The sequence below is a fragment of the Musca domestica genome, unplaced genomic scaffold, assembly GCF_030504385.1.
Source record: "Musca domestica strain aabys unplaced genomic scaffold, Musca_domestica.polishedcontigs.V.1.1 5, whole genome shotgun sequence".
Taxonomy (NCBI): Eukaryota; Metazoa; Arthropoda; class Insecta; order Diptera; family Muscidae; genus Musca; species Musca domestica.
The window spans coordinates 22,192,525-22,336,703 of NW_026712346.1; the positions used below are offsets into that span (position 1 = coordinate 22,192,525).

The 144,179-nt window shown below is 34.1% G+C and overlaps 1 protein-coding gene across 1 annotated transcript; it reads right to left on the minus strand.

The window, feature by feature from the left end:
* Positions 1-51,163: 51,163 nt before the first annotated feature.
* LOC101892562 (zinc finger protein sens) lies at positions 51,164-82,730 on the minus strand. The gene is made up of 5 exons (XM_005183821.4): positions 82,078-82,730; positions 61,914-62,649; positions 61,403-61,786; positions 61,055-61,236; positions 51,164-52,719 (listed from the first exon to the last, which is right to left on the minus strand). Exons 1-5 carry the CDS (start codon positions 82,625-82,627, stop codon positions 52,280-52,282), a joined length of 2,292 nt encoding a protein of 763 aa, XP_005183878.1. The 5' UTR covers positions 82,628-82,730; the 3' UTR covers positions 51,164-52,279.
* Between the last annotated feature and the right edge of the window lie 61,449 nt (positions 82,731-144,179).

Genomic DNA, 144,179 nt, shown 5'->3' on the forward strand with positions numbered 1-144,179 from the left:
TACATACTACCTAACTATAATAATATGATACTGGTGTAAATACCCGGCAAACCCTTCAATGATATTACTAACTGTAAATTACCCCATTTCAAAGCATGGTGTAACGTCATCTCATAAAGAATGCTATGCCTTGAGGCATAATAATTTGACAATATGCCATTCCTATATTTATACACAAAATACATATTGTTAACAAATTGATTAATGTCATACAACGACGAATGAGAGGGCGAATACGAGAGCGTCCCATAACATGTTCATTTGTAAGTGTGGACCTTGTAACGGTGACCACAATCGTCATAAATACCTCAAAGGCTGTGACACGTATCCATCCAAATAGCAAACAAATGTCACGAACACCAAAACAGTCAGTCAGTCAGTTAGGCTATAGGCCAGCGAAACAAACAAAAATTGTAAATATTTGTACTATGACTGAATACACACAATAACAACATATGCCATAATTATTAGTATTCTTTAACCCGCCAACTAACCAGTCAGCGCCCATTAGAAAGGAGAGGGAGAAGGACTACATTCATTATTACCATTTTTGTGTTTATGTTGGTGAATAATGCGAGTGGAATCAAAAAAATCAAATAAAAGGAGGCACAACATTTTTTCTACAGATATAATTGTATTTATATCAATTACAGTAATTTGTACGACAGGGGATAGGCTTAGAAAACATAAAGACACCATGGCTACATAGTGTCAAAAATAAACACACACATACATTCTTTAAAAAATATATATATTCTACAATTTGAACTAAATGTTAATTTATTATTTGTCTCAGCAATTTCAATTAAAATTCTGATAATAAATCATACAAAAGAACAGCATAATTTAAAATAAATGTCTTTAGTCTAAAGCCTTTTGGGGTCATAAAAATCAATAGCACTTTATAAAAGTCAACATTGGAAATTGAAGAAAAAACACAGCAACATTCTGAAATCAGAAATCACCAAACAAAGCCCAAATGAGTGCAAATGTACAGATGTTTTCCATCATAAATTAATGGCATCAATAAAACACTTGAGATGCAATTTTAAATTTCAACAAATTCATTTCAACTACCCACCCCTTTGCTGCTGCCGTTGCAGCTATTATCGACTTTAGTTTAGTTTCTCTGCCAATACATTTGAATATGAATATTCAAGGAGATGAAAGGTTGATTTCAAAACGAAAATATTTGAAATGTAAAAAAGTGGGCAAAGATTTATTGGTGTCTTGTGTATTTCATTGTTATTGTTGCTCTTATATGCAGTAAATTCTCCAATGAAAATATGCATCAGTCTTATAGGCATATGCAATGCAGTGATCTGTGATATTCGAGGGCAGTAAAATAAAATTAGAACTAGTACAAAAACCAGTTATAAAGTACCCAACATACCAAATTGACTTGAGAATAATATTTTAATAAGCTTTCAAAAATAAGCCTTAAGCTTGAGAAAATCTTGAGAATGTATTGAGAAATGCTTGTGAATTGCTTGCAATTATAGAATAATCGAGAGGGAATTCATAAGCTTATTCTTGTAATTGCAGAATAAGCTTACGAAAGTAATATTATATCAAGCTTATTTTTTCAATGGTATAAAATATTTATTTTCTAATTATTTTACACATTTCATTCATTGATCGCCTTCCCAGCTGTCGCTGCCTCCTGTTGCATTGATACCTAGATGATTTCTTTCCCCTTATTTGAGCTTCCGCATCTCCTCCACTAATTCTTCACTTCTCTTGAATTCTTGCAACTTTTTGACGCCTCTATTCTGAAATGAGATTGAAATAATATACACTACAGATTCCCAGATTTATTATTCATCATTACCTTAGAGTTTCGTCCAGAAATGGGTCTTAAATTCGCGTGATTTTGATTTTAACCAAAGAAAATATTTTTTTTGTTTTTCTCTAGCATTGTTGAGGAATTCTTACGATAAACTATTTTCATAATATTATTCTCAAGCTGTATTGTATTTTTGGTATGTTGGGTATCAGCTAAAAGGTATCAATATACGAAAAATATTTGGCTTGTATCTTTTTTATTTTCAAATATTACAAAATCCGAAATGGTGTAGAAATAAGTTTCTGTATACGTTCTAGAAAGAACTATTACATTTTTCATTCCCTGCACGGATACTCCGTTTGCTTATAATTTTTCAAAATTACTATTATCGTACTTCATCTAATTTCGAAAATCCATTCGAATGTCCGCAGTTTGGGGAAATGGTAGACTGCTTTAACTCTTTATAATTTGTAGATTATTCACATTTTTACCTTTTGTGAGTAAGTTACCAAAATCAGAAGATTACAAATAGAAGTTTGATACAAATATTATAATCTCGGACTACGTATGTTCTACATTATTTATAACTTTTCAAAATATTGATCGATTGAGGGGTTAGTATCAGATGGGATGCCGATATTTTTGCGCCTGACCTATAACAAATAAAAAGGTGCGGAAAGTTTCAACCGAATGGGATATTCCTTATCATTTTGTGTAGAAAATACATTAAGGACGGACCGATAGATTCTACCTACACACTTGATTAAATATTTGTAATAATATTGAAATATGCGGGGCTTGAAAAAACTGCATTTTATAGAGATTTTATTATTCAAAATGTTGTTAATTTGTCAATATGGGACCTCAATGTTTAAGCCCATATTGTCATTTTTGTCGATCCTTAGCCCAATACAAGTTTTACGATGTGGACAGGGTGAAAGTTATTTGTGGGCGGATATGTTGGATGCCTTCAAAATTGGAATCCAGGGAAGTCCCACGGAATTAAGAAGTATGCGCAATGTTCCCATTTTAAATGCATTTCTTATGAAAAATTATCCACAATGTGTATCCAAAAATGACGATCGCTACTAAAAAAGAGGGAGTTTATAATAAAAAGTTATTCGAACATGTTTAACATTACCAGGGACCAACAATGATGATGTTGTATTGGTACAAATATTATTGTGTGCAACATTTAAAGAGATTTTCCGAATTTTCTTAGTGGGAGTTGTGATCAATTTATCCTTACTTTATCTCTCTATCAAATTTTCCCACTGAACTCGATATGTTACCTGGAATTTAAAATAAATCAACAAAACAGGATAATGAGTTTAAATACCACAAACAGTGCTGAGAAATATAGCACTGATGTCTTTGGAAATAATTGTCCATGTAGTTATATACCCACCATAGTATGGAGGGTATGTTAAGTTTATCAATTAGGTTTGTAACACCTCGAAATATGAATTTCAGACCCCACAAAGTGTGTATCAGCATACAATTCTATGTTGATTAAGCGATGTCCATCATTCCGTCTGCGGAAATCACTCTATCTTTCGAAGAAATGAAGTAGGTTGACAAAATTTTATTCAGATGTGTTGTAGGTCTGGTCTATTGGTATTGGCATTGAAAATAGGCTATATAGGTTTATATATAAGTTATTTTTGTTGTTTTAGTCACAATTTTAACTCGAATTTGCTGTAAATTGGCTGTTTGTGTTCGCAGTATGTGCGAAACATTCTTGCACAGAACTGTTTTTACAAGTCCAAGTTTTGGTGTAATCCCTACGTCCCCTGTACCTGCAAATAATCCTTATATTTATGATTTGTTTCACACCTTTCACCAGATTTGCTTTAAATTTGGTAATTGGTGCTCGAAATGGGTATTACCTCCTATTTTAAATTCTGAATTTGGATTTTTTCAAGGGATTTTTTTTCATTTCACAAATGATGGAGGGTATTAAAAGTTCGGCCCGGTTTTTTCCTTTTTTTAATTTATTTTGGTATAAACTTTCGAAGCGTCTTTTATTTTTAAGATTTCCGAAAAGAAACAATATTTGGTGTTTTTGTACATTTCACTTACTAAATAGTTTCCATTGGTAGAACAGAATGTAACAATTTTTTATAACGTATAGTGATAATGAGTTTTTTACTCTAAGACTTAACGTATATCCGTCCGTATGTTGTAATCACGCAAGAATCCAAACAACTTACGATAGAAAGCTGATATCGGGTTGACCTTTATGTTACAGTTCCACCGATATTAGTAGTTTCGACGATAAAAGACACATTTTCCGAAGGAAATGTTTTAAATTCCGCATTAATAGGTCGCAATGGGATCTACATTAGGTGCCAGATGATTGTCAACATAGGTTCCAGCTTTCTTATAGGCTCCATATAAGCCTCCCGATATTTGCCATATTTTTCAGCAGTTGTTGTATCTTCTGTGGCAGAACTGTGCTCCAGGGTTTCCAGTCGTCACCACATAAGAGTACCTCGGGATATTCGGTGTAAACCTCATTTTCAATCGACTTTGTTTCAAATTTTCTATTTATAGTTCATAATGGGAATTACCCTTATATAAAAACACTGTCAACATATGTCCACGTATTTCTAAAGCCTCCACAAAATGGTATCTTCCGATTTTCGGTATATTAATGACTCTTGTCTTCGAAATTGTTTCAAATTTGGTATCACTTAATTCCTGAAAATAAAATAAAAATGTTAACATTTTTTAAAAAAAAATATTTTTTCATATTGTCAAACATTTTTGAATATCTTCAAATACGAACGAACCAATTGAAGTTATCGGAAAATGTATCCCTGACGAATCTGGGGAGTCGAGAAAATCTACGGGAATTAGTCCAAAAATGCTACCAGGCTCTAGTCAAGTAAGCTAGTTGGTAATTTGCGATCCAAGAAGAAAGCAATCCAAGAAAAGGAAGACTTTGTGGAGATGCCAGTCAACATGAATTTTCTTCAGTACGCCAAATTGAAAAGGTTAGTGACATAAATTCTACTGTATACAAGCCCATGATCGAAGTACCAAAGTTGTGAAATGGCTAAAGGCTCATCTTCTCATCTTAATTTAAGTCCAAATTCCAAAATTTTTGCTTAAGATTTTATTAAAAAATCCAACTATGCATGTTGCCCCTTAAAAACAAAGCAGTGACTAGCATTTCAATATTAAAAAAAATTGTCTTATGCGTTTTTTAGAGAGCAGACGCATTTTTGGAAATTAGTGCTAAAGGAGGTACAAAGTCTAGGTTAGTACCCCATTAGTATGAATATCCCAAAATTTGGCAGTGTCTCACTAATGACTCGTAGCGTAGCGTTTTGAATTTAATTTGTGTAAAGATTTAATCTCACATTACCAATTCCAAATTTCAGACGTACCGTCGTTATATTGTTAAGTTTTGTCCGCCTGACATTCCAGATCTGGGAGTGTATCTGTAGCTAATAACTTTCTTAAATTTTGTGAAAGCAGGGCAGCAGGGCATAGTGGACATGTTTTAAAATGTTGATTCCATTCTTTGAATACGACATTTTTATACCCACCTCTTGGAAGAGAAGTAACAACAATCACAATTACTTAAGTATCCATGTAGCAATCCTAAGCATAAGTGAAATCACATAGAGCCAGGGAGGCCAAGTACATCTGATATTTATTTCTGTTTCATTCCGGATGCAATCAATGCAACAATCGATGCTATCGTCTGTTTTTCTTCCTGCTGCTGTTGAGAATTGTGAAAATGTGAAAATTTGCCAAATGAATGTACTTGAATACATCAGACCATCTGTTGTGCATACGAAATTAAAATCTGTGGATTGACAAACAAATTTGAACAATAAACAACATAAGACTATAATAACAACAACAGCAGCATTAGTAACAACATTCAAGTGATTGTGTATTTTATGGACCAACAATCCGAAACTAAAAACTAAAATAAAATTTGAATTTGCAAATAAAATGGATAAATACTTGTGTTTAAATTTGCATAAACTAACAACAAATGAATTCAAACTGAATCTCAACTCAAACACTTGTCTACCTACACACATTCGTACGTATGTGTGTATGTGGACAGTTTCTGGCAGTGGGAGTTTATTTGTGCGAGCATATCGAACAATTAATTAATTGAATTTATGCCTTTAAGTTTAATTACAAGTTTTCGGACACTTGACCAAATGTTTTGGTTAAGTTAAAAGTTATCCGTTTGGGGTTGGAAACGAGTTCATCGTTGGAAGACATTTTCAATTGGTTTCGAGGTTAATTGCATTTGTGCAGTAAATAGTTTCGGTACTAAATTATTTAGTTGGGTTCAATTGTCGTTGCAAGTGGGTGAATGTTAAAATTTGAAATGCCACAAATTGGCAAAATGTATTCTCCCAAAGAAATTGATATTAGATTTACCGAAATTTTGGTTAAGCACATACAATATACTAAATTAAATAATTTAATTTTAAATTTGGCATTTTTAATTGAAAATGCTTGCATTAATTTCTGCAAATTATAAATATCAGGATGTTAAGTTGAAGAACAATTTTGACTTATACCAAACTAGTTAACAACTCATAATGTTTCAAAGGAATTAAATAATAATTAAGATAATACATTGAAAATAAATAAAAACAAATAAAGCTAGAAATAGCCAGTACAGTTTATGTTGAAAAATGTTGACTGTTTTTTGGGACTTTTTTATGCCCTCCACCATGGGGAGTATACTTACTTTGTCATTCCGTTTGAAGACTTCAAACCAACGAACTCAATATTCAATGCCGATTTTTTTATTTTTAAAGGTTATAATTGCTTCATGGTAGAGAGTATTAAAAGTTCGGAGGTAAAAGCATTTCTACTTGTTAAATTTCTTTTCGAGGTTTGATATTAAAATGAACGGAGCTAGGACTAAATCGGATACTTACTTCGCTTTCTTTACGGTATATAAAATTACGAAAAGTTTTTATAAAGAAAATCTGAAACAAATTTTACATTTTAAGGGCTATAATTCTACTTCATCAAAATGTTGAGCTTGTGTGGGGAGGCGCAAGGAGGGTCGATATATCTTATTTCACTCTTGATTTAGTACTCCCATATGTATCTTCGTCCGATTTGCCTTTTATTGTGTACTAAACGGTAATATCAGCCCGAATAGGAATACAAATGCACATACAACCAAATTAGGCCTGAAAATAAGTATGCCAAATTTGATCGAAATCGGTTCAGATATAGCTATAGCTCCCATATATATTGTTCATCCATTGAAAATTCTGTTAAAATCTTTAAAATACCTAATATCGGAAGGTGCCGATATATGGGGGGATATACGCTATTGTGGACCTATATAGACAAATCTATGTCTGGGGGTAAAGCACTCACACGGAACTCCTTGTGTGGATTTTCAGATAATTCCATTGGGAAATGTGGCTAAAATCATCAAAACCCCGAATATCAGGGGGACCGTTATATGGGGGATATACAATATTGTGGACCTATATAGACAAATACCTTTCAGGGGTTAAAGTGCTCACAAAAAATTCTTGTGTGGATTTTCAGAGAATACCATTGGAATATATAGTTAAAATCATCAAAATACCGAATAACGGGGGTACCGTTATATGGGGGCTATACGATATCGGTAACCTATACAGACAACTCTCTTTCAAGGAGTAAAGTACTCACAAAGAACTCCTTGTGTGGATTATCAGACAATTCCGTTGAAAAATGTGGGTAAAATCATAAAAATACCGAATATAGGGGAGTACTGTTATATGGGGGATACACGATATTGTGGACCTATGTAGACAATTCCGTTTCAGGGGTAAAGTGCTCACAAAGAACTCCGTGTGTGGATTTTCAGACAATACGATTCGAAAATGTGGCTAAAATCATCAAAATACCGAATATCGCGGGGTACCGTTATATGGGGGCTATACGTAATCGTTAACCTTTATAAAGAATTCTTTGTCGCGGGGTAAAGTGCTCACAAAGAACCCCTTATGTACAAAGAATCCCTTGTGACCATTCCGTTGAAAAATGTGGCTAACATCATCAAATTACCGAATATCGGGGGTACCGTTATATAAGGGCTATACGATATCGTGGACCTATATAGATAATTCTCTGTCGAGGCATAATGTACCCACAAGGGACTCTTTTTGTGGAATTTCAGACAATTTCATTGAAAAATGTGGATAAAATAATCAAAATACCAAATATCGGGGGTACCTTTATATGGGGGCTATACGATATCGTGGACCTATATAAATAATTCTCTGCCGAGGTATAAAGTACCCACAAGGAACTCCTTGTGTGGATTTTGAGACAATTCCGTTGAAAGATGTGGGTAAAATCATCAAAATACCGAATATCTGGGGGTACAGTTATATGGGGGATATATGATATCGTGGACCTGTATAGACAATTCTGTCTCAGGGGGTAAAGTACTCACAAGGAATTACTTGTGTGGATTTTCAGATAATTCCGTTGAAAAATGTGGATAAAATCATCAAAATGCCAAATATCGGGGGTACCGTTATATGGGGGCTATACGATATCGTAGATCGATATACCCCATCTTCGAACTTGACCTGCCTGCAGACAAAAGAGGGATCTGTGCAAAATTTAAGCTTCCTATCTTAATTCGTTTAGACTGTAGCGTGATTACAACAGACGGACAGGGCTAAATCGTCTTAGAATTTTACGCTGATCAAGAATATATGTACTTTGTTGGGTCTAAAATGATTATTTCTATGAGTTACAAACGGAATGACGAACTTAATATACCCTCCATACCTTTTTTGGTGGAGGGTATTAAAATGAACTAACAGGGTGTTATACACCAATAATCTGGACATAGTGCAATAGAAAGACATAGCCGCTTAACGAGAGTTTCCACAACATATGCCCTCAGCCAAATTGCCAAATGGCATATCATTTGATATGATAGCATTTCCTTTACGCATTTTTTCTCGGAATTTTTTGAAACTTTCAAGCTCTTTCCAAATGGCGATGGTATAAAAGTTCGGCCCGGACGAACTTAGCTGATTTTTTACCTGTTCCTTTTTATACCTTCCACCTTGGAAAGGAGGGTATACTAACTTTGTCATTCCGTTTGTAACATCCTTAAATATTCGTCGTAGACCCCATAAAGTATATATATTCATAATCAGCATAAAATTCTAAGTCGATTTAACGATGTCCGTCTGTCTGTCTGTCTGTCTGTCCGTCTGTCTGTCTGTCTGTCTGTCCGTCTGTCTGTTGAAATCACGATACAGCCCACATTATTTGACGTAGAGCAGAGCAATTGGTATTGTGTCTGGGATGGTTGGTATTGAAAATGAGATATATCGGTCCACGTTCTGGTATAGTCCCCATATAACGGTACCTCCCGATATTCGGTATTTTGATGATTTATGCCACATTATTTAACGGATTTGTCTGAAAATTGGTATTTGTAAGTCATAACGGGTCCCTGTACATGTGGCGAAACATTGTATGTATAGGTCCACGTTTTGGTGTAGTCCCCATATAACGGTACCTCCCAATATTCGGTATTTTGATGATTTTTGACTGATTTTTTCACGAATTTCACTGAAAATTTGGTAGTTGTAGATCATAATGGGTCCCAGTTCGTGTGACGAGTCATTGTAATTATAGGTCCACGTTTTGGTATAGCCCCCATATAACGGTACCTCCCGATATTCGGTAATTTGATGATTTTTGCCACATTTTTTTCACGTATTTGTCTGAAAATTGGTATTTGAAGGTCATAATGGGTTCTAGCTCCGTTGGCGGAACCTTGCATGTGTAGGTCCACGATTTAGTAGAGCCCCCATATAACGGTACCTCCCGATATTCGGCATTTTAATGGTTTTTGCCACATTTCTTCTAATGTTTCCTTTACCCTAAGGTGGAGGGTATTAAAAGTTTGGCCCGGCCGAACTTAATGTTTTTTTACTTGTTCCATAGGTAAATTATTTTCTATGAAAAAGTTTACCTTTTGTGGAGGAGGTTCCATAAGGAGTCGATCTAAGTCTGATAATAATATTACCAAGTACCAAGTTTGGACCAAATCGGATACTCCCTTTGAGAGTTATCGTGCACACCAATAAACCAGGAAGACGGGAGGACAAAAACCCTATCATATCCAATGATATGCCATCTGGCCATATGGCTGAGGGCATATGTTGTGGAAACTCCCGTTAAGCGGCTATGCCTTTCTATTGGACTATGTCCTGATTATTGGTGTATAACACCCTGTTAGTTAATTTTTTCTTTATTTAATAGCTAAAATGTCTGTGGGCTGGTTATTTCCTTTTTGGAAAATCCAAAAGAAAATTATAAATCAGTAAAGAAAGTTTTAAAGTCGGGCGGGGCCGACTTTGTGATACCCTACACCACTTTGCTAATTTAGTAACAATTAAAAGTTTTTATGGGAGAATTCAATCATACACGCCATGATTATAATTATAACTTAAAGTTCAAAGGACTAAATATGCCGAAGCATTTGCATCTTTTAAATTCGGACTTGTATTGCCCATTTGGTGCACAATTAATTTGAAATCGGATAAAGATATATATGGGAGCTATATCCAAATCGGAACCGATCTCGACAAAATTTGGCAAAAATATTTCTTAGCTGTATTTGATATATATCCGTGAATATCGTTGCTACGGAGTGCATATTACGGTTGTGGGTAACAAATATAATAAATCGAATGAAAAGTATATATGGGAGCTATAGCTATATCTGAACCGATCTTCACAAGTTTAACATACTGGCTTCTAGACTCAATTTGGTCGTAAGTGCCAAATTCCATCCCATTTGGACAAATATAAGGCGTTTGGTGCACAATAAAATGTAAATCGGACGAAGTTATATATGGGAGTTATATCCAAATCTGAACCAATCTCGATAAAATTTAGCAAATGTATTTCTGAGCTGTATTTGATCTATTTCCCAAATATTGTTGTTACAGAGTGCATATTGCGGATGCGGAGGACAAAAATAACAAATCGGATGAACAATATATATGGGAGCTATAGCTATATCTGAACCGATTTCGATCAAATTTGGCATACTTATTTTCAGGCCTAATTTGGATGTATGTGCATTTGTATTCCATACTATTCGGGCTGATATTACACGTTTGGTATACAATAAAAGGCAAATCGGCGACGAAGATATATATGGGAGCTATATCTAAATTTTGACCGATTATCTCCAATTTCAATAGGGTTCGTCCTTGGGCCAAACAAATGATTTGAGCAAAATTTCTGGATAGGGCAATAAATGCGGACTGTACTTTGTTTACAAAAATACATGGACAGACGGACGGACGGACGGGCAGACATGCATAAATCGACTCAGAATGTGATTCTATGCAGATCATCAAAAGGAACTATGGGTGTATCTCGTTTCCTTTTGCCTGTTACAAACAAATGCACAAAGACATAATAACACTGACCTTGTGGTGTAGGGTATAATAACAAAAAATAAAAATATTCACTTTTTTATTGGCATATTTTTAATCGATTTTCTTTGATGTTATCCTTTTCTGGCAAGAGAACATTCCGAATTGATGAGAATTGTAAAAATTAGTCCAGCGGTTCTTGACTTATCAGCGATCTAACTAACATTCCCTTCCTTGATGTATGAGGTTGTATATATTTTGCTATATATGCGAGATTTTGGATATGAGCATCAATGTAACGGTAAGAAGAGGCATTTTCGTGTATTTGTGATTTCGCTGGGATAAAAAATATTCGCGTTTTAGTGGAAAATTTCGTGTTTTTTACAAAAAGTTATGGTCTATTTTACCCGCTAAATGTAGTCCGATGACCATCCAAATTTGCACGCTTCTGCCTAGTCCTAACCTCTAACTCCATACAAAATTAGTCTATAATTGTGGCCTGTAGACCAACTGCAAAAAAGTATTTTTTCTGTTTTTGGTAAATTTTAACCCCTAAATATTTTGCGATCATCCCCAAAAACAATAACGTTCTCTTCTGACCCTAACCCACCTCCATTTTTAATTTGGTGAGAATCAGGCCACAATTGCGACCTGTAGCTTGATTACAAATTAACATGGACAGACGGACCGACGAACGGAAGGACATACATAGCTAGACCGACTCAGCTCGGCGAGCTAGGCAGATCCATATGTACTTTCCTATGTGGGAAACCAATATTTCGAGGTGTTACATTATTTTTGGCCCAACCAAACTTATAATACCCCTAACACATAGTGTTGTAGTGTATAAAAAGTATTATTTAAAATATCGGTATTTAAATTGGACCACGTAATGTGTAGTCGCCATTAAGTGATGCTTCCAAATGTGTGATTTTTTCCGCAGGACCGAACGTCCCTGATTCCCTCCATATCTTTCTAAGCAAGTTGTGTGTACAAATCCGTACAAGAAATTCTTAATTATGAAATTCGGTCTCAGAATAGTGTTGTTGTTTTTGTAATTTGCTCGTGCCAATGTATCCTTCTCGTTCAAAAGTATCCTTCCTTGCATGAATTTATTTGCCCACATTCCCAAATCAAGAGAAGAAGTCAATCTTAGTTTTGTTTTTTTTTGTAAATTGACCCCAATTAAATCATTGTGATAAAAGCAAGAAATGTTCTAGATTCACCTGACTGATTTACGGTTGAGCACAGACATGACTTTATATAAATTATTGCCGTAAATCACGTGAATATCATAAAGTCCCACGAGCCCAAGTTGCCAAGTGAAAAAATACCACACAACTGACATTACATCCCTTGTGGATGGAACTGCATCAATAACTTAACTCCCGTAAACAGAAACTCCGACGACCGTAAATGTAGGCAAGGAAAATGAAATAAAGTATGTCTCCAAAGTAGCTAGCCCAAAGATGTGCTGGTGAGTACAGTGAGTTTGTTAAGAACCTGTTTATTAGCTTCCTAATGTACGGCAATAATTATACTGAAATTCTCTGCTGCTTAAGAGCATTATGGATAGTGGAGGTTAAGTACCGAAGTGCTCTGTATGAAACTGTGAATTGTTTGCATTTCCTTGGGGAATCATTTGTACTCAATGAAGGTATTTTATCAGTCCCTGCCACTAAGAGAATTCCGAGCTGTGCAAAGCAGAGACTGTCATTTCTTATGAGGTTGATTACATTACATTCGTCAGGCAATGTGATCCGTGTACAACAATAAATTCCCAACAAAGCAGACAATTTTGGTTGGTTTAGATGAAAATGCATCAACAAATTGAATATTCAGATTAAAAAATAATTATAATGTATTGATGCAGGCATCTCCGGATTGATACCTCAATAGTTGAGGTAGTCTTCATTTGTTGGTGACTAATTTCGACACATCTTCTGGATTTGGAACAACATATTAGGATGAAACTTTAGGAAAACTCAGTATAAGAATAGTAGTAAATAGAAAAGATATAGCTGAAATTCGAAAATTTATAATATTTTTTTTTATTTTTGTTCCCAATTTCATGTTACAGAACTTCGAAAACATAAATACGTAAAGACTTTTCCACATGTATTTAGAGAAAATGGTTTGATGCTATAAAATGTAGAGAAACTGTTCATGGCACTAACAAGTAAAAAAGCAGTAAGTTCCGCCGGGCCGAACTTTCAATACCCTCCACCATTTGGAATGAATTAGAAAATTTTCAAAAAATAAAATCCATTAAAAATTCTGTTAAAATCTTTAAAATATATAATATCGGAAGGTGCTGATATCATAGGTCCACAATACCTATATAGACAATTACCTTTCAGGGGTTAAAGTGCTCACAAAGAACTCCTTGTGTGGATTTTCAGACAATACCATAGGAAAATATGGCTGAAATCATAAAAATACCGAATATCGGGGGGTACCGTTATATGGGGGCTATACAATATCGTGGACCTATATAGATAATTCTCTTCCGAGGTATGAAGTACCCACTAGGAACTCCTTGTGTGGAATTTCAGACAATTCGATTGAAAAATGTGGCTAAAATCATAAAAATACTGGATATCGGGGGGTACCGTTATATGGGGGCTATACGATATCGTGGACCGATATAGCCCATCTTCGAACTTGCCTTGCCTGCAGACAAAAAAAATATCTGTGCAAAATTTTAGCTTCCTATCTTAATTCGTTTAGACTGTAGCGTGATTACAACAGACGGACGGACAGGTCTAAATCGTCTTAGAATTTTCCGCTGATCAAGAATATATATACTTTGTTTGGTCTAAAATAATATACCCTCCATACTATGTATGGTGGAGGGTATAAAAATACGATTAAAGAGCAGAATAATAAATAAAATTGTATTGTCTCTTCTTCTATGTCTTTGCCTTCTTTTTGTTCGCATTTTCAAAAACAGTTCAGTATGAATTTCCAACCACCGCATTATCTACAACCTACACACTGACATTTTTTGGTTTCATATTTCAAAAAAAAAAAAAAAAATGTAAAAATTATGGCGTTTAACTTTGTTGCAGTTTTTTCATCTCACCCTGTATATTATATATTATCAAATTGGTACAAAAGGTTCGTATAGATTTCAATCGATATGAGTTATATTCTGGATTAACTAACCTATACCGGTAATATTTCGTATTTGGTATTCTAATATTTTCTATTGTGCCCTTCGTCCATCATTTTGTGCTTTGCCCCAACAAAATTGAGGACAGGCGTAAGTGAACAATCTAAAGCCAGACAGAGAAAAATCCATGAACAGACTGTATTTTAACTTCTGCAGAATTCGTGGCTGCAGTTCGTTAATGAATAGTTTCTGATCAATACTTTGCTCACAGTCAAAAAGAAGTGAGCACATTTTACCTATCATTTGTATTAAGTTTGAAGTATTTTGACCTTATTAATAACATTTAATATAAATAACAGGCGATTGTCGATTCTGGAGTAAACATCAACCAGAAGCAGAAAAGGTTACAATTTGGTACGTGTTATGTCCAAAATACAAGAGCTTGACTTGCATCACATGTGGTTTCAACAAGACGGTGCCTCATGGCAGCGGGTTCTACGATACCGGGTGAATCGAAACACCAAAATACGATCATATTTTGTATGTTTTAATTCTCAAAAATTCCACAAAAATGCTTTTTTTGTTGTATGTAGCTCCACTATATATGCAAAGTGGTGTACCCTACACGTCGACACAGCCTGACTTTGGCCTTTCTTTACTGTTTACTATGTGAATTGGGCCGAGAAAAATGTAGCTTCGTTGCCAGCTTCAGAAAACGTACTTTATTTGCAAAACAGTTCTATGAGAGCGAATTTGATAATTTTTTATTTGTTATATATTTTCAATGCCGAATTGCAATTAAATATAAAATTGTGGAATCTTCTGTCTAAAATAGCGAACCATAGCGTAATTGTTGAAATTGTTCCTACTGCAAACAAAAGACTATGTACAAACGTTCGTCTTCCTGTTTTAATTCGCCCAAAAAATTAATATATTATAAATATGCCATAGTACAGTGCTTGGTGTAAAAAATAAGATATTATTCCTTTATTAAAGTTGACATTGGCTCAGATATAAATTTAAAAAAGTGGAATGTACGATGAGTGAATAAACCACATCTAAAAGGAATAAATCAAGTTTGTCCATTGCGAGCAATCAACTTTTTGTTTTGTATCTCTGGTTTTCTCAGCCGCAATTCCATGCTGTCATCATTCACGTTCCATCTGTTAATGGAATTTGCTCTAATACTTCACTTTGATATTTATTAAAATGGAAATGGGGTTCTGAGTCGAACTGACAGGCAACATTGTAATCTGGAGTCCAGTTACACATTTATTGTTCGCTTCGTTCCTTCTGTGTGAAATATGAATCATGAGCGAAAATGTGATTTGTGGTGAATTGGTGGTGTCTTAAATTTCCGTATATGTTTTAGTTGATTCTTAAGGGGGTGTGGTCACATTTTGATGCAAAATGTCAAATCTTGTAAAATCAAATTGATTCATTGTTTTATTTTAAAGTTCATTTGGATACATTTGTATACCAAGTAAGATGACCAATTAAAGCATCGAATTTCAGATGGAGATTTACATTAAATTTTACATGGAATTTTAAGTGGACGAAAAAAATATGAAATACATAGAATAACTTCATATCCTGGATTTTCTTGAAAACCATTAAGAACACAGAAATAGACATATACAAAAAGAGGAGGAAAAACACGCACGATATTCTTAGTCATAAGGGAAGGATGCTCAATGATGGGATTTATCCAGGGATCTTATTAATAAAAATTTTTATTTGTATGTAATATTTTATTCATCAAAAATTGTTGGATGCTGATGGCAAAACATTGATTAAAATTTATTAATTTTTTTCATGTTGCATTACCACTCTCACCTATACCGAAATTATTTTTTATTATTACGCTTAGATTTATGCCAATTTCATTGATGCACATGGTCAGACTCGAAGTATATACAATATTTTTTGCAAAAATCTTAATTTTATACCCTCCACCATAGAATGGTAGATATTTTAATTGTTGTTATTCCGTTTGTAACCCCCATGTAATGGTAACAAAATTATCTTAAACTTGTAGTTGTAGGTATAAGGAGTTCGTAATAGGCACCTCCTTCTCTTGCACATAATTGGCTGTGAAGGTCAAAGTTTTCGTAGAGCTTCATATCGCTGTAACACCTGATATTCGGAATTTTAAAAATTGTAGTAATATATTTCAACGGATTTTGTTTACATGTTGCAAGTCTCATCCAAATGGTGGATGGTATTAAAAGCTAGGGTAGGCCGAACTTACATACATGATATGTTTTTTATACTCGACAAAAAAGTAGTTCTGTAAAATAGTCAAGCAAATTTTTAGTTAATTTTTTTATTTAGAGGAGAAAATTGTGACGTTTATCAGAGCCAGGAAATACAATGATGTCAGAAACTCAATAGAAGAAGAGGTTCGATCATATGTGGGATGTATTAAGATGTGGACCTGTTTAAGTACATTTTTGTTACTCATTATGAACTTTACCACGAACTTTCCGATTCTGATGTCGAATTCCGAACGAACTCGGACAAAAATTGTGTGAGATTCCCCAAGATTCTAAAAGTTTTTTTTTCGGAAAAAAATCGGAAAGAATATTAGAGTTTCGTGGCGAATTCGTTTAGAATTCGCTAACGAAAAAAGGAAAATTGGAAACATTTTTGTATGTTTGGTACGAAATTTGCAAAATTTGTTCGATAGTTGTACCGAAATCTGGAAAATTCGATTAAACCATTCGAAATTCGGAAAAGTGTAATGTTTGATCAAAATTCTGAAAATTTGTTCTATAGTTCTGCCCAAAAATCGGAAAAAATCCGATTATTTCATTCGGAATTCGGAAAAGGGTCGAATGTTTGATCCGAAAATTTTAACATGTTTGATCCAGAATTCGGAAAACGTCTGAATTTTTCTATAGTTTTCTAGAATATTGGGAAAAATTCTATTTGCGTTTTTATACCCTACAATACTATGTGTTGGGGGTATTATAAGTTTGATTGGGCCAAAAATTATGTAACACCTCGAAATATTGGTTTCCCACATAGGAAAGTATATATGTATCTTCCTATCTCGTCGAGCTGAGTCGATCTAGCTATGTATGTCCGTCCTTCCGTCTGTCCATGTTAATTTGTAATCACTCTACAGGTCGCAATTATACTCCGATCCTCACGAAATTTAAAATGGAGGTGGGGTTATGATCAGAATAGAACCCTATTGCTTTTAGAGATGATCGCATAATATTTAGGGGTTGAAATGGACCAAAAACTGAAAAATTTCCTGATTTGGCAGTTGCTCTACAGGTCGCAATTATGGACCAATCGACGCGGAATTTTGCATGCAGCAAGAACAATTTTAATGGTCATCGGGTAATATTTAATGGGTGAAATAGACTATAACATTTGTGTTAAATAAAAGTAAAATTTTCCATTAAACCGGGAATATTTTTAATCCTGACGAAATAGTTAATATATCGACATATATATATATATATATATATATATATATATATATATACATATATATATATATATATATATATATATATATATATATATATATATATATATATATATATATATATATATATATATATATATATATATATATATATATATATATATATAAAATGTGAATATACAAAGGAAGGAGATGTTAGCTATAATGCTTATATCTCAAGAATGGCTGAACCGATTTCGACAAATTGTGCAATTCAGAATGCCCTCTTGGTCGCATAAAAAGATGTCAATAATGATGTTAATATAGGTTTTGTAGTATTTTGTGACATTTTTTTTATTTTTCATATTTTTTATCGCATGCGATTTTTTCAATTTGATATATAATATTGAAGTGTACATTTTTTAATATTTTTTCCCCTTACAACACAGGTTGGTGTTATTATATACAGATTGCAATTATCGTCCAATCCTCACGAAAATTTTCATAAGTGCAGGGTTAGGCTTAAATGGGCTAGGCCTATTGGTTTTAAAGATGGGGGTTGAAATGGACCAACAACTAAAAATTTTCCTGATTTTGCAGCCATTATAAAGGTCGCAAATAGAAACCAAAGGACACGAAATTGGGCCTCTTGCTTTTGGGGGCATCTTGCTTTCGAACATGATTGCAAAATATTTATGGGTTCTAATGAACCAAAAACAGAAAAGAAATTCCTAATCACACAATTGAAGCCAATCGACACGCCTGAGAAGAGAGTTAAGGACAGGGAAGGATTCTAGCATTTTGGACGAAGTGCTTAAATATTTCGCAAATGTCCCTGGTCAATGTCTCGTGACATAATTTCAAAAGCGAAATCTTCCAAAATCGGTCTGGATATAAGGGGGCTTCTAACATATTGTAGTGTTGTAGGGTATCACATGGTCGGCCCCGCACGACTATAGCCTTTGCTTACTTGTTTATATATATATTACAAGTTTGATTGGGCCAAAAATTATGTAACACCTCGAAATATTGGTTTCCCACATAGGAAAGTATATATGGATCGTCCTATCTCGCTAAGCTGAGTCGATCTAGCCATGTGTGTCCGTCCGTCTGTCCATGTTAATTTGTAATCACTCTACAGGTCGCAATTATGGCCCGATCTTCACCAAATTTAGAATGGAGGTGGGGCTAGAGAATATAAGCCTATTGCTTTTGGAGATGATCGCATAATATTAAGGGGTTGAAATGGACCAAAAACTGAAAAATTTCCTGATTTTGCAGTTGCTCCGCAGGTCGCAATTATAGACCAATCGACGCGGAAGTTAGCATGGGGCTAGAGCTTAGCGCTGGGCAGAAGTCTTCCAATTTGGATGGTCATTTTTCCATTAACCCGCGAATATTTTTAATCCCGAAGACGAACAGGTCAATTCCGACCGTAATGTAGATGCCTATAGTAAATATATCGGATATATAGCGAAATATGTACAATGTTAACATACAAAGGAATGCTTATATCTCACAAATGGCTGGACCGATTTTGACAAATTTTGTCAATTCAGAATGCCCTCTTGGCATAAAAGAATAAAATCTAAAAAATCGCATAAAAAGATGTCAAAATTGATGTTAATATAGATTTGTTGTATTTTGTGACATATTTTTATATTTTCATATTTTTTATCGCATGCGATTTTTTCAATTTGATTTAATATTGAAGAATATATTTTGTAATAGTTTTTCACCTTCTTCGATCTTTATGAAATTTTTCACAAGGGTAGGGTTAGGCTCAGAATGGCTAGGCCTATTGTTTTCAAAGATGTCCGCAATATATTTAGGGGTTGAAATGGACCAAAAACAGAAAAAATTCCTAATCAAAAATTTCCTGAGAAGAGAGTTAAGGACAGGGAAGAATTCTAGCATTTTGAATGACCATTGGATTATACTTAGCTGTAAAATGGACCACAATAACTAACAGCACGAGGGAGTGTGTAAATATTGGGCAAATGTCCCTGGTCTGGGCAGTGCTCCGTGACATAATTTCAAAAGCGAAATCTTCCAAAATGAATTTGGACATAAAGGGGCTTCTAACATATTGTAGTATTGTAGGGTATCACATGGTCGGCCCCGCTCGACTATAGCCTTTGCTTACTTGATTAGAATTTGTTTTTGTTTACCTTTTTTTAATTTAATATTTCGTTTTTATTCAGTCTTTTGTTTTGTATAATATAAGAAAAACGTAACTGCTTAAAATATAAGAAAAACAAGTTAATAAGTATCAGTCGGTTTTGCCGACAGATGTATATCCCCAGCCTTGAGTTATGATTATTCAAACGGTTGACCCTTTATGGGGGAGGATCCGAAGCAGTTGGCCAATATTGACCAATACGTATCTTACCTAACACTGATATAAATATTACATTTTGCCAGATTTGGACTATATCGCCAACTTCCTATACTTTATATGAGATATGTTCAAAATGTTGGAAACTGCGGACATTTACGTGAGTAACAGATAAAGCGGACCGAAGTATTCCATTTTCATTCTTCATGATACATATAAAAATATTGGAATGTGCAAAATTTGAAGGAAATTGAATATTTTTATTTATATAATGATAAATTTCGGTAAAGTACATATACATATCAGATTTCTGAATAAAGGAAATATTTAGATATAGCAAGTTGTAAAGAATCACCGTTTTGTTTCGCAAGTTATGACAGATTAAAGAATTGGGAATTGTGAGCCCTTGTGGGTATGGTACTAGAAGGGGATGGCAGATGTTGGCAAAAATATTTGGATATGTGAGATTTAAAGAGAGTTGGATGCTTATCTCGCTTTCTTTGAGCGTTTTATTTTAGAAAATCATGAACCCTATGTGAGTGAGGTACCAGATCTGTATGGTCCTATCTGTATCATCTTTATATCAAATCTTGTGTTTATGCAAATATTGAGATGTTCCAATTCTGAATGGAATCGGATGTTAATTTCGCGTTTTATGAGCTTCATGGCTATTCCAAATTTTGACCCTTTGTGGGGGAGGTACCAGAAGGAGTGGACCCATTTTAACATGTGTGTAATTTGAAGGCAATCAGACACTTACATCACATTTTATAAGAGTTAAAATTATTCAAAATTATGACCCTATGTGGGGGAGGTACTTGATGATGTGGACCGACATTGTCTATTTTCGGACCTGACCTAGTACTGATGTAAATAATAGGAACTGCAATTCACAGCCCACCACAATAATAAGTAAAACAAATAATAACTGAGGCGCAAAATTAGAAAATAAAGGATGACGTCTTCTAACACCCCAAACACAGGAACACACACACACACTCATTAAAAAGGTGACTGGCAAACAACAACAGAAGCGATAATAACAGCAAATACCATTTAACTGCTCAATTTTCAGTCAGAAGCGCCCCACTACTGATTCCCTGATCTTTATCCCAAAATAAGTTGGTAATTCTTGTTTCCTGCTTGTCGGGTATGCCACTGAGAAGGCCAATGTACCACATATCGTGGTATCAGACACTTTGTTGAATACATGACAAAAAGGGGTTGTTTTACTTGAGAGTCGTGTGTGTTTCCAGCAACGCACAGTGTTCTGTGTTATTTTGTTATTGCATTGAGATAAAAAATAAATGCTACAAATTCTAAAAAATACTCTTTTAAATATGAATTCTTGTTTATTATATTTCGTGTATTCGTATATCCTCAATAAAAAGATTTCTTATATACTGACTTTGTTCTAGAATATAGAAGGCTACTTTCCTTGCACACATTTTCCAGCAGTCCATAGATGTTTCGACCCACTGTGCCCATACAATTGATTTCTCTGACTGAATTTACTCACAGTCGATTCGATTCATAAAACAAATTACTCTATAGGGAATAACAACAACCGTATTCCTCGTCCCCGTGAACAGTACTTACTGCCGAGGACATATGGAACAGCAGGGGTTGTTTTTCTTGTTGAACACTTCCAATCTTCGCTCATGCACTTGATCTTTGTGTTGGTTTCGAATTTTTGCCACAGTTGTCTGGTACTTAGACTCTCAGCGTGACATTGTCCCTTCTGGGCGATGTGTGTAAATAGAAACCTTTGCTTTTTGTCGTTAAATTGAATAGAATTGAAACATTGCGCAGATGATTATTTTGTTATTGTTTATTACGCTGGCACTCCAGCCAATTTTTGGGAAATGCTCTATTGACTGGCAAAAGCGCATGCAACAATCAAAGCCTGTCTGGAGGAGGGTTGACATCCCTCGTCAAAGGCAATGTGGCCATATCTTGTCTATTTGCCCATTGAAACGGCCCTCGTAATGACTATTTATAACACAATTGATGCTGTGATGCCGCTGTTGTAGCTGTTATGCATTCATAAATTATTTTTTGCGGTTATGCCATTGTTTAGGGTGATAATTGAGGCAGGGATATTGTAGGTGGGCTTTACTATTTATGAATGCATTGTGTTCGCAGCATATGGTTAAAGAATTAGACGTAAAGGGTAATTATTGTTTTAGTGGTCAAGTGGTATGTTCCAAGTGTGATGAAGGCTAAAATAAAAATATTATATGAATATGAACTTCTCTTTCAGCAAAAACATTAAAAAATCAAAGCAAAACAACATATATTCCTCATTACCAAGTAATGATTATCGTTGGCACAGAGTATTCGCGTTAGTCTACATAACTAAATGTTGTGAGTTGAAGGACCGACCTCGGCAAAGCATAAATGAAAAATAAAACAAATAAATAATTCACAGCAAAGGCCCTATATTAAGCACAAATCTTAAGATTCCAATTTCAAACCCAGTTGCGGACAAAACATTGCATTGCAAAAATTGCATTTTAAAAATGTAACAAATACTTTTATACATATTGTTAGTCTTCCTATCGTCAAATAATTACTACTTAATTACTACTTTTTTCTACTTATTTCGGGTGTAACTGCGAAAATAATCGGTGGGTAGGAAAATTAGTCAGAAAAGTTATTATTTAGTAGTATATTTCTAAATACCACAAACATCGAATAAGTTGGCAAATTAAAATTATGTCAAACTTTTTGGTAGGTTGTGTACGCCATTATTAAATTCCATTTATTATATACACATTTTTCCTATTAATGGAAACTTTCATAAAATTAATAAAATAAATTAACGTCCGTAATAAAACTTTACAATTGTTATTTAACAAACGTATTCGGAACGTTACTTTTACAAATATGCGACTACAAATATTTGTAATTCCATTAATATTTTTATACCCTACACAATATAGTAGTAAGTGTGTTATGTTTTGAACATTTGTTTGTAACATGGAAAGAGAAGTGAGACCATAGTTACATTTGAGGATCTTCATAGAATCACCTTCTGAGTCGATTTATGCATGTCTGTCCGTCTGCCCATATATTTTTGTGAACAAAATGCAGGTCGCATTTATTATCGGATTGACATGAAATTTTCCAAACAATATTTGTTGGGCCCAAGGACGAACCTTAATGAAGTTGGTGATAATCGGTTCACATTTAGATATAGCTTCCATATATATCTTCAACCAATTCCGGGTTAATTGCACACTAAATGGCGAATATAAGTCAAAATGACCTGAATTTTGCCACATCCGACTGAATTCAGTCTAGAAGCAAGTACATTACATTTGTTGAAAATCGGTTCAGATATAGCTTTAGCTCCTATATATATTTCATCCAATTTGGGGTTTTAAGACCCTAACATGCGAAATATGCACCCCACAACAATGTTATTTGGTACCGAATATGAGATGCTGCTCAGAAAAAAGTGTCTAAAAAAGATCGGTTCAGATTTCAATATAGCTCCCATAAATTTTTAGACCAAATTTCATCACACATGCCAAATTTCATTGAAATCTATATATAAAAAAAAAAAAGTTGTGTTAGTTACTACGCTTATAACTTAAGAACCGCTGGACAGATTTTAACGATTCATACAAATTCGGAATTGTCTCTTTTCCGAAAAGAATAATATCAAAAAAAAAAAAAAAATTAAATCGCGTAAAAATGTGATATATTAACATTTTCATTTTGACTTTTAAAATGTACAGTAGAAATGTTTTATTTTGCATGATTTTTTTCCATTTTGACTTACTTTTTTCTAATGTACATTTGTAGTGTTTTTTATATTTTATTTTTGAATTCGAATATTGATACCAATTTATTTAATTGACTTGATTTCTTGAGAACTGAAATTGATGGCGGGTTACATGGAAGTGTAGTACCGAATTATGTGGTGGCGAAACGGAATAGAGGATATCGAAATAATTAAACGCGGTCACACCAAAGTTAAAAGATAATTACTTTTTCAAAATCGCTAACAACTCACGAAAAAGAGATCTCATTGCACAAATTCTCAAATCGGGAAAAAATTGAAAAAAAAAATTTTTTTCCATGGAATCGAATTTTAAAATAATAGTACATTCTATTGACAAACTTTGTAAGGATCTTAAAATATTTGCTGTAAAAAATCAGCTAACAAGTTGAAGATTTTTACAATTTGTTATTCTTTTTTTGAAGTCAAATTCTTTGGGAGTATAATCAGTAAAATACCAAATATTAAAGGTGCAAAATAGTAGAGCGAATGGGACTTTTAGTAAGAAAAGGATTTCTATCCTCCCAGAAATTCTTCCCAAACATTTAAGATACCTTAAATCGCTTTTGCAGATCATGATATCGATCATAACTCACGGATAAGGGTACAACCCGATTTTATATTTATATAACCATCGTATTTTTGGGGTCTTAGTCCCTTTTTTATTTTTGGCCCTTATTTGGCATCTTTGTGTCTAAGGGGGTAGAGAACTTCTTCGCATAAAATTTTAGATTTTCAGAGTAGGGCCCATATTGGTCTTGAACACATTCATCAATTGATTTGGCTAAAAAATTGTGTTATGCTACCCTGGGGATGGGAACCATCATGTAGCTGATTCCCACATAGGAATTTATTTAAGTAAAGTCCCCACATTGGAGTATCCCCAAGTCCACTTTCACATCTAATGTGTGGTCAGAAAAGAAAATGTTGCATTCTATTGAATTTGTAACCCCCAAGAGAATATTGGTTGCGAACGTATATTTGGAATGTACATCTATATGAAATAAATTGTGAAAACATGAACAAATTACAAATAAAAGAAAGTAGCACTGGACCGAATATTTGTTGAATCCTCATTGAGTTATACTATGATGAAAAATATGGACTTTATAGGGTCTCCAACTTACAATTTAAATGGCAAATAAAATTAATTCCCATCTTACGGGTGTAAAATAGTAATTATATTTGACTATTCTGAAATCATTCTGCCCTCAATTATGAGGTGGATAAAACTATTTTTACTTATTTAAATCACGCGAAATTTTTTTCAGTTTGACATGCTATGTTGTTCTGCTATATTTTTGATTTGATCTCTATTTGTCTTCTTGGATTATACGGGGTAGAAGAAAGTTTTCAATGTAGGTCGATGTTTCGGAGTAGTGCCCATATAAAGGTACCTCCTGATTTTACCATATTTCAAAGGATTTGGCTAAAAATGTGTATTCGGGGGGTGAAAATCTTACACAAAAATTTCAACATATTCACAAATTTTAGAATTTTCTCCATGTAATAGTACCCCCTCAAGTCCACCTTTTGGCGGCCAAATAGACCGACATGGTTAGGGGGACTTATGAGGACTCTAATGCACAATCTAAGGTGCTAATGGCTTTAAAAAAGTAATTAACTTTGCCTATTCTTAAATCATTCAGCCCTCAATTATGAGGTGTACAAAATACAGTAAATTCCAAATTACTTTTCATTTGACTGGAGAATTTTGCTAAGATTTTTGCTAAAAATTAATTTGATCCCTTACATGGGGATAAGATTGATATATACTTTTTAATAGATTTGTATAGCACATCCACACATTTGAAGCACACGGTTTAAATATTGAAGCCCACGGCTTATAAATGGGTACAGATATTTTAAAACACTTTTAATCGACCAGTACGTGAACACTTATATCAGTCATATCTGTGAATAATTATGCTTTTAAAAATATCCATAATAAACAAAAACTACGGGCCGGCAACGCGGACCGGGCCAGCTAGTTGTATATACGATTTTTTGGTTAAAAAAAAATAAAAATTCAAAAATTAAAAAGAACTTAATTATTTTAATACTTTAATGCGTAAACAAACAAATAGCTCGGTTTACCAACGCGTGAACATGCCAGAACAGCTGACCAAGAGAAATAGAGGAATATGCCAAATTTAGTCCGCATGCACGAAGTGTTTGTCCTTCGGATTTATTACTTTCATAGCAAATGCCAAGTGTGCAGGAAACCGGAATCTTTTGAAGTTGAGTGGCATTTCTATTGCAATTAGAGAATTCAAGGTAGCAACATATAAATCGTAAATAAATCAAATAAACGAAATCCATAGAAAATAAATGGGAGCTTTATCCAAATCTATACTGATTTAAATTCGCAAATTTATTTGTTAACAAATTCCGTCACTCATTCCAAATTACATTGGAATCGAACGTACATATCGTGTTCGGTGCGTCAAATAAACGGAATTGGTCGAAAATATATGAGAGCTATACCCGAATCTGAACCGATTTAAATATAATTTGCAAATATATGTTCTTTTTAAATTGCGTTACACATTCCAAATGTCATTGAAATTAGAGATATGCATATGGCCGAAAATGTATATGGAAGCTATATCCAAATCTAAACCGATTTCAATATAATTAAGCATACAATTTGTTAGACAAACTCCATCACACATTCCAAATTTTGTTGAAATGTGGCGTACACAGCGTGTTTAATGCATCAAATGCATTAAATCGGCCCAATATATATGAAAGCTATACAAGAATCTGAATCGATTTCAATATCATTTGGCAAATTAATTTTTGTTCCAAATTCCGTTACACATTCCAAATTTGTTTGTTTGTAACTTATAGACTCAAAAACTGCTTAACAGATTTTCCTGACCATTTCCATACATACTACAAAATCGCCTGGAAGTAACATAGACCATGTAAGTTGTTAAAACCCACTGGGAACTGAAGATATAGCATCAGAATCGGAGGAACCTTCGGAAATTTTAGTTTTTGAATGCACTCATCTATTGATCGGTTATAGATACAGTTTCCGAATTTGGAATTTATAACGGAAATCGGTACAAAAATGAATTTGCCAAATGATATCGAAATGTTTGTCCGATTCCACTGAAATTTGGTTTGTGTGACGAAATTTGGTACAAAAATTAATTTACCAATGAAATTTGGAATGAGTGACGATATTTAGTACAAAACTAAAATCGCCAAATTATATTGAAATAGGTTCAGATTTGGATATAGCTCTCATATATATTTTTCGGTCGATTCATATATTTGATGCACCAAACGCGCTGTGTATGCCTCAGTTATGTATATGTTCGATTCCAATGAAGTTAGGAATGAGCGACGGGATTTGGTAAAAAATAAGTTTGCTAAATTATATTGAAATCGGTCCAGATTTGAATCTTCGATTCATCTATTCGATTTCATCTATTTGATGTATCAAACATGCTATATATATTAAACTAGCTGGCCCGGTCCGCGTTGCCGGCCCGTAGTTTTTGTTTATTATGGATATTTTTAAAAGCATAATTATTCACAGATATGACTGATATAAGTGTTCACGTACTGGTCGATTAAAAGTGTTTTAAAATATCTGTACCCATTTATAAGCCGTGGGCTTCAATATTTAAACCGTGTGCTTCAAATGTGTGGATGTGCTATACAAATCTATTAAAAAGTATATATCAATCTTATCCCCATGTAAGGGATCAAATTAATTTTTAGCAAAAATCTTAGCAAAATTCTCCAGTCAAATGAAAAGTAATTTGGAATTTACTGTATTTTGTACACCTCATAATTGAGGGCTGAATGATTTAAGAATAGGCAAAGTTAATTACTTTTTTAAAGCCATTAGCACCTTAGATTGTGCATTAGAGTCCTCATAAGTCCCCCTAACCATGTCGGTCTATTTGGCCGCCAAAAGGTGGACTTGAGGGGGTACTATTACATGGAGAAAATTCTAAAATTTGTGAATATGTTGAAATTTTTGTGTAAGATTTTCACCCCCCGAATACACATTTTTAGCCAAATCCTTTGAAATATGGTAAAATCAGGAGGTACCTTTATATGGGCACTACTCCGAAACATCGACCTACATTGAAAACTTTCTTCTACCCCGTATAATCCAAGAAGACAAATAGAGATCAAATCAAAAATATAGCAGAACAACATAGCATGTCAAACTGAAAAAAATTTCGCGTGATTTAAATAAGTAAAAATAGTTTTATCCACCTCATAATTGAGGGCAGAATGATTTCAGAATAGTCAAATATAATTACTATTTTACACCCGTAAGATGGGAATTAATTTTATTTGCCATTTAAATTGTAAGTTGGAGACCCTATAAAGTCCATATTTTTCATCATAGTATAACTCAATGAGGATTCAACAAATATTCGGTCCAGTGCTACTTTCTTTTATTTGTAATTTGTTCATGTTTTCACAATTTATTTCATATAGATGTACATTCCAAATATACGTTCGCAACCAATATTCTCTTGGGGGTTACAAATTCAATAGAATGCAACATTTTCTTTTCTGACCACACATTAGATGTGAAAGTGGACTTGGGGATACTCCAATGTGGGGACTTTACTTAAATAAATTCCTATGTGGGAATCAGCTACATGATGGTTCCCATCCCCAGGGTAGCATAACACAATTTTTTAGCCAAATCAATTGATGAATGTGTTCAAGACCAATATGGGCCCTACTCTGAAAATCTCAAATTTTATGCGAAGAGGTTCTCTACCCCCTTAGACACAAAGATGCCAAATAAGGGCCAAAAATAAAAAATGGACTAAGACCCCAAAAATAGCTTGAATCATACGATGGTTATATAAATATAAAATCGGGTTGTACCCTTATCCGTGAGTTATGATCGATATCATGATCTGCAAAATCGATTTAAGGTATCTTAAATGTTTGGGAAGAATTTCTGGGAGGATAGAAATCCTTTTCTTACTAAAAGTCCCATTCGCTCTACTATTTTGCACCTTTTATATTTGGTATTTTACTGATTGTACTCCCAAAGAATTTTGCATTTTGAACTCTCATTGGACTGATTATTGTCACATGAAAGAGGTATGTTCACGCTTTGAGATGAGCCCCATTAGGCTTTTTCGGTCATTTTTGATTGTTTAAATGTGTTCGCATCTTCCAGCTGAACCACGATATAGGCCCTGGAGTTGAAAGGTAGATGTCAGTTAACATCCTATTTCGCACTTATTTCATTTTTTTGGTGAAAAATTGTATATAGTAAAAAATATTTTTTTTTCCCGATTTGAGAATTTGTGCAATGAGATCTCTTTTTCGTGAGTAATAAAAAGTAATTATCTTTTAACTTTGGTGTGACCGCGTTTAATTATTTCGATATCCTCTATTCCGTTTCGCCACCACATAATTCGGTACTACACTTCCATGTAACCCGCCATCAATTTCAGTTCTCAAGAAACCAAGTCAATTAAATAAATTGGTATTAATATTCGAATTCAAAAATAAAATATACAAAACACTACAAATGTACATTAGAAAAAAGTAAGTCAAAATGGAAAAAAAATCATGCAAAATAAAACATTTCTATTGTACATTTTAAAAGTCAAAATGAAAATGTTAATATATCACATTTTTACGCGATTTTATTTTATTTATTTTTTTTTTTTTTTTTGATATTATCCTTTTCGGAAAGGAGACAATTCCGAATTTGTATGAATCGTTAAAATCTGTTAAGTTATAAGCGTAGTAACTAACACAACTTCCTTTTATATATATAAATTTCGAATGCATATAAAACTGGGAAGCGAAGCGCACCGGTTTCAGCTAGTTTATATATCTTTGTTCGTGGTTTTGTTGCTAGGTACGCCCGCAAACGTATAATAGAATATTGCATCAGATATTTTGGTTATTAGGAATCAATTAAACTTTTCCTTTAAACATTTGGTCTTAAAAGTCTCCCCCCCCCCCCAACACACTCGAATACACATATCATTATCCCATTCTCAATCAGGATTTGTGGTCACTGCAATAGTGATTTATTAACTTTTGCAACATTGCACAAAACACATTGTCATACATGTGGCTACTCCCCGAAGTAATATTGTATCCAAACTGTATTTATAAATCTTCGTACTGGATATGCCCATTGGGCAACAGGGGAGGACTGACAGAAGGCGATGAGTATCATGATGATGGTGTTGTCATGCACTTTGGCAATTATTATAATTTCTTTGGCTTTTATTGTTATTGTACGTCATATGTGACAATGACCATTTTACGGTACGTAATGCAATAACATTTGCCTACTTCCTTTCACCCTTGTTCCCCCAGTTCGTGCTCTTCGCTCGCTGCAATAAAAACAAGTGATAAAATGTGTATGCACTTGAAATTGTCAGCAGGTGCTTAACAAAAACAAAACTACAAAAATGTATTGGCAAGGCGGATTGGTGAATGGAGGGGGTGGGTTGATACATTAAAATCAGACATCAGCAGAACTGGATAAAGTTAATGTGATTTTATTTGTCATGCATTGGCCGAGAAATACATAGCAGTGGAAAATTGCAAGACTCTGTTTGTGTAACAGTAACGAGTGGAAACAGGGAAGTACATTTGTGAAAGAGATAGCAACATCGGTTAAACAAGGAAGGCAGTCACATCCATTGAAATCAAACCGTTACCATGAAAAATTGTATTATTTCTATGGCATTTTTCAGCCAAGCGAAATTGTCCATTCGATTGCTTTTTTCCATAAAATCAGCAATACAAAGTTGAAATCATGAATTAAAAATGATGATCACGATTGCCAGATACTGGGTCCAGTGACCAACCACAACAGGCAGGCAGTCAGTCGCCACCCTCTTTTTACGGGTTAAAGGTAAATATTTGGAATCACCACATGTGTTTTAATGTTACGCTTTATAATCGTTTTGTTCAATTCGATCCATGTTTTGTTTTGTTGGACTCTTTCAATGAATATTGAATTGATTTTGTATTGAATTGATATTTCCACATATATTTTATACAATTTCAATTATCTCTTAGTCGTTATTTTAATGACAATGGCATTTTTATATGTAATGAAATAACCCTTTTTATGGTTAAAATATGTTGCATATCAGCAAGGGACAATCGGACATATGCTACTGTTAAAATTTAGTGCATACCCTTAGGGGACAATATGTCTGTAGTGAACAAGTTCACAGAATGAATATTCCAATTTTATTCGAAGCGATAGGTAACGATGGGGGAAAGATTAATTTTGACAAATTAATTTGAAATCATCCACAATGATATTGGCTTTTCCGTATTTTAAAGGCTATAATCACGGTCTTCTACCGATATCAGTGAGCTTTGGTAATTTTAAATGTTACTCGCTCGATTATTGTTGGCTAAAATAGATATATAATTAACACTTTTTTCATACGTTTTGACTAAAGTTTTATTTGGTTCATAATAGGCACTAATATAAGATCCATTTTCATATAGAACCATATAGCGGAACATCCCGATATTACCGTGTAAGTTCATAAAAGTGGTTTAAGTTCATAACTGGCACTACATATTCTGAGAGATAAGTTTAAATATAAGTTTACGTTTCCTTCATAAAACGTTTCCTACGGAAGTTATAAAATCGTGTTATTTAGGTTTAAGTACGGATTCTTACTTCACCCGCAGAACGTTATGTATTAAGGTGAACTATTTCGAAAAGACCCCATATAATGTTACCCCCGATAGTGTGATTTCTATATATATTTGGCTGGAAAACCACAAATGACTATCATAAGAGCACTCCAGCATTTAAATGTGAATAAATCTTTTTCGTACCATCGCTTGTTACCGTGATACTGGTAGCGTAGCTCGACGTCAAGGAATTGGGCGGAAGAAAACAGAAATACCAGCAGAAATGGGTCGAAAAGTAAAGAAGCGACTTCATCGAAACTAGTGTCGCAGTAGCCGAAAAATGGCTCGTGAGCTGAACATATCGCGATATTCCATTCGGCAAATATTGAAAAATTAGCTAGGGGTAAAGCCATTGAAATTCCCAAAAGTGCAAGAACTTACAACGCAACAGAAAGAACATAGACTCAAAAGACCTGAAGAGTTGCTTCGCTTGGCCGAAAGTGGTGAACTGCCGAACTGCCGAACATTCGTTGTCCAGCAGTTTGTTAACAAACAAAATGATCGTGTTTACTTGCCAAAGAGGTCAGCTGAAAATGTGCACCTTCGGTTGGCTACCAGAACTCAAGCGATGGTCGCTCTCCGCTCGTATTAATCGACCGTGGCATTAGAATAAATGTCGAATATTATCGCGAAAATATTCTGAAGGGTGTATTAAAGCCTTGGGCACGCATTTTGTCCGCAGACCTTTGACATTCCAACAGGAATTAGCAGCATCGCACTCATCACGCAATGAGGTTCCTCGCTTTATTTCCACCGCACAATGACCACCAAAATCTCCGGATACCAATCCGTTGGACTATTGTGTCTGGAGTATTTTGGAAAGCAAGGTTGGCACTAAAAACTACCAAAGTGTGGATCACCACAAGCAAGCGCTTCGCCGGGAATGGTCCAAAATACCGCAGAGCAACATTCGGGCAGCGTGTGATGGTTTCATTGGCCATTTGAAGGCTATAATTCGTGCCAAAGGTGACCAATTCGAAAAAATCTAAACTTATTCTAAAATTTGATGCTACTTCCGACATTCAACAAAATTTAAAAAAGAAATGTAACAATTATGGCGTTTGACTTTGTTGCAGTGTCTTAACTCATCCTGTATTTATGATTTCAATAGCTTACCTGACTGCAAATCCATGAAGGGGCAATTGAATTTGTACAGTTTTTTAAGGAATCACTTTAAGAGTGAAACTCGAATTGAAAAATCACGAAATATACTGAATTTGATAACATTTGTATTGAATGAAAATTTTGTTTGAGGATCATTGTTGCCGTATAGAAATAGTGTTTATTAGCACATGGGAAACAATTCGAAACAGTAATGTTTTGGTATATCTGCAATGTGAAAATATGTTATATTTAAAAAGGAAACCACAGTGTCGGTATTTGTATGGAAAGGAGCAACAAAAATGCTTCTAGATATGGTATAGAGTATTTACCAATGGGTTCTAGTGATAGCAAAAAACGGTTCTAAAACAATTGTTTCGCTGTATCTTTACGCATGTGGAACTACTGGTCAATTTTGTGGCAAAACCTCAATATTGGGTTAAGTTTCTTTTTGACGTATTTATTTTTTATAAATGTATAAATTTGATAGTAGGAAATGTCCACAAAGAAATTATACTCATTTTTCACACCAATTTCAAAAAACGAATAGTGACAACATTTTAAAAATATACAACTCAATAAAATAACCTGTATATTTGTAAGCTATATCCAATATTTTTGTAAAACTGGATTTATGTGGCACATCGCACTCCCATATTCTAATACTTAAAAGCAAAAAGTTTACTAACGAGGAAAAGTATACATATAGAAAATAGGAGACCGATAAAAGGGATAGTTAATTAATTGAAACTTAAAATATTAATTAAAATAGCAATTATCAGAACAACAAGTAAAAAAACATTAAGTTCGACTGGGTCGAACCTTTAATATTCTTCGCCACTGGGTAAAAGAAACATTTTTATATAATAGTATCGGAATTTTAAAGCGTTCCACTTTAAACAACAACAACCAGTAAGACCATTTGGATAATGCTGTCAAACTTTTCAAAAAACCATAAAGTGGGTAAGGCCGTTGTATGGGGGCCATACCAAAACGGTAACCTCCATAGACAATTTTATACTTCAAGGATTGTCATCTATCAAAACTTCTTAAATACCAAATTTGAAACAATTTCGTGAGTAAATGTGACTAGGATTATCAAAATACCGAGTATCGGTGGGTATCGTTATATGTGCGCTTTAGGAATGTTCTGTTGCCAAAGCTAGAACCCACTACACAAATATCAATTTTAGGCAAATCCGTGGAAAAAATAGCAAATATCATCAAAATACCGAATATCGGGAGGTACCGTTAAATGGGGGCTATATGAAAATGTGAAATTTTACATACAATGTTCCGCCGCAGAAGCTAGAATCCATTACGAACTACAAATACCACATTTTAGACAGATACGTGAAAAAAATTGCCAAAAATCATCAAAATATCCAATATCAGTTATTGGGGCTATACAAAATCGTAGACCAATGCATACAATGAATACAATAAATACAATTTTTAGAAAAATCCGTGGAAAAAAATTTGCAGAAATCATCAAAATACTGAATATCTGCAGGTACCGTTATATGGCGACTATTCCGAAATGTGACCGATATATCTCTTTTTTAATGCCAACCAGCTTAGACACAATACAAAATGTTCTGCCAAATTTTTAAGCCTACGTCAAATAATGTGGGCTGTATCGACAGACAGACAGACGGACATCGTTTAATCGGCTTAGAATTTTATGCTTATTATAAATATATATACTTAATGGGGTCTACGTCGAGTATTTAGAGATGTTATAAACGGAATGACAAAGTTAAGATACCCTCCTTTTAAAGGTTGAGGGTATAAGATTTTAGGCAAGACAAACCCATGTTCCGAAATTACTCATTACTTGGTAATAATGAAAATATGTTCTTTCTTTCCTTAAGGAATAACTCGTTGATTTCCTGGTAGTGGAAAGGTAGTTTGTTTGTATTATCTTTATGTGTTTGTTCGGCCCATATATCTTCCAAATTTTTGCTAGTTATTTATTACACACAATGACGAAACGACGCAAGAGTCCATACAGGACGTTCATAGTGCACATACCACAGAAAACATAGTTATAACTATCTTATGATTCAACCATTTACGGGATTTACACACAGCCCCTATATAAGACGAATCAACCAGGACCAATTAAACTTCATATCTGGGTTTCCTATTCACACTGTTCTATTCTATCGTTATCGGAAAAGTTTCATTTTAACTCCAGACACTTTGCTTGTTTTAATTTTGGGAGTTCGACATATAATCTAAACATTCCCGTCCCTAACAAACATTGCCGCAAATACTACATCAATGTCTTCAAGTACAAATTGCTTACAAAACCGTAAGGAACCCCACTTAAGACGACAGTTTCTTCTACCGCACAAACAATATGCGGGTTTTGTTACAAGACCTAAAGATTTTAATAAGTAATTAGTTAAGGTAAGAACCTCAAACATACCCCTACAAATTTCACATTTTCCTTTCCCTAGGAAACAAAACATTTCGAACATAGCCACATAAGAAACAACATGTTTTCAACGCTACAACCAACCGCCATATGTTCAGATGATGACTGGCAACATTTTATGACTCTTTGTTAGGGTTGGTAATCATTTTTCTCGTTGCGTGATTCGCTATCATTTAAATACAATAATTTTATTTTATTCTCCAAAAATTAAGACAAAATTAACTTAAAATGTCATATAAAATATCTTTTAAATGCGAATTTATTACCCCCATCTTAGCGAAGTTAATTGTGTAAACCCCTTTCCTTTCCTCTTGATCCCTTTTTGGTGAGAGATGCTCGTACCAATGAAGATGACTTGACTGAAAATTAAGAAAACATCTCTATTAGAGATTTGATACGTTACCCTTTTCTTGAAGACAATGAATGTGCTAATTGAAAACATAAAATTTTTGATATTTTTCTGGGAAACATTTTTTTTTTTTGAGTTTTGCCTTGTTAATTTTTTTTTTAATTTTCTTTAGTATTAATGTGTAAAAAATGTTTTAATAGCTTAATGCATACACTATTCCATTGCAACAAGCAACTAACCCTAATGGGGTGGGCATATTAACATTCCGTTGGTAACAGCTCAAAATAATCACCCTGGACCCTGTAAAGTATACTTTCTTGGTAAGCGTTAATTTCTTAGTCGATTTAGTGATGCCTATTTGCCAATATCAAATGGGTTATATCGGTCCACGTCTTTGTACAACACCCATTTAACGGTACCTCACGTTATTTGATATATTGCCGATTTAAGGCACATTCTATACCACAATTGTTTCAACATCAGTATTAAGAGTTCATAATAGATTCTACCTCCTGCGCAGGGCATTGTCTTTATAGTGTTAAGTTTATTCTATGTCATATAAACATTTGTCAACGGCATTGTTTAAAATTTGGTATTTAGAGATTGTAAATTGTACTTCCCGGTCTAGGTTTTCACGCAGCCGGTACCAATAACTGTAACGGAACCCCTGGATGTTTGATGTTTTGATGATTTAAGCCCCATTGTCTAGCGGATTTGTTTAAAATTCGGTAATGGATGGCAAAACATCGTGTATATAGGTCCGCAATTTTCTATAGCTTCAATACAATGGTACTTTCTGGTATTCTGTATGTGCCGCATTATATCAGACATTTACATATAGCTCACATATAACGATTCTGATCACTTTATGATATTTTTAAGACATTGGTTTGGTTTAATGATGCCCGGCTACAATTGAGTTTGTGCTGCTTCTCTTGGAGACTTTTGGGCCATTGTGTTCATCCTAGGAAGAATAAAGTTGCTGGTGATAGGAAGGAGATAGAAGTATAAACTCGCTTCTAGAGATGTATAGTTAGCACGGCGGTTGCCTACCCAAGGAAACCTTTTGGCAATCTTATAGATGGTGATGGGATTTATATCTTAGAAGAACATTAGTGTTTCTATCTCCCATTTACCAAATAGCCCATGTCTCCTGTTTGATAAAATGGGACATGTCCCTATGTACATGTCTCTTCAATCGTCTCTACCTCAGCCATTTCATTCCTCACTATGTTGCCAATCCTGGAAAGTTTTGAATTTACGTATTTTGACGATAATTCCTGATTTAATGGCACTTGATATTACTTTAAGGGCCGCCCGACTATCCATAAATATAGTCAGAAATCTTGCTATACTTTCGCAAACTTCTCTTACCATTTCGACTACAGTCTTGATTGCAATAATCTTCTTCTGAAAACGCTAAATTGTCATTAAGTTTATATGAGCATTTAATGATTGTATTAGGGGAAATAACTCCAGCATCGGTGTTTTCATCCATCTTGTAACCGTCTATGTAAATCACCAGACCACCCAGAGGAGGTTAACTACCAGCATAGGCGTCTCAATCGGATATTGTTACGTCAATGTAGTTGAAGTCGAAAATTGTGGACATGTACTCACTAAATTTATTACCTTCACCTAGGATATTTCGATTTTTGGTATATCTAGGATGCACCAGATTCTCTCCTTATTGCCTAAAATTGAGCCAATATATCCACTGGCTGGAAATTTAGCATCACATTCAATAAAGATTGAGGAATGCTCTTGAAAGCTCTGGTTGTCAGAGTTTAAGATATTAATTGTAGTCTTCAACAGCTTTCACTTTCATCGGGATGAATATGTTCTATTCATCCTTGTAGTTTAGATGGTTATTTGGCAATTTCTGTGTTGATAACATTTTTGTGAACTAAGTTTATTATAAAGTGACGATGAAGATAGGATTCTTTGAAATTTGCCATTTGAAGATTGCAAAAGGATCTAATGCCCTTGTCAGAAATTTGTCTTTTTAGCCCCATATGCTCATATATTCCCAACGTAACTGTACACACGATTTTCTATATGTTTACGATTTTCTGTAAATGTTTCAATCATGACAGTCTTAGGAATTCCTAAAGGTATTCACCACATTTTAAAGCGGAAGTACAGTCCCATAAGTAAGCGTTTTTTTATATATTTATTAACTGTTCTCCATAGACAGAAAATGGCGTCAAATTTTAGTCGGCATCACCAATTGTTTTTCAATTATAAGGTTTGGAATACAACTACAACTTCTTCCTCAATAATCTAGTTATAGTCATCTAGACCAAGTACATAGTGTTATGAAATCGCAGTACTAAAAAATTAGGGTAGGACAGCAAACCGATACTTAAGTACATTTTACAAATATAACATTTTTAAAAAGTATTTCGTAATTTAGATTCCCACTCCTTCACAATTCCAAAATGCATATGGCCTTGTTTACTCACATGACCTCAAGTTACATTTTCTGCGAATTTCAGGAAAATCGGTTAATTTACTTCCTTTCGTTCATGGAAGTACGAAGTTCGACGTCACTGTGTCCTGATCAAGAAGATATTTACTTTATGTACTACAATTTGTTCGGAAGCTAGATTGATTTCCACAGACGGACATACATTGCTAAATCGACACAGAATTTTATGCAGATCAAGTATATTTATTCTTTGTGGTGTCTAAAATGTATATTTCGAGGTGTTACAAAAGGAATGAAAAACTTAATATACCCCTCATACTATGATGGAGGGTATAAAGAATATCAAAGAATCCGAAAGAAAAACTAATCACATTCTTCATATTGAAACTAAAATTTTATTTGGCATGATATCCCTTATTAAAGCTAACTTATTTTTATACTCTCCACCTAAAAATATATTTTTCTACTCTCCACCACTTTATGGAGGGTATATTAGCTTTGTCATTTCGTTTGTAACTCCTCGAAATATTCATATGCGCTATCTTTCGGACGAATTTAGATAGGGTTAAGTTCGTAAATGGACCATGTCGGTCCACGTTTTCGTATAGCCCCCACATAACGGTACTTCCCTATATTCGGCATTTTGATGATTTCAGCAACATTATTCACCGAAATCGTTTCAAATTTCGTATTGGAAGATCTTAATGAGTACTACAACCTATGGCAAAAAAATTTTGTATGCAGGTGCACGTCTTCATATAGCTCCCATATGACGGTACTTCCCGATACTAGGTACTTTCATGATTTTTGCGAGATTATTCACCGTAATTGTAAAAATTTCGTATTTAAAGTTCGTAACGGCCTATGAATTATGAGGTCAAACTACATCATTTCAAATTAATATTTTCAAAATATTTCTACATACTGGCAGTTTTTTTTTTTTTGAACATTTTTATTAGATATAATATTAAATTATTTTTAAAAACTTCAAATTTTGTGAGCGCGAACATATTTAATATAATATATATCTTCGTCCGGTTTTTACTTTATTGTGCACCAAATGTATTATTGTGCTCCAAAACATTGGCATAGGAAGGACGTATACGTTTTTATTGTTTTTTGCGCCAAATATTAGTCAATAAATTTTGGCATATATGATCGAATTCAGTTTGAAAGAAAGTATGTGAAATTTAGCGACAATCGGTTCACATATGGCTATATCTCCCATATATCCGATTGGTGCATAAGTCCCTCTCTTTCATAATATACATTCAACAACATTGACGTTTGATACTAGGTTTCACCTATAGCTCAGAAATCTCTCTGCCAAATTTTACCGAATTTTATCGGTTTACATTTGGATAAAGCTTCCATATATATCTGCATCTGATCTCATGTTATTGTACACCAAATATGTAATATCAGACAAAATTGTAATATCCACATATGTATGTAATTCCACATTCAACGGAATTTGGTAAAATTCAGTTCCCATATATCTGTTGCTCAGATATATATTTTTTAATATAATCCTCCTCGAAATTCTGTCCATATTACGCATTCAAAAAGGAATTTGCATAGTGGTGTAGGTTATCATAAAGTCGATCCGCCCGACTTTTAGCTTTCTTTAGTGGTTATAATTATACTCTACACCACATAGTGCATTTATTTGTAAAATAGAGAAGGAAACAAGATAGACCCATAGTTCCTTTTGGTGATCAGCATAGAATCACATTTTGAGTCTATTTATGCATGTCCGTCCGTCCGTCTGTCCATGTATTTTTGTAAACAAAATGCAGTTCGCATTTATTATTCGATTAAGATTACATTTTCCAAATAGCATTTGTTTGGCTCAAGGACGAACCCTATTGAAATTGTTGAAAGTCGGTCCAAATTTAGATATAGCTCCCATATATATATTCATCCGATTTTAGGTTTCTTGTGCACCAAATGGCTTATATTAGTCCAAATGGTGTGAATTTTGCTAAATCTGACCGAATTCAGCCTACAAGCATGTGTTTCAAATTTGGTGAAAATCGGTTCAAATAGAGCTATAGCTCCCATTATATGTTCCATCCGATTTGGGGTTTTAAGTCCCTCACAAGCGTAATATGCATTCCACAACAATGATATTTGGTACTAGATATCAGATACAGCTCTGAACTAAGTGTCTCAAATTTTGTCAAGATCGGTTCAGATTTGGTACATCCGACCGAATTCAGTCTAGAAGCAAGTACATTAAATTTGAAAAAAATCGGTTAAAATATATATAAGTCCCTGACATTCGAAATATGCATTCGACAACTATGATATTTGTAACCAGATATTTTACAAAGCTCGGATATACATTTGTCAAATTTTATCGAGAACTAGATATAACTCCATATATCCTTAATCCGATTACAGGTTTATTGTGCAAATAATGGCCAATATAAGACCAAATGGGGTCTTATCGGCCCCGATATATATATTTTTAATGTAATCTTTTTCCAAGTGATACCATCCACTCTATAGCAAACTATAACTGCTCTAAAGCCAAATGTTGATAGGTTGTATGATCTACTTCTAATAAATTCTTTTGTTAGGGGAGGTCTACTAAATATGCATAGTGGTGTAGGGTATCATATAGTCGGCCCCGCCCGACTTTTAACTTTTCCTTACTGGTTTTAATTATTTTTATGGAGTTGTAAAAGAAATCTTTATATTCTATATAATTTATATTAACTGCTATCTTCTATGACAGCGCCCAATTACTTCATAAATGTAAATTTGTTTGAAAGAGAAAGAAGCAATCCATAGTTACTTTTGATGATTTTCATAGAATCTCTTTCTTTGTCGATTCATGTATTTCCTTAACCAAGGTATAGGTGCCTATTTTGTATAGATGGTATGAACTGTTGCAGTGTTCAAAGCATGAAAGTTGGCGATAATCGCATTGGATTTGAATATCTTGGAACATCAATTTCTTATATTTCATGTTCTCAATACCGTCCAACACAAGATGGGATTATTGATATAAGTAAATCTGCATAATTTAAAAAAATCGTTTCAAATTTTGAACAAACCCTTGAATCCAAATCCTATGAGTCGATCTAGGGTTGTTCGTTCGTTCATTTGTCTGTTTGTTTGGTGCGCACGATAACCAAATCATAATATTATAGCCTTAGAATAGACATTTCATGTAAAGATAAAATATCATTCGATTTGGTGCAAACTTTGCCAATCTCAATTTTTCTGTCAGTCCTAGGTCAGGTGCGAAAATAAGCACTCGGCCCACTCCATCAAGCACTCGGCCCATCCCATAAAATGTTGAATAATTATGTCTCTCATAAAATACAAAATAAGCATGGGATTCTTATCAAATTTCACATATTTCAATATTTGTATTACCTCAAGATCTAATTTGAATATCGGATATATCGGCCTACTCCTTCTGAAGTCCCACAAAGCGTCAACATTTTTAATAATCGAAACGCTCATACAATAAATAAGCATCCGATTTCTTTCAAACTCGGCACATCTGAATATTTCTACCAACACAAGATCTCTTGTAAAGATGGTAGATATCGACCCACTCCTTCTGGTACCTCCCACAAAAATTCAAAATTTGGAATAATTATAGCTCTTATAAAATGTTAAATAACACAAGATCTGTTATGAAAAAGCATATTCGATCCACTCCTTCTGGTAGATCCCTCACAAACGGTCAAATTTTTGAATAACCATAGTGGTCATAAAATGCGAAAAGACCATCCGCTCATTTTCAAACTAGAAATATCTCACTATTTCTACAAACACAAGATCAACTGTGAACAAGTAAAAAAGCTGTAAGCTCGGCCTGACCGAACTTTTAATATCCTTCATTTGGTACAAATTTGGCAATTTTCAAAAAAAAAAGAAAATGAAATCAGTTAAAAATCCTGTTAAAATCTTAAAAATACAGAATGCCTATACGACGACGTGGACCTGCATAGGCAACTTTTGCCATAAGTTATTACAATATTTAAATGCGAAACTTGAAGAAAAATATGTTTATAATGTAGCTAAAATCATAAAAATACCGAATATCGGGAGGTGCCGTTACATGGGGCTATATGATAACGTGGCCCATTTACGAACTTAACCTGCCTACTGACAAAATAAACATGTGTGCAAAATTTTAGCCTTCTATCTCAATTTTTTCGAAAGATAGCGTGATTACAACAGACATACAGACGGACGTGGCTAAATCGTCTTAGAATTTTACGCTGATCAAGAATATATATACTTTGTTGGGTCTGACATGAGTATTTCGAGGAGTTACAAACGGAATGACAAAATTAATATACCCTCCATAGTATGGTGGAGGGTATAAAAGAATATATGGGACAACTCCTTCTGATACCTCCTCCACAAAGGGACGAACTTTTGAATAAATATAACCCTCATAAAATGTGAAATAAGCATCCGATTCTCTTCAAATTGCATTGCATTTGCACTCATATATCTCTCATAACTTGCGACACAAGTCTTGGTATATCTCTATATATATTGCTCTCAACCTGTGATATGAGGTGAGTATGGAATTTAAATTTCCAAAATTTTGATTAATAATTATTCGAATAAAATGGGAATAGATATTCGATTTTCTTTAAATTTTGCTCATCCCAATATTTTTAACAGTAGATAAAGTGAAATAATCATATATTCTATAATATGTGAATGAAATAGCTGATATAAATCTGGCACCTTGAAATATTTATATCAGATTTGGAATAATTTATGTCAGATATGAAATGGACAATATTGACACACTTCTTCGGAACTTCCGCTTTAAAAGAGCAAATATTTGAATAATCATAACGGATACTGCCGGCAATACCGACTGATACTTTTAAAATTGTCTTATTCGATCTTCAAATTTAAAATTGTTAACTTTATTTCTTAAAGAAAAAATATTCCAGTCTTTATCGCAGTGGTCTATTGCTCTTTTCGATCAATACTAAATTCAATTTGAAAATTAATAATTTAAAAAAGAGAAGTTCGAAATTAATATCGTTTAGTAATTGCCACAGAACTGTCAATGGCTAAAACAACAATTGCCAAGAGACTAAAGGTGATAATAAAAAGGGTTGGTAGTTGTGCGGTTTACATATTGAAGTGTCTCGTTATACATTCATATGAATACGAAAGAAGAAGGACATACTCCATGGCGTCGAAAACTCCAATGTGAAAAGAAATTATACCATGCCAACACCAATTTTATGAACTTATTTTAAGACCTTCAATGAAACAACATTTTAAGCAAATTGAAAAATTGAGGCAGTTTTGCGAAAAGCTCTTCTTTTTTTTTTTTGAACTCTATTAAATATGGATAAGTCAAAATAAGGTATCCATATCGTATAGCAAATGGGAAAATATGTTAGTAAAAATAAAATTCAACAAATAACTTTGTGACACAAAATGATGTGGAAAAAAGAAATTTTGCCAATTTTCTAATTTTTTGCGTGAAGTATTTTTTAAATTACATTTCTTTACACCCTTTCCATTTTCAAGTTAAATCCAATGAAAATGCAAAAGATTATTTTTTTAGCTATCTCTGGTCTAACTAAATTAGTTCCATTTAGAGAATCTCGTTGAATCAATTCATTATTTCTAACAGACCAATATAATTGTGTTGGAGCGAACATATAGACTTATCTGAATGTTTTGAATGAACCTAATGGGAACAACAGCTATATCTGAATCAAAAAGTTACTTCTAGGCTAAATGCGGTCCCAAGTGTCGAAATCTATTCCTATTGGAGTAATACTTTAGTGCACAATCAAATTGAAGCCGGACAAAAGTATATAAAGAGCTATATTTCAGACCGATTATCATTAATTTCATTAGCGTTCTCTCTTACTTCGTCCAAACGAATGATCTGTGCAAAATTTCATCTCGATCGGACAGTAAATGCAATGCAATACTTTTTCGTGACTTTCATCGGATCAACCAGCGATATTTAAGAATAATTTACGTATTGAACAAAAGTAAGACAGTGGTAAGCATGATCTTCATTGTTTGCACTGCATTAGCATGCCAACGAACAGTAAGCGAATCATACGGATGTTTTGTTATTTTCGGTGCTTCACCTACAATTTTGTCGCCAGACATGTAACGGTTCTGAAAAAAGTGTGAAATCAAGAAAATATGAATCACTTAATTCCGAACTCTGATACCAACAGTTACATATCATTCATATCTGATACTAGCATTAACACCGATACACGTCTTTACTTTAAACTTAAAACAATTCTATGAACAATTGCGTGATAACAATCGACTGACGGACGGACAGACATGCTTGCTTCTAGAATGTTACCTTCACAACTTCTCACCATTAGTCATTAAAATCTGTTCTAGAGTACAATATTTGTGCAATCGTTTAAATTTCATATTTGTCTTTTCTAATTTTTTTCCTATGACTTACCATTCGAGTATCAATACCACGTCCAACGATTTTAGTAAAATAACCAATTTACAACTGTTGTTGCAGTGAAAAAAAAAAAACTTAAAAACTAACCACAATACCAAGAGTAAAATAATAATTTGCTAAATGATCGATAATATCCGGCATTTTTTTTTAATTGTCAAAAGAAAGCCGCCAAAGGCAATCAAATGAAAGCAGTCACATCAGAAAAAGCAATCCCAATTCTTACATTGATGTCTGCTGCATATGCTGCTGTTGTGGGCGCTCAGAAATCAATCTTGCTATAAATTGATCAATAACTGTGCGAGTAACAATAGCAAGCCACTGCACACTTCAACAATATTAGTAAGAAATCAGCAACATCCGGTACCATGGCCTCTGCATTTGCTGTGGGAGAAATGCACTAAAATGACGACTAAGACAACAGCTAATAGTGAAAAACTTAAAAGCTATTCAAATCAATTTTATGGATGTCTACCAATCGATCATGCAATAAACATACAATCAGTAAAGGGCAATGAACGCTGAGCTGTCGTTAAACGCTACTTTAGATTGAACTTCCACAGGGACTCAAATGATTGAGTTTGATCAAACGAATAATGACGTTGTTTAGTTGTTTGTTGGGTGTGTTTGATACTCGAGTTCTTAAAAGGTTAAATTGAGGAAGATTTCTAGGAAAGTTATTTAAAACATTATTAAATGTTTTAATATGAAGGCGACGGCCTGGTGATTTCTTAAACAAAATTCAATCCCAGCAATTGTTGGTTTGCAAAGGTTTTAAGTAGATTTTAAAATTGGTTTACCAAACAATTATTATTATCCTAATTTATTAAAGATTTGTTTACTAAATTATTATTTTTAATGGGATATATCGAATATATTTCCTGCAGAACTGCTCCTTATTTGGTGTTCAGGGTTCTAAACAAGTACGTCTACAAGAAAAAAAAAAAACGACACACTTTTTGGTGCCCCTGTTTCAGGTGTTTTTAACCTCTTGATTGCATTTGGCAACACAAAATTTCGACAACATTAAAGAGCTTTGCTCGACATATGTTCTTTTTTTTTTGAGTGGGCTCAGGCGTTGTTTGGAATTAGGTTTCTTTGGACCAAATCCGTTTCAGGACATTTGGAGACGATCTAGCGATGTCCGTTCGTCTGTCTGTCTAGCTGGCTGGTGCGCAGGATAACTCTCGAAGGGAGTATCCGATTTGATTCAAAGTTGTTACATCGTAATATTATTGTCAAACTTATATGGAGTTCGGAGATGGGCAATATCGGCTCACTCCTTCCTGGTACCTCCCCAACAAAAGTTCAACTTTACCAAAAAAAAAAGAAAAAAATAAATAAATAAATAATTTACCTCATATAAAGAGAAAGGATCATAACATTTTTTAAAAACTTTGCAAATCCCAATATTTCTGTCGGTGATAAGCCAGGTGCAAAAATGAACAAGTTAAAAAGCAGTAAGTTCGGCCGGCCGAACTTTGAATACCCTCCACCATTTGGAACGAAAATATCGTATATAGGGAGGTACCGTTATATCGAAGACAATTTTCCTGCATAGACAATTTTCTGTCACAGGCTGTAGCATCCAATTCGAACTTCAAATACGACATCCCAAACAATTTCGGTGGGTATTGTTTAGGTACAATACCTGGACCTGCATAGACAATTTTCTGTGACAGACAGTAGTACCCATCATGAACTCTAATACGTAATTTGAAACAATTCCTGTGAATAATGTCGCTAAAATCATCAAAATACCGAATATCGGCAGGTGCCTATACGAAGACTTGGACTTGCATAGACAGTTTTCTGTCTTAGGCGGTAGTATCCATTTTGAACTTCAAATGCCAAATTTGAAACAATTCCAGTGAATAATGTCGCTAAAATTATTAAAATACCGAATATCGGGAGGTACCGTTATATGAGGGCTATATGAAAACGTGGACCTACATCATAACTCCCACAAAATGTGAAATAAGAGTCCGATTGTCTTCAAATTTTACAATATCGACTCACTCCATCAAGTACCTCCCCCACAAAGGGACACAAATTTGAATAATTATAACTCTTATAAAATGTGAAATAAGAGTTCGAGTGTCTTCAAATTTTACACATCGCAATATTTTTTAATTCCGATGAACCTCTACGTTGGTTCAAAATCAATAACAAATTTCATTGACGGAACGTAGGATTTCATTTATGGTATGAAGCTTTTTCTTTCAGTGTACCTCCCATACATGGTGTCAAAATTTTGAACAATTCCATCTCTCATAAAATGAGACCACATTCCAATACTTCTATCAACTCAAGATAGGGTAAGTGTACCAGTAGTCGGCACTTTTAGGATTTTCGCGTTATTAATCGCTCACCATTCTGAGTGGAACATTTCAATTATTACAAAGTTAATTTATTCAGATTCGAAATATTGTATAGTTTTTGCAATAATAAATAAAGTTTTAATAACTTTTTATTAAATTTCATAAATTTGTAGTTTTATTAAAACAATGTTTTTTTGCCAGTAGTCGGTACCACTTGCCAATTGTCGGTATGGTATTTTCCAATAGTCGGCATACAAATTTTTTTGTAAGAACAATTAATAATAATAATAAATTAATTCATTAAAATATAATATTTTTGTTTAGTTAAACTGATTCGACGTCTTTATTGTACTTTTCTTAAGAATATGAATTGTTGAGGACCTTCACAGACAAAAATTTAATTTTTATTAGAATAATTCATCTTTTCTTAGCGAAATTGTGCACAAAGATAGCTGACAATATATTTGAAGTAAACAAAATACATTTAGTTATAATAGTTTCATTTATTTGGACTTAAAAATAAAAAGTGCCGACTACTGGGACATGCCGAACTTAGGCACCCTTACCCTATGTCGTGAAAATGGGGTACCTCCCCCATAAAGGTACCAACATTTGGAATAACAAAACGCTCAGCATTCGATTCTATTTCATTTTCACACATTCCAATATACTTACTAACGAAATATCTCGTGTGAAGATGGGATATATCGGCTTACCCCTTCTGACACCTCCATCACAGGGAGTAACAATTTTCGATATTTACAGTGTGAGATGAAAAAACGGCAACCAACTTCAGACTGCTGTCATTTCTAATTCACTCGTCCGACAGCTGTTAAAATAATTCCACTGACAGCTCGTTATATTGTTTACAAGTGTACAAAAGCATTTTGGTGAGAATTTTCCAGAAAAAAAGTTATTAGTGATGGAATTGAAGCGTGATAGTGTGATTTATTTATATTTGGCTGGAAAACCACAAGTGGCTATCCTTAGAGCACTTCAGTATTTAAATGTGAATAAATCTATTGTGTCTCGTACCATCGCTCGTTACCGTGATACTGGTAGCGTAGCCCGACGTCAAGGAAGTAGACGGAAAAAACAGAAACATCAGCAGAAATGGTTCGAAATATGGCCGAAAGTGGTGAACTGCCGAATTTGGTTTTCTCCAACAAGAAAACATTCGTTGTCCAACAAACAAAAAGATCGTGTTTACTTGCCAAAGAGGTCAGCTGAAAATGTGCACCTTCGGTTGGCCACCAGGACTCAAGAGCCGACCATGGTAATGATGTGGACCTCCATAACAGCCGATAGTCGCTCTCCGCATCAGAATAAATGCCGAAAATTATCGCGAAAATATTCTGAAGGTTGTATTGAAGCCTTCGGCACGCAAACATTTTGGCCGTTGACGTTTGAACATTCCAACAGGACTCAGCACCATTGCACTTAGTCCGCGCCACCCAAGAATGGTTGCAAAATGAAGTTCCTTACTTTATTTCCACCACACAATGACCACAAAATATACCAAGGTGTCGATCACCTCAAGCAAGCGCTTCGCCGGGAATGGGCCAAAATACCGCATAGCAACATTCGGGCAGCGTGTGACGGTTTCATTGGCCGTTTGAAGGCCGTAATTCGTGACCAATTCGAACAAATGCTATTTCCGACATTTTTTGCTTTCATGCAATAAAATTTAAAAAAAGTGTAAAAATTATGGCGTTTGACTTGTTGCATTTTTTTATCTCACCCTGTATATCTGTCATAACTTGCGAAACAAATCAGCGATGATTTTCTATAAATATCTCTCGACCAGATATCTCCTTTCTTTGACTTTGTTGCAGTTTTTTTAAATCACCCTGTATATCTGTCATAACTTGCGAAACAAATCACCGATGATTTTCTATAAATATCTCTCGCCGGAGATCTTCTTCCCACTCCTTCTAGTGTAGTTCTAAAGTTTGAACACTCATAACGCTTGGCTGAGCGTATACAGGGTTGCCCATATTCGACGGACCCATGACTCTTTGGGCCCATTCCAATCGACGAGGCTTGTCCACAGGCAACATTCTTTGCGTCAATTGAATTTTGTACGGGAACAAATGCAAATCAATGCGAATAATCCGTTGTATAGTGGACCGAGCCATGCCCAACTGCTGAGAACGGCGTTTTTGGGATGATCTTGGGAACCTCTCAACACTGGCTCGTACGGCAGCGATATTCTCGGCCGATCGCCTTGGTTGACTTTTATATGGCCTCTTCGGATTACAAAAAGAGCCTTACCAGTCGAAATTTTTTCGTATAATCGCTAAATGGTGTTCTTAGAAGGAGCACTTCTCACATTTTTTAATGTTTTAAAAGCACACAATTGATTTCTTCTGTTGAATGTAAATTTCAACTATTTCGCGTGGCGTGTATTGGTTAATGGTAAAAATCTGCTTGGACTGACGCTTCAAACGCGGTATGTCATTAAGCGATGTGACATCTCTGTCAAAAGTTATGGCGTTGCCAGATATGGGCAACCCTGTACATCCGTCGTCAAACACGACTGATAATTTTTAACTTGCTAATTCACAGTTCGTATTAACTGTATGTAGGAAACATATTTTCGGCGAACTGTCCATATACGTCCAAGTATTGGTATAGTCCCCATAAAACTGTTCCCCTAGATATTGAATTTTTTAATGATTTGTGTCACACATTTCGCCGAATTGTTTCAAATTAGGTATTTGGAGTTCTATTACCTCCTTTTTGTTGACAAAATTTTCTAATTTGCAATAGGATGTACAGGTCCACCTATTCGTATAGCATCCAGAAAACTGTACCACACGATGTTCCGAGTTATGTTTTTTTATACCCTACAACACTATGTGTTGGGGGTATTATAAGTTTGATTAGGCCAAAAATTATGTAACACCACGAAATATTGATTTCCCACATAGGAAAGTATATATGGATCTTCCTATCTCGCCGAGCTGAGTCGATCTAGCTATGTATGTCCGTCCGTCCCTCTGTCCATGTTAATTTGTAATCACTCTACAGGTCGCACTTATGGCCCGATCTTCACGAAATTTAAAATGTAGGTGGGGTTAAGGTCAGAATAGAACCCTATTTCTTTTGGAGAGGATTGCATAATATTTAGGGGTTGAAATGGACTAAAAACTGAAAAATTTGCTGATAAAATATACCATATATTTTTTGTTGAAAAAATTCAAAATTTTTCATTAAACCGCGAATATTTTAAATCCCGGCGAAATCACAAGGACATGACAAGGTTACTTCTGATCTTTACATTGATGTTAAGATCCAACAAATCGTCTATCAAAGAAGATTTGCTTGAAAAATCTCATATATTTCGAGAACGGCTGAACTGATTTCGACAGTTCTCATTAATTCAGAATGGCCTCTTGGCAGGAAAGAAAAAACGTCTAAAAAATTGCATAAAAATATCTCTCTAAAGACGAAAATATTGATTTTGTAAGTTTTTCTCATAATTTTTCAATTTTGTCATATTTTTGGCATATTTTCATTTTGAATTAAACTTTTGGTAATATTTCTACAGCTAACAAAACTAAGTAGTTAAGATATCAGGATATCATATACAGATCGCATTTATGGCCCGATCCTTACGAAATTTTGCATGGGGATAAGATGAGGGTCAGAATAGAAGCATACTCTTTTTGGAGATGATCGCCTTATATTTAGGGGTTGAAATGGACCGAAACTGCAAAATTGTCAGCAGGTCGTAATTATCGCCCGGTCCTCACGCACATTTGAATGGGGGTTACCGGACATTGCAAAAGCCAAGCAGTTTTGGATGGCCATCAAAAAATATTAAATGTGTGAAGGAGCTTGCCAACTTTTGTAGACAAAATACGAAAATGTCGATTCCAGTGGCTTTTTGGAGAATTCACAAATACAGGAAAGGCGCACTTCTGACTATTTCGTTAACGCTGATTTCGTTGAAGAATATAGTTAAATGTCTGTATCTCATATAGATGCGTTTCAGTCAAAAACCAATAATAAATGTTAAACTTTTGCCACTTCCGAGAGATCATAGGTCTTTGGGAGATATTGGTTCCAGATCTAGGAAGACCATTTACGTGCAACATCTACCAATAAATTGGAAATGAGCAAATTAGATTAAGTTGCTATTATTCGAAACCTGATGGTTTTCTTTTATTATTTGTCACAACATTTTGTGAAATTCTTTCGAGTATCTCGCCTATATAAACTGCATCGTTGATTATAGTGTTGTAGGGTATTCAACGGTCGACCCCGCTCGACTGTAGCCTTTGCTTACTTGTTTTGTTATGTTTTTTAAATTTAAATTTTTTTTTCAAATGAGGGAGGATATTTCAGCTGCTCCTTTTTTCATTTCTCTTTTTAAAGAGAAATGTCTTGTAGCAATAATTGGGAACGATAGCAATAAACGTCTATTTTCCCCTGTCCCCTATTCACCCAATTTTGTGGTTAATTAAACCGAAATATAACTAAAATGGAAAATATTTGTATTTTATCAATAAATTGAATTTATTTTCATTTGTTCGCTGACATCATTTTCAACATAAAAATTTGTATTTTCTTAGTTTCAAATTATAGTAACATTCAAAAAATTAAATATTACAATATTATTTTACTTACATCCTACAGTAATAAAAATTGGAGAAAATTAATTTATTACATCTAGAAAACTTCTTTGGAATGATTGTTGGTAAATGTTATTTCATTACTCCTGCACACTAATAATAATATCAAAAGTAACAAAAAAATAAAATAAACAATATAAACTAAATAAGTAAAATTGAATTCATTTGCTCATAACTAGCTAAAATTAAATTCTAAAGATTTTGTTCATTTAAGATTTAAAAGCTTTTACTTACACACGTATGATATAATCGAATATTTTATACAGCTCTAGTAGTAGTAATGAATTTTTGATTATTTGTTTTTAATTACATTAAAATTTTAATCTCAAAAATGTACAACATTTACGTAATCGTCCTTATAAAGTATTGGAATTTTTTATTTAGTTTACATTTATGTTAAAATAATTTAATAGTGGATTTTCATATAATGTACATTTATGCTATTTTATACATATTCTGAATTTGGTTTTAAATTTACATGGAAATTAAACATTTAGTATTTTTCAATTTCAGTTTTCTGCATTTAATAAAAAATCAATTTTTGGCAACAAGGGAGCTTTCTATTTTCAGTATTTTCATTTCACACAAAATAAATATAACATAATTTATGTATTGGAAATATGTTTAACAATGTTTATTTGTGAATAACAAATAAATAAAAAAAAATAATTCAGCAAATCTTTTGGTTTTTATTTTCTTAATTTTAGGCAATAAATAAATTAAAATTTTGTGATTTTTCTACAACTGTGGTATTTAATATTGCACATGTTCGTTGTTCTGGCCTGCTTACTGATAATTGAGTATGATGCACATGCGTCTGGGCATGATTGGTATGAATGGCATGGGCCATGTGGGTTCCGTGATACGACTGAGAGGGGTGGGACTTGTGATTCTGCTGTGAATGTGAGGTTTGTTGCATTTGCGACATCAGTTGACAATGTTGACTTTGTTGTTCGTGATGCTGTTGATGTTGTTGTTGTTGATGTTATACCAACAATGATACCTTTTGGCAATTCATAGCGGTTAGCTGGGCATTTAGGGCTGCATTCGCCGTTGGACCATGATGTTGCGTTTGCCCCACCGCCGATTGGGGTGATGACAAACTGCCAACATGACTCGACCCACTACTGCTGCCATTCGGTAATAAACCATTTTCATTTTGCCCATTTTGAGCGGCTGCTGCCGCCGCTGCTGCTGAGGCTGCTGCCAAAAAATCCACCTTGCCCATGTTACGCTCTAGCAGTGGACCTAAATTTGTGTGTTGTGTTTCTTTGTGACGTCGCAAATCTACTTTACGTTGAAATGATTTGTGGCAGAGTTTACACGAGAATGGTTTATAGCCGGTGTGTTTGCGTGAATGGGTGATGAGGTTGGAACTCTGACTGAATGCCTTGCCGCACACTTGGCACTTGTGGGGTTTTTCACCTGCAAGAATAAATAACCAACGGAAAAAATGTTAGCAATCAAATGTAGATGGTGAATATAATTTCATTTATTAATTAAATTGCTATACGAAATCTTGAAAATTTCAAATGGAAATTATTGTTAAAAGCAGAAGGGAGTAAGAGGAGATGGTAACGAAATAAATCTCAGGTTTGTATTTTTATTTTAAATACAAATCGCAATATAGGAAATAAAAATAATCAAAATGATTCCAACGAACCAAGAATAAGTAAAAATGGTGTTCTAAGATTTGGTTGACTTATATTTTCATTTATTCTATTAGAGTTTTTAATTTGAATTAACCTTTAAAACATTTAATGTATCGAAATTTCGGTTCAAAGTGATATAAGCCGAACAAAACTTTGGTATACCCTATAGACTATTTTCAAATAGACGAAAATTATGTAGCCTTTTTTGAAAATAATTGCCTTCAGCTAAATCCACTAATATTACGTTTTTTAATAGTTGTCTTGAAAACCAAAATACTAACACAATATGAGATTTTACGACATCAAGATTAACTACAAATGCGTTGCTTAGAAGATTTGAGATATGGCTCCCGAAGATAAGGTATTAATTGTACCATGTTTAAAAATAACAATTTAATAGATCTGTATAACGATCTAGTTCACAACACTTCCTCTTGAAGAGCAATTTGTACAGTCTTATAACCGAAATTCAAAAAGTGGCCAGTTTCATTTCGGTAAGTAACGTAGATATTTTCTAGCAAAGGTTGATATTGATGTCAGATGGAAACAGCTCCTTTGGACTTAAAAGCTCTTACCGAACTTGCGAGACATTTTTCATGTTGATCCTTCTTTATATTTATTATTCATCGATAAGTATTTTAACTTCATTTTACTTGTTTTCAAAAGCTTAAATTAGGGGGTAAACAACTTTGGATGCAACTAAATTTTTCAAGTTCGATGTTTCCACACTTTTAAAGACTGCGATTTCGGTGTAACACACGAATGATTTGCCAAAATATATGCTCTTGTCTACAGTTCTCTGCGTAAAGCATTTAGCTTCAATTTCCTTTTAGGTTATCTCAAATTAAAGTCACATGGTTTGGGTTCACCCACGTTACCAAACCACCCCCAATCTTACAAATATGTACATCGTAGTCTGCTCTTTAAACTGTGTATTTTTGTTCCTTTTCTTATGGTATAAAATTTATTTCCATTTAAGTTCATCAGACTTTTATTTTGTGGTTAGAAGAGGAATATTTGTGCGGTTTCTGTGGTTGATTTTTGTTGTCTTAAATTTTATGTATTTTTTTCTTCTTCTTTTTTGCCTTGAAATTTGTTGTCCAATATTTTACAGATTTGCAGCAGTACCAGACAGAAAACTGTGTACGTCATTCAATTTTGAATTTAAAGACTTGTTTTAACATCAAAGTTAAGAGCAGAATATGTAAATTGAAGCTACATGTTCTATAAGGAGCAATTGTTGGATTTTAGAGTGAATTTTTTATATAGTTTTTTTCATTAATTTATTCATCCTGGAGCCATAAGGAAGTACATTTTAAAAGATAACTATCCTACATTTGTCTCTTTTCTTTTCTAAACGGTTCAGAAAGATATTTTAACTTGACTATAGAAAGTCGATCAACCAGCCAGTTGTAATATAATTATAATTTAATCCATCGAACATTCCTTTATTCTGGCCGTTGAAGACCGACAAAATAGCTTTATTAGAGAAGGAAATAAAGTTTTAAATATTGATTCATTGTAGTTAAGTTCGAAGCTACTTAAAATTTCACTTCATCACGCTCAAATAGATTAACAATAAATCGCAACGCTTAAAGACAACACAAGAAATCCCATTCTCAAAGATAAAGAACCCCAAAAATATAAAAGAATAAAAGTAAAACATAATCGATAAAACAAACATTGCATTCCCCCCTGTTTCGATCCACTATCTACAGCAATCTTTGCCAAGCATAATAAAAAGAAAATATTATAAATGTTTCAAAGAAAGCAAATCTTAACATAAATAAACTTAAAAAAGAGTACAGCATGAAGTAAACATCAAGTCAAGGAAAACATTTCAAATATAAAAACATTGAAATATGCCAAAAATCATGGCGTCCGTATCAGGGCAACGCCTTGGGGAAAGTCGGAGTGATGCAAAAGTACTATCCAGGAGAATGAGAAACAAAAGGAAAACGAACAACTCTACCTTAGCCAAAAGGATGCTATAAATAAAAAAAGAAGTAAACTTTGCTTTAAGTTAAAAAACAGAAATGAAATGGAAAAATATTGTACATGTGTCGATTAGGGGGGTGCAGTGCTGGAGCAGTGTGCGGGTAGTTAGAATTTCTTCATATAATCTGTGCGATGCTACGTGACGTTATTTGGGCCGTTAGCATATGGACGTGCTTAGAAACCAGAGACTTAATGTCGTTGACTAACAAGACAAGACAACTGAACAGGAAAAGCAAGCAATCATTGCCGGGATAGGAATCCTTTCAGTCAGTCATACATGAAGTAGACCAGGGTTTCCATGATAGACAACAACTAGTGTGTATCCATACCACAGAAAAGAATGTTGTACAAGAGTGTAATGAAAGAAATATTTCCAGTCTTTGACTAATTCTATGAATATAGGACACAGGCAAACAAGTAATAAAACTGTGGTTAACTTCCCGGTAGAAACTTTTATACCGCGAAGCACTAGGACAAAGACAACTTGAGAAATCAAACACAAAAAAGCTTCTAAAGAACATTAATTTTTCATCACAGGGAACGCAGAAATATCTGTTAGAAGAAAACAGTGATGGATAACTCAACAATGACAGTAGAACCAAATAAGACTTTCCGGGCTTATTGCTAAAATATGTATATGTATACTAAACAATTCTAACACGAGGAAAGGGCAGTGATCACACTTAAAATTGTATTTGAGATCAATGGCAGTTCGATTGATATTAACTTTTAGTAACCTTCACCTTAGAGATGGGTCTAAGCCTTATTCACTCTCAGTAACTTTTTGGCCGAGTGAACGTTATTGGAAAAGTAATAATCACAGCCCATCTCTTAACAATACTCAAATAAATGTCGGAATGCGAAAAACTTTTAAATCGATACAGACATCTGTTGAATTGAAAATCGAGAAGGAAATGTTGGTTTAATATTGAAAGTCCTTCCTATCAAACGTCAGAATTACTATGCTATTTTAAATTTTCCTAAACATTTACGTTATACCCTAAGTTTTCACTACATTTTCTCTGTGTATAGTGCGTTTTATTACACTTTTCCCCTTTGAAGCTTTTAATGGTTTTTTTTTGCTTCTTTTATGTGGATGACTATCTACTCGCATTCGCTACAGACTCACAACATTGTGTAATTGCAAAGGAACAAGTAAAACGTCACGATTACCCTTTCTTACTCAGAGCCACCCAAATTAACACAAATCCTCCAACTCTCAGTTATGCGATGGAGCTAGCTCACTACACTACTGCAAGGATAATAAAAGCAACCGCCATCACTAAAGAACCAACTCTGTAGGGGGGAGGGAGGGATATTCTACGAATGAATCCATTTCACGTTTAGGTTGAGGGTAAAAATCTGTTGTTGAAGGAATCAAAGCACATCCCAATGGTCGAATGTTTTAACAATCACGTCCCTGCAATATCATTATGTACTCAATTCAACTTTGTTCCTCAGATGTGCTGCGTGCGTACGTACAGTGACATAAAGAGTATAGGAGAATACTCAGAGCGTAGAGTATAGTATAGAAGTGAATGTTTTGTTTTGAAAGGGTGTATGTATTTGTCTGTATGTGCATGGCGGTGGGGGTATGAGTTTGGAGAAAGTAGTTAAAATTCCAAACCAATGATTTCAGTTTCGAGTCGTTTTGTTGTCGCTGTTGTTTATTTTTATATTTCTTACAGATTTGTTCCTTTTTGACGTTATTTTACGATTGTTGTTATCTATATACTACTATGTGTATTATATAGTACAGATACACACGCATATATACATGCACATACTGTTGTGTTTTGTCTTTTTATATAAAACATTTCTTGAGATTTCCTTTTGCGGAACGAAGAACGTCCATACAGGGAAAGAGTAGTTGAAGAAAAAATGAAAACTGCGAGTAATACACACACAAACCGAAGTAGCCGAATACATAAAGAAAATCTGTATCATGGCTAAAAATCATTGAAATCTGTTTAGTTTAAAGCATGGATTCAAATTGTTCAGGGTGATCTGGTTTAGTTCTGCCACTGCGGAATGGCTATGTGTGAATGTCTCGGTATGGCATGTTGTCTGCTGCCCTATCTAGATATCTTTGGTTTGGAGCAAAGTGTTGTAGAGTTAGTAACGGCACCATGATATGTATGACTTGTATTAACAAACCCGGAAATATACTCAAGTTTTAGAGGAATGAGTAAAAATAAACGGAAATCCTTTAAATGTGTCTGTGTTTTGGAAAAAGTATCGATGTGTATTTAAAAGAAACTGGGATTTTTGGAAATCAATGTTTTATATTTTTAAAGACATAGAAAGTGCCAAAATGTTTGTGGGTTTTACTTAAAGTTTTGAAATAAAATATTTTGAAGAAATGTTGTTAGCGGCTATGCAAAGAGACATGTTCGTACTTTGTCGAAATGATTTTAATAAATTTATTGGAAAATCGAAAAGTAAAACTTCTTGTTCATTTTTCCAAACACAATATGCAACAAATTAACTTTAAGTCGATTCAGGTTTTGAATTAGGTCCGGTACCACAATTTTGAGACGAATATAATCTTAAAATTTAAAAAAGAAACTCCATTCAAAATTTTTCCCTTGAAAGTCTAGGTTTTTGTATTTCGATACTATTCAACATTTTTTTATGTATTCTGTATTTTTTTCCAATCCAAATGAATGTAATTTGTCAATTGGAGTTCTCAATGCTTAATATATTCATAAATTTTTGTCATTTTCTGACATAGCACCCTTAGGGTTTCTACCGATTTAAATTAATTGAAGACCATAGCCATCCTAGCCACCATTTTCTACAGAAAGGACTTTAATTTGGCAGTTTAGATTTTTTTTTTTTTTGTATTTTTTAACATGCCAGGTTTGGGACACAACGCATTTAACGGTGTCATCGAACGGTGTCATTGAAGCTTCTAGACACAACCTAACCACATCTACTAGAATATACAATTTTAGATATTTTGTAGCATTTTCGTGGATCAAACAAAAACTTCCGTCAAAACTTAACACAATGTTTACTTGTTTTTCTACCGTTTTGTGTTTTGCCCATTATTTTCATTTCCTTTTCCGTTATGGCGTTGAATCTTGTGTATGCTCTTGTACATATGTATGAGGCTGTGTGTGTGTGTAGCTTTCTCAATGAATGTAAACAAAACAGCCATAAACAAAATCGAAGACCGAAACGATAAAAATGTTTGGAAGAAATAAATGCGCTGATTTTGATTCCATTCTGTGATTCATTCTAACGCTTGTGAAGGAGAAGAAAATGAAAAAGTAAATATTCTTCAATTTTGATACAGGATGGGTACAATTAAACAGGGATTCTTAAGAATGGAATTAAACTAACTAAAATATTATAAAGAAAATAATACAAAAAAAGTTACAAGTAATTGCCCCTATTCAAGAATTTATATTTCATAACGATCATTTGAATATATTTTTAAAGTAGATAGGTACTAATTTCATTTTTGCAATGTTTCCTGTTTTATTTTTGCTGCTTTGTCTTGCTGACACCCAGATTTTATCTTTTTAATGGCATTTCTCTGATTGTGCTTTTTTACAATTTCCATGGCTATACGTTTGTTATATTGCTGTCTCGCTTCTTTATTGATTGCGCTGTTGGTTTTTTTTTTTTTGTTTTGCTCCATTATTTGATGCCATTTTGTAAATCTAAGGAATTACGAAAATTGTTTGTAACGATAAAGGGGGGAGGAGGCTGAGAGTGCGAGTACCCGGTAATGGGGTTGATTATATGAAAGGTAGTTTTATTACAGAGCTCCACCATGACATGAACCATTTCATTATTTGGTTAACTTGTTATATGTGTACTTTGCTTAGGGAAGGAGGTATGGTGGTGTGCTTGTGTAAGTGTATGTGTGTGTATAAAGCTTATAAAATCAAGTTGCCTTGACTAAATTTTTCATTGGTTGTCTGAGATTTTTTTGCGCGTCATACAGCAACTGCAGCTATGGCAAGTAAATAGCTGCTCTTCTTGATGGCCTCTTCAAAGCTTATTTCTTATGGTGTCTCACTCACAGAGAAAGAGAGTTTCGTATACCAAATCTTTTTGCATGAGACACCAACATCACCACTGTGTTTCAACGTTCCATTCTATTCCATATACGCCATTATTGCAGAAAATGAAATTGCGCACAACGCTCTCGCGCACTCTCTCTCGTTATAACTTTGATTTTTTTATTGATTTTCAGAGGTTTGAGCACAAAAGCTTTTTATTTACTCAATGGCCCGCACAATGGGAGACTGAGAGCAGATGAGATATAGCTATTTTATGGGTGCCACAGACGAATGTTTATCGTATGGATTTTTGTATTGGCTCTCACTCTCCCTTGGAGGAGTCTTTCAATGAATTTTACTGATTTCCTTTTTTTCTTATATTTCCAGATTTTCCAAATGCTATGTGTGTGTGTGTGTGGGGGGGGGGGGGGTATATCAATTTAGGGGTTTGGTGTCATACGCCTGAGTGGGGATAACGAATATTTGTGTTGTGATTTCTCTTGCATAGCTTGGTATTTTCCATTTATTTCACACTACCACCCTAGTTCTCAGTTTCCACATTGTGCCATTATCGCCGAAAAGGATTTTTGTGGAATTTATACTGGGAGACATTTGCACATGGAAAAAAGTGTGAGTGAGCAAATGGAGCAGACTACATTAGAACCCCCTCCCCCACATTCAGATGAATGGGTTTTGCTTTATCCTTGTGTAATATAATCCGTATAGGTATGTAAGAACTTGTGTCTGTGTATATTTCGCTTTCAGCATTAACGTCCAGTCGCGTTGTGCTGATTTTCCATTTATTAAATTTGTGCGGTTTTTTCACTATGATTCTAAAGTCTAGTTTGTATGTGTGAGGGCATGTATCTATATAAATTCATTCCGTTGAATGGCAGCAGATTTTGATTTAACATTTCAGGGATTTAATGTATTTTGAAATTGAATTTGGCTTAGATTTTATTCAACACATATACATGTTCAATATACAACGTACACACACAAAGTTCATATACATATATGAATGTACATGCAATTATGAATATTTCAATGTGAAATGTTATTGTTGTGAATTTTTAATGAAAATAACTCAACTACACAGGACTTTAATAAAATAAAATTTAAAGTGGTTTTGTGAATTTTGTGGAATTCTGTTTTCGAGATATTTGTTCAGAGCAAATGATTTGTGCATAAAATGTTTATGAAAAAAAGGTGTTAGAATAAACATTTCATTTCATTTTATATTCCTTTGTTGAAAGTGGGGACAAAAATGAATGCTTGGGTTCTTCTATATATGGAGCAATTTAACCAATGATCCAAAATATTTAAACTGATTGGGATTTTTGGTTCCCAGCTTTCCTAAATCTAGCTAGAAGACGCAGGGAAATTCAGACAACCGTTTTTTCCTTGGAACACTCATATGATGTGCATCATTTTTATACCCTCCACCAGAACATGGAGGCACATAACTCCATACACAATATATACAAGATCAACACACAATTCTAAGACAATTTAAAGATGTCTCTAAGTCTACCTGTTCACATGTTGACATTCATTTTTCAAGATTTTTAAAATTTGATTTGTGTCTAGGATTATTGGTATATAACATGGCTGCACACGCCGCTTTTAGGAATAACACCCATACCTCGGATTTGAGTTATTTTAAATGTTTTAGTTGTAATGTAATATATCAAGCTCTAGAAACAAATAAACCTCTTCCTAACAAAAACTGAACCGTCTAGGTTCAATATTTTCCATACTAGAAATCGGCTTACTGTTTGACTTAAAAACCCGATGAAAGGTTGCAATAGTAATCGTTCGTTTATATCCAAGTTTCGGTATGGTAATCACATAACGATATTTTTAAGGCATATTTTCTACCGAATGGGCTGATTTCGTAACCGTCAGACAATTATCTACATTCTGTCTGACCTATCTTTACGCCCTTTGTCCATCTTATTAATTATTTTACATATTTATTCCATTTACACTACACCTTTACCCTTTTGAGAATTCATTGTTTTTGCTTTTACTTCCAAAAAAATCTCTTGCTATTTAATTAAGATTTGTGCTTGTGGTAAAATGAATGCTTACCTGTATGAATGTATGTATGTTTCTTCATATCACTCTTCTGATGGAAACGTTTGCCGCAATAACTGCACGGGAATGGTCGGGTATCGCTGTGTATGAGCAGATGAGTGGACAGGGTGCTGGATCGTTTAAAACGTTTGCCACATTGTTTGCATTCAAAGACTTTTTCAACATTGTGAACAGCCCTAAACAAATGACAAACAGCAACAATAATGGGAAGAAAAGGAACACAACAACAACAATCGTAATTAGTTGGAAGCTCGAAAACAAAAAGAGGATTTTAGTAAACCAAATAGGTTTACCATCATTGCAATTACAACATTTATTCTTTTGTATTATCTAGCTACTAACCTGTGTTGACTTAAACTAACTTCATGGCCAAAGGTCTTATTGCACAGCTCACAAGCATAGGGCTTCTTTCCGTGATGGGTCCTTCGAGAGTGTACTTCAAGACCATGGGGTGTGGAGAACATTTTTTCACATTTCATGCATGAGTACAGGTCACTGAATTGCGGTAAACCAGGCCATTTTGCAGCCATATGGTGGAAGTGATGCAAATGCGAGGGGTGGGCGGCCAGGCCCAAATGCGAATTTGGTGGCAGACCATTGGCCCCAGGAACGCCAACACCAGCCGCCGCCGCCGCTGCTGCGTGGTTTGCACCATTTTGTGCTGTCTGTAGAGGCACCATTAAATTACGCAACCTAAACAGGTCTTCTTGGGAGGCGGGGTGATAACTAAGGGAGTACAAAGAGAAATACAAACGAAACAGAGAAAAGGGTTTACATTGAGTTTCTTTTCAAATTAAAATATTCAAGCTTAATTATAATACCAAACACTTAAATAATTGTCACCAGCACTTACCTCGAACTTAAACCAGATTGCTGTTGCTGCCCTTGGTGAAAGGCAAAGGCTGCAAAAAATGGAAACGCAGGCGATAGAAAGGGTCTTTGAAACATGGTTTGTTCATAGTTGGCGGGATAAGCTTGTCGGAAAGCCTCAAACGGATCACAGCCAGTCGGATGGGGATGTAGCGGTGAGGATTTCTGGTGATTATCATCTTTGCGTAACAAGGCGGATACCGAAAACATTTCTGACTTTTTGGGACTAGTGTGACTACTGCTTATTTTTTCATTGGTATTTTGGGCACTTGAAGGTCTCGAGGCTGGATGTCGTGGCGGCACTGGTGACGGTGGTGGAGAATCAACTTCTAATTCCACAGAACTGGATCTTGACCGCGACCTGGAGTGTAATGAGCGCCTACAATTGCTATCATCATCCAAATCAATTTGTGATGACGAGGAACGTGAAAGGCTACGCGACCTGGAGCGTGAGGCCCGGTCATAGAGGCGTTCAGCTTCCATATTAGCCAGGGGGTAATGCAGAGGCATTCCATTGCTGTTGGCATTATCGAGTTTCCATTGCAATATGTGATTTTTGCTCAACATTGTAAGGCTGTTGTTGTTGGTTTCTTCTTTGATCAGTTTGTTTGAGTTGGCTGCTACGGCGGCCGCTGCAGCAGCCGCTGCTGCCATTGCCGCACTGTGCACCTGTAATTGTTCAGTCTTTACTAAACGGTTGATGCTGAAAGCAAGTTCATCTGGAAAACACAAAATTACGAACGAATTACTTTCAAATGTATTATACAGTTAGAACTTGGATAAAAAATGTCCTAATTTTTTAATTGTCCGTTTCAAAATTAAAACGCAACAACAATGTGGAGAGTACCATAACTTAACCCTTTCCCAAAACATTCATCACGTTTTTGCTTTTATTTTCGGCATCACAGAAGGTGTAGGCGTGAATGAATACCCGTTTTGTATGTTTTTGAATTTTGTCATGCTCCATTTAACCGGGTGTGGACAAGAACAGATGTTTTATTCTATTGTAACGCACATTAAAATGATTAACCCGCACAAACACACACACAAACACACCAAGGGCTTGAGCAAATCAGCTACCACATTTAGCAAGGAAGAGCCGTGTGATGGCAAACATTTGTATATTTTGACTGCAGTAAAATAATCATTGTAGCATCATTGCAACCCCAACCTTTAGTGGAAAAGCAACAACAACAACCACAGCAGCGAAGTGATACAGCTTTAATAATGTTTGAAGCTCAAATTTGCTGATTTGTTGAAGGCTATGCCTTTGACTCCATGTCATCTAGACTGCCAGGCCGTAACTGATTTTGTTGTCGTTTTGATTAGGGTGGCAGTGGCAATGACGATGATGATGTCGCTACTGTTGACTGGGTCTTATCCTCGACATTAATGGTCATGTAAGGTGGATTAGTTGTTCCTGCTCTTCATCTGATATGGATTCAATGTAAAAATAATTATGTTTTGAAATTCGATATGGTATATCAGAAGCCCTCCGTCCGTCCGACCGTGTATTCATTCAGTTTATAATGAATTTCAATTTTTTTTTTGGATTTCAATATACTATGTGTGATGTACTTGGCAACCCATATGTGAAATTGAACAACAAAACAGGTGGATTGTGGAAGTAAGGTTTAGGTGGTGGGTGATTGCCAAGGATGCGAAAAAAGGGGTGTTCAGGACATGATTAATGGTTTCATGGTCAATAATTTGCAATGAGATTTTAATTGTTATTTGAAAAATCGTATTTTTCTAGTTTTATTAAAAAATTAGAGAATATGTGAAAAGTTTTAGGAAATATGGAAGAGTATTAAAAATAAGAACATAAAGTTTATTTAAGCTCTACTCTCTAGGCCATTATATTAAGATTAAAATTGAGCTCTAAGACTTGGAACAGACATATATACTAACCCTAGGAATTTTGGCATGTACGGTGCCAGCTGATATTCAGAATTTTGAATAAGCGTAATTAAATATTTGTGGTAAAAAGTATTAAATATTTTATTTTCGAAAAATTTTAATATTTTATAACTATTTTTAAAAATTAATAAAAATAAATGTCAAGCGTCCTCAATACCATAACTTCTAATTTCAATTTTTTTTTTATCGAAGTTTGTTCACTCTATAATTTTAATTTATTTTTTATATTGAATTTACGATACACATTCCAATATTTTACATTACGGAGTACGAGTCACATTGAGTGGAAGGTTTCATCATGGTGGTCCTGGCTTTCTACTTGCAAAGATTTAGTCTAATCAAAACCGACTTGAAATAGTTGTCAAATAGCACAAATTTCCAAAATGTTAGTGGACAATTGATTTTTTGATTTCTCAGGAATGATTTTTTAATAATATTAAATTTTTTTGATTCAGTTTAATGATTTCCAGTTTAGCTTTGTGGTAATTTGTACTAATTCAAATGTCCTACTTGATCGAACTTTTAGGCACATATTATTCTGAAGGATTTTCATATGTTAAAATATTTATAATATTTTTAAGAAAATTAAAAAGTATATTCCCTTTGTGAGTTGTGAACAAAGCAAAGACACGAAAAAAATGTTCCGTCCTTTTCTTGGCTTGCAAATAAACATATCTAGGCATAACCGCTCCTACAATACTTGTAAAAGTACTTCCTACAGAAAATTTTAAAGGGTTGCCGACTAAACACACATATTTACAAAACAATATTTGTAGTTAAGTTTTAATATCTGTTTACAAGAATCATTAGCTATGGCAATTCTCCATAGACCGAACCTATCCTCCCATTGAAACAAAGAATAATATAGAAAAAAAATCCAATCGATTCCAAATCAATAAATTAAATAAAAATAAACACAGATATAAGTCAGAGTACATAAATAAACATCTGAGTAAGATTGACGCTATATGTACGTTTTGTCATACCAGCAGGGCAATCGACAAGCAATACCTTTTCACAGCCTTATCACCACCATAAATCAGAGGGCTATCTAAACTTTAGACTCGATTTGAATTCACATGTTTGGATACTGTAAGGCCATTGCATGGCAAATAAGGGGAATAGATAGTAAATGCACGGAAATTCGGATAGCTAGCTTCAATACTTAATGCATTAAAAAAATATATATTTTAGATATGTAGTTAAGTCTCAAAAAAGAAAAGAAAAATGCAGATGTTACTTTAAAATTATTTTTCAGTCACTTAGTACATTACTTATAAAATTTATGGCTTCCTTGTTAGTTCTTAGATAGTACATGGCACGCCACCCTTTCCTTCGTTTTGAAAGTGAAACTTGTACAATAACTTATTCAATATTTATATAAGAAAAAATCGATTTTATCATTTAATCGTCAAGAAAATAAATACAAGAATTTCTTTACTTTGAAAATGTGCAATTGCCGCCAGAATCGATATTGGCATTGGCAACATTTCGCTTTCTTTTGTGAAGTAAATTATGTTGGTGTACACATATGTATGTATTATATTATTGAATGTTTTGTACAACAATGTATGCAAGTGTGGGTATTGACCAACCACTGAGCCATAAAATAAATTCACGTTTTATGTATTTATATGATTTGATTGATTTTTATCGTTTCTTTTGGACACACAATAAAAGACAGTGTGGTACTTCTATATATAGAATAATCAGCTCAAAGTCCAAAAGTACATGGAAGGAAAACTTATTGAAACCCTATTCGGTTGCTAGTCACATTTTTTCATCTACTTATCTTGCAAAACTAAAAGTTCATTTATAAGTTTCGATTTTAGTTTGTATTGTATTGTATTGTATTGAATCATGTCAGTGGTGATGAATAACAAGAATTGTGATTTACAATCCACATAATTAAAGGAAAAAAAACGAAAACATTTCTTAATCTCAAGATTAGTTGATTTACTTAATCGGGGAAAAAATATTCTAACAAATTTGAAACAACATTCCAGTAACATTCTTAATCTTTAAAATCTGTTTTATTTGCAACTGATATTCCAGTTATTAAATCCAAAGCATTATCTACATAATACGTTTTTTAATCGTGGAATAGCACCACACCCCAATTCAAATAAAAAATCGTAGACTTAATCTCTTGTAAATAACATTGAAACAGATTATCGATTTAGATTAATTTCGATTTTGACTGCTTTTCTTTGGAACTATTTATCGTTTTATGACTGATTTCACGAAAATAAATATGAGACAAACAACAATGTTTCATGAAAAAATTAAAATGCTTCACTTTAGTATATCTTCCAATGTAAAATTGATTGACATTAAATCCATTACCAAGTAATGTGCAAATGCAAAGTTCTCTGCTACCAGAATGTTGAAAAGTAATATGTTACTCTTTAAAAAAGTACAATGATAAATAACTTATTTAAATAAATACCAAATAATGAATAACCAGGAGAGATCGTAGCACGGTTTCGAGATTGCAAAAAAAATATTTCGTAGTGAAATAAAGAAAAGAGCAAAAAAGGCAACATTTAGTAAAATTCTGTACAAACAGTTGATTGAAACAACCAGTAAATTCTCTTTACTTAAATATCAAAATTTTCGTTCTCATTTCACTCTCTTTCATGACATTAGTTGCAAAATATGGAGCATAAAACACATATACAAAGTATGTTATTTCTCATTTTCTCGTAAAATTCATTTGGTAGGCTCTTTTTGAAGATTTTTTGTGAAAAATAACATTTAGTAAATTCTAGCAGATTAGCTATGAGCATAAGCAACTAACCATAAAACAGTTGATAGCATCAAAAGAGTATTAAGCGACGTAATATTACTGGACATTTTCCAGTTTATCATTCCAATTGTATCACTTCGATGTTTACATGGAAATGGGGTACATGGAAAATGGTTCAAGACTAATTGGGGTCTCCAGACTGTACCTCCAGATGATGATTTGTGTCGCAATTTTTACCGAAATTGTTTAAATTTTGTATTTAAAGTTCGTAATTGGTATTACCTCCAATAATAGAAAATTTCCTGTATAGCCCCATACATCGGTACCTGTCAATAATCGGTATGTTCATAATTTTAAACTTGATGTTTGGAGTTGGTAATGGACACCTCCTTATCTGGCACATAATTGACTGTAAAGATCCATGTTTTCGTGTAGTCCTGCAAAAACCTACTATTTGAAATTTTTAAAATTAAAGCCGACTCTTTTTTTTAATTTTCAAGTTCCTCTTAAATTGTGGAGAGAATTAATAGCTTGGCCCGGACGAACTTAGCTATTTTTTACTTGTTATAATTTAATAGTTATTAGATGATATAATATAATATTAATCATCGTTCTCCACTAATAAATAAATGTTGTTTTTATAAAAACAACAATAAAGGGGTTAAGCCTGACAATTTTGCAACAACAAAATACTATGGTATCCCGAACAAACATTATTACTTAATAATTGCAATATTCAAATTATTGCTAGAGATTTTCAATCATGAAAAATACTTAAGCTGACGATACTGGATAGTTCTTAATGAAAAAAAATTCTCTGTAAGAATTTTAAACTCTCAGCAACCCAACTTCCAAATGGGTTTCTCAACTCGCTCTGAAAAAAATAATTTTAGTCCCAGCCTAATAACGAACAAAGAGACTTTACTGTATAAAAGATCAACCGTTCCTGTACACATAATTATAATTCATTGAGATGAACTCCCCCTTTTATACAATTAAGTAATAGCAGCTCCCTAAGGTCAGACTCATCGATATAAAGAGAAGTCTAATGATTTATTTTGTGAAAATTATCAGCCAAATTAGAATTTAACACTACCACCGACACCAAATGTCGAGGATGCTCACTGTTTGCTTCTTGCCTAACATGCCCAGAGATTACTGTAACACCCCCGAGAGACAACAAACATTGGAAGAATGGTACGTGCTCATGCCACTTGAATTTCGTTTATTTTCCCTTCTTCATTCGTTGCGTATGAAATGAAATAAAACCGCCCTAATAATTATATGGTATGTGCGAAATTGATGAAAATTATATGCGGCTGGATGGCTGGCTGGGTGGTTGGGTTGTATTGCCTAGCTGGCTGACACCACAGACAATCGCACACCACTGCTGCCATAATAAAATTTACCATAAGCTATGCTTGCGCACTTGAAATAGACATCATCGCCGTATTTAGCGTATCTATACGCATAATTTGATGACAATCTGTTCGATTTTCTTGTAGTTGTTTTTTTTTTACTCCACCTCCAGCATGTCGTCTTCATCATCATCATTTTTGATTCATGACTTCGATTTTATGCTACTGCTGATGACTTGGGCGTAATGATAATGATTTCGAGGGGTTGGGATCAAGAGCAAATAATAAACAGGGGCATTTGGGTTTATTATTGAATAAATGTGATTTTAACAGTTTTCTATGGCATAAAATTTGAAGAATTTGAATAAGTTTTAGCAAATTTTATAAAGTTAGTGGAGGGCAGATATTTGTAAAGAGATTTAAGCGAGTTTGACCTATTGAAGAATACTCTGTTTTTAATCACAAATAAAACGAAAAACTAGTAAAATGTCAAAAAATATATATTTTAAAGCCAACATATTAACCAATCAAGAGCTGCAATCATGCTACACACTTCTATGTTACCGAAGTACAAAGGACAATAAAACGGCAAATATCAAATCCATGGTACAATAAAAAGGTAAGGTAGAGCTATCAGCTGTTTACAATTTGTTTCTAAGTGTGCCCGACTTCTGCCAATTTTGTGTATGTATTTTTTGTTTTTGAAAATGAAAAATAATATTTTCAAAACTAATGATTGGAAGACATGTACATTGCGTCTCGCGTATTAAAGTTACTAATCAGCTTAGCCATGAAACTGAAAGACTGATCATGTTTTTGAGAGAAAATCCGGTCATTTCATTCATTGTTCGCGCTATTTGACTCATTAAAATATGAGAGAAAGTATCAAAAAATGAATATATATGAAATTTTTAATGAGTTTGACAGAAAGCGGGCATAGCCTCAGGGCTGCATTTCTGTAGTTTTACGAAGCTGTTCTACCTCCTTATTATACCATGATCAAATCTGTACAACGTTTGTAATCCTGATATGAGAGTTCGGTATAATCTTCCGCATTTTACATATTTTAACTACAATTTTTTAAAACAGGGCTGCTCAATTGGAAACTTACTCATGTATACATGAAAAGTTCGGCATCTTTTTAGCCGGCACAATTCAACGCAAAACTCGTTTATTATCAGCTACCATATTTTATAATACTGCTAAATGCATTTTATGTGCCTGCTGGACCCACCACGGAGCACATAAAACCACATTTTGAAAACAGACTGTCAATCAATCCGAGAGGTCTAAAATGTTTTGATTGACATCTGTCTTGTGGTGTCGTTAAAATTCCAAAATGTGAGCAATTAAGAGACATTAGTAAGATTTATAACAATAAATCACCTGTTGTGGACATTTATGCTTGAAGAAAATTTCAAACGGTATCTTTCTTCGAGTATGGGTCAAGATAGAATGTTCATTGATTTTATGATTTGTAGATTTTGTTTTTTTGTGATGAAAAGAAGCCGCTGCTATGCAAATTTGAATTTACCCGTTATAAAATTTACTTTTTTCTTTCACTTAAAAATATTGAAAGTCTCTCTTCGATGTTTCTAAAAGGCAATAAATAAAATCGTCTTTCGATGTTTGTCTAATTTGTCAGTTTCAATTTAGTTTATAAATGTTTCATTATAACACCGATCATTTGATTACTTAACCCTTTATGGTCGTTCCCATTTAATTTCCAAGCAAACATGTGAAATCAATTGGAAACCACCACCAAACAACGACCACTTTCAACAGGAACAGAAACAACAATACCCGTGAAATCTTTGGGACATTTGCCAAAAGATTACCACCCTCTTGGTGGCTGGAGAACAAATACGGCTAAATGTTCAGTAAACATTGCTACCGGTTAAAAAGTGAACAGCCAGCAACAAACATAAACATATGCAGCTCAACTAGACTGGAGGGAGCGAAGAAAATACTCACAAAAACAACAACAAACTCAGACAAGTGTACCACCACTTGTTTTTATTCAGGTTGTTGCTGTGTGAGAAATTCATCAGACATAGATTTTCTGGCCAGATCGTTCTAAACGATGATAATAATGAGGCAAAGGATTTAGTCATAAATGCTACCACAACGCCAAAGGAAACAAAAACAACAACAATGCCGGCAAATGCCAGACAAAATACACCAACGAGAGCTGAGCTGTTAAAGTAAACACACAACACGCAATAGACATCTGCAAAAAAATAACATCAACACAACGCCCCTGCCCCGCCGTCAAAATGGGACAAAGGAAACCCCATAAATTTGTAAACATTAAATGGTGGCTACAAGGAACAGAGTAGAGGACAGTTGAAAAGGGGACGAGAAATAAGGGATGCTGTATGTGCACACACACACATACACACCCACGTATCTATTAGTCCCTTGCATAGTTTTTGGCGTTAAGCGACAACAATCATCTGCTTAAATTCACCCGGGAGCAATATATTCATAGCGTAAAGGAGGCATTGGCAGCAAGCCAGGCACTTGTTCCTGTATTGTTTCCTTCCTTGCTTCCTCGACAAGTTACCCTTAATATTCGTTAACAGATTATTTTCAATTTCCGTGTAGAACATCTAAAGCTAAACTGGCATTTAAAAGGTAGCAAAATAATTACAATCTTAAACAATTGATAAATATTGTTATCCTGTTATGTTTCCGTTTATGGTAGATTATCCGGTTTGCCCTTAGGTTACATGCCTGTTGTGGGTGGGTGGTGATGGTAGGTTTGTTTTGCGTTATGAGAAATGTAAATTGTATAATCTACGAATATACATATATTGAATAAGTCTTCAGTTGGGGTTTTCAAAAATTATATATGTTCTTGTAACAATAAGGGGTTAGTTGGCTGATTTTTAGGGAGTAACGATAGAAGTTAATTATTTAATTAATTAAAAAAAATTATTTGGCAATGGGAATTATTGTTGGATAATGTTTATATTTCAGAAACAACTATAATCGGAGAAAAAAATTGTATCGATATCGGTTCAGATTTAGATATAGCTCTCATATATATCTTTACTCGATTTCAAGTTTATTGTGCACCAAATGGTTAATATAAACTCGAATTGAATGGATTTTGACGTATACTAATGAATTTAGCCTGAAAGAAAGTGTATGAAAATCGGTTTTATTTGGAATTATTATACCCTACAACACTTTGTGTTGGGGGTATTATAAGTTTGATTGGGCCAAAAATTATGTAACACCACGAAATATTGATTTCCCACATAGGAAAGTATATATGGATCTTCCTAGCTGAGTCGATCTAGCTATGTATGTCCGTCCGTCCGTCTGTCCGTCTGTCCATGTTAATTTGTAATCACTCTACAGGTCGCAATTATGGCCCGATCTTCACGAAATTTAGAATGTAGGTGGGCTTAAGGCCAGAATAGAACCCTATTTCTTTTGGAGATGATCGCATAACATTTAGGGGTTGAAATGGACCAAAAACTGAAAAATTTCCTGATTTTGCAGTTGCTCTACAGGTCGCAATTATAGACCAATCGACGCGGAATTTCGCATGTAGCTAGAGTTTAGGGCGGGGAAGAAGCCTACCAATTTGGGTGGTCATCGGATAATATTTAGCGGGTAAAATAGACCATATCTTTTATGTTGAAAAAATTTAAAAATTTTCATTAAACCGCGAATATTTTAAATCCCTGTGAAATCATGAAGCCATGACAAGGTTACTTCTGATCTTTACACTGATGTTAACATCCAAAAAATCGGATATATAGCAAAATATGTGCGATATATATATGTCTATCAAAGAAGATATGCTTGAAAAATCTCTTATATGTCGAGAACGGCTGAACTGATTTCGACAGTTCTCATTAATTCAGAATGGCCTCTTGGCAGGAAAGAAAAAACGTCTAAAAAAATCGCATAGAAATATCTCTCTATAGATGAAAATATTGATTTTGTAAAATTTTCTCATATTTTTTCAATTTTGTCATATTTTTGGCATATTTTCATTTTGAATTAAACATTTGGTAATATTTCTACAGCTAACAAAACTAAGTAGTTAGGATATCATATACAGATCGCATTTATGGCCCGATCCTTTCGAAATTTTGCATGGGGATAAAATGAGGGTCAGAATAGAAGCCTACTCTTTTTGGAGATGATCGCCATATATTTAGGGGTTGAAATGGACCAAAAAACTGCAAAATTGTCAGCATGTCATAATTATCGCCCGATCCTCACGCACATTTGAATGGGGGTTACCGGACATTGCAAAAGCCAAGCAGTTTTGAATGGCCATCCAAAAATATTCAATGTGTGAAATAGTTTGCCAACTCTTGTAAAATGTCCATTCCAGTGACTTTTTGGAGAATTCACAAATACAAGAAAGACGCACTTCTGGCTATTTCGTTAACGCTGATTTCGTTGAAGAATATAGTCAAATGTCTGTATCTCATATAGATGCGTTTCAGTTAAAAACCAATAATAAATGTTAATCTTTTGCCACTTCTGAGAGATTATAGGTCTTTGGGAAATATTGGTTCCAGATCTAGGAAGGCCATTTACGTATACGCATAATCTACTAATAAATTGGAAATGAGCAAATTAGTTTATGTTGCTATTATTCGAAAATTAGAGAACGGAGCCTGATGGTTTTCTTTTTTTATTTGCCACAATATCTTTGGAATTCTTTCGAGTATCTCGCCTATATAAACTGTATCGTTTATTATAGTGTTGTAGGGTATTCAACGGTCGGCCCCGCTCGACTGTAGCCTTTGCTTACTTGTTTTTCAAATATAATTTATATTCCGAATATTTCCGACCTCAAGATAAATTCATTAACTACCCATTCTCCAGCAATGTTGAATATCGAACTCAATGCTTATTTTCAGCATTTTTATTTTGTTATACTCTCTAAAATTTAAAAACCTTATGGTGGAGCTTTTTTAATTGGCTTAAGTCATTAGCTGGCTTAAGGAGTCTATTATGTAGATCCAACTTAAAGGGGCAGATATATAAAAGGTTTTTGTTTTGTTGGCCTAAGTCATCGGCAGTAAAAATCCTATATGTATTCTAGATAATGCTACTATCATTCATATTTAGAGGAACTTATATTGCAGCGCCAAGTAGTATAATCTGCTTCATGAAAATGGTGGGGAAATTTTTCGAAATTCAGACATGTTAAAATAACTAAGACATTCCAATAGAAAGCCCTATATTTCCTTTCAGCGAACTATCATCTCAACTGGCATGCTGACTGTTAAATATAAAATCTTTTTTACAAACATAGTACAGGGACACCGATTCCGTTTTTGGTTTGGAATCTCATCCCACCAAGCGGATGAAATGGAATCTAAGGTTCTGTTTGAGATACACCTTTAGAAAAAGTCTCGTCCTCGAGGTTAAAGTACAAAACTAAATCCGACCAATTGTATTGAGGAGCAATTTTACTTGTATCATCGAAGGTTTGCCACAATGGAAAAATAATATTAGTCTCCCAACATTTCATACGCTTCAATATACATTCCAATTTACAAAATATTTAAGTTTTTCTTTATATCCCATCTAAGACAAACTAAGCAAGCAAGTATATATAAGCATATTTATTTCAGAGGCTCATTTAGAAGAACCTTTTTTACAAAAGTGGTCAAAATTTTTAAAGGTGTAACTTTTTCTAGTCCTTTGACGCGCATTTGCCTCTAATGCCTTTTTCTATCTAATTTGTGTGTTTTCCGCTCTTTTTAAACATTTTTTGAATTTATCCACCGTGCCAAATAATTCGATTTCTACCTCATTCTTTTTTTTTTTTTTTTTTGTAATTTTTAATTATTGTTTGCCCTTAAATTGATAACCCTCAATGTGTGCCTCTGTAGGCAATACTAACAATCCCCACTTTGAATCATGAAAATTTATGACACTCCTATCATAATCATTATCCCTACCAAGAGCAATATCATTAAGCAAAGAAACCAGCAAATGTCCAGAAACAACAAATGAATATTTATTGAGTTTCGCATTTGGGAAAAAAGGTGAGTTCAATAAATTTCTGTGTATTTTTATGCACGATAGGTACGAGTGGTATCATGTGCCCAGCTTTAGTTCTCCATAATGTGAACGACGACAATGAGTCGATTATTATTATGGTATTAATTGAATTGCTTAACGAATCGATTGGTGTGATTTAAAATTATTTCGTTCGTATTTGGCTTTGGCTGGTATTTGAAATATTATTTTTTTTTTGGTTTATTTTCAACTGTGATATACAGCCCCGAATGTATGAGTGTGGCAGTACAAGATTATTGTTGACTGGCTGGTCGGTGATGGGTTGGTCATAAAACGCATAAACTAACGAATAATTTATGAGAGTACTACTAAAGATTGGAACACTGATGTGTATAAATATTTTTGGCAAATACATTGATTTACTTTAATTTACAGCCCCTGTAAAATAAACAAGTTATAGAGGATTTTGTTGATTTAAGAATATTTGTGATAAATAACTGTATTTCGTCGCAATCTCGGGAAGGTGTACCAACCTAAACTTGTTGTATTTTTAGTAAACAATTTTTTTTTTTTTTTTTTTGGAATTTCTCCTTTGGTCTGTCTCTGCGTTGTCATTCTTAATGATGGATGTAGAGTAATTATGCATTGTGTGATTTATCATTTGTAGTTGTTTATGTTTCCATTCAAAGTCATGATTTCATCATAATAAATGTTGAATAGTCTTTCGTTTGGTCAGCGTAAAAAAATATTTATGCATACATATGGGTAATTCCATATGAAACCTTCCAATTAAACTCATCAGCTTTTGTCTTTGTGTATTTGTTTGTAATGCAGAGAACGAAGGGATCTTTTTGATGATCTGCATAGAATCACATTCTGAGTTGATTTATGCATTCCAGTTTGTACATGTTTTGTTGTAAACGAAATACAGATCGCATTGGCCAAGGACGAACCTTTTTGAAATTGGAGGTAATCTGTCAAAATGTAGATATAGCTCCCATATATTTTCGCCCGGTTTATCTTATATTGTTCACCAAATGTGGAATATTAGCCCAAATAGGATAGAATTTGGCATATACGACCAATTTGAGCCCAGAAACACGTGTGTCAAATTTTATGAAAATCGGTTCAGATATAGCTATGGCTCTCATATATATATATTTTTAAGCCGATTTGTTAAATTTATCCTCCACAGCCGTAATATGCACTCCTTAACAACGACATTCGGAGAAATATATCAAATATAGCTCAGAAATGCTTTTGCCAAATTTTATCGATATCGGTTCAGATTTAGCTCCCATATATGTCTTCATCCGATTTCACATTTATTGTGCACCAAATAGTTAATATAACCCCGAATTGAAGAAAGTGTATAGAATTTGTGAAATCGCTTAAGATGTAGTTATGGGTCCCATATATATTTCCTCCGATTTTGTATTTTACTTCCTCACACCCGTAAGATACTCTACTACACAATAACGATATTTTGTGGTAACTATCAGACACAGCATAGAAATACCTCAGCTAAAATACGATTGATTCTGATGAATACAGGTTCAAAAAAAAAAAAAATGCCTCCGCAAATTTAGTAGAAATCGTTTAACATGTACAAAGTGGTGTAGGGTATCAAAGTCGGGTCCGGTCTACTTTTAGCCTTTCCTTACTGGTTTCTATTAGATTAATTCTGGAGAACATCTAAAAGCATGTTATTAAAATGCAGTAAATAATTACGGAAAAATTAATTTCATATATGACTCTAACATCCTGTATAATCAAGTCTTATATTTCCATTATGGAGGGTATAAAAAGTTCCCAACCAAATTAATATTGTTTTAAGTTGTTTTTTTTTTTTTTTTTTTTTTTTTTTTTGAGTTGTTTCCTTTTTTACATGAATTGTCCCATATCTTAATATTGTATGTGTAAGTATGTATCTCTGCTTGAAATTAATTAATTTGTATTATTGTAGCAATTTTGACTAATTTAATTTGATTTGCTAAGCGTCTGCTCTTCATTCTTGTGACACAAAGATAAAATAAGATTTTTCAACATTAGACATCTTTCAATAAAAATTACTGGACTGGCGTCGTCTCAATCTTAATGGAGTCTTGTCGCATATATTTTACAGACGTTTAACATGTCGACATTAAATGACAGATTTATACATATTTGCATAAAAAATAATAATAATTTTTGTTCGAATTTAAGGCGAACAAATTTGTGTTGTCTTCCCATTTTTTTGGAAATTTGTAAGATTTGCATATTTAGAACTTAAATTAAAATCAATTTACATATGAAACCCATATGTAAATTGTTTATGCAATGGAAAACTTTACGAAGCTATTTGTTTAGTCGATTTATAAATATAATTTGCAATAGATTGAAAGCAACTTAACTTACAAAAGGAAAAAAAACATATTTAAATAAAAATTCAATAAAAATGGGGAGAATATAGAGAGACCCTGCTCACAATAAAGTAGAAGTTATATTATATAAATGTGGGTATTATTTTGAAATGAGAAATCCAAATTATTACAAATTCAGTTGTAACAAAAATGTATATTTTCGTCCTTAACATGAAATAATCCTTACAAATTTGGGATAAATATTTTCCTTCTATATTAAATTCAATTTGATGTAAAATCTTGGTATTTCAGTCAGAGAGCACTAAGTACCAACTAGGACCTTCAAAACGCCAATAATTGGAGGACACAGTTATATGGTGGGATATGTTCTACCAATCATAATTTTAGTAATATTAAATTGCAGCCATATAAATGAAATTACGGATGCATGGGGCTAATGTCAAAATATGAACAAATATTGAACGTTTTCCATTAACCGCATTTTATTTTACTCGGGTGGGAGGGAGGTATGTGGGAAGGGAAAAAGTAATACCAACCTTGAGACAAATATTGGAGTGGCCAGTACGTTCGAACGCCTCAAAAGCCTCTTGAAATTTAAAGTAAAACGAAATCAAAGAATATTAAATTAAGTCTTCGTCAAACAATCCAAAAAATAAAATTATCCAGCCCATAAGAATTTCCATTAAAAGGAAAAATATGTTAATATTTAATTTGTTAAGTGAAAAACAAATCATCGATATTAATATTTGTTTTTGTCATAAAACTAGATTAGAAACATCGAAAATTCTCTGATAAAAAGGGATTCCAGGATACAATATGGAAGGGTTAATGCCAACACCTCACAACCCTGTTTTAGTGCTCATAAATCAATGCCATAGAAACTGTCTCACTTTTTTTCGCACCTCTCTACTACTCGAAAACGAAATATGATTTAACATTACAACCATACCAGACCAATAGGCTCTGGTGTAAGTTGCGATAAGAGGAAGATGTTTATGTACAGTAAGCCAAGTGTGAAATGCCTAAAATAAAATATTTAAAAAGGAAAGAACTCAAAATTGGGACAACTGTCGTTTTTTTTTTTTTTTTTTTTTTTTGTTTGAGTAGTAAGATTATGGCTTTATTGAGAAAATGAGCGAAATTGTTATCAATTTAATTGTATTGACAATGGGGAACTATGAAGAAAAATGTCTTTAGTAAAGGGCCTCCTAGCCATAATTGTTTTCATTGTACATTTCAAAAATAATTACATTCTACCTCAGAATGTCACCGTGTTATCTTGTCAATATTTATTGTGTTTCCACAAAGTGACACTTGCACAAAATCTGTCTTCTCAAATAAGCGTTTGTTTTCGCAGCTATCACCAAATGTATGCACACAAAAGGACTCATCAAATTTCACCAACCCACCCAATAAACTAAACTCTCTGGCAAAGAGGAAAATTATTACAAAAGTAATCACATTTCAGTGTTAAGCCAAAAAGATTTCTTCCCGCTTACAGGAGGTATTCATATGTCAGTATCAAATATCACAACAGAAGTTATACGAAAAGTAAAGAAGGAACAATGAAAGAAAGAAAAGTTTCAACACCAAAAAAAAAAAGTGTCGAAAAATAAATCCTTGTTTACATTTAGCGTGAAGCTTAATGCGGGGGCAAGAAGAAATCACATATGGAAAATTTTCTGCATACACATGTAAAAAGTATGTGTGAATCTGAAAATACTAAGACTGGACACCACACATATGTATGGTGTTTTGTTGGAGTCACTAACAGAACATCATGCTGACGCCTTGATTCAAAATAAAAAACTCTTGTGAAATGTTCAACATGAAATTGAATATTTTGCAAGCAACAAATTTCGTATCTGGTTTTTAGCACAGCTGTGATATATACACAAGATACGGTTTTTTTTATTTTCCTTGTCCTTGTTCCGGAGTTTTCATCGTGTCCGTTAAACATGATTGTCTGGACAATAAAAAAACGTACGAAATCACACACATGAATCTATCTATAAATATTTACATACATATATTTTTATATAGCAAAAGTGCAAATGTACATATGTTTGTATGTGGTTCCGAAAATATTTTTTCTTATTGCCTGTTTTGGTTTTTGTTCCAAGTTTTATGTGGAGCCAAGTTTATTCCAACACATTCACATGCATATTCCAAAGGGACGAGAATGTCGGAAAATCTTTTTTTCATATTTGTATATATATATTCACACACACAGTATGTAGACACATGCTTTATATCTACATTTATTTACATACACACATATGTATATACACATTTCGTTGGATTTTTGCAATCCCGACAAAATCCATTCGAATGTCCTTTTTATGTCCACATGGGAGATTTGTGTTCATTTTACACAAACGGAATAAATGAATAATATTTTTCCTGGCTGCTCGCAATCGTTAGCACTTTGGTTGGATTCTTTTTCGCGTTGTTCTTTTTTTTTTTTTTTGGTTATATACATCTGTATGCACATTTGTATGTATTTTAGAGGCATGTGATGGAAAATTAAAAACACAGTGGGCTTTGAAAATATTTAAAAAAATATTTTTTTAATAATGATTTTTGATTATTATGAAATTTAATTATCAATCTTATTGTTACAGGATGTATATACACACACACATTGAATTCTTATAAGTTTCCAAATATGCATAATGTCAAATAGGGGATTTTCAATAATTGTTTTGAAATCAACTTATTTCCACAGGGATAAAATCCTATCTATTTTAGTATACTTCTAAATTTTATATTTGTACAATGTACATTAAAAAGTTTCAGAATTTGCCCAAAAATGTGAATTTTAAGAGCACCGTTACCACAGTTTTCCCTGAATTTTTTAATATCAAGAAATTTTTACAATATCAATTCTGTGAAGAAAAAATCACAAGCATTATTCAAATTAATTTTGCAACATTTTTTGCCCCTGTCTCCTTTCCATCCATGGATGTATTTTTTTTTTTTCATTATCTTTCGCGGTATTTCATATACCTTTAATGTATTCGGGGTTCAAGTGAAAATATAAACGAACACAGCGGAATGTACCGCCTGGATGAGAGTACTTGACATAAAAGTGACATGAGGCGCAAGCCAGTGATATAATGTTCGCATTTCCCCCTCTGTATCTTTTTTTAATTAACTGACATTGGTTTTTCATTTGTATGAGTGTGCTCTATTTGAGTTGAGGTATTTTTATACGTGAATGCATAAATGTATCACCGGTCCAAAGACTCATCTCGCCTACCCTCCATGTTATAGATGAAAAATGTCACTTGCTTTTAGATAGCAGAGGAGTTTGGTACGAACAATTGTGCGGCCTGTTTGTGTTTAATAAATGTATGAAATTCATCATCAGGTGTTGAAATATGACGGCTGTTGCTTCCATCTACTGCTTGTCATATTTGATTATTTTGTGTTTTTCAATTTTGTTGGTTTGTTTTGTTTAGGTTATGGTTATCCCATTGTGTATTTTGGTGTCAGAGACAATATTAGCCAACAATAATGGAGACTTGTTTTATTTTAATTAATATTCTAAAAAAGTTACAATTAATGGGAATTGCGTAGTTAAAAAAAATTATGAAAAATATGTGTTGTGTTTTAGAAATCAAAATAAATAATTGGAATATTTGATTGATTTTTAATGTGGAAATGAATCCGGGTTATAGGTGGGACATTGAGGTTTATGCTTCGAAGAATTTAATTAAACAATATAATTTTTTAACAAAATGTAAAAATATTCAGCGTAAATGGAAGTGTGATTTTTTCGTCTGAGTATTTCGGAGAAAAATAAAAAATAATTAATTGTCGCACAGTGACTTAGAATCCTTGTTGGACACGTAAGATTTTACCTTGACTATCAATGTTTTTAAAATTTGATTAAAAGATTAATATTTGGTTAATTTTTATTAAAAATTCTAAATTTTTATGCTTTATAATTAGACCTACCTATTACCCAATGTTCTATTCAATAATGCTCTTTATATATACTAAGGCAACATGTTTTGTGTGTCGGAAGTACTCAAATATGAACAATAGAATTGTGAATACTTTAAAAAAATCAAAATGTGTTTTTTCATTTGAACACATATAAGTTCTTATTACTGTTTTTTTAACACAAATATGTTCTATCAAAGTAGAATATGTCAAAATTTTGATAAATTATACGTTCGACATAATTCGGTAACATTCATATAATTTCGTGTTTTCAACTTTTGTGGTGAAATATGTCCAAGGCGAACGTTTGGTATTAGGTAGGCCTGTTTAATGTGAACAAAATAAAATATTTTTGAAAAATCCATTTAAGAAATGTTAAAAGTGTGAGAACTTCTGTGTGAACTAAGTTATTAAAAAAATTAAATTTGCTAACAATAGACTATTGCTTGAAATGCGCTCTTAACTATCTACATGCGAAATAACTCAATGCGTTTTGAAAGTCGTGTTCCAACAACATTTAAATTCCGCGTTATCACAATAAAATCGCCAAGGGTGCTCATCGCATCATATCTATTTTTTCATTAAAAACTGTACAAAATATTACCAGATATTAAGTTATCTCAGCTTTGGCGATTTAGTAAAGTGATACTTATCAGCGAGGTACGTTTAAAACATGTTCTGTTAAAGTTGAATATGTCCAGAAATGAACCATTTATTCCCACTATTATCCGACGCGTTTCGTTGACGATGAAGCAGCGTATATAGAACAGCGATGTTTGAATCTCAAACCTAACTAATTCTGACCCTATATATGTATTTCTACACAGTTTTATATAAGGTCCTTAATGGATGTTTCTTATGCAATTATGCACCAAAATCTCTTTGATTCTCAACCTTATCGTCGATATAATTATGTTCAACACATTGAAATAAAATCCTAAGGCAGTCTAGTCATGTCCGTTGAACTTATTGGGATAAAGTTTCGAAACGTTGACCACATGTGTCTTCTGATATGAAATTAGGCCTGAATATATATTTAATATGTTTCAAAAATCTTTCTTATTATTCAACGTCTTGGCACAACCCTTATACAGCGGGTTTTGATTCCACTTTCCTATGGATATTGATGTAACTTGGATTAGCAAAGAATTTCCGTATGGGACTATGGTTTGATGTATGCCCGAGCATTTCGATATTTTGAACATTTCGCGACATTTTCCACGAACTAAAATATCGCATTTTATGTCCATCGGTATTTTTCTACTTCAGTCCGGCCAAATCACCGACATTCTAGTCAGCAAAAACGTGTTTGGAACAAAGTATTAATGTATGCATCACAGGAATTTTTAGTATGAATATACGGGATAGATGCTAACACCTTTTTTTCAATTTATCAACCTTACATTTCCTTCGTTCTCCAAATTGTACTTTCAACTCAATATAGTTAACAATTTGATTTTAAAAAGTTAATAAATGAATTAAAACACTTATATTCAAAATAATCAACATTTTTATCTGGTTATTTTATATACCACAGACAAATTGTTCTAATATTTCTTCCTTAAATTGAAAATCACAACAACTGTAGCAATACTTTTTAGAATATTTCCAATATTTTTTTTCCAATACCACTTAATCATATTTCAGAAGAATGCAACAATCCAATAGGATGTTATTTTCACTCCAAGGCTTTTAATTTTATTACAATTAAATTTTAATTTTGTATTAAATTTCTTCAATTAAACGCGACATCCGCATACTAACACACACACACAAAGCTAATTCCAGTTTTGAACTTACCGTCGGTAGTTTTCTTTTTTGGCAGCACCGCTTTAAATGCGGACACAGGTTGATAATCCTGTGCGGTTTGTTGCTGTGCGTGGGCACTTGTTTGATGGCTGTGAGCTTCCGCCGCTAATGTTGGACTTTGTTGCGCCTGGTGCGGCTGCTGTTGATGATGCATCTGATGGTGTACTCGATGCTGTAGTAGCTGTGTTGGTGAAGGTATTGTCGCCGCCATTGTAGTTAAAACGCTAATATCACGAATTTGTAACGATGAAGGTTGTGTTACCGCCGCCGCCGCTGATGCACTACTAACAAAGGGTCCAGGGAAATCTGATGCGATGGCAGGTTTGAAATTACCCAGACTATAGTCGAGCGGTAGATGCGAGGTGGCTGCAGCCGTTGTGGGTGCACTATTTGTATAGGAGGAAGCTGTCGATGCAATGGAAGTGGTGTTTGAGGAAGAGACGTTCGAGGAAACTGTTGTATTTGGTTGCGTGGAAGTGTGAGTATTACTGTTCGCTGTTGCTTGAGAGTTTGAAGTTAAAACTATGGGTTTAATATCCATGTTGTCTTTTGTACGGCGTAAAGGGTTATAAATAATTTTTTACGGGAATGTGGATTAATTGTTTTATATTATTAATATTTTTTTTGTAAACAGTCTTTATTTTTTTTAACTTAATTTATATAGGTTTACGACAACATCACTTTTTGTTTGTTTTTATTTTTTTTTTGCACTTGTGTTTCTTCGCCAGATTTATCACTCGCGTCGGAACTTTGAAAATTATAATTCAGATATATATATTTTTTTGTTTTTGTGTGAATGCCAACTTGACTCTTTAAGAGTAGGAGAGCTTTTCCAGTTTTGGTTATTGTTGCTTTGGCATCTTTCTACGGACTAACTGTAAAATTAATCACTGTTCTAGTGGCCACCATCTGCTTCTGTTGCTGCTGCAACTCTGTGCCACACACAATGAACTCTGGATGAATCTGATTTCTCGACTGAGACTGAAACACTTGACTTGACTGACGATTGTCCAGCCTCGATTTGTACCCCTCTTTCGTTTGGCTCTGCCCACGTTTTGGGTAGCTGCTGCCTGCAATGTTTCCAGATTCGAACAACGGTTAGGAATCAGAACCATTCGTTGTGTGAGAGCAGAGAATCTGCTTTAATGCGTTGTCCTCTGCAATAAATACAATAAAAAGAGAGTAGAACGAGACCGATGTTTGTGTGGTGGTATGGGTTGAGTGGGGTGTGTTGCGGGTGTGTGTGTATGAACCCACCCAAAATGCTGCCAATCCGTATATTCCAATTGTTGCGATTTCTCTACTAGATTGGTTAGGATGGAACTGAAATCAAGTTAACTAACACAACGAAAGTGCTTCACTCACACTCTGTACAAAGTTCATAGGGTCAATATGGAATATTTGCTCTCTCTCTCTCACGCGCCAACGTAAGTTGAAATGAGAAAGCGTAACACGCGAAACCACACGATTAAAGCGCACGAGTAACAGCAAATTTATGTTTCGTACGAGAAATCAGTTCTCTTCGAATTTCCTTTTTTGCTTGTGTTCGTCGAGGATTTGTCTTTTTTTTTTTTGTTATTGCGAATTAAAGTTTGCATGTAGGAATTTTGCTTGTTTTTTTTTTATTTTTGTAACGTGCCGCTTTTGTTTTGCAAATGCTAACGTTGCTTTGTTGGTCCGTCAACGACTTAGCTGCGACTAACGGCACATATCCACAGTTGTTCTTGTGCTTATCGGTGCGGTGTGCGCGACGCATTGCGACGTCCATGTTTCATTTCCATGGAACGGAGAAATTCAATCGCAGATAATTGTGGTGCGATAACAACCACCAAAAACCGGATTTATATGTTTTAACCAAACACAGCCCATAGATCCAGCACACACACGTCCACTCTCTTCAATCGCACCCATACTCTACTCCACACCCCAAACATACCGCTATCACAAAACATCGTGCGAGGGAAAGGGATAACCTATCTTCCTGAGTTGCTCGTTTTCATCTTTTACAGCACACTATGAAATTAAATCAAAATATTGGAAGACCCTGCACATTGGGGTAGCTTGTAATTGCTCCTAAGTTCGGCATGTCCCAGTAGTAGGCATTGTTTTATACTTCAAATTAAATGTATATGAATTTGTATAAATAAATGTGAAATTATTTAAGCTTCGAAGTTGTTGGCAGCTATCTTTGTGAAAATTTTCGTTGAAAACAGATGATTTGTTCTATTGAAATTTGTTAGCGAGGGTTCTCAAGCACTAGCGAGACAATGAATTTTCTTATACAAAAAAGACGTTTAAGAACATTTTGCTTTAGTAATCTCAATTTTTAAGGAGCGCTCTCTACAGCCAATTTTCAATATTGGTAAACTATCTCATCTCAACTGCCAATTCAATTTGGGATCTCGGATAAAAGTACGCTCCACAATGTCCCTGTTACTTCTACGCCCTGATCATATTTGGCAGACGAAGTTCTTTAGATCTGAAATGTTCAATTCTTTTTGGTTTGATCACGTCCTGGAAAATATGTCCAGAGAAGATCAAGGATTTGGAATAGTCTCTGACCATTGCAATGTTAAGGATGCTTTTCGCCATGAGAATAAGTTTGTATCGAAAAATATTTAGTTCTATAGGTTTTGGCATAGGTGTTGAGAATTTGCCGAGCAACCGAATTGAAAGTTATAAATTAAAGTTTGCACATGGGGGAGGTTATAATTTAACTTCGTTTTATAAATCATCAAAATGATAACTTAAGACGCAACAAAATATACAGATATAATTTTGATTAGCGTAAAATTGTAAGACGATTTAAACACCTCAGTCTGTCTTTCAAACGGATCACTACTCATATGCAGGAATTGAATTTATGTCTGAGTTTTTTTTATGGGATAAAAAATAGTCCATGGTCCTCGTATTCGCATAGCCCCCATATTAAGCTATATCCCGATATTAATTTTTTTGATGATTGTAGGACCATTTTCCAAACGAATCGTTTTGGTATTTTGCCTTCTAAGAGCCAGAATTTCCTCTGGCGATTCCATTCCTCCTCTATGTAGGTCCATTTCCTTTCGTCGTATTCTGTCATAATCTAATCAGTAAACTCTCATATAAGCTTAATGACATCTACAGTGTTTTTCAGGCGGATATTCTCGCAATCAAGAAGGCAGCCGAGTAGGAACCAGAACTTTGTTATATCATAACAGAACTAGTGACTATATATGTCGATTTGCGGCGCGACGAGGACAGCACCAACTAGGGATTTTTAAAAAATTCTATATGTACATCAAATAGATAGGCGGCCGTCGCGGCCATAAGACTAAGAACAACGGACGAGTGGATAAGTAAAGGACCGGATACTTGAAACAATTTAGCTACCTCATGTGAAATATTAATTCATACCAGAGACCCGTGGACAGACGAATCCCTATCCCAAATGCCGACTGGAAACTGTTGTAATACAGATGGCTCAATTAGCAACAGTAAACTTAGACAATCCAGTGAATCTTTTATCAATAAGCAAGAAGAGATTAGTGGGGCAATAGGCATCCTGACGGGGCATCTTAGCCTACAGGAACATCTGTATAAAATTGGATGTATTTGCACAAAGCATATGCAGGGCATGCGGGGAAGATGACGAAACATTGGAAATTTTCTCTGCCAATGCCCAGCATTTTCAAATATTAGATTCCAATATTTAGGGAACGACTCCATACCTGACCTTAATCGGATCATGGTAAATTAAATTAAATAGTTAAGAAAATTTGTTACGGCAACTAAATTTAAAATATAATAGGCTTTCTTTCAACAACCTTTTTAGTCTAAAGCGCACAACAGACCTATACTGGCTTAAGTGTATGGCTACCAGGACATGTGACGATTGTGTCGCCCCTCTTTTCAACTTTACCTATACATGTCAATAGTCAGGCGGCCCTTACAGCAATTTTTGATTGCAAGAAACCTTTATTTAAATACTTGAATTCATTAAATTTTGTTGGGTTCCTGGACACTGCAATATAGTGGGGAATGAATGAAATGGCTGACCATTTAGCTCGAGATGTCTCCCAGTCGATCGAGAGATTGTCAAAACATCTATAAGCTTTTATATCAGCCGATTCAAAAATGCACTTTTCCAAGAAGGTGACATCTGTAAACCGGTTTCAAAGCATCTAACTAATCCATTCTTTCATTGGAAGGTCCGCTGGAGATAGAGACGATTGAACATCTACTATACAGATATCCCAAACCGTCAAGCAATCATCCAGAGGTTGGTTAAAGCATATCATGACAAACCTTCATATAACCATATATCTCTATCACTTCTTGCTTACACAATTTATATTTTTCCTATCAAGACTAGTTCCTCCAAGAATGAACACAATGGACCAATGGTCTCCCATTGAAGCTGCTGCTGACTGTAATGTAGCTGCGCATCCTGTAACCTAACCTAAATACAATGGTCTGCAGTTTGGTATTTTAATTTCGGAACCATACCTTCTGTTAGCAAACTGGTCTAGACACTAATTGATTATTTTTAACAAGGTGCTTTCTAAATAGTGGAGGATATTAAATGTTCGCTCGGCCGAACTTTATTGCTTTTTTACTTATTATTTGTATTTTTACCACAACAGGTCTACGACTGAAAATTCGATACAACCACATACGGGTATTCTATAAAGCGCTTCCCTTTTCCTCGTGTATTTATAAAACTTCCATAAGCCTCCTAAGCACGTAGGACCTTCCACCTATATTCACTTGATAGCAATTCTTTCACATGAATTTTGTACAGAATATATTTTGACTATCCTATCCAGGAATATATCGTAGAAATTTTCCTGATTCGAGATTTGAGTCCGAAGAAAAGCTTAAAATTCATACTATCGAATCGATGAGGGAGGATGTAAAACTAAAAGTTTTATTTGTTGACTCCGCAGTCGATATAAATACGTCTTTGGAGTCGTAGTCGGATTAAAATGTTACGACTCCGCTGCCCCGGAGTTATTCACAAAATATCGTTTTGTAACTAATAGACAGTTTTCTTTTTCTCTTAAAGAGCCATATGACTCTATTATTTTCACTAATTGTGCAAGTTTGCTTTGCCATATTCAAAAATATCAAAAATTTACCCCATTGTGCTGTAATGCATTCCGATAGAGGTACACAACAATAACATAACGGCCATTGGAACCATTGATAATATTGGGGTGCGCTTTTTCTAGCATGAATCTGAGTACCCGCAAAAAAACTCTCCGGGTGCTTTGACTACAGCAGAGGTGAGACCGAGATTATTCCATGATTTATTCCAATTGGAAATAGCAGTACCCCGGAACGCAATGGAAATGAAACGAACATTTTTTTCTTTCACCAATTAACCACCATTATGCGAATACCAAAACATATGGTTGTCTCTTTCTTTCTAAGGCAACAGATGGTTCTGTCTCTATTCCCCTTCTAAGTAAATGGCAAAACAGCCTGTTGCTGTTCTTAGGCTCCACCCATTGACCATTGTGGACGACATTATAAAATAGGTAATATATATTCTTGTTGTCGTTCGTTTTAGTGTTGTTTCAACGTTTAAAAAAGCAACAAATATCGCACAATAGCTTATCCCATTATCCAATGTAAACTATTAGCGTAATAAGACTATTTCAACGAGTTATTTAAAAAGTTGTAGCGATATCAACATAAGTTAATGCCCATTTAAATATTTTGCCTGTTCATTGCAATATGTACCCAATCACTATCTCAACAACTTTCCCCAACAATTTCTTACCAAAATCTAGATTGTGTGTTTTTTTTTTTAATAAAAAAAATGGATTTCAGGTTTAATCTATTTTTTGTGCTCATATTCCGATAAGATTATCGATTAATTGCAGGCTGTTAAGAGAAACGTTTTGGTCGGCTTCCTTTGAGCTTCTCAAGGACGCAGTCATAAACGTTACTGGTTGGTGGTTTTCTATTTTGAAGTACCTAGGTACATACCGAAATAATTTATGACTGCTCGATGATATCCCCTATTTTGTGTAGATTTGAAGGGATTTGATGATGTTCGTACTTACAACGCATTGCTTTCGGTATATTTTTGACAAGTATTCGTTTAACCGACATGAATCTAAATTCTTTAGATTAAGCATTCGATTAACGCCACAGATTGAGTGATTACGATTTAGGAATGGAAAAATATGAGACGGAAATATTTCGCAATGTAATATTTTGGTACGTACGACGAGAATTAACAGTTGCTTTATAGAGTAAGTGTACTAGTAGTCGCAAGGATTTACTTATCTTCAAAATTCCACTGCTGAAATTCAAATTTGCTATTACATTCAATATAAATTGTCATATTTTGAAATGTTATATGCTGAATAATATTTTATAGTACTTATTTGACATTTGTCCATTTTTGGTTAATAATGACGTTTAAAAAGACGTTACCCACCCACATGTGGACATAAGAAAATCAATTAGTTTTTTGTTCCAAAAGAAAACATCCGAGAAAATTTTCATAATTGTATTTTTCTTACATTAATATTTCTGACTAAACATTTCATTTGACACTTCTTTAATACATCAAAAATACCCCAACATTTTATATAGATCCTTTTAATTTGAATTTTACTATCCTCTTAAGAATATGCATTCTCTTGGTAGTACTGAAGGACCCTCGTATATTCAAATATAATGACAACATCGTTAAAGTTAATATGTATATGTTTATTTTCTTATTTAGTCATTAAAATTATTATTTATTTCAGTTAAAAACAAACAACAATGATAACTACTGCAGCATGCCGACCGTAAGAGCACTCACCCTAGAATGTTGAATTTTTAATAAATTTAGCAGAAATACTAAAAGAATTTTAGTTCAATTCAATTCTTTGGTTCCTTTTCTATTGAGGTTACGATCTCGTCCCTTGGATAAAATAAAGTTTTTTTTCCTTGGGGGTTATTTTTTTAATAATTCCTGGGGAGAACATCTCCAGACAAAAAACAAGGGAACTGATGAGGATAATTGACTCATTCCGATACCATCTTACTGCTTGCCATCTTTCTCCACTAATACAAAAATTGTTTGTATAAAAAACAACAACTATGGGATTAAGCCTACGGTAATACGAACAAAAATGCCGACACTGTTCTGAAAATTGCAATGTTTACTATTTATGCACGAGCGACCATAGTCTGGAGGGTATACTTAGACCATCTCAAGATCATTAAAAATCAGAAAGGGAATCAAATAATTGTATCAAGTTCGAGCATGGTATAATTGGTCAAGTTTTAATATTTTTGCCTAATATTGAAAGTTCATTTAAATAAAATTTCGAAATAAATAAAATGTTCGACACCACACTGTAATAGGAAACAAGATTGTTCGATTGAGATGAAATTTTGCATCGATAGTTTGTTTGGCTCAAGTGCGAACCCAATCGAAATTGGCATCAATCGGACCAGAAAGATACGATGATTTTTGGTACAAGATCTCAGAGACATCTTTGAAATACCTTTGCCAAGCTTTGTCAAGATCGGTTCAGATTTGGACATAGCTCACATATATTTGATGTAAATGATGCAACGACGCTATATTTGTCCAAACATGTTGTTTCATCCGTTTTTATATTTAAGTATGTATTCTGAAAGTCATAACATGCTCTCTATAGCAATGATATTTAATACGAGAGGAGGAGAAGTGGAAATGGTTTAAGACATATCTTTACTAGGTTAATTTTAACCGATTTCAAATTTAAATCTCTTAAAATGTTAAACTTTAATGGTCAATGCAAACATTTATTTGTCACAGGCAACACTACTAAATATTCATAGTGGTGTTGGGTATCAAAAAAGTCAAAACCGAACTTTTTTTCTTTCTTTACTAGTTTTTGTTTTTATCATTGTGCTGCAGTTACCTAACCATTACATTCTGAAACTAGGAGGCAAACACATTGTTCTCTCCCAACTATGTTTGCAGCCAGGGTAGATTAAACGTAAACAAAAACAATTTTGAGTTCTGAAATTGTCCATTATGCGTCTCTTATGGTGACGCATGGCGCAGGCCATGGTGATGGTGTTGGCCGCCATAACAGCCGATAGTCGCTCTCCGCTCTTATTAATGTCGTGGCATAAGAAAAAATTCCGAATATTATCGCGAAAATATTCTGGAGGGTGTATTAAAGCCTTAAGCACGCAAACATTTTGGCCGCAGATCTTGGACATTCCAACAGGACTCAGCACCATCGTACTCAGTACGCGCCAACCTAGAATGGTTACAAAATGAGGTCCCTCGCTTCATTTCCAGCGCACAATGGCCATCAAAATCTCCGGATACCAATCCGTTGGACTGTTGTGTCCAAAAAATACCAAATTGTCGATCACCGCAGCGCTTCGCCGAGAATGGGCCAATATACCACAGAGCAACATTCGGACAGCGTGCGAAGGTTTCATTGGTCGTTTGAAGGTCATAATTCGCGATCAATTCGAACAAATTTAAACTTATTCTAAAATTTGATGCTATTTCCGATTTTTTTCTTTCATTCAAGAAAATTTAAAAATAAAATGTAAAATTTATGGCGTTTGACTTTTCGGTATATATCACAACATTTCAAAATAATATTTTAAATTCAATTGATTTCCATTACGTTCGCTCTTTATGATTTCAAATACCGATGGCTCTAAAATTCTTGTATACAACTAAAAAACGCATGAAATATATAGAACGCAATTTGTGTGCTTAAATGATTAAAATAATAAATTAAAATAATCCTGTTAAGGTGTGTTTAAATGATCAACATAATGAAAATCAGGCTTTGTGAACAGCTCTTTGCAAGGATGTTTCCTGCATTATGGGGTCACGAACTGATAATTTACAGTTTAACTAACCAACAAACAACCTTAAAACACCTTAAATATGTCGGTACCGTTGTATGTCAATCAATACCGAAACCAGTAAAGAAAAAAACAAAATTGGTTCGGACCCACTGTATGATACCCTACACCACTAAGCATTTTTTGTGGATCAACTTGTTACAAATTTAGGAATTTATGTAAGATAGACCATACCAACAATGATCATTGCGAAATACGGAGCGGTTTGGAAATCCGATAGACCAACATATGGAAGCTATATCTCAACCTACATCGATTTCCACTGCAATTGACGGATTTATTTTTATGTTGCATGCGAACTCTAGTGTCAAATATTGTTGGTAAAGAGAGCATGTTCTGACTTTAAGAAGTCCTGAATTAACATCGGGGGAAACGTATATATCGTAGCTTCAGCTATGCCCGAACCGATCTGCAAATTTGACATATTTGTTTCTGGGCTAAATTAATTCATCCTTATCGGACGAAGATATTTTAATAGGATTTTGTCCTTGGGATCACGCAAATTAATCGGACAACAAATCCGAATTGTAATTTGTTAACAAAAATCATTTACAGACAGTGTTAGGTAGACCACCAAGAGGAACTATGGGTCTAACTCGTTTCTTTCTGCATGATAGAAGCAAATGCACCATGACATTACACCCTGCTCCACAGTGTGGTTTAAAGTATACAAATAAATATTAATTGGAAAGATTACTTTCAGAACTACTATCTTCTGCGATGCAACTAAAAAAAGAAAAAAAATTCTTAATCATCTTTTAATAACAAATGTTCTTTTAATAACAAATGTTCACCAAAATATTGCTTAAATGAGACACATTTATGGAAGTTTGTGCAGAGCTCTTATACGAATATTAAAGAAGTCACCTTAAGGTTAATATTCATAAATCAAGAAATTAATTTTAAACTTGAAAGTTTTTTTATTCATTCATAGATGAGTTCTTAGACTTAAGAGAGACAATAAATAGAAGAATGGATGTGTGTGTGTGGATCTTACTCATGTTATTAAGAACGCATTTTATTAATCATATGCTGAAAATGGGCTTAATCGACAAAGATCAAATAGTAACCCAAATACTATAATTGATATTATGTGGAAGTGCACACTTTACGCGCGACTCGATTGTGCCGCTCACATACATAGCCCATTTATGAACTAACCATTCTACAGATGATTGAATCATCATCCAAATTTACTTGCAAATCAACAATGACAGCTGGACGTCCCATCGAAGCGCCTCCAAATGTAAGCTGAGAGAGATTGAGATAAACAAACTTATTTGAATGGAACATTAAATATTTGGGATAAATATAAAACAAACATTGTCATCACAATGTGTCTTTGGGTGTTTTTGTTTTTTGTTACTTTTTGGGGAGTCGTTGTGAAACAAAGTGACCTTCCCAGTCAACAATGTTCATTGAGGAGGAACCACAGAGCATAATTATGAGGTCCACAAAAAAACAAAAGTGTCTGGTGTCGGTGGCTCTTAAACAAGGGATCTACGATGTTGATCAGATGCTGATGACTACTCATCCACAAAATATGATTGGGTGGTAGCCCCCCATATTTTGTTTCATTTGCCTTTTGAAGCTTAGTTCGTTGGTGTCACACATGTGTATGACAACAATTTGGTGGAGCTCTGAAAATTATGACAAACCAGAGGAAGGGTGTATTTTGGGCTTGACGGATTTAAAAAAAAAACCGAATTTGAAGATGGTTCTTCTAATTGATAATTTATATCTTATGTAAATCGTTGGAATCCATTCTGTGTGGAGGTGGACACTTTACAATTAAGCAAAATTATTTGAAAACAAGTTGTCCTTTGATAATATGACAAGTAAAAAAGCTGTAAGTTCGGCCGGGCCGAACTTTGAATACCCTCCACCATTTGGTACAAATTTGCCAACTTTCGAAAAAAATAAAATTCGTTATAAAATCTGTTAAAATCTTAAAAATACCGAATGTAGGCCCGTATATTAGAGTCTATACGACGACGTGGACCTGCATAGGCAACTTTTATCATAAGCTATTACAATATTCAAATGCGAAACTGTTTATAACGTAGTTAAAATCATCAAAATACCGAATATAGGAAGGTACCATGAGGGTTATAAAACGTGAATCTGCACAGAATTTTTTTTTGTCATAGGCTGTAGTATTAATTACGAACTTCAAATACCAAATTTGAAATAGTTCCGGTAAATCATGTCTCTAAAATCATCAAAATACCCTATATCGGGAGGTACCGTTATATGGGGGATATACGAAGACGTGGACCTACATGACTCATTGTATGTCTTAGGCTGTGGTATTCATTACGAACTTCAAATACCAATTTTGAAACAATTCCGTAAATAATGTAGCTAAAATCATCAAAATACCGCATACCGGGAGGTACCGTTATATGGGTTCTATACGATGACGTGGACATACATGGGCCATTTTCAATACCAAAAGTCCTGCAGACATAATACACATTTGAGTAAATTTTTATCAACTTACTTCATTTCGTTCGGAAGCTAGAGTGATTTCCAAAGACGGACCGACGGATAGACGGACGGACATTGCTAAATCGACATAGAATTTTATGCTGATCAAGAATATATATATACTTTGTGGGGTCTAAAATGTATAATATACCCTCCATACTATGGTGGAGGGTCTAAAAATTAGTGATAAACAAGTTAAAAAGCTATGAATACCCCCCACCACTTGGAATGAATTTGGCAATTTTCAAAAAAATATAACCCGTTAAAAATTCTGTTAAAATCTTAAAAATACCGAATATAGCCGTTATATATGGGTCTATACGACGACGTGGACCTGTATCATCAAAATATCGACTATAGGGAGGTACTTTTATTTAGGGCTATTCCAAAACGTGGACCTGCACACACAATTTTCTGTCTTAGGCTGTAGTATTCACTACGAACTTCAAATACCAAATTTGAAATTCCGGTGAATAATGTCGCTAAAATCAACAAAGTACCGAATAGCAGGAGGTACCGTTATATGGGGGCTATACGAAGACGTGGACCTGCACAGACAATTTTCTGTCTAAAAATCATTTTATGCACGCATACTATTAACAATTTTCTTGATGTTGTGCGGTTACCTTGCAACTTCTTAGACCTTCTAAACTACGCAAATTTCTGGCGAATATTATAGAAATTTGGTTATTATGAACAATTTCAGAGCTTCTTCTCAACATAGTTTGTTAGAGTTTTTTTTAAGTTTTGCTTGTTGCCCATAAATAGTTTGACATTTCTTTTGACGTCCCTGGCTGCATGTGATCTGACAATTTGAATTTTCACCCACCTAAGCATTGTATTTTTACTCAACTTTCGGATTGTCGATTTTGCGACTTTTTTTAAATAATTGAAAATTTGTATTAAAACGAAATTTTCCTTAAATTATTTTCTATCACATCCCTAAGTACAGATTGTATGTATTGGCCGATTTGCTCAAAGACAACCCCATCGGTTCAGCTCTGAATATAGCTTCCATATCTATCTTCCCCGAATTCACTTTTATTGTACGTTCAGATTCCGACTTTAAGTAAGTGTTTCCAACAATGAGTTCAGATTTAACTATAACTCTCATATATATGTTTCATCCTATTTGACTTTTAAGCCCCTCAAACCCGCAGTACACTCTATATAACAATGATATTCCATAAAAGCCTTAAACATTTAGATACAACCTTAGAGTACCTCTAAATCGAGAAACTCAAAATTTTACGCTGATCACGAATTTTATACTTTGTTGAGTCCAAAATCATTACATCGATGAGTCAAAAACAGAATGACGTACATAAAATGGTGCCCATACTTTGGAGGAGGGAATAAAAACTAATTAACGTTACAAGTTTCAGATGCATTAACATTTTTTCTAATTGCTACCCTATGTTGGTCTCTACTGCATATTTTATCCGTTTCTAAATTTGTATTGCATGATGATCATATTTGATATGATTTGTAGTATAGTTAGAACTATCTGCGTAAAAACGCTTCCAATGCATAAAGTTACAGTTATATTCATAAGTATTTGTCAATGCTCATAATTGATTTTAGCATTTTATTATAGTATTTATTATTCTCCATATGAACACCCTTTATTCCACTGGAAAATGTTCATTGTTGTGACTAACATACCATTACGCCGAGTGTTTGTTGGTAATAACAGCTTGTTTACATTTCAACACGATCATAAATCCTCGAAGCTAAATGTATTAAGCCAATACTCCTACCATGAACCGCACAACATCATGCCCCCTTTTTTTGAAATAAGAACTTTATTTTCAATTTTAATCACAGCTTTCAAAACTGCCACAGCCCCAAATTTCACGCCTCAAACATCCTCTGCACTTGTTACATTTTAGTGACGACGCTGTCAGTCCGAAATGCTGAAGTGGTAGCGCCAAGAATGTAAAACTTCGACTTTTTATGGGGCGCACATATGACAGCGATTTAAAATAATTATGCGCTAGATTTAATGCTCGTCGACTCGTTTTATAGTTGATTTCAGAAAAAAATGACAATCTCATAAATTGCTTTAGGGGGAAAGAGTTGATTTGGAATCTTGCTCCACCACTTCATCCCATACAGTGTAGGGCTCCCCTCAATACGTTTTAAATTCTTACAAGAGAATGAACATTCGATAATTCTTTTGTCTGTCTAAAATGTGTCGCCACGACAAAATGAATACAAATCTGTGGTGCATATTTACATCTATCCCTTAAGTCATTAACATTACATTAGACACATTTTTCTAAATGTCTACAAAATTATAAACATTTCAGATCATATTATGTGTAGATCAGTGTGGGAGAAAAATGTTCTAGTCTGGGTCGCCTAGTCAACAAGTTGCGAAACTATTTTAGTGGGTCACGTTAATGCCAGCCGAAGTTTGATAATTATTCACCCCTCTAAACTAAGAGCGGGGTTTGGGCTTTACTTAACATATTCATATGTCAACGATATGTTGTTGTGGATATATTTAAATCCATTGAATGTAGTTTTGTAACGATTTGTAGTCTGTAAACAAAAACAATGAAACATGAATATCGCTCATGAATGCGACATAAAATACATTAAATTTTTTTGTAAAGTTTTAATGGTTTTAATTGTAACAATAAACAAAGAGAACATGATATTCTTAAACAAAAAATTCAAACATTATTTATTTTGAAATTTATGTAGATGGCGTTTTGTTGAAGTGTTTGTGTCATGGTAGAATTAAGAAGGTAAAGTCATACAATCATATGTTTAAACTTTTTTCAAAATTATTCATTTGAAAACATCTTGTTGTCAAAATGTATATTATAACAAGTTAAAAAGTATCTGTCGATTTTGCCGAAAGATGTATACCCCCATCCAATGTTCGATTATTTACATGTATTTTGACTTCTGTTATGATTATTCAAATGTTTGACCCTCTATGGAGCAGGTTTCGAAGGAATGGGCCAATATTGTACATTTCGTATCGGACCTAAATAAAAATGTGATAATTTTTGGACAATGTCAAAATGTGCATGAGGTACCGAAGAGTTTCATTTTCATACTTCATTTATACAAATTAAAATATTGGTATGGGCAAAATATCGAATATTTATATCCAATTTTTTGCGGAATCAAAAATTCCACATTCATCTCAGGTTTTTGGTTAGGAGAAATATTTAGATATAGTATGTTGTAAAGAATCGCTGATTTGTGTCGCAAATTTCAAAGAAAAAAAGTATTGAAAATTGTGATTTTTTTTGTTGTTTTTCAAAAATTCTTGAACCATATTTGGGGGAGGTACCAGAAGAAATGGTCCGATCGCTACCATCTTTATAACAGATTTTGTTTTTATAGAAATATTGAGATGTGCAAAGTCTGAATGGAGTCGGATGTAAATTTCGTGTTTTATGTGCTCAATGAATATTCAAAATTGATTTCGATGATTGTTTCAAAATTCAAAAACATTATTGGAATATGAACATTTGACATGTTAAGAAAATATTTGAAGCAATAAAGTTAGAATGTGTTGTACTTAGATTTTCGATTTGTGTCTCGGTTTGGGACCACTGTGCATTGGTTTAAAATTTTTAGGATGTGTAATAACAATAACAGGGCGATGTATGTTCTTATATTCTTCAACAAAAATTTAATTTTTAATATCCTCAGTTGTGTTTACCAATCAGGACATATAATGATTATTTCAGGATCCACCCGTTCTGCAATGTTTGCATTAAAATGTGAAGTAAATTTGCAACAAAGGTTTTAAATAATCTCCACCATGTAAGGACTGGATTATAATCAAATCAAATCAACAAATAATAGACGACATGTATCTATTTCATTGTATTTGTTTTACTTTTTTGAATTAGTGTTCCGTTCTATGATAACCCACTTGTTAACCTTTTTGGCTTGAGAACAACTTGGGGGTATTTGTAATTTCTTATACCAGACGCGTCGCCACCGAAGGATTATTTTGCTCGAACTAGGGTGTCATAGTTGCAAACTGATTGGAGCGGAATAGTGTGATCACCCGATTCTGGTGATCTTCGGATTCCCCGAAAACAAAAAACAAAGATGGAAGGAGGAAAAAAGAGAAGAAAGTTACGGTGCAGGGCATAAATAGTCCAGTGCTCCAGCCATGAGTTACACCTCGTCGTTTTCCAACGATCGTGAGCAAATTTCTCCCGCAGGCATCTGTAGTTGAAGGTATTGCTACAAGCACACAGCCTTTGGGCAAAAAGAGAGACAGGGTGTCAGAGGAAGCACGGGAGAGCGTACGCTAGGCCCAGCCTTCAATGACAGGCAATGCCTCATACTCTGAATCTGACAGCAGCAGCCACAACACTACCGATTTGTGAATCCCATCAAAGGAGGAGGTGCACAAAACGAAAGAAGAAGTGAGCGACAGCTTGTCCAAGCTTACAACAAATTCGAAAAAGTTATCTGGGGCTCAACGGCAAGAGCTCAAAAAGGAAAAGACGAGAAAAAATGAAGAGTCGGAGGATGCTCCCAAGGGGACCACTCTCTTGGAGGCAGGGAAGAGGATCAGGCCCCTGAGGAACAGAACATTGTGTAGCCGCTGAAAAAGAGCTTCCCACCTTCATGTGCTCCCGGCAAACCCAGTCAAGGACATCGCAATGGAGACTGTGAAAAGAATCCTTTGACCGAGGGCCACGATTTTAGCCCCAACATCGAAAAGGTGAGCCAGGTAGCGAAACCGACTGATACGCCTGGGTTTTCTGAGAAGGAAACGGGCAAGAAGCCGCATCTTATGATAAAACAGAAAGAAGACATTATACGGACGAAATGCACTACGCATTGATCTATACCAAGAAGGGTTCAGGCTATTTACTCAAAGACCATCTGAAAACTCAAAGACCATAGATGAAATGGTCAACAACAACATTTTGGATCACATAATTGAAGGCGGTGAACCAATTTACATCATGAGCAGCGGCATAAAGAACGACAAAATGTTCTTTAAGCTTACTACACAAGCAAACATTGCCGACCTGAAGCAGATTATCGGGAAGATAAAACCAACCTTGGGAAAACGGCAGCCTCAAGCTGGTGAGGAAGAGCGAAATTCCTCGCTTGTCTAAAATGATAGTATACGTCAGGGGATTTGGCAGCAAGTTCGAGACGGAACGTATGCTCGAAGTCTTAGAAAAAGAGAACAAGACCTTGGGCGTGAAGAGATGAGAAGTTTTCCAGGGAGGAGAAGGAAAATGGAACTCTTCCTGTGATTGAAGTTGACGATCTCAACATGGCTAGTCTGACAAAGAATAAGGTCATTGCTTTCTATGTCTTGAACGCGGTCAGATCCAAGCTTATTGATCTTGAGAATCGGCCTAGACGAGGAAGCCAAAAGAGACAGCGAGGATAAAAAGAGAAGCCACCATGAAACACAAAACAGGGAGTCGATGACAGAATTACCGACTTTTAAGAAGCCCGTCTACTGGAGGACCAATGGTCCGACCGACTTTCAAGAAGCCCGTCTACTGGAGGACCAATGGTCATCCAGATCAACCTTCACCGGAGTGAAGCGGCAACTATAGCTCCGATGGAACAAAGTTGGCTCTGAAACTTGCATACAACTGGGCCAGACAAAGAGGTCTTAAATGGAAGCCTAGAAACAAGTGAGATATGTGTTTTCACTAGGAAAACAAATTTGGGGCACTTCGATGAACCAGTCTCTTGAATAAGAAAATCAACATTCTCAATAAAGTTAAATATCCGGGTTTGGTTCTGGATAGAAAAGAAAATTGTGTCTCCACATCCAAGAAAGAGCGACATTAAACTTGGACAATCCAATATCGCTAAATACGTCAGAATTGCGTAGGAAAAACCACAAAATCCTATGTGGCAACCCCAATGAGATAAAAACGAAAAAGCCTCTTATTACCAGGTAAGAAAGAGATTAATGGGGTAACAGGCATACTCACGGGTCGTCGCAGCCTACAAGCGCATTTGTGCAAGGTAGGATGTGCAGATAACAGCATATTCAGGAAATACGGGGAAGATGATGAAACATTAGAGCACTTACTCTGCCAATGTCCAGCGTTTGCAAATTTCAGATCCCAACTCCATACCATAACCAAATCAAATCATGGCGAATGATAAAAAACAATTAAGGAATGTTGTCAAGGTAACTGAATTTCAAATGTAAACTACCAGTCTTCCGTCAACAACCTCATAGCCTAGATCGCACAACAGGCCTTTACTGGCTTAAGTATATGTCCACCAGGACAAGTGGCGTTCGTTGCAACCTCTTTTCAACCTAACCTAACACAGTATACACTGCGCCACGGTGTCAAATATTTTGGTCATCAACAACACCCACATGGACACACGATTTTCGGTTTTGCTGTCGAACGCGTATACTCATTACTCAGCAATTAGAAAAGTAAGTTATTTTGTTTTGTAGTTGTAAGGAGCACCTCATCATTTTCAACTCCTTATCAAAAACTGAAGAATCAGCTAATGCCTGCCTCACATTATTATATTCATCTTAATTGAATAATTTGAATACAAAAAAACTTCAGCCCTTCTTCAATATATCTGCCAAAATGTAAACGCTTTTATGGGTAATTTATGAGAATTAAAATAACAAAATATGATAGTTTTTCATTCATCAAAATCCATCTCATTTGAGCTGATATTGCACTTTTAAGACACAATAAATATGAAATTGGTTGAAGATATATGTGGTAGCTATATCCAAATCTGAACCGATCTCTATAAAATTCCGAGAGGTATTTCTAAACTGCATCTGATAGTCGACACCAAATATCATTGTTGTGGAGAGTATTTTACGGGTGTGGGAGCAAAATACAAAATCGGATGAAACATATATATGGGACCTATAACTATATCATAACCTATTTTCACCAAATTTGATACAATTTTTCCCAGCCTAAATTCGTGAGTGTGTGCCAAATCCATTCAATTTGAGAATATATTTACTATTTGGTGCACAACAAACTTGAAATCGACTGAAGATATATATGGGAGCTATATCCAAATCTGAACCTATCTCGATAAAATTTGGCTAAAGTATTATTGAGATGTGTTTGATATATTTCTCTGAGTATCATTGTTACGGAGAGCATATTACGGTTGTGAAGGAGAAATTTAACATATCGGATGAAGAATATATATAGGAGCTTTGACACGCTTATTTTTAGGCTAAATTTGGTTATATACACCAAATTCTATCCTAATATTACACGCTTGGTGCACAATAAAAGGCAAATCGGACGAAGATATGGGAGCTATATTTAAATTTTGACCGATTATCAATAAATGCGACCTGTACTTGGTTTACAAAAATACATGGACAGGTCCGTCTGTTCACGTACGAAAAGATGGACGGACATGTATAAATCGAATCGGAATGTGATTCTATGCAGATCATATAAAAGAACTATGGATCTAACTCGCTTTCTTCTCTATTTTTCAAACAAATGCACAAAGACATGATAACCTGATCACAGCGTGGTAGGGTATAAAAAGGAACCCATTTTAGAAAATAATCTATATATATTTTTAAATAATTTCCGCAAACCTTGAGATGTGTTAAATTTGGCAATTTACGACCATATATCACATCTTATGAAAGTAAATATTAGTTAAATGTTTACCTTTGGTAGAGAAGGACAAGAAAGAGAATATAAAATGTTAGACACGACCTATGTCTGAGTTATGCGAAGTTTCTTTTTAAAACTGTTACTGCTTTTGCTATATACGATATATATATATATATATATATATATATATATATATATATATATATATATATTTTTTTTTTTTTTTTTTTTTTTTTTGATATGAGATTCAAACATTTGTATGAACTACTTGTTATTTTTGTCAATGAACTAACGTTTTTATAACTATATCTATAACAAAGTTTATATATCTATATGAAAAGTTTATATCTATATAAAGAGTTGTCAAATTCGTTAATTCTCAACGAATATGAAATTTAGACCAAACAAATGTGCTGTGCAAAATTGTAAGCGTAGATTTTTTGATTTGCTAGCATTTGGAACGGTTTGGTTTTAGATTTTGACCTTGGAGATGAAACTCCACTTTTTATGAAAGTAAGAAGATATAAGCCTGAGAGACATATACCAAAATTTTTTTCATATTGAATAATAGAAAATGAAGTCTATTATTACATATTACCATTTCTCTGTCACACAAAATCAAAAATTCCAAAAAAAAATGTTATTGATTTTGGATCCTTGAAGACTTCTTCAATTAATAGGACTGCAACTAATGTAATAATGAGAAAATGTATATTTCAAAAAGGTTCGTTTACTCCTTTTTGCCAACTTAGACTTAAATCCTTGGAAAATGTCTAATACCATCCGGCGATTTCTTTCACCACTCACAGCCATGCCCCTATTGTTAACACCACGAATACCAGCACGCCTAGATTAGAATATACTAATAACTTTTTAATACCTTTCTTAGCAATTAGTAGGCTACATTTTACGGTGAGACCTCTGAGACATTTACATTCAACCCCCCAAGAAGCGGCAATAAATTTCCAACACAAGACATTTTATGGTCCTCTTTACACTGTCTGTCTGCACTTAACGAACGAAGAAAGGCACAAAATTTTCACACATTGGAGGCAAGAACAATGATCTTAGAGGATGGGGTGGGTCAATGAGTTTTTTTTTCAATAACAGCACATATGAAGAGGCCAAATAAAACAGTGGTTGTAATTGTACAAATATCCCACATACTTACATCTATGGTATCTAAAGATATTTGTGATATCACAAATCGATATCATCAAACTAATCGCATGCAGACCTGCGGTATTTATTAAAACAACTCGTAAAAAGTTTAACAAAACATACGTGTACTATAAAAAATAGTAAGCAATCGTTCGGTTTATTAACAAATAATCGTAAAACATTCATTTAACGAATAAATGTCAAATGCTTAATAGTTCAGCGGGAAGGCATGAACTTTATAGAAGTAACATTTCATGCGCCAGGCTGTCTGTGTAACAAGGTTTGTGTCACACTATTTTGACACGCGGTGGAGTTTTGATGCAAGTCTTGGGATGTTGGTAATGGTCGCCCGATATCGGAAATCATTTCTAGTCCATTCCAACGTTAGAGGCTAATAATTGGCATTTTACAATGGGTATCATAAAATATATATTTTTGACACGAATTTTCAATCAGAATTTTTAATGGCCTTTAATAATAACATGCCTATCAGTAAACAATCGCACCACTTTATCAAAATATCAACACAAATAAAAGCAACCAACCACATTAAGGTACAATAACATTGACCAAACAGTGTCCCAAAAGTTAACAATTCACGTTTTCCTTTCCAAATGTAAAAACAACAATAACAAAGGGTAAAGAATTACCCTTTTTAGACGACTTCAATAAAAAATTGTAAACCTCAGTGATGTGGGAAATCAGTGTGGGGGAGGGGTTTCGAGACATACAATAATTACCAGTGTCTCTCATGTAAAAATCCAAATTTTGCCCCTTCTTAATTGCTACGACTCTGCCTATCGTTAAAGCTTATATTATAGAAATCAAAGGAAAATACCTACCATTTGGCAGCTACAAATTCTTCACCATATCGCCACTGCTTAAATTCATGACGAACAATACCACCATGCATAGGTGACGAACTACTTATGACTACACACACACACATTCACACAAATATACAGCCAGAGAGCAGGGACTGGTTCACAAATACCTAGCGACAAATAGTAAAAGTTGTAAATAAATTATTTACAACCTCTAACTTCACAAACCAACTCTATTGATTTAGTGACTTTTATGACCCTCCTTCCACCACCATCACGGCCAGTCACCAGTCGCCACTTCTATTGATGGCAGTTGTATGTCCCTAAAACTATTCATAAACATTCATATCTGCCAGATTTTAGTGAGTTTTATTCTGTATTTTGTTGATCTATGTCTCCTTCCCTTGACCATTTATCTTATCATGGAAAGAAAAGAGAAAACATTTCATAGCCGTTATGCTTAATGGTATTCACTTAATATATGTAATATCAATTATTAGGAAACAATATTGAAGTAAAATCCAGTATTACAAAAGTTGCATTTAATTTGCCAAGCATCATCTGATTTGTTGATAGATACATATATACCTTTAGCATATAATTAATCATGTATCGTAAGTATTCCAGTGCCATTTATAATTTTATGTGATTTCGGCATTTTCTTCCGGACTGCTAATGAAAATCATTTTTTCTGTTTTCGAACCCCTATATAACGGTAATTTCCGATACTTAGTATTTTGTCGATTTCAACCACACTTTCTAACGGAATTGTCTTAAATTCAGTATTTGGACTTCGCATTAGGTTCTACCTACTTCCTGTGGCAGAACATTGTCTATACAGATCCATGTTTTGCAATAGTTCCCATATAACGGTACCTCAAGGTATTAATTTTTTTATGATTTTAGATATATATTTCAACCGAAGTGTTATAATTTGACTGTTGATGTTCGCAGTAGAAACCAACTACTGCTGTCATTTCTAAGCCACTCGTCCGACAGCAGTTACAATTATTCCGGTGACAGCTCATTATATTGTATACCAGCTGAACATATCGCTATAATCCATTTTGCAAATATTGAAAAATGAACTTGGGGTAAAGCCATTGAAATTCCAAAAAGTGCAACAACTTACACCGCAACAGAAGTGAATAGACTCAAAAGAGCTAAAGAGTTGCTTCGCTTGGCCGAAAGTGGTGAACTGTCGAATTTGGTTTTCTCCGATGAGAAAACATTCGTTGTCTAGCAGTTTGTAAACAAATAAAATGATCGTGTTTACTTGCCAAAGAGTTCAGTTGAAAATGTGCACCTTCGCTTGGCCACCAGAATTTAAGCGCCTCCCATGATGATGGTGTGGGCCGCCATAACAGCCGATGGTCGCTCTCCGCTCGTATTAATCGACCGTAACATCAGATTAAATGCCGAATATTATCTCGAAAATACTCTGGAGGGTATATAAAAGCCTTGGGCAGGCAAACATTTTGGCCGCAGATCTTGGACATTCCAACAGGACTCAGCACCATCGCACTCAGCACGCGCCACTCAAGAATGGTTACAAAATGAGGTTCCTCGCTTCATTTCCAGCACACAATGACCACCAAAATCTCTGGATACCAATCCGCTGGACTATTGTGTCAGTAGTATTTTGGAAAGCCAGGTTGGCACTAAAAAATACCAAAGTGTCGATCACCTCAAGCAAGCGCTTCGCCGGGAATGGGACAAAATACCGCAGAACAAAATTCGGACAGCGTGTGACGGTTTCATTGGCCGTTCGAAGGCCATAATTCGTGCCAAAGGTGACCAATTTGAACAAATCTAAACTTATTCTAAAATTTGATGCTATTTCCGACATTGTTTGCTTTCATTCAATAAAATTTAAAAAAAAATGTAAAATTGATGGCGTTTGACTTTGTTGCAGTTTTTTTAATCTCACGCTGTATATACATTACTAACAAGTACTCGGTATTTCGTCAGCGAAAAGTTCACCTTACAATTTTAGATTCTTTCCAATAGTTCGTGTTAGGTATTTTTAGCATTCACAATTTTTTCAGTTTAACAAAATGTTTCGATCGAAAATTCATACATCGTAGTAAATGTACAGACTTTCAAGTAATAGGAAAATGTTTACCTTTTATAACAAAAAGTCTTAAAAAACTTTAATTTTGAAATTTACCGAGTTTGCAAATCCACAACAGAAACCTTAACATTAAATTTCGGGATTCCAGCTCCATACATTCACTCAATGCATTTCATATAATTTTAATACTCAGTTGCTCGTTTCATATCTCAATTTTAGAGACCAATATATAATTCCATGATTTCAGATCTACCCCTCCCTCAAAGCCAAGTTAGTACTTTTTGAAAAAAAGGGTACACATTTCCAAAAGAACGCCTAATCTCAATCATAGATATCTTCTAAATATTAAATTTCTTTCATTCTACTTTTCGTATAATGATAGTACACATTTCCGAAATAGAAAAAAACATCCATAAGTCCAGGCTATACCTGAACAGAGACCGTAATACAAAATTTAGTACATTTAAATAATTTTTGTACAGTTAAAGCACTCATTTTCAGGATACCAGCCCTATCCTTGCAAGCAATACATAATTTATTAAGTATTAAGTACTTTTCGCACAATTATAATACACATTTCCAAAACAACCTCCATATCTCAATCCCAGAAACCATCAGAGACCTCAATACCAAATTTCTGGATTCCAGCAATATCCCATACCCAATATACCATTTAGTACCACTTACTACTTTTCGAACAATTACACATTTTCAATAGCACCTCCATAGACATGACCATAGACACCAACATTGACATCTATATTAAATTACAGGATTTCAGCCTTATTCCTTCGCCCAATACCAAATTTGCCACTATTCAGTGCTTTCTACAAATTTATAGTTCGCATTTCCGAAACCACCTCCACCAACAGGAATCCCAATAAACAATTTTAAAATTCCTGCTTCATCCGTTCGTGCTAAGCCTAACTGTTCCTAATATACAGTTCGCACGCTTAGTACACATTTCTAAACCAACTTAATATATCAAACTTACTTTCCAACCTTGATTCAAATTTCAAGTTTTTAGCTTTATCCATTTACATAATATGTTTGTACTATATTGGGTACATGATTCTTGTTATGTGAGATAATACTGTGTTGAGTGCTTTATAACCATCCGTTCCTTTATCTATCTGTCCATATTGAATTATAATCAATCTACACGTCGCACTTATGGTTCCATCCTCACGGATTTTTTTATGGAGATATAGCTAGGGTAAGAACAGTTGAAAAGCGCACTCAATAATTTCATTAACATATATGAACAGATATCGAAGATATAGTAGAATATATACAGGAATCATAATTTTTATTGAAATTGGATGATGATATATATGGAAGGTATATCAAATCTGAACCGACCTCGATCTACAATTTGACAGAGGTATTTCTGAGTCCTATGCGATATCTGGTACCAAATATCATTGTTGTGGAGTGCATATTACGAATATAAGGGACTTAAACCCCAAGTCGTATGAAACATACAGCGGGAGATGGAAAAACTGCAACAAAGTCAATGACCGTAATTTCTACTTTTTTTTTAATTTTAAAATAAGTTTAGATTTGTTCAAATTGGTCACATTAGGCACGAATTATGGCCTTCAAACGGCCAATGAAACCGTCACACGTTGCCCGAATGTTGCCCTGCGGTATTTTGGCCCATTCCCGGCGAAGCCCTTGCTTGAGGTGACCGACAATTTGGTATTTTTTAGTGCCAACCTGGCTTTCCAAAATACTCCAGACACAATAGTCCAACGGATTGGTATCCAGAGATTTTGGTGGTCACTGTGCCCTGGCCACTGTGCCCTGGAAATGGTGCTGAGTCCTGTTGAAATGTCCAAGGTCTGCGGCCAAAATGTTTGAGTGCCAAAGGATTAAATACATCCTCCAGAATATTTTCGCCATAATATTTGGCACTATTCTATTGCCACGGGCTACTACGTCGGGCTACTCTACCAGTATCACAGTAAGGTAATATAATAAGAGTGTTCATATTAAAAAAAAAATAATAATAATATAATTTTACGTATTCTAGGTATTCATAGACAACTATTTCACGTCCGTAAAATTACTGCGACACTTTTCTTCCATCGGAATATGTACCTCGGGAACCATACGGGAAGGTCGAACAGAAAAATGCCCCCTTCGCTCATTCCCGGCAATGAAAAAAGAAGATAGAGTTTCATTAGATCATCGATTTACAAGTAACGGTAATATATTGCTAACACGATGGAAGGAGATTAATGTTGTTACAATTGCCACCAATTTTGATAGTAATGAAGTGGGAACATGCAAACGCTTCGTTAAAGGGCGGGGTGCTGTAAGTATTCCTCAACCAAAATTGTTTCATCGATATAATGTGGGCATAGGAGGAGTGGATAAAATGGACCAACTAGTTGCAGTCTACCGCTCTAGAATCAGGCAAAAAAAACGGTGGTGGCCCATATTTGCATATTTGCTTGATGCGTCAGTAGTGAATGCATTGCTTGTAATGAAGAAGTTACATCCCAATGATCCGGCATGTTCATATCTTCTAAATTTTCGCCGTTATATTGCAACATCATATCTGGAATCGTATGGTACCCCAGCAACAAGAGGTTTGCGCAATAGCAATGTCACTGCAGATACAAGATATGATGGCAGAAACCACATTATTGAATATTCAAAACCAGATAAACGGTGTGGATTATGCGGCAAAAAGTCTAACTTCATTTGTAAGAAGTGTGACAAAGGTCTCCACCTTAAAAATTGCTTTAAGGAATATCATAAGGGACGGTCCATAACTCCAAAACCATAAGCTTTTTTGAATAAACTGTTTTTAAAACAAATTAACTAGACCATTTTTATGTGTAACTGGTGTAAATCGCTTAAAGATAGTGCCCAGGGAACTTCGTCCACTAATGGGTTAAGCTTATATAATTGTTATTGTCCACATATTCATCATCGAGAAATCGTTCCATTTAATTCATAAACAGCAGCCCTCTGTTTGGTTACAGGGAGTAAAGCTAGAACGACAAACAATAAATGGACATTTGTTCTATGAATATCTGAAATAAAAACTTTAATAAAGGCGACAGACGTGAAATAAAAAAAACCTTATAAAAAAAATAATTTCATATTTTCATAGAAAAAAATTCAGCCTCAGGTTTTAAGCTCTTTGATGTAACTTTGCCAGATTTGGAAGATTTACACAAAGAAACTGTCATCCTTATAATCAGCGAGCTTTCAATAATACCACCTAAGCGTTTATCAACCAACTTCGCATGTATTTTGTGGAATATTATAATATTTTAAAAGTTTATGATGTTACATACTTTTTCTACGTTTTATACAGGTATATGAATTTTACAAATTTTCAACAGTTGATAACCTACAAAAATTCAAACGGACCATCCCTGATCATGACCCACTTAACCTTTGCATCGATGAAAACTGGGAGCAAAACCATCACATTCCAAGCATATTCTCGACTTACATGATAAATGCTGCTTTTCTCCAAGGAAGGTTTAAGATATGCAACATTTTACATTTTGAAGGCAAAATGCATCGAAGCTAAATAACAGTGAATAATTAAGTAAATTATAAGCATAAGTGAGGGAGATTGGTGCAAATTTTACGCAACATATCACTATCGAAACACACGAAATGAAAATACACTTCACTCGCTTTTATAATACTTGTTCCCCCGGGAAAATTTGTACTCGTTAACACACACCAATGCACATTTTGCACAAATACATCCAATTTTCTCGGTTTCCAAAAAATTGCTATTTTTATAACGTATTCATTAAAATATTTGATCATCTAGATATATTCATGTTACGATCACTTAATATTTGTAGTTGCGGCACTTTTTGCTGTATTGCTGGTCCCATAAACAATAATTATCATTCCTTGCAATCAACATTTGATTGAATTGTTTGCTTACGTCGTTGAATAGTTTCGGGATATAAATAGCCCTCTAGTATCATCGCATAGCTGTTTTCCTCCCTAATGTAAATGTACGAGGTAATAATGATAAACGTGCGATATTTTTGGTGTAGCTTGGTGTTATTACTCCTCCTGCATGGTGTTGGGATTTTTTACAACTTTTACTTACAGCAGTTGCTGCTGTTGCACAGCCATAAATTAGTCGCTGCCATTGCCTTACGCTTGTATGTATGTACGTATATCAGCTCCTCCAATTTATTACCTCTTCTGTGGTCGAACATTGACGAGCTATCGTCTGGCTGTCCAACGATTCAACTTATTATGTTTATACTATGTGGGTCTGTTGAACAGTTTGCTTTGGATTGTGCCTGGATTGTCTTTCCGTATCATACACGGATTCCTTTGTCATTATGCCGCCATCATAATCAACCTCTTGAAAGTAAAGTTTTTGTTTGCGTTGTTGACGATAATTTCATTTTGTTCCTAGTTCGTGTAATTTATAAGTTTCACTTTGTAAATAAAGTTTTTTTTTTGTATTTATTCGATTTGCTTCGCAGTCAGAGTTGTATTTCTGGACGATATTGAACGTGTTTTAAACGTAATTACAGTATTGGATATCCATATTGTGTTTTGGTTATTCAAGAGTGAATAAAAGTGCTATGCGTTATATTTTCAGTTCTTAGACTTTTGTTAAACGTTTCGGCAATAGACTTAGACTAGACGTTTATTAAATAAATTATTAATTAATGAATACATTTCCAATAACAAATGTATTTTTATATTTGACATTTGTACAAAGTAAAATAAAGTGTTCAATTAAACAGTACTTCGTGAATTATATGGAGCATATATTATATTTGGTCTACATTTACTCTTTTGGATGTCAAGACACCAAAAAGAATTAGAATGGTGCGTACGGACAAAATATTGCTATCTATGGAAAGGTGGACTCATCGGTCCTTATGTCTTTAAAAATGAGAAGGGACGACGCATTACTGTGAATGGAATTCTATACAGAATCATGATCAATGCGTATTTGTTGCCAAAATTCCAAAATATGGTTGTAAAGGAAATGTGATTTCAACTGGATGGATCACTTGTAATACTTCGAGCGAAAAACTCAATTTTGTTTGTTGGTAATGGAATCAGTTGAGAACGGGTGGACCGATTTGAATAATTTTTTGTACAAACATTCGTCATACCCCGATTTAGGTTTTTAAAGAAAAAAATATTGACCACGACTACTTTTACGCCCACTATTTCGATTTATCTAAAATCCTTATATTTGCCAAAATAATGAAGATATCGGTTTGAGAATTATTACACGAGATGCTGTTGGCTTTCCATCCAACCCTAAGTACTTATTTAGGGGCTAAGGACGCGCCTACTTTTAAATCTATCTCTCTATGTGTAAAAGAAAGTTGTGTTAGTTACTACTCTCATTTTAACGATTCAGACAAATTCGGAATTGTCTCATGGCAGAAAAGAATAAAATCCAAAAAATCTCGTAAAAATGTGAAATTTGAACATTTTCATTTTGACTTTTAAGATATACAAAAGTAATGTTTTATATTGCATATTTTTTCTTTGTTTTTTTCTTTGTTTTTTTTTTTTTTTTGAATTCTCTTCTATTTATATAAAAATCAATTTTTTGTTGGTAACGGAATCAGTTGAAAACGGCTGGACTGATTTGCATAATTTTTTGTACAAACGTTCGTCATACCAAGAGTTAGGTTTTTAAAGAAAAAAATATTGACCTCGCCTCCTTTTACGCCCACTATTTCGATTTATCTAAAATCATTATATTTCCCAAATAATGAAGATATTGGTTTAAAAATTATTACACGAGATACTGTTGACCTTCCCTCCAACCCTAAGTATTTGTTTGGGGGCTGAGGAACTGACCACACCTACTTTTTAATCTATCTATACATCAATATTTGTAAAAGAAAGTTGTGTTAGTTACTACGCTTATAACTTAAGAACCGCTGAACTGATTTTAAAGATTCATACCAATTCGAAATTGAAATTCGAAATCCTATCCGAAAAGGATAATATCCAAAAAAATCGCGTAAAAATGTGATATATTAACATTTTCATTTTGACTTTTGAAATGTACAATAGTAATGTTTTATTTTGCATGATTTTTTTCCATTTTGACTTACTTTTTTCTAATGTACATTTGCAGTGTTTTTTATATTTTATATTTGAATTCGAATATTAATACCAATTTATTTAATTGACTTGATTTCTTGAGAACTGAAATTAATGGCGGGTTACATGGAAGTGTAGTTCCGTGGTGGCGAAACGGAATAGATGATATCGAATTAATTTAACGCGATCACACCCAAGTTATAAGATAATTACTTTTTAAAAATCGCTAAAAAACCACGAAAAAGAGATCTCATTGCAAAAATTCTCAAATCGGGAAAATATCGAATTGAATTTTAAAATAAAAGTACATACATCTTTAAACAGTCGCTGTAAAAAATCAGCGAACAAGTTGAACATTTTTTTAATTTGTTATTCTTCTTTTGTCAATTTTTTTCAATTTGTATTATCATATTGAATTCAGTGGATTTTTTGTGAACAAAATAAAGAATAATTTTTCACTATATACAATTTTTCACCAAAAAATGAAATAAGTGCGAAATACGATGTTAACTGACATCTACCTTTCAACTCCAGGGCCTACATCGTGGTTCAGCTGGAAGATGTGCACACTTTTAAATAAACAAAAATTAACGAAAAAGACTAATGCAGCTCATTTCAAAGCGTGGACCTACTTCTTTCAATCAGTAAAATACCAAATATAAAAGGGTGCAAAATAGTAGAGCGAATGGACTTTTAGTAAGAAAAGGATTTATATCCCTCCAGAAATTCATCCCGAACATTCAAGATACGTTAAATCGTTTTTGCAGGTCATGATATCGATCATTATAACCATTGTATGATTTAAGCTATTTTTGGGGTCTTCGCCACTTTCTTCTATTTTTGGCCCTTAATTGGCATCTTCCAATTTACAATTTAAATGACAAATAAAATTTGTTCTCATCTTACGGTAATGGGTGTAAAATAGTAATTATATTTGACTATTCTGAAATCAGTCTGCCCTCAATTATGAGGTGGATAAAACTATTTTTACTTATTTAAATCACGTGATTTTTTTTTTTTTCATTTTTTTCTTACACAAATTTTAGAATTTTCTCCATGTAATAGTACCCCCTCAAGTCCACCTTTTGGCAGACAAACAGACCGACATGGTTAGGGGGACTTATGAGGACTCTAATGCACAATCTGAGGTGCTAATGGGTTTAAAAAAGTAATTAACTTTGGCTATTCTTTAATCATTCAGTCCTCACGTATGAGGTGTACAAAATACATTAAATTCCAAATTACTGCTCATTTGACTAAAAATTAATCGACCAGTACGTGAACACTTATATCAGTCATATCTGTGAATAATTATGCTTTGACAAATATGCATAATAGACAAAAACTACGGGCCGGCAACGCGGACCGGGCCAGCTAGTAAATATATAAAATCTATAAATAACAGTTTTATCCGTTGTCGCTTTATATGAAAATTCTAAAATCGGGAAAATGGAATCGAATTTCAAAATAATAGTACATTCTTACGACAAACTTCGTAAGGACATTTAAAAATTTGCCGCAAAAAAATCAGCGAACCAGTTGAAGATTCTTGTTCTTTTTTCTATATTGAAGTGTACATTTGTTATTGTTTTGAATTCTGAATGAATAATATTAAAAATGAAATGAGGGCGCAATACGATGTTAAATGGCGGTCTTTCATGTGTAAAATTGGCATCTAGCTTTCTACTCCAGGACCTACATCGTGCTTCAGCTGGAAGATGCGAACACATTTAAACAAAAATGACCGAAAAAGGGTTATGGGGTTCATTTCAAAAAGTGGACCTGCTTCTTTATATGACAATAAATTGTCAAATGAAAACACAAAATGCAAAATACATTGGGACTGCAATCAGTCAAATACCGACTATAAATTACGCAAAATAGAAATTCTTCCTAAACATTAAAGATACCTTTAATCGCTTTGGCAGGTCATGATATGGGTCATAACCCCCGATAACGGAACAACCCGATTTCAAGTATATTTTACATTTTAGCCATATTTTTCGTACTATTTTTAGCTTATGTTGATAATTTAAGAAGAAACCATCTTTGCAAAAAATGATCAAGTTTTGGTATCACCACCATATGATTTAAGGTATTTTCGGGGCCTTGGCCACTTTTTTCATTTTTTGGCCCTTATTTGACATCTTTGTTTCTAAGGGGGAAGAACACCTCTTCTTATAAAATTTTTATTATTCGGAAAAGGGTCCATCTTAGTCTTGAGGCTACCTGGGGTAAAAAACCCTGGGGTAGAAAACCATCTTACAGATAATTATCCACATAGGCATTTATTTAAGTGTAATCCCCACATTAGTATACCCCCAAGTCCACTTTCCCAACCAATGTATGGTCAGAAAAGAAAATTTGGTATTCTATTGAATTTGTGAGAATATTGGTTGGGAACGTAGATTTGGGATGTACGTCTATATGAAATAAACTCCGAAATGTCAATTTGGGACTCATTCAGTCGGAAATTGTGGCAGAAATATGAAAAAATACGACATTATGAAGTAACTTTATTGGATCTCCACTGCACAATTTAATTGACAAACAATTAATGCCCATACCACGCAGTACGGGATTTTAAACGTTGGAAATACACATTTCAAATTATAGATCATTTGAATGCTTTTTACAATACCAAAAATTGAGCTGAATTTTCACATGGGGCTATTATAGATGTTCTTTATCATACAGGTATTTAACACTCAAATTAAAGCCTATAGCTGAAAAATAAGATCAGACTATTCAAAATATCTAACACGGACGGTTATTAAAATTTTTGCCATGAATATTAATTTATATTTAGTCATGGAGTCATTACTCATAATCAAGTCATTACTTATAATCAAAATTGTGCCGCCTACCTAAGTCAGATCTGTGATTTATTATGCTTTAAAGACTAAAAGTAAGGGCCGGGAACGCAGACCGGGCCAGCTAGTATATATATATATATATATATATATATATATATATATATATATATATATTTCTCTGAATATCGTTGTTACGGTACATGTTATAGCATCACCTGAAAGTAGCCTGAAAGTAACAAAAAAATTTGAAATTGCACTGGGAACTTGATTACAGTTATTATTGGAATTTTTGACGGAGTTTGCTACAAAAATTAAAGTACAAAATTATATTGAAATCCGTTTAGCATGTTTGGTGTATGTATTTCATGCATGTATTTAAAATGTATAACGGAATTTGGTAAAAAAAAATTAAAATTATATTGAAATTGGTTCAGATTTTATTTTATACCATTAAATCATAGATTTAATGGTTTCTAGTTGATCATTACTATAACTAAGCAAACCAAGACTATACATAACACATAATTTTTATACCCCAACGCCTCGAAATATTGGTTTCCCACATAAGAAAATATATATGGATCTTCCTATTTCGACGAGCTGAGTCGATCTAACTACTTAAGTCTGTCCGTCCGTCTGTCGATGTTAATTTGTAATCAAGCTACAGGTCGAAATTATAGACCGATCCTCATGAAATTGAAAATGTAGGTTCAGAATAGAACCCTATTGTTTTTGGAGATGATTGCAAAATATTTATTTGAAATGGACCAAAAACAGAAAAAATCCTGATTTTGCAGTTGCTCGATAGGTCACAATTATGAACCAATCGACGCGGAAATTTACATGGAGTTAGTGTTTAGGACTGGACAGAAGCCTACCAGTTTGGTCGGCCATCGGACAATATTTAACTGGTAAAATAGACCCTAACTTTTAAGTGAGAAAATAAGAAAATTTGCACTAAACCGCGAATATTTTTAATCCCAGGCAAATCACAAATACATTAAAAGGTCGCTTTTGACCATTAAAGTGATACTGATAGCTAAGAAATCAGATATATCGAAGAATAGGTACAATATATATGAAAAATAATAGATCTTATTTATTCTGCTTATAAGAACCGCTGGCCGATTTTCACAATTCCCATCAATTCTGAATGGTTTCTTGCCAGAAACGGATAAAAACTAAAAAAATCGCGGAACGATATCGCAATAAAAAAGTGAATACCTTTTGTTCCATTTTTTATACCCTCCACCATGGGTAGGAGGGTATATTAACTTTGTCATTCCGTTTGTAACACCTCTAAATATTCGTCGTAGACCCCATAAAGTATATATATTCATAATCAGCATAAAATTCTAAGACGATTTAGCGATGTCCGTCTGTCTGTCCGTCTGTCTGTCTGTCTGTTGAAATCACGATAGAGCCCACATTATTTGACGTAGACCTTTGAAATTTGGCACAAGTGTGTGTATTGTCCCTAGGATGGTTGGTATTGAAAATGAGATATATCGGTCCACGTTCTGGTATAGTCCCCATATAACGGTACCTCCCGATATTCGGTATTTTGATGATTTATGCCACATTTTTTCACGGATTTATCTGAAAATTGGTATTTGTAGGTCATGACGGGTCCCTGAGCGTGTGGCAAAACATTGCATGTATAGATCCACGTTTTGGTATAGCCCCCATATAACGGTACCTACCGATATTCGGTATTTTGATGATTTATGCCACATTTTTTCACGGATTTGTCTGAAAATTGGTATTTGTAGGTCACAACGGGTCCCTGAGCGTGTGGCAAAACATTGCATGTATAGGTCCACGTTCTGGTATAGTCCCCATATAACGGTACCTCCCGATATTCGGTATTTTGATGATTTATGCCACATTTTTTCACTGATTTGTGTAAAAGTTGGTATTTGTGGGTCATAATGGGTCCTAGTTCGTGTGGCGAAACATTGTAATTATAGGTGCACGTGTTGGTGTAGCCCCTATATAACGGTACCTCCCGATATTCGGCATTTTAATGTTTTTTGCCACATTTCTTCTAATGTTCTTTTACCCTAGGGTGGAGGGTATTAAAAGTTTGGCCCGGCCGAACTTAATGTTTTTTTACTTGTTTTTATTTATTTTTTTTGTCATATTTTTTATTGCATGTGATTATACCCTACAAAACTATGTGTTGGGGGTATTATAAGTTTGATTGGGCCAAAAATTATGTAACACCACGAAATATTGGTTTCCCACATAGGAAAGTATATATGGATCTTCCTATCCCGCTGAACTGAGTCGATCTAGCTATGTATGTCCGTCCGTCTGTCTGTCCATGTTAATTTGTAATCACTCTACAGGTCGCAATCATGGTCCGATCTTCACGAGATTCGGAATGAAGGTGGGGATAGGGTCAGAATAGAACATTATTTCTTTTGGAGATGATCGCATAATATTTAGGGGTTGAAATGAACCAAAAACTGAAAAAATTTGCAGTTGCTCTACAGGTCGCAATTACAGACCAATCGACGCGGAAGTTAACATGGGGCTAGAGCATAGGGCTGGTCAGAAGCCTTCCAATTTTGATGGTCATCGGGTAGTATTTAGTGTGTGAAAAAGGCTATGACATTTGAGTTAAATAAAATCAAATTTTCCATTAAACCGCGAATATTTTTAATCCCGGCGAATTATTGGAATTTTTGACGGAGTTTGCTACAAAAATTAAAGTACAAAATTATATTGAAATCCGTTTAGCATGTTTGGTGTATGTATTTCATGCATGTATTTAAAATGTATAACGGAATTTGGTAAAAAAAATTAAAATTATATTGAAATTGGTTCAGATTTTATTTTATACCATTAAATCATAGATTTAATGGTTTCTAGTTGATCATTACTATAACTAAGCAAACCAAGACTATACATAACACATAATTTTTATACCCCAACGCCTCGAAATATTGGTTTCCCACATAAGAAAGTATATATGGATCTTCCTATTTCGACGAGCTGAGTCGATCTAACTACTTAAGTCTGTCCGTCCGTCTGTCGATGTTAATTTGTAATCAAGCTACAGGTCGAAATTATAGACCGATCCTCATGAAATTGAAAATGTAGGTTCAGAATAGAACCCTATTGTTTTTGGAGATGATTGCAAAATATTTATTTGAAATGGGCCAAAAACAGAAAAAATCCTGATTTTGCAGTTGCTCGATAGGTCACAATTATGAACCAATCGACGCGGAAATTTACATGGAGTTAGTGTTTAGGACTGGACAGAAGCCTACCAGTTTGGTCGGCCATCGGACAATATTTAACTGGTAAAATAGACCCTAACTTTTAAGTGAGAAAATAAGAAAATTTGCACTAAACCGCGAATATTTTTAATCCCAGGCAAATCACAAATACATTAAAAGGTCGCTTTTGACCATTAAAGTGATACTGATAGCTAAGAAATCAGATATATCGAAGAATAGGTACAATATATATGAAAAATAATAGATCTTATTTATTCTGCTTATAAGAACCGCTGGCCGATTTTCACAATTCCCATCAATTCTGAATGGTTTCTTGCCAGAAACGGATAAAAACTAAAAAAATCGCGGAACGATATCGCAATAAAAAAGTGAATACCTTTTGTTCCATTTTTTATACCCTCCACCATGGGTAGGAGGGTATATTAACTTTGTCATTCCGTTTGTAACACCTCTAAATATTCGTCGTAGACCCCATAAAGTATATATATTCATAATCAGCATAAAATTCTAAGACGATTTAGCGATGTCCGTCTGTCTGTCTGTCTGTCTGTCTGTCCGTCTGTCTGTCTGTCTGTTGAAATCACGATAGAGCCCACATTATTTGACGTAGACCTTTGAAATTTGGCACAAGTGTGTGTATTGTCCCTAGGATGGTTGGTATTGAAAATGAGATATATCGGTCCACGTTCTGGTATAGTCCCCATATAACGGTACCTCCCGATATTCGGTATTTTGATGATTTATGCCACATTTTTTCACGGATTTATCTGAAAATTGGTATTTGTAGGTCATGACGGGTCCCTGAGCGTGTGGCAAAACATTGCATGTATAGATCCACGTTTTGGTATAGCCCCCATATAACGGTACCTACCGATATTCGGTATTTTGATGATTTATGCCACATTTTTTCACGGATTTGTCTGAAAATTGGTATTTGTAGGTCACAACGGGTCCCTGAGCGTGTGGCAAAACATTGCATGTATAGGTCCACGTTCTGGTATAGTCCCCATATAACGGTACCTCCCGATATTCGGTATTTTGATGATTTATGCCACATTTTTTCACTGATTTGTGTAAAAGTTGGTATTTGTGGGTCATAATGGGTCCTAGTTCGTGTGGCGAAACATTGTAATTATAGGTGCACGTGTTGGTGTAGCCCCTATATAACGGTACCTCCCGATATTCGGCATTTTAATGTTTTTTGCCACATTTCTTCTAATGTTCTTTTACCCTAGGGTGGAGGGTATTAAAAGTTTGGCCCGGCCGAACTTAATGTTTTTTTACTTGTTTTTATTTATTTTTTTGTCATATTTTTTATTGCATGTGATTATACCCTACAAAACTATGTGTTGGGGGTATTATAAGTTTGATTGGGCCAAAAATTATGTAACACCACGAAATATTGGTTTCCCACATAGGAAAGTATATATGGATCTTCCTATCCCGCTGAGCTGAGTCGATCTAGCTATGTATGTCCGTCCGTCTGTCTGTCCATGTTAATTTGTAATCACTCTACAGGTCGCAATCATGGTCCGATCTTCACGAGATTCGGAATGAAGGTGGGGATAGGGTCAGAATAGAACATTATTTCTTTTGGAGATGATCGCATAATATTTAGGGGTTGAAATGAACCAAAAACTCAAAAAATTTGCAGTTGCTCTACAGGTCGCAATTACAGACCAATCGACGCGGAAGTTAACATGGGGCTAGAGCATAGGGCTGGTCAGAAGCCTTCCAATTTTGATGGTCATCGGGTAGTATTTAGTGTGTGAAAAAGGCTATGACATTTGAGTTAAATAAAATCAAATTTTCCATTAAACCGCGAATATTTTTAATCCCGGCGAAATCACAAATAGACGAACAGGTCAATCCTAACCGTTTCGTATATGCCGGTAGTAAATATTTCGGATATATATAGCGAAATATATACAATGTATATATACAAAGGAAGGAGATGTTAGCTAAAATGCTTATATCTCAAGAATGGCTGGACCGATTTTGACAAATTTTGTCAATCCAGAATGCCCTCATGGCATAAAAGGATAAAATCTAAAAAACACATAAAAAGGCGCCTATAATGATGATTTTTTAGTATTTTGCGACACATTTTTATTTTTTCATATTTTTTATCGCATGCGATATTTTCAATTTGACTTATAATATTAAAGTGTATATTTTGTAATATTTTTTCACCTTACAACATATATATTGCAATTATCGTCCGATCCTCACGAAAAGGGTTGGGTTAGGCTCAGAATGGCTAGGCCTATTGTTTTCAAGGATGTCCGCAATATATTTAGGGGTTGAAATTGACCAACAGAAAATGTTCCTGATTTTGCAGCTGTTATAATACAAATAGAAACCAAAGGATACAAAATCTCGCATGAAGTTAGAGTTTAGGTCTCTGGGTAGAATGGACCACTACTTTGTGTAAAAAATACCAGCATTACTTACAGGCGATATCCGACGTTAGCCAAATATCGTAGACAAGAAAATCATAGAGATGAGTCTAAATTTGGAGATTCAGAGCGGCATCTTTCTTTTGGAGATGGTTCAAATGAACTAAAAACAGAAAAAATCCTGATACACAATTGAAGCCATTCGACATGCCTGGGAAGAGCGATAAGGACAGGGAAGAATTCTAGCATTTTTGCACAACAACTAACAACACGACATAGTTCGTATATATTGGGCAAATTTCCCTGTTCAAAATGCTAAGGGTAATATCTGCGCAGATCTCCGTGACATAGTTTCAAAAGCGAAATCTTCCAAAATCTATTAGGACATAAGAGGGCTTATAACATGTTGTAGTGTTGTAGGGTATCACATGGTAGGCTCCGCACGACTATAGCCTTTGCTTACTTGTTTTTTAATTTGACTTACAATTATGAATTGTAATTTGTTCAAATTTTTACACCCCACAACACTACGTTTTGAGGTTATTATATGCCTGTCGCATTTATCGTCCGATCCTCACGAAATTTTGCATGGGGGTAGGGTTAGGGTCAGAATTAAAGCCCATTGTTCTTAAGTTGTACATTTAGAGGTGCAAATGGACTAAAAAAATTAAATTTTTCTAATTTTGTCGTTCTATTGACCACAATTGAAAATTAATCGACACGGAATTTCGCACAAGAAGAGAGTTAAGGACAGGGACATTATTTTCGACTTTATTTCAAAAACGAAATCTTCCAAAATGGATTTGGATATAAGGGGACTCGGAACAAATTGTAGTGTTGTAGGGTATCACATGGTCGGCCCCGCACGGCTATAGCCTTTGTATAAATAGATTTTACAACGGCACATACATAGAAAATCTGAGTTTAAACGTACATAACTTCTATTTTTAACAAGGGATTTCTTATTTAAATTCTGTTAAATCGTAGATTTTACCGTTTCTTCGAATTCTAAATTCTCGGTATTCCCAGTCATTTAATTAACTTAAAATAATGCGCACTTTTGTTGATATCTACATATCAATGGATTTTTACAGCACGTTATATTCCAAAAGGTTGTTGATAAAGTGTCCACCGTTTCACTTCACTTTTTTCAGGTAATCTGGCCTGCCTAATATTTAGTTTTAACTTTTGCATTTTCGTTATCTGCAGGTCTATATTATAGGCGGTAGTAAAGAAACCATTTACCGCTTTATCGTCAGCTCTTAAGAAATGCTGATTTAATTTCAATTGCTAAATTGATTCGATTTCTGGTCGGCGGCAATACAAAAGTGTAGGGAAGTTTTAAATGGAAACATTTTGATTAAACTAATTACGACGCAATCATATTGGTCTTCTAAAAAAAAAAAAACAGGTAACTACGAAGTCATGATTCCAATCAACGATAATTTGAGAATTAACTATTATATTAATCTACATTTTTTAAGGCATCGTGACACACTGTGAGTAAGCAATTTTAAACGAAACTAAAAAACTGGACAATGTGTTCAGATAATATTAAAAAGCTATTCATTTTGATGCAGCTAGTGATTGGCAGAAAGAGGAGGACATTTTGATTTCCAAGAACGAAGAAGAAGAGACCTGGCAGAATTATGCGACAATCAGAACTAGTTGTGGAATAGCTAATGAAGAACGAGCAGGTCTAACAAAAAACCTGTCAAACTCATTATAACTCCATGTCTGTGATTACGTGGTTCTAATGCCGTAGAAATGATAATGAGTTTCATAATTTTAAACTTTTCATGGTTACAAGCTCAGTAGTTCAACCATTTTTTGTACAATTAAAATATTATATAAGAAACCGATTAACCGACACCAGTCCTCTTCAAAGTCGAAGCCAATCGATCTTGACTTAACATTATTATCCATTTGTGTGTTGACCATTAGGAATACATAGGCATTAACGTATTTCATAATGAAATCAAAAAATTCATTACGCTTGAAACTTGACCTATTGTGATATTTTCATTCTCAGTGCTTAAAGTACTCTCTTATTATGTTACAATTAATGTGTCTTTGTAAAGGTCTATTACCTTTCCTGGTTGCTGTTACATAGTCTACCATCAGTCAAGTCGGATATAATAGGATGACTGTAAAATAGGATTTGTTGGACTGTATCCACAGGACCATATCGACATATAATAAAAAGAGGTAAACAGTTGGCGCAAATTTTTTCATCTTCCTTTATAGGAAAACTTTAGTTGTAGTCAAATTGGTTTGCCTCCTCAAAATTCGGGTGCTATCTTTATGTGGATATTATTGTTGTATTTAGAATATATATTTATAGAGTTTATTTATCCTATCCTATTATGTACAAGAAAAACACTTTTTACAATTATAATTTTATTCACATATGCTTTTACCGTATTTTAGGAAGCTATGAGAAAATTTTACCGCTCTATAAAAAAAAATCAAGTTAATTTTCAATTGAGAATCCTTTCTGCTTGGCAGCTATACATGATGTGGCTTATATATTCCTTTAATAGATGCATTTCGCGATTTTAGAAAATATTATATAAATTTACTAGCTAAACCCGGGGCGCTTCCCTTTTGATTTTATATACTTTCAAAATCTTATATACCAATATTTTGTGGTTCTTAAATAAAATTAAAACTTACTCAAGAATATAAAAAAACGTATTTATTGTAATGCTTAAGGATATAGAATATTTTATTAGCGCAAACAAACAAATCGCTTAGTCTACCAACGCATGATCAGCCGACCATGAGAAAAGGAGGAGGAGCCAAACGTATATGACCCTGCATTCTCTCAAAGTTGAGCAGCATTTCTGATGTTGTTAGAGGGATTCGAGAGATAGCAATACAACCTACATACTTGCCGTTAATAATCGCAGCCGCAATTAAATTGTTGTGCAGTTTTTTTAGTGTTAGCCCAATACCATTGCAAAGGCGTGATTTTGTATCGAATTGCGTCACTCATTAAAAATTTCATTGGAATCGGACATCCAAATGTGTAAAATCCGCAGAAAGATATATAAAAGTTATATCCAAATCTTAACCAATTTCAAAATGCATATACCAAGAGTTTGTAATCGGAACGGAGACTAACGTACCACCCCGACAAGTAGATGAGCAGAGGTGTATTTTGTAAGTTATTACGATCGATAGAAAATATGACAATATTTTGGTTTGCCTACACCAAGTCTCGACTCTAGTTACTTATTACTTGGTAATGATGATGACGTTATATCAACATACTTGTAATGTAGAAGATAGTTTGTTTACGTTACCATTTAATAGAATAACCTAAGTGCAAGTATAACCTAATTTCCAAGTTTTTGCTGGATTCTTAATCAACCTTGAATTCTTTGTCGATTAAGCCGTGCCCGTTACTGGGACTTGTGATCAGGGAAGAGCTCGTAATATAAATAAAATTGAATATTTTAGAAAATATATATCGGTATTGCTTTATTACCCCCTAATTTAGGTGGAAGATTATAGTTTCTAAACCGATAAGTTATAATGGGGAATTAGGTTCCCAAAGGATATATTCACACTCTATGGAGAAAATTCTGCAAACAGGATTACTTGGATTTAGCTGCTCCGACTCATTCAGATGCTTTTAATTTTTATATCCAAAAGGTTTACACTGCCGTTTCATGGCTGCGTCATAGTCGCTTAGGTTCGTAAACCACGAAATGTTATTGATAACTGTTGCCAATTCTTAGATTAATTGTTGTGAGATCTCACTTCGGGTAGTCAAATTTTCTATATTTGTTACTTTAAAAAGTAATTTAAATCTGACGCCATTTCAATAGAAATATGCCAGACAGTGTCCGCAAAAAAGTAGTATTTGCTACGACTGCATTGGGGGTTATTATTGTTTGAAACTAAAGCACAAAATATCGATTAGATACGTTTTTCCAACGGAAAATCAATTATAGGATTGCCTTTTTTAAAGAGCGAGAAGGGAAGAAGTTTTTTTTCTTTTTTCTTCTAATACATTTCAAATGATCCCCCATTAAACTTTCGAAGTGAATATGGCAGGCATGGGGGAGCACACGTTAACGATGATAAGGCCAACAAGTTAAAACGATAGAGATTTGTTATCAATCAAAACATGGCAACAGCAACAAACACTTCAAGTTATCAAATATATACATACAATTATGCATACATACATACATTCATGCACCGATGTACATGCTCAATTACAACAAAAGCTAAATAAGTATGTATGATACAGCCGAATACAAAACAACGTCAAACATTCGAATCTCTATCATGCGCACAAAAGCACAACGCTGTGATTGGTGGCTGGCTAACAGAAAAACATAGAAAAGCTGCAGTAGCAGCGGCACGGCATGCCACATGGAATAATTTAGATTGGTGGGAGGAGTTCAGAGAGTAGCCTCCTCTCTGACCCTCTTTCCACTAAACTTCGATGAATACATTACATTTTCTAACATGCCGTCACGAATTGGATGTTTTATTTCAATATTTTTATTCTGCTCATAACGGTTTGTTAGTGTAGTGTCATTGTTTATAATGGAGGCTCTCTCTGCAGAATGCATTAGAGAATTGAGTAAGAGGAGTGTGGATCTTTGTGCACCTCACATTCTTTGTAGAGTGTTAGAAATAGACCACTATATTTTTGAAATTCACTTACTCACATATTGCATTCACTACAGGGTGGAGCTTGTTTGATATTCTTGCAAAAACAATAACAATTTCCTTATTTAATTGAAAATAGTTATTTAAATCGTATTCCGTTATGTACACATGGAAATGCAAATAGCAATTGTTGTTAATTTAACATTGTTACGTTCAATATTTGTTATTTGTTTTGTGTGGATTTTATTTTCTCCCTTTTTTGGTGGCTATTATGTATTCCACCTCTTCCAATGAAAATCCCTTTTTATTTATTTAAATCCTTTAGTTTCTGTTGTCATTGTTGTATTTCCGCATCCGTGGTTTCGTGGCCATTGTAAACATGATTTTTACTGTCGAAGCTTTTTGTTCAAATTGGTTTATTTTTGTTAAACTGTTTCGAATAAATATCCGCTGTTATTTTAAGCGTACAATTGACTATCAGTGATATGAGGAAACAATTTCATGACAATGTGATTTTTTAAATACATAAATACAAGTAATTTTCCACACAAATTGATTGATTTATTTTTATATTCTTATTTGTGCCATTACTGGCTGTCTCGCTGGATTAAATTAAAATTGAACCGATTGTTGGCGGACTCACAATTGAAATGGCATAAAAATAAAGACAAAAGTTGTAATGTGATTTTTTTGAAATTTGATTTCAAACTTTATTTACTTAATTCTTAGATAGGTTTTTTTTATAATTTTTGGAAGACGAATGCTTCGATGTTTGACGATAGGATAGAGCTAAAAACTTGAAATTTGGTAAGAGGAAATGTGTTCTATAACTATACGAAAAGTACTAAATAGTACAAAACTTGGTATTGATTGAAGGAATAGAGCTGAAATGTTCAACATATCCGATTATTCCTTCCAAAACAGGAAAAACTTGAATAATATATAAAACCTTGAAAGTCTGAAAATTTAGTACGATGCATGAAGTTTTGAATAAAAGTTTTTGTAAAACTGAACAAATTTTGCATTTTGAGTACTAACAAGTAAAAAAAAAAAACATTAAGTTCGGCAGGGCCAAGCTTTCAATACACCATTAAGACCGTTTGGATGATGCAGATAAACTTTTAAAAACTCTTTATGAACTACAAATATAAATTTTTTAAACAAATCCGTCAAAAATGTGACTAGAAACCATTACGAACTAGAAATACATTTTTTTTTGACAAATCCGTGAAAAAATGTGGCGAAAACTCATCAATTACCGAATATAGGGACAAAATGTTCCACTTTAATCTCCAAATACTACTTAACCGGTTTCGATTTCAATATTATTTGGCAAATTTATTTTTGTTCCAAATTCCGTTATGCATTCCAAATTTGAAGACTGTATCTGTTATCTATCAATAGATATGTACATATAAAATCTAAAGTTTTGGAAGATACATCCGATGCTGATGCCATATCTCCAGATCAAAGTGGAATTTCATAAATTTATATAGCCTATGTTACTTTCAGGCAATGTTGTAGTATACCTTTTTTCAGGAAAATACGTTCAGCGGCTTTCGCGTCCATAAATTACAAACAAACAAACATTTTCCTCTTTTATAGATATAGATTATGTTTACTAACTTTGTCATTCGGCCCTAACTCTTAAATACAATGAATGCTTGTGGACATATCTGCGATAAATGGGTTTTATGCCAAATTGAACTACGAAAAAAATATGGAACTTCCGTCAAAGCGGGGATCGACAGGAAAAGGGTTTTTTATATGTGCAACGGAAATTCAAAATACCAAGTTATATAAAAAGAAGCTGGAAATTTGCACCAAACATTTGCAGATAGGACTTTTTGGTTGGTTTGGCAGAAGTCACCGGTATATGGGGCTGTAGCTAAACTTGCACCGATGTATTACAAAATCCAATTTCAATCATCCTAGGATATCTTATGTAGGACATATAAACATTTGTGTAGTACTTATTACATGAATAAAATATATCGAAAGCATAGTCGAAATCGAGTTAGTTATTTCGGCTCCGTCTCCAGCTAAACTGTCCAACTCCAACTCATAAACTTTAGTTGCAACTTAGTTTTTTCTTTTTTTTTTTCGCATTTTTCGCTATTGGGTTTGCTATCTCGCTACATGTAACACTTACAAACTCTGAAAAGAATTTAATTCGTTCTATTTTGGATGTTATAGCCTGAATGGTATGTTGTATATTATTTTCAGAGCAATATTGTAACCGCTTTACTCTGCATCGTTAATGATAAATGAGATAATCGATGTGAAGAACCTAATCATAATTAAAATTTTTATTTCATTTTGTAATAGTCATAAATTGCAATTAAATACACACTGTAATTCTTTAAAAGAAACAAAACTTCTGGCGAATAAAAATCAATTTACAAATCATGGAAAAGCCGAAATAAAACTTGGCATGCAATATTCCACTTAATTCCATTGCATCATAATGTGGGATCAGTTGAAGGCTTTCCTTCGATAAAACCAAAAAGTGAGTGTGTATGAATGGACTGCACAACAGTTGTTGCGATGTGGGTGCTGGCTCGCAAACGATGGGAAATGGACGAAGGTCGGTCGGTCAAACACAAGTTTGATTTGTATCAATTAAAAAGGCGGTGATCGGACAGATCGTCGAACTAGGGTGGCGGTGATAAATAACAGAGAAATTACCAAATCTGCAACGAATGCTTCATGGGTTTCTCAAGAGAGGGAAATCGTTCCTGAATTGTATTCAAATAAACCGCCATGGTCATATAGGAGAACCTAGCTTTAAGATTGCACGATATTGCGTGACTTGGTGTCATCTGCAAATGATTGTATGTGCTGGTATTGCGGCATTACTTCCGAAGGGAGTTTTCAATTATCAATGATTGTTTTTTAACAAAACAAAAAATCGTTTCAAAAGAAGGGGTTTTTTTCATTAAAGTTGTATATGTATGACCGTGAGTGTAGCTTTTCGTTTGTTAATATCGTTTTATTGAAACAAATTCCGCCAATTAAGCAATTGTAGGGGGAGGTGGCTCATTGATTAAAAACAGTTTCAAATCAAGTGCAAAGCAAAGGATGATACTCTTCTCATTCAAAACAATCTTGCTAGATCAGATCGGCCGCAGACTGTGTGTCTTTTGTTACAGTTTTTGTTTTTGCTAATGTTGGGCAGACCAAAAAAAAAAAAATTGTTTGAAAAGTATTAATTTTATGGATTTTTCAATTTAAACAAAATCTTTGTCGTAATTCCAATATAACGTTTTATGACAATGTGTGCGGCATTATAGAGTTGCCATGATCCTTTCTTTTGGAGAAGAAGCCTCTGAAAAAAAAAAATACCACATAAAAGCCTCTTTAGACTATACCCTTTTACGATGATTAGGAGTATTATCTCGAATTGGTTGTTTAATCATCCCAACTTTATGATGATTTACCATAAAAAATTAAATCTACTCAAATTAGGATTTGTTTGATCGTAATCATAGTTAGTTTGTGTACCCTACACCACACAGTGGTAAGGCTAGTATGTCTTTGTGCATTAGTTGGTAAAAGGGAGAAGGAAGCGAGATAGAGCCGTACGTACTTTTCAGGATCTTCATAGAATCACTTTCTGGTGTAAATATCCCTCACTCCACAACAATGGTATTTGATACCGCGCATAAGATACTACTCGAAAAAAACCTGTGTCAAGAGATCGGTTAAAATTTTTATATACCTTCGATATACATCTTCATCCGATTTTACGGTTATTGCTCACTATATATGTAATATCAGGCCAAATTGAATAGATTTTTTCATATTCAACCGAATTTTACCATTTAGTGAATATTTTAATAAATATTCTTTAATGCAATCCTTATCGAAGTCATATCATGCACTATACAGCACTGTTATTCGGATCATAGTTGGTATGATCTACTTACGTGAAGTTCCCAATATACATTTTTTGTTACGAGAGCTCATATAGTCGGCCCTGCCCGACTTTTGACCTTTCCTTACTTGTTTTTATGAAAATTAACATTCTTTTTAATCCTTGTATATATTGGTCAGCATTCTTTGTTGACTTTCCTTTCGATCGCAACGTTTGAGAAGAACTTAATTTTTTCCATTTTTAATTTTCAAACAATTATTTTTGCAAATTTTTAAGTAAACAAAAAAGTGCGTAAAGACCAGCTGACCGATACTTTATATAATATTAAGCTAATCAGCGACTATGATTTGGAAATTTTGATTCAGAAATCGAATCGATTGGGCTATCCAGGGTGCTTTTTGAGCTGTTTTGACAGTATTGTTTGGCGAATCATCATAATTAGTTTAACTCCAGAACATCCAAATCGTGGAAATATATTCTCAAAAGCCGTGTTCACATAAAACATTTTATAGAGCACTTCGTGAATTATGATGCACGGTAACTGATCAGTAATAGGCACACACTTATAAGTAATCGACAAAATCCGGTGATCCTACGTGGTCTTTGAGACCACATGTGTAAAGCCAGTGGATCTGCTAATAATTTCAGAATGGGTTGATGCCTGCGGAGACTGAAAAGGAGTCACTTTCAGAACGTAGCCAAATTAATAAATGTAAAACATGCATATTTAGAGCATTTATTACAGAGTGTGACCCAATTGACTGCGAGTTAAGAATTAAAAATTAAAAACAGGAAAACGTGAATGCAATTAGGAAAATCTTTAAACTCCTTCTACATATCCTAAGGGTATTTGATATCATATTTCAGACGTAGACGAAGTAGTTGACGAAACTACCAAACCAACAAATACCACCAGAAGGTCATGTACATAGAACTAATTGGACCTTTATTCTAAAGTTTAAAAAATCTTAAAACATAACATACAAACATTTTGTTCCCCATTAAAACACACAATTAAAACCCGTAACAAATAAACATTTATATTGGGAATTTTTGTGAAGAAGATCATACTAACTATGAACCTTTTTAAAGGAGTATTATGGGTTTAGAGCGGTAATAATTTAGAATCGGAGGAAACTAATATATAAGAGGAATATCCAACTCAGATATCTGGTACCAAATATAATTGGCATTTTCCGAACGCAAGGGACTTAAACACTAAACTGGATGAAACACATATATGGTAGCTATCTCTAATCCGCAGAATTCAGTCGTATGTGCCGAAATTCATCCCATATGTGCCGAAACAAAATTGAAATCGGACAAAGATGTATATGGGAGCCATATCAAAATTTGGATCGATTATCACCAAATGCAAGACGGCTCGTCCTTCAACTCACCCGGTCAAAAAAGTCGATTTGTACTTTGTTTACAGAGAAACAGACATTCATAAATCGAGTCAGAATGTGATTTTATGGCAGAGTTATTCAAGAACAAGAGCTCTCTCACCAGTCTTATTTCTCATAGCTCTTTTAAAGCGCCAAAAAAGCTTTAAAACAAGAAAACGCTGATCTATAAACACAATTTTCAATATGATTACAGTGTAGGAAGGCTGGGGTTACATGTCTCTATACCACCACTACAAATTATGAGACATTGTCTACAAGTATTATTTTTCTCCGAATAAGGAGAAGCATAACCAATAACAGCTGATAAACTCTGATTCTAATTTTCTCTTTGCAGTCATAATGAAAAAAATTTAGTGACGATTCGGGCATAATACACACATTTCACCTATTTAATTTTTATAAAATACTTTAGTGTTTTCTTCGTCATATATAAAATTGAATCAAATATACAAGTTTTTTCTCGAAGAACTTTTCAATACTATTCAACTATTTAAAGTACCAAATAGTCCAAACTATGGATTCACTGTCTCCATATGGCCCCGTAAGAACTACCTACTTAGTATTGACAAAATCACTAGTGACTTCCAAATGACAAGCCCATGCAAAATGTCTATAGAAAAAAGAATTGCTTGCCTGCGCTTGGTCAGTAGTTCTGGTAACAAGGAATAGAATAGTATAGTCTGTACTTATTCATAAAATCATCAAAATCCCGAATATCGGGAGACGTTCACTCATGCAGTAGAAGGTTTATTTCATACTAGATGTCTATGCCATCATTCGTAAAGAAATATCTGGCAACTCTTCAAAATTATTAGCCAAAAAGAGCCAGTGAAGATAAAACGAATTCTGCCGCCTACAATATAAACCAAAAAAGATTTCAATTAATTTAACAGTACTAATATAGTTCTGCGCAATTATTTGCTGTCGATATATTTGAGGGACCCAAGGTCCAACCTCTGTTGGCCATGGTAAAGAGTATACATACGTATACTCGAATATCTTAAATATGATATATGGTATTTTTTGATGTTATGTTGTTGTTTTTGGGCTACTTAATGTGTGTCCCCTAAATTTTGTTATGGTTGATGGTGTGGGGCGAGCTGTATACTCCCTCATGTCCATTGAACAATTTGTGGCATAAAAGGCGGTACTCTTTGTTTTTGATTGTTTTTTTTTTCTTTTTTTAATACGATTCGTTTCAAAATTTTCAATTTTTTGAAATCGCACCAATTAAACAATGAATATGGATAACACAAAATTATTCATGTGCTGTTGTTGTTTTTATCTTAAAATGTTTATGATTAAGGTTTTAAATTAATTCAGTGGTATTGTACATGTGTATGTACAGCCATAGAAGAGAAAATGTTTGTGATGGGTGAGTATGTGTGTGCGGCGTATGGGATACTTGTCGGAAGGCAATTTCTGCAAATGTACACATTTGTACTTCTGTATTCCGCCGCAAATTGACCTTTGGCTGTTGAGCAAAACAGCGGATATAAAATGTTGAATTATTGCTATTTGTATAACATCATGCGATGTTAGTCGATAAAATGGCAATAACAAGTGTGATTATTTATCATCAAAAATTGTAACGATATGAACAAAAACGGTAGTTATTTTAACGCATGTGTGGTATTGTAATTATTTATCTTTACTTTTAGTTTATTTATTTATTAATTGTATTTTTGAACTCACTAAGTCGTAATTAAAAAGAAATCCTTATTTTGTAATTTAGTTTACAGAATAGGATGGAAGGGACAGAATTTGGACGGAACCGACCCTACGCAACTATACATACCTAATAAGTTAATATAGAAACGTGGTCTTGTATAGATAATTAAAAAAATTGTACCATTGCTTTAAAAATCGGGAGACTTGACTGAACTAAACTTTTAACACCACAGAATTTGGAAGCACTGTTGTTATATATACTTATCCACAAAGAACCTTACATTACAAGTAATTACAAGCTGATTTGCCGGAGGCACCCTTTATGGGGAATACACCAAAAAAATGTACCTGCATTAAAAATTGTTCATAAATTTAAAATTATAGCTGATTTGTTTGTTCTTTGAGTTATCGAACAAAATTTGTAGTATTTTGTACAAATTATTACAAAACAGTGGGTTATTCTAATGGCTCAATAATTACATAAAAACGGAACAGATTAACAATGAAAGTGCCATATAGCTATTATTTTCTTTTTTTATTTTCAATTCTGTAATTAAAATTTTTCAATAAATTGAATAAATAGATAATTTTATAATTAGTTAAATAACATTTTTTCAGTTCAATTTTATCTGAAATTTTCCATTAATCGATTAATTGTTCACATCTAATCGCTATTTATTGTTTATCGTTTCCATTAATGAAAAAATACACATAAAATTCAATGACAAATCGAAGAATATAGGTAGATGCATCAACGGTGGGGAACATTTAAATGCCAAAAAATTTAATTTTTTTTTAATAATTAGATTTTTATATGTTTTCTTATAAGATGCAAATCGGAGGTTGGTATAATAAACATTTTTCAACAATTTTAACGAATTTGAATAATTTTTCATTCAAAATTTTCAATTCCAAATTTGGTTTGACAGTTCATTGTCCCAGCAAATGTGTCGATGCGACTACCTGTATTCTGCTATCATGCCATGAACCAAGTAGCTCAGCTCATTACCAAACGATCTGTCAATTAAATTTGAATTCGCTGCAACCAAAACAAACGTGTCTTGTTTGGCTATCTAAAATGTGTTTAAAAAAATTGCAATAAAAATTAAAAAAAGAAATATAAAGTAAATACAAAAAGAATATGTAAGATTTGCAAAAAGAAAGAGGTGCCAGGTAAGAGTTAATACTTTGTTCCATCCCCAAGAATGAAAAAAGTAGGCAAAATGGAGTACACTTTGTCAAGTGATGTTTACACCCACATCAGTCGAAGCAGATTTTTACCATGAACCAATACACGCCACGCGAAATAGTTGAAATTTACATTCAACAGATGAAGTCAATTGTGAAAACTCAACGTGCTTTTAAAACATTAAAAAATGTGAGAAGTGCGCCTTCTAAGAACACCATTAAGCGTTTATACGAAAAATTTTCGACAGGTAAGGCTCTTTCTAATCCGAAGAGGCCATATAAAAGTCGACCAAGGCGATCGGCCGAGAATATTGCTGCCGTACGAGCCAGTGTTGAGAGGTCCCCAAGAACATCCCAAAAACGCGGTTTTCAGCAGTTGGGCATGGCTCGGTCCACTTTACAACGGATTATTCGCATTGATTTGCATTTGTTCCCGTACAAAATTCAATTGACGCAAAGAATGTTGCCTGCGGACAAGCCTCGCGATTGGAATGGGCCCAAAGAGTCATGGGTCCGTCGAATATGGGCAACCCTGTACTTCCCTTTGATAAAACTCTGCGACTAATTTAACTTTTTTCTAATAATTATAGAAAAAATCAGCAGATTATGAAAGCATAGCTAAAAATAAATGACACGTGCATTTAGTTTACAAAAGTTTACATCGCAAAGTAAACCAGTTCAACATTTTTTGAAAATTTCGGATTAAAATTGCTAGCCATATCTACATTTTAGGTATATAGTGTCTTCGGCAATATTACAGATAACAATACGAAAATTGTTATTTTGGTCACAAATGTTAGCCCTCAAGCGAGTTAACAAAGTGGTCTTTTTTCAAAACATGAGTAAAAACTCCATTTAAAAGGGATCATAGCAAGTCAAAATATTTTGCAAATTTATTTGTGATAATTCATAAAAATTCTACTATAAGTCCAAAAAGATAACAAAATTATATCTAATCGTCAGGAGTTCCTATATAATATATTTTGTATTTCAACTCATACTTTATGTGAGTTTATGCTTTATGTAAAGCATCATTTTCGATGACGTCAAATACAAAATAATTGTTTATTAAATTTCACTAAAATTTACAAACAGTAAGTTATTTATATGTCCATTACATATCAAGAAAATATTTACATCAATTAAAAAAAAAACAAAATATTTATTGATTTTTGATTAATTTTTCCAAGGCCTGTTTCCGAGTTGATGCAGTGGTGGAATAATAATTCGAAATTCACTATAAATTTTCCTCTAATTTCACTGCGACTTTGATACTACTTGGCTTGTATATCGAAACTCCAAAAGAGTTTCAGCTTCTTAGGTCAAACTTATTTAAGGCATTTATATAGCCATGTCCATACAAAATTTAATATAGAGCTTTGAAAATTAATAGAGAGCTTTGAATCCCTTCAAAAATCATTGGTTTAAGAAATGGACTATATCGGTATAATACCAAAGATTTCTTAAAACAAAAATTGATGATATGTTTATGGTACACATTAAATCAAATATGGTAAACATATAATTTTCACTTGGAGTATATCGATTTCGAATGTAATTTTCTTAAATCAGTTAAACTTAATTATATGGCTTATTCTCAGATGTATATTGACATTTTTTGTAGAATATTCCTTCTTTTTTGCAATTTTTGCATTAAACGAAATTTTTGTCACTCGAAAACAGACCAAGGAAAAATTGATCAAATTATTCCGTTAGAAAATGTGGCTAGAATCGTCAAAACACAGAATATGATGAAGTACCTGACTGCAGACCAAAGACAACTCTATGCCAAATTTGGACTCTCACATGCCGTTTGGACTCTAGTATGATTACAACATACTTTTAAGTTAACTTGGCGTTTATTGTTTATAAACTCTCTGTAGATGCATTTTATACAATTGCGAAATATCGGAGAGCTCATTGTGAACGACATAGAGCGAACCATTCAATAGCCTACACAACTAGACTGCTCTATTTCCAAAATGGATCTACTGTTAATAGAATAGTTTGCTATAACTATAATTGAAAAATTAAGAAATAATATTAGTAAATATAGATATTAATAAAAGTCCTTTTAAAATATATGTATTAATAATAATTACTTGATTTAATTTTAAACCTACTACAAATAAAAATGTTTTATGTTTCTCTCTAAAAACCTACAATTTTCATGTGATTTGCAAAAGGGTTTATTTAATTTGAAATATAATCGAAATATAAATTTCTTTTCGTTGGTAAGTGAAATTTGTTGAAGAGGAATTTTTTTAAGACATCTAAAACAAGTAAGCAAAGGCTATAGTCGTGCGGACCGACCATGTGATACCCTACAACACTACAATATGTTCGAAGCCTCTCCAAACCCGTTTTGGAAGATTTCGTTTTAAAGAACCCTGCCCAGACGCACTTGGTCTTGTTGTATTCAAAACAATTTCACACAAAAGTTGTTGTCCATTTTATAGTTAAACATAATTTAATACTCATCCAAATTGCTAGACTCTTTCCCTGTCCTTAACTCTCTTCTGATGAGAAATTTCGTGTCGATTAGTTTTCAATTGTGGCCTATAGAGCGACTTTAAAACAAGAGATATTTAATTTTTTAGACCATTTGAACCCCTTAATGTACACCTTAAGAACAATAGGCTTTAATTCTGAATGTGTTTGTGATTTGGCTGGGGTTAAAAATATTCGCGGTTTAGTGGAAATTTTCCTATTTTCTTACATAAAAGTTAGGGTCTATTTTACCCGCTAAATATTGTCCGATGACCGCCCAAATTGGTCTAAAATTGCGACCTGTAGAGCAACTGCAAAATCAATAAATTTTTCAGTTTTTGGTCCATTTCAACCCCTAAATATTATGCGATCATCTCAAAAGCTATAGGCTTCTATTCTGACCCTATCCCCACCTCCGTTTTCAATTTCGTGAGGATCGGGCCATAATTGCGACATGTAGCTTGATTACAAATTAACATGGACAGGCGACAGACGGACGAACGGACATACATAGCTACATCGACTCAGCTCGGCGAGATAGGAACATCCATATGTACTTTCCTATGTGGGAAACCAATATTTCGAGGTGTTACATAATTTTTGGCCCATAATTTTATACCCCCAACACATAGTGTTGTAGGGTATAATTATGCTTTTTGAGAGAATTTTGCATAAACTTACAAGAAGCACAGTTTGAACCATAAAATATGTTTTAAATGCATGTGAATACCTGACATTTAGGTAAGAATTAGACTTTAGGTGAAGGGTTGGTGCTTTTCATACTGTTTTTATACCCTACACCACAAAGTGGTCAGGGTATTATGTCTTTGTGCATTTGTTTGTAACAGGAAAAAGGAAACGAGATAGACCCATAGTTCCTTTTGATGATCTGCATAGAATCACATTCTGAGTCGATTTATGCAAGTTAACGTTAACTTCTTTATTTCTGTTTCTGTTGCGCGTGCAAGTTCGATGGCACTTAAATATGCTTGCAAAATGCTTACAATGCATTCATGTCATTCATTCGTATAAACAACAGATAAATGCTTACATTTTAAGAAACCTAACTCTAAGAAATAATAAAATCAAAAGTGCTAACGTTGCACTAAATACATTGTCCAACAAAACTTAATTTTAAGAATAAAGGAAAAATAAAGTCAGTCCCATTTTGTCACTCGAAAAAGAACGTTATGTTTAATTGGCGCCCAACGAAAAATTAAAAGCACCCAAACGGCTGCAAAGTTAATAAAGGCACCTCATGAAGCTGCAAACTGTCAACTAAAAATTAAAGCACCCAAACGGCTGCAAAGTTAATAAAGGCACCTCATGAAGCTGCAAACTGTCAACTAAAAATTAAAGCACCCAAACGGCTGCAAATTAATAAAGGCACCTCATAAGCTGCAAACTGCTAACTAAAAACATCAAAACCTGTGGAAGAAGGCACCTCATAAAGCTGCGTACTGGTAACTAAAAACATCAATAACCTGTTGAAGAAGACACCCTATAAAGGCTGTAAATCAACACTAAATCCCCAAAAGCTGTGGGAAAAACTTGTGGAGTACGAGAGAGTCAACGACATCCAGCCGGCTCAAAAGATTGAAGACACCCCCTTAGTAGCGGAAGCAAAAAGGAATACGGAGAATCAACAGGAGACGGCATGCTCTACAAAGTTTTATTGTAAGTTTAGAAAGAAAAGTGATAGTGTTTAAGTGAAGAAAAAAAAACTAAAAACATTGATAAAAACAATTTCCCTATTATTAATTTTGAAAAGTTAAAACAAAACAGACGGCATGCTCTATAAAGTTGTATTGTAAATTTAGAGATAAAAAGTGATAGCGTTTAAGGAAAAAAAAAAAAAAAAAAAAAAAAAAACCCAAAAACTAAAAACATTGATAAAACAATTTTCCTATTATTAATTCTGAAAAGTTAAAACAAAACAAAATTGTAAAAATATAATTTGTGTTCTAAAAGGTTAACAACTAAATAGTGATCGTTTAAAATGTCCAACCCAAATAACCTTATCCGACCACCCATCCTTAACGTCAATAACTCCGACGGACAAAATAATAACGGACAGAATAATAATAACAATAATAGCGCAATAAATTCAGCAAACATGGAACAAACCATTGCCAGAATCTGTGCACAGCAATGCCAAATTGCCATAGCCCAATTTTTAAGACCTAGTTCAGACATAGCAGGCGAAGACGAAACTATCGACGTCAGATATAGAGAAAACTTGACAGATTTAGATAAAGTACCCGACGTAGTGAGAAGCTTGAGAGAATTTTCAGGAAAAGCATCGGAATTCAGCTCTTGGAAAAAGAGTGTCGAAAGGATCCTTAAGTTATACGAATCTACAAAAGGTACCCCAAAATACTTTGCCATCCTTAACACCATAAGGAATAAAATCATCGGTAATGCCGATGCGGCCTTAGAGTCTTATAATACACCCCTTAATTGGAGTAGTATTTCAAAGTGTCTAACGCTTCACTACGCAGATAAGCGTGATCTTACGACACTAGAATATCAAATGACAACCTTAATACAAGGTAACAACAGTATCCAAGATTTTTATCAAGAAGTGTATTCACACCTTACGCTTATTATGAACAAATTGTCATGTCTCGATGTAGGTAAAGAAGCTCTAGATATCCTAGCCCAAACTTATAGGGATAAAGCTTTAGACATTTTCATAAGAGGACTAAAAGGACAAATGTCAATTCATCTTGGCATGAAAGAACCGACGGATCTCCCACAAGCACTACAATTATGTCTCAAAATGGAAAATCAATTCGCTAGAGCACAATTTGCTAACTCACACAATCCAACAGTTAAAAATAATAGACTAAATTTTCAGAAACCACCCCATCCAAAAACTCATTTTCAAAATACGAATCAGATGCCATTTTACCCACAATTGGCATATTTGCCACAACACTCTGGTGTTCGACAAAATAATTCTAATCCTCCTATTTATCCTCGTAATAATTATAATCAACATAATTACCCCCAAAATCAAAATTTGCAACCACCAAGACCAACAGCACCAAAACCTCAGCCCAAGCCTGAGCCGATGGAAATAGATGCTTCCATGCAATCCCGAGCTGTTAACTACATGAATAGGCCAGCACAAAATAATAGATTTTATGGAAAGAGACCATCAGAACATTCTGACCAATTTAGGAGACCTGATAAGGCACAAAGAAATTTTCATGTAGACACAGATGAATTAGGTCCCACCGTTGAAGAATACGAAACAATGTTAGAGCAGTATGAAAATCAAGAACAATTATCTGATCTCAATGATTACATAAAAAATCAATATGATGTTCTTGACAACGATGACAAAGAAGATACACAAGAATTCGTAGATATTCATTTTTTAGATTAACGAATTCGTCCTTACCCTATTTTGAATGTAGGACGAATTCAGGGCAAATTCTTAAAATCTTGATTGATACGGGTTCAAATAAAAACTATATCCAACCTGGACTTATAAAAAATCCTTTAGAAAATAAAACCCCGTTTTTTGCAAACTCAGTAGGAGGAAAAACAGCAATAACACAACACACTTTTATTAATCTTTTTGACAAAAATTGTTGCCCTCTACAATTCTTCCTTTTACCAACCCTTAAATCTTTTGACGGAATTTTAGGAAACGATAGCTTAAAAAAATTATCTGCTGTCATTTATACGTCAAAAGACTACATGCTTATAGACAATAGAATAAAAGTGAAAATAAAGCAGAAATTATCTAGATCTGTGAACACTATCGACCTTAGGACAGACCATTTAACCCCACAAGAGAAACAAAAATTAGATCTAGTGATCCAAAGGCATAAATCACTCTTTGGGGAACCAAATCAAAAACTTACTTACACTACGACAGTAGTCGCCGATATTCAGACTACCAATGTCGAACCAGTTTATTCAAAATTTTATCCCTACCCTATGCATTTGAAAGGAGAAGTAGAAAAACAGATAAAGGAACTCCTCGATCAAGGTATAATTAGACCTTCACGGTCACCATACAATTCACCCATCTGGATCGTGCCAAAAAAATCGGATGCATCAGGCAAAGTGAAATACAGAATGGTGATAGACTATAGAAAATTAAATAAGGAGACAATTCGAGATAGATATCCCATCCCAGAAATAAATGAAATCCTACCACAAATAGGAAAAAATAAACTGTTTAGTGTATTAGATTTAAAAAGTGGATTTCACCAAATATTACTTAGAGAAAGTGATAGAGAAAAAACTGCCTTTTCTATTAATAATGCAAAATACGAATTCACTCGACTTCCATTTGGTTTGAAAAATGCTCCGTCCATATTCCAACGAGCCTTGGACGACATTCTTAGGGAGCACATTGGCAAAATATGTTTCATCTATATGGATGATATAATAATATTCGCAGAGGATGAAGATTCACATCTCAAGAATATTTCAACCATATTCGAGACATTAGAGAAAGCCAATATAAAGGTACAACTCGACAAATGTGAATTTTTGAAAAAAGAAGTTGAATTCCTAGGTTTCATAATATCCGATTCCGGTATAAAAACAAACCCAAAAAGGGTTGAAGCAATAGAAAAATTTCCACTTCCGTTAACACTAAAAGACTTAAGATCATTTTTAGGACTTTGTAATTTCTACAGACGCTTTATTAGAGATTATGCCAAAATTTCTAAACCTCTGACAATATATTTAAGGGGGGAGGCAGGACGTGCGTCCAAATACGTTTCCAATAAAATGGCCATAGATCTCGATCAAGAAGCAGTAGAAGCTTTTAATAAATTAAAGAGAATATTGTCATCGGAAGACGTAATATTGGCATATCCCGATTTTAATAAAGAATTTGAACTTACTACTGACGCTTCGCACTATGCAATGGGCGCAGTGCTTTCACAAGATAATAAACCAATTGTATTTTTGTCTAAAACTTTCAAAAAGGAAGAGGAACATTATGCAACAAACGAAAAGGAGATGCTTGCAATTACTTGGGCTCTCAAATCCCTCAGAAACTACCTTTACGGTTCTGCCAAACTTAAAATTTATACCGATCACCTTCCACTGACATACGCATTGAATAATAAAACAGCTAATTTCAAGCTAAGAAGATGGAAAGCCTTCCTTGAGGAATTCAATTACGAATTACTATACAAACCCGGTAGTACAAATGTAGTTGCCGATACACTATCAAGACCTCCTAAAGAACCAGAAGAGATAAATGCTCTGACTTCGACCCAACACAGTCATGAAAGCTCATCTCATAATTTAATACAATACACTGACGCTCCGATAAACGCATTTAAGAATCAAATTCTCATCTCTTCAGAAGATGATGAACCATCTTATAAATTTGAAATTGTCTTTCCAACTTATCACAGACATACTATAAATGAACGAAATATTACACCAGAATTTCTCAGAGACATTTTGAAGAAATATTTAAACCCATCGGTAACAAACTGCTTAAAGACTAATGACGAAATCTTGGGAGTATTGCAAGAAGTGTTCCGTGATAATTTCACACAATACAAAGTCAAATATTCAAGACAAATGGTAACCGACTTGAAAAATGATGAAGACCAAGAAAACAAGATTATTGCTGAACATAATAGAGCACACCGAAATAGCGTAGAAAATAAAGCACAGTTATTGACAAAGTACTACTTTCCCAGAATGCAAGCTAAAATTAAGAAAATAGTCGATCAATGTAAAGTTTGCAAAGAAAACAAATACGATAGACATCCTAATAAGATAGGCCTACAGGAAACACCTATCCCACAAAATCCTGGACAGATTGTTCACATAGACATTTACATAACCGAAAAGACATCCGTATTGACGGCTATAGACAAGTTTTCTAAATACGCTCAAGCAAAAATTCTGAAATCAAGATCAGCAGAAGACATTAAAGAACCACTTAGGGAATTAGTCATATCCTTTGGAATTCCTGAAATAATAGTTATCGACAACGAAAGGTCTTTTAATTCCAAAGCAATAGTTTTCATGTTAGAAAATCAGTACAACATCAAATTGTTCAAAATCCCGCCGTACAGTAGTACTGTAAATGGGCAAATTGAGCGGTTCCACTCTACACTGTCAGAGATAATGCGATGTCTAAAAGCACAGAACTTACACAAATCCTTCTCAGAGCTTTTACATAGATCCATTTACGAATATAATAACACAATACACTCAAGCATTCAAAGGAAACCAGTTGAAGCATTTCTTGGAAAAAGGGCAAACATGAGTCAGGATGATATAGAGAAAGAAAGATCCGAAATTGCCCAAAGGCTTAAAGAAAAACAAGCAGAAGATATTAACTACCACAATAAGAAAAGGACTCAACCAAAAACCTATACGCCAGGAGAAATCATATTCGTAAAAGAGAATAGGAGACTTGGGACAAAGTTAAGTAAGGCATACAGACAAGAAATAGTAAAAGAAAACCAAAATACAACTGTTATTACAGAATCAGGAAAAACCGTACACAAAAACAATATCAGAAATTAAGAAATCAAATATTTTCAGATTTTTATTCGCCACGGCGACCGCCTATGTCAAGATTTTGGACTATACAAACTCTCAAATTGTTGCGTTTGATTCCGGTTTGGCAAAAATTCAAGATGGTAACTTCAGGATAATTCATATCATTGACATCGACAAATATCAAGAAACAATAAATTCCCTACAAAACATCCTTTCCCAGAACATAACCAAACACCATTTCCTTCATCCCTTCCTAACCCATGAGCTGACAGAGATTCAAGGATACTTGGACCGTTTGAAGCCAAACGTGAAAAATAAACGATCATTGAATTTTATAGGTTCAGCGTGGAAATGGATTGCTGGAAATCCAGACCACGATGATTTTGAAATAATAACTCAGAAAACTAATGAAGTTCTAGAAAACAATAATAAACAAGTTGTAATTAACAAATTGTCATTGAGAAAAATTAATGAGTTAACACAAATAACTAATGAAATAATAAAAAGTATAAATTACAGTGATGTAAACAGAGATAGATTAAGTTCAAAATTAAAATTTAAAATAGAAATATTAAAACAAGAAATTGTAAATATTCAATACGCTATCCATTGGGCAAAAATAGGAATTGTAAACTCATTCATACTTTCATCTGACGAGATAAATATTATTAAAAATATAATTGAAAAAGATTCAATACCGTTTGTTAATGTAGAAGAAATCTTTGAATTTGCTCAAATAAAAATCGCAACTAATAATCAATCTATCATTTATATTATTAGAATACCAATGACAGACAACAAAGTTTGTAATAGATTACTACTGAAACCTATAAAATTTGAGAAGTTCGTCAATAAATTAAAATTCGAAAATGTAATAATGTGCAAACAAGATTTAAAATTATACGGAATCAAGAGTGAATGCATGAAATACAATAATATAAGTATCTGTAATAGCATAAACTTAGAAGCTATAGAGAATAACACCTGTATTTCTAATTTGTTAAATAGCAAGACATCGAATTGCACGGTAACTGATAACAAAACAGTACCAACAGTTGAAGAAGTTTCTCCAGGGGTAATCCTGTTAAATAATTTCAATGAAACAATCCTAATAAATAATGTTGCACAAAGACTTATTGGATCGTATGTCATCCAATATAGCAACACTACACTAAGTATTTCCGACAAATCATATTCCTTTTTTGAAATAAGCCATATTCAACCATTACCGGCGATTCTGCAACCTAGGGAGTCTGTTCTCAGTATAGAAGAGACGCTCTCTTTAGAGTCAATTAAAGAAATTCAAATTAGTAACACAAAAGCCATAAATTTATTGGGAGGCAAATACGAGTGGGGTCAAACCACAAATTTTGGACTTACCTCCTTCGCGATAATATTGATAATCGTTTTCATTATAAGGTCCAAGATCTGCAAAAGGGGAAAAGAAATTATACTCACCCCGTCTATAGCAGATTCATGTCCGTATGACGCACGTAATCGTGTTCCTATGCCGGAAGTAGTGGAATTGCCGGGAATACGAAGAATTTCTCATATTCCCTATTTTTGACCGATCGAGGACGCTCGGTTTAAAGAGGGGAGGAGTTAACGTTAACTTCTTTATTTCTGTTTCTGTTGCGCGTGCAAGTTCGATGGCACTTAAATATGCTTGCAAAATGCTTACAATGCATTCATGTCATTCATTCGTATAAACAACAGATAAATGCTTACATTTTAAGAAACCTAACTCTAAGAAATAATAAAATCAAAAGTGCTAACGTTGCACTAAATACATTGTCCAACAAAACTTAATTTTAAGAATAAAGGAAAAATAAAGTCAGTCCCATTTTGTCACTCGAAAAAGAACGTTATGTTTAATTTGCATGTCCGTCCGTCCGTCTGTCCATGTATTTTTGTAAACAAAGTACAGTTCGCATTTATTGACCTATCCAGATGAAATTTTGTGCAAATCATTTGTTTGGCCCAAGGACGAACCCTATTGAAATTGGAGATAATCGGTCAAAATTTAGATATAGCTCCCATATATATCTTCGTCCGATTTGCCTTTTATTGTGCACAAAACGTGCAATATCAGTCCGAATAGCATGACATTTTGCACATACAACCAAATTAGGCCTGAAAATAAGTATGCCAAATTTGATCGAAATCGGTTCAGATATAGCTATAGCTCCCATATATATTGTTCGTCCGATTTGTTATTTTTGTCCTCCGCAGCCGTAATATGCACTCTGTAACAACAATATTTGGGTAAATATATCAAATACAGCTCAGAAATACATTTGCTAAATTTTATCGAGATCGGTTCAGATTTGGAAATAGCTCCCATATATAACTTCGTCCGATTTATCTTTGATTGTGCACCAAACGTCTAATATTTGCCCAAATTGGATGAAATTTGACACTTACGACCGAATTGAGTCTAGAAGCTAGTATGTCAAATTTGGTGAAAATCGGTTCAGATATAGCTATAGCTCCCGCCCGTCTGTCTGTTCATCCGATTTGTCATATTTGTTACCCACAGCCGTAATATGCACTCCGTAACAACGATATTCAGGGAAATATATCAAATACAGCTCAGAAATATCTTTGCCAAATTTTGTCGAGATCGGTTCCGATTTGGATATAGCTCCCATATATATTTTTTACCGATTTCAAATTAATTGTACACCAAATGGGCAATACAAGTCCGAATTTAAAAGATACAAATGCTTCGGCATATTTAGTCCTTTGAAC

Coding starts and splice junctions, on each gene's coding strand:
- LOC101892562 (XM_005183821.4), bottom strand. CDS start 82,627: ATGGATATTAAACCCATAGTTTTAACTTCAAACTCTCAAGCAACAGCG. Junction 62,650..82,077: donor AAAAAAGAAAACTACCGACG/GTAAGTTCAAAA, acceptor TGTGTTTTCCAG/ATGAACTTGCTTTCAGCATC. Junction 52,720..61,054: donor ACATACATACATTCATACAG/GTAAGCATTCAT, acceptor TTATTCTTGCAG/GTGAAAAACCCCACAAGTGC.